The following is a 121,896-nucleotide window of genomic DNA, read 5'->3' as shown; positions in this document are numbered from 1 at the left end:
TTAAATGCCGTGTGCTGAACATATCTGTGTGTATTATACTTTGACTGGAAGTACTATGTTTGTTTTCATCACCACAAAGATATCCATAATGATGGTACAATTACTATATTAAAATGTCATTCGGCAGCAATTCTCCAGCTTTATTATATAGCATAGAATATATATGTCGTAGAATATAGATATAGCACAGTCATTATATGGAGTATTATTGTACACATTTGGGTCTGTGTTTGCGCACTTGAGGGTATGTGTAAGGGCAAAGGTCAACCTCTAATGCCCTCCTTTAGGCACATGAGACGGGGCCTCTCACTGGGACCTGAAATTCCTGATTAGGCCACATGGAGTGACCCGTAGATCTAGCTATCTCCACCTCCCCTACAGACATCATTTCTAGCCTTTTATTTTAGGTGTTGTGTTTTGAAACCAGGTCCCCATGCTTGTATAACAAGCCCTCTGCTGACTAAACTAGGGTTTCCAGTGTCAGGGAGTATATACCCATCGAAATATACAAATATGGGCTGGCAGGATGGCTCCATAGGCAAAGGCACATTCTACCAAGCCTGATGACCTGAACTGACTTCTGGGACCACATGGAGAACTCTCAAGACCTGTCTTCTGACCTCTACACACGCACGCACACACGCACGCACGCACGCGCGTTTCAAAAATATTCAATGGAAAGATATCTACTATCATTTGACAGGATAATGGCTGAGTGATTCCAGACCACACCCACACCAACCAGAGTCACATGGCAAGGTCAGTGTTCATACACTCAGTCCTGTCCCTTGTCCCTTCCTCAATGTCTTCAGTCCTGGTCAACTGAGCTTTCAGGAAAAGACAGTGGCTTCTAGTCAGGGATCAGGCAAGGAAGTGATCTAATGTGACAAAGATTCTGTACTGTTCCCTGCCTGTAAAATAAGGGTTCTGTTAATACCTACACTATGAGCTTAAACCACATTAAAGACTTAGGGTTCCACTTGACATGTTGTAAGTTTCTTTTTTCTTTGCACTTGATGTCCAGTGAGAATCTTAATGAGTCATGCCAGCAAAGCCAGAGGTACCCAAATGAATGACTTAAGGATTCTTCCAGCTTCCATGGTTTAGGATGTAAATTCCTTGTCTAAAATGACGATGATTAGGCTAGATGTAATAGCACCCAGTACTAAGGAGGCTGAGGCAGGAGGATTCTGGAGTGCAAGGCCAAATGTAACCACAGGGGCTGGAGAGGCGCCTCAGCGAGTGATTAAGCATCTGTTCTTACAGAGGACCTGAATTCAATTCCCAGCTCCACAAAGTAACTCACAACCGTCGGTCCCAGGGGAATCCATCGCCTTCTTTTGGCCTCCGTAGACACCAAAACCACACGTGGTGCACAGACATACAAACAGCCAAAACATCCATACACATTTATTTACAAAATGGCAACCACAAGTTCGGTGGACACAAACCTGCAGAGGCAGAGAAATCACTGCAAGTTCTGAGGCCAACCTGGCTGGTCTACATAAGTGAGTTTAAGGTCAGCCGCAATCAGACGACAACGAAAAACAATGACAATAAGTAAACAAACAAACAATATGGAGTTTTCATTATAATCCCGGGGCTGAGAAACGGCACAAAGCTCAAGCCGGAGGCGCTTTTGCGATCTACACCAAGTCTAGAAGAAAACTGTTTCTGCGGAAAGACCGCCATCACCCGGCTGGAACAACAAACCGACCGCTGCCGGAAGCCTCGACGCTGCGCTCCCTGGTGGTTCTTCAGCGCCGCGGTCGAAGGAGCCAACCACCAATCGGTGTTTCCGCGGTAGAGCATGCGCATGGCAGAGCCCGTCCAATCGGAGAGCCCCAGTCAATCCACCGCAGAGGGCGTGGCGTCGCGTCCTGTAACGCTACGCGTGCGCGCGCTGAGAGGGCGGGGCTTCCTTAGCAAGATGGCGGCCGCGGCCAGCGGCCTGCGCCAGGCTGCTTCTGCAGCCAGTACCTCGGTGAAGCCCATTTTCAGTCGGGACCTGAAAGAGGCCAAGCGGAGGGTGCGCGAGCTCTACCGCGCTTGGTACCGGGAGGTGCCAAACACTGGTGAGAGGCAGGGGTGCATTCAGGGCCCCGGAGTCACCAGTCCAAGGTGCCGGGCTGAGGTCACCTACTAGGACAGAAATGAGCCCTGGGCTTCGGGGGAAGGGGGTCACACGGACCAAAGTGCCCCACCCCGGGACAGGGCTTCCGAGAGCCCTAGTCGCTTTGGTGGCCTTTGTTCCTATGTTTCTTACAGAGCCCCAGGGAGGAGCGAGCAGGGACTATGAGAAAGGAATTGACGCGTCCGCGGTCCCACGCTAGCCCCAGGTGTTTCTGGAACCCGACTTTACAGTTCCAGAAAATGTTCCAGATGCCCATTAGACTTTGTAACTAAAGTGGCAAAGGGCTTTAGCAGTTATCCATTACCCAGTCTGGAGAACACACTGCATCCATCACGAGAGGGAAAAGACTAGACCAAGGTCATCCAGTAGCTTCCTGGTCCCTTTGAAGCCTCCTGACAATGACCCCTCGAGTCTCCGTAACCTCGCTCACTAAATCAGCTTGCTCCAGAATTTTGAAGTCTAACACCTACTGCTGCAAAACGCTCTCCTTTTCCTTTAGGTGGCGGAGAATCTCAGTTCACCTGAGTGGTGGGTGGGAGTGTGCTCTCTTGGTTGTCTCCCTCAATGCTGCCACTGTAGTGGATTTTAAAAAGGGGTGAGTGAGAGTTCAAATGTCCTACAAATGTCGGGGACATCTTTTCTTGTTGAGTAGACATGTATTTAACTTGAACCACCACAGCTGATCTGAGGGGAAAGGCATTTTCCAATGAGTGGCAGCTCCATGACAGGCCTCAGCACTGCAGAGAGGTAGCCACACTGTCCTGAGGTTCTGACCCTTATTAGCTGTGTGACCTTGGGTAAGATTTTTCACCGGTATTTGCTCATCTGTGAAATAGCTAGAATACTGTCTTCTTCAGGGAGTTACTGTATTTAATAGGTTACTATAGTAACTGACATAAAACTTGGGGGAGGCACTGATGGGGAGAAGATTCCTCCTAGTTCTTAGAACACAGACTGGAGTGAAAAACCCACGCCAACCACAGGCCCACGATTACCTGACAGCAGTTATAACACTGCACTCTTCAGTCTCTGGGCCTGATGCTTCACAAATACTAAGGTTCTGAATGGCATGACCGGTTCTGTATCAGTTTGCATTGTCAGTTTGTCATTTTACAGTTCTTTCCTGAAATCCCTGCGTGCAGGCTGACCTTGGTGACCAGCTCTCTGAGAACTAAAGTGTTTACCATTTCTAGTCACTGAATTTGAGTATAAAACTCAAACCTGATTTAGACAACACATGATTTTTGTCTGTGTGTTTTTGTGACTTTTTGTTTTGTCTGAGACAGTGTCTCACATTGTAGCATTGGCTGGCCTGGAACTTGCTACATAAACCAGGCAGTCCTTGAACTCAAAGAGCCATCTGTTTCTGTGCTACCACCCTGGGCTTGTTTTGTTTTTGTTAGGATTTGGCCTCAATCCTTTGATCTATCAGCCTGAGTTCTCAGTACTGGGACTAAAGGCATATGCCACCATGGTTGGCTGATGGCAGTTTTATAGATCGGAGTGGACATGTCACAAGAATGGCCAAAGCACAATAAATATACTGACCTCTGTAGCCAGAATGCCTGTAAACCCTTGATGATGTCTCTGTCACCTTCCTTCCATCTAACACCTTGTAGTGCTTTTGTATCCTTAAATGTCCTCAGCAAATCTGCCAAAGGCCAGTGTCAGGGTATAAAAGTGACTAAAACCTGCTTTTCTTTCTTTTGAAACAAGACCTTGCTGTGGATCCATAGTGCCACACGGCCCAAGGCTGTAGGCTGGGTTACAGGCCTGTTACCACTGAGTCCAGTTTACAACCTAATCTCCAAAAACCCGGTCCATGTGGCACATTAAGTTTCGTCACTTGAGTCTGTGCCACTGTTTAGCCACTGACTTAATGGATTGGTGGATATTGTGACTTTTAAAATATATTCTATTACTTTTAAAATCATGTGTGTGGGGCGGGGGGAGTGCAGGTGAAAGCAAGTGTTGGCAGAGGCCAGAGGCACGTGGGGCCCTGGAGCTGGGGGTACAATGTGTTTTCAGTTGTCTGACATGGTTGCTGGGAATTGGAAAGACAGTATGTGCTCTTAACTCCAGTCTCCCCCCTTTTTAAGGGAAGTTTATTGTGTTCAGTTTCGGTCCCTTATATGGGGTTGGGGGCTCAGGGTGGTGTGGCTCATGGATCCTGGGAGGCAGCCGTGTATCTTGTTGCAGTCGTGGGTTACTGTTCCACTCTCAGTTAAGGCCTAAAGTCTGTCCTTCCCCAGGTGGTCTGGTGGTTTGAGTACAGCCTGCCCTCCCTGCGCAAACCCTTAGCAGTGCCCCTCAGCTCCCAAACTCATAGTTACAACCTACACTGCGTCATTTTACACAGACTTCAACTCTGGTGCCTTTATTTTTTTCTGGTTATTCCATATAAAAATATTCCTCAGTGACCAAGCCCTTGCCTAACATGTGCAAGGCCTAGACTCTATCCCCACCTGTTCTGCCCATACAGAAAAAGCAAGTGGCCCATTCAAGAGTTCTGAGATCCAGGCTCTGGGCGATTTAGTAAGATGTGTGTCCAGGCTGGGGGTTGGACTGTGTGGCATGAAGCCACTTGTACATGGCCAGCAGTCACCACTGACATAAGCTTCTAGAAGCATGTTTAAGAGGTCTGATTTCCACAGTCATGTTTCCTCTTTAGTGCACTTAATGCAGCTGGATATCACGGTGAAACAAGGACGGGATAAAGTCCGAGAAATGTTCATGAAGAATGCCCATGTCACCGACCCCAGAGTGGTTGACCTCCTGGTCATTAAGGTAACTGACCCTCTCTGACAGACTTAAAAGTTCTGCTGGCTTGTCCTGTGCCTCTGAGTTTTCAAGTAAATTCTGCCTTGATTAAAAGACAGCTGCTGTGTTTCCAGGTTCAACTTGGAGGCCCCTTTTTTCTTTTTAAAGCCAAGATTTCACTATGTAGTTCTGGCTGTCCTAGAATTTGCACTGTAGACCAGGCTGGTCCTGAGATCCACTGCCTCTGCCTCCCAGGTGCCAGGATTAAAGGTGGCACCACTATACCCCATTGGAGGTCTCCACTTTTGAGGTGGTCTCAGTATATAGCCTGGGCTGGAACTAGACATCCTCTTGCCTCAGCCCCCACGTAAGCTTGAGATTACTGAAGGGGAGGTCTGGGGCAGGGGAGGGGGACACTGCAGCTTTAACAACGTAAAGTAGGAAGTGGGAGTTCCTATGGGATGCCACCCTGGGACACCTGGCTCACTGTCTGCAGCCACAAGAAGGCAGAGTGGTTCTGGACATGGTAATCTACGGTCATTGGCAAGTCCATGCCAAACACAACACAGAGCTGAACTTGAGTGATGTGTTGTTCTTTTGGTGGCTGGAACTGACCACCTCTTCCTTCATGTACACAGGGAAAGATGGAGCTCCAGGAAACCATTAAAGTGTGGAAGCAGCGGACACACATTATGCGGTTCTTCCATGAAACAGAAACACCAAGGCCAAAAGATTTCTTGTCCAAGTTCTATATTGGCCATGACCCATGAGGTCACCTGATGGGAAGGTGCATGTTAATATTTAATTATCTTAGAGTACAAATAAACCCATTATTTGATGGTCGTGATAAAGTTGCACTGGTGAACCCTTTTCCTGTGGTCTCTCTTACTTCTTGCCTTGGTGTGGGGCCTTAGTGCCCATGCTGTGATTACTCCCTCTCCTGGAGAAGGTTGTTTGCTGCCGACTGAGTCAGACCCTTTTATGGGAAAGCAGGAAAGGCTATGTGGTTCTGTCCAGATCTCCCACAGTGGACAGCTGGAGGGTTGTTACTGTGCTTGTACTTATGTATGAAGCTCCCAAGACTGGGCTTCTTGGCGCCAAGGCTCTGGGATCAGAGGGAACAGAGCAGCACCGTGGGGCAGCAGTAGAAATGACTGCACTTAGAATTGCCTCCTCACTGTGCAGAGTACACTGTTCAGTGCAGGCACAACTGTCCTACTACTTCTGCACATTTTTGTTTCAAACAGGATCTCATGTAGCCAAAGATAGCCTTGCGACTCCCTGTGTAACCAGGGGTGACCTTGAAGTACTCATGTTCGTGCTTCCACCTCCTTCCCTGGACAGTCCTGGATGCTGGAGGAAGGCACTCGGGGTCTCAGGGTTTAGTTACTGAGTGACCCCACGGCACCAGGGATCCCCCTTTGCCCTGAGGGCCCAATGTTACAAAATATTCTACTAAGCAGTAACAAAACTGCATGACCAGAACATGACAACTCCTCCAGGCTAAAGGCTTCAGTCAGCCTAAGTGGCTTTGAGGCAAGTCTCTGCTGGACTTATGTAGAAAGTAAAAAAATTTCAAGTTGGGGGAGGGGTGTGTAGAAAGACGGTTCAGTGATTAAGTGCACTTGCTGCTCTCGAAAAGGACCAGAGTTAGTTCCCAGCACCCACATCAAGCAATTCATAATAACCTTTAACTCCAGCTCTAGGATTTAGATTCCAAGAGCACCTGAAAACAGACACACAGTTAAAAATAATTTTAAGGGGTTGGGGATTTAGCTCAGTGGTAGAGCGCTTGCCTAGCAAACGCAAGGCCCTGGGTTCGGTCCCCAGCTCCGAAAAAAAAGAAAAAGAAAAAAAAATAATAATTTTAAAAGAAAAAAGGTCTCCGTCCCCCTTAATTGCATGTGTGGTTGTGTAATAGCCTGGATATCCTGGCTCTAAACCAGATGCCTCTTAGACACAGAAGAGACAAAGTCCAATTAATCCTGCAGGAGTGAGAAGTGGGAACGACCTTTCATCATCCATGACTCATTTATTATATACTCATAATTTGCTTGCTTGTTACTTCCAGTGCTCTGTAGACAGCGTGAGGGAACCTCCCAGAGCACAGGATTCTGGGCTGTTGTCACAAACCATGAGAGGTGAGGCTGAGGGCTTTCCTTGACCCTTCTGCCGACGGAAGGAGCTGAGCATGCCACCACTCCATTCATCCGTGCTTCCTCCTACACTCCCTGTGCCCTGTAAGAAAGATGTGCATCAGTCACTTTTAAGGCAACCTCATACAGCCCAGAGTCGTCTCAAACCCACTGCAGCCAAGGATGATCTTGAAGTTCAGGTGTTCTGTCTCCACCTCTCCAGTGCTAGGATTACTGGTGTGTGCCACCAGCTCTGGGGCATTCCTCTTCTGTTTTCCGCCATAAGCTCTCCTGCCGGCCCTAGCTGTCCTTGAGCTCTGCCTCTACTTCAGTGCTGGGATCACAGAAGCTCTCCATCTCATACCAGGCTCTAGCAGTAGCCACTTTCAAATAGGAGGGGAGAGGAAGATGACCAAGACAATGAAGAGTGGGCAGGGTTACCTGGTGGAGGGAGGATGGGCCAATACTTGGAGATGGGTAAGAATGATGCTAACTCAAGAAACAGTGGGGGAGGGGCACACTGCAGATTTAACTATAAAGTAGGAAGTGTGAGTTCCTGTGGGATGCCACCCTGGGACACTCCTTTCCCCATCCCCTTCTTACTGGTGCCTTCTGCATTCCCTTTTTTTACCCTCCTTCATAATTCTGTTTTATACCTTCATCTCTGAGGCAGAGATTACATGACTTCATAAGGTATAAAAGCACATAAGTCACCAAGAGAATGTCAGTTGACTGAGGTACATCAAGAACACTGAAAAGGCCATCAAAGACCTTATCCTAGTGGATCTCTAAGTCATCCAACATGGGAGAAAGTAAGTCTCAAGTGGGTGAACCCACAGCTGCCCTGAGGATCCAAATGCTGCTGTGTGAAGGACAGACTGTCACAGACTGTCACAGACTGTCACAGACTAGACAATCGGCCTACCTGTGCCTGTCCACTTACAAGAAGGGCGATATTACCTGTTAATCGTCATCGTCATCGTCCTCTGGGACAAAAATGTCATGCTCCTCAAGTAGAGCCGCGAAGTTCTTGCTAATGAGTGTCCCAACATAGAGAAAGGGGATCACAATGGAGAACACACGGAGAAGACCGAAGGACATCTGCAGGGAGAAGGAGGCTGTGAGCTCCAGACCAGTGGCTGTGCCCCAAGCCCCGGCCCTCAGGGGCATTTCCTCCAATGGATCCAGACACCACTTGATTTTTAAAGTCTTTGTAGAAACTCAGAGCAACAAAGAGACAAAGTGTGTTTTATGGCTATCAAAATGAATATCAGAAAGAAGAACACAAAGCCAAACTAAATTTAGGAAACTAAGCAACTAAAAATTAGGGACCAACCAGCTAATTCCTTGCAAGAACCACACACAGTTGGACATGAACACTAGGATGACTGGACTGTAATCAGCCTTCTACACGCACAAGTGAGTTCAGGGGCTGGAGGGATGGCCCAGTGGTTAGGAGCACTGACTACTCCTCCATGGGACCCAGGACTGGTTCTCAGCACCCACGTGGCCTCTTACAAGCAAGCAACTCCAGTTCCAATGATGCCACAGTCTCTTCTGGCCTCTGGCACTTAAGTGCTGCACAGATATACATGCAGGCAAAACACCCATACACAAAAAATAAAAATCTTGTTACTAAGAGGTGTGCACTGAAGGGTTCTTACACCCAGTTCTCTTTTAATTGGTTCCTGCTGCTGAGCAACCTTATTTGACATTAAACATGCAACGATGATATGCCCTGGAGGAATGCCCGTGAGATTTTGCCGGTACTCTCTTTCTGTTTTTCCTAGCTGTGCCTTTTTACACAGCAGCTTCCTGCTTCTCACTGAGAACCCTGACTGCAGTCAACTGTTAGTACAGCTCAGACTTGCTGTAAAGAATTCTTTTCCCTTCCACTCCACACAGCCCTGCAGTCAAAAAGCATACCTTTGGTATAGGAGACTCTCCATTTTCCTTAGGGGTACAGAGGGCAAGTGACAGAGTTCAGGAATGGAAAAACCAGGATGTGGTCCCTGGCTGTCAAGACCTAACTCTGCTGCCAGCTTCAGATGCTGGGTTCAGGATTCTGCCCTGATTTCATCTGTAAAACCTACATTCCTCAGGACAGAAGGTCCTGCTCCCACAGCCCGGAATCCTTTCTCCTTCAGTGGCTTTTTACTAACTATATTACTTCCGCACTCCCTTCCCACTCTTTCAGTAATTTATTTATTTATTTTTATTTTATGTGCATTGGTATTTTGCCTGCTCATGTATGTCTATGCGAAGGTGTCAGATCTTGAAGTTACAGATAGTTGTGAGCTGTCCTTTGGGTGCTGGGAGTTAAGCCCGGGGCCTCTGGAAGAGCAGTCAGAGTTCTTAACCGCTAAGCCATTTCTCCTGGGATGGGATTGTTTTATCCCATCGTCTCTGAAGCAGAGATTGCATGACTTATATAAATCGACACAAAGCCCTTCTGCTGACCCTAGAGAAATGGATCATTATGTCCCTCAAGACAAGACATTGCACATTTCGCGGCTGCCTTCCAACTCCTGTGTCCAAGAACCCAGCTTAACACTGGGTTTTATGGAAGCATTTTCCTCCACCTGTCAAAGTCTGCAAACCCCAGTTGCGCAAATTGAGTCCTAGGTCCAGTGTCCAGACCATGTCAACACTATGATTGGTCTCTGCGCCTGTCAATCACATGCACTCCCCCAATAATCGGCCTCAACCCCTTCGCCCCGCCTCAAGACAGACACTCACTTTCACCGGCTTGGGCAAAATGGCGCCGCTGCGAGTGACGATGACTGACCTCGACGGTACCTGGCTGAGACCTGAGCTGCCCGGTACGGTGTAGACATCGCCACTTCTCCTCCCCCTCGGCCCGGTCCAGAGAGCCCCAGGTCGGACTGATAGCCAGGCCAGCCGCCGAGCCGCCGCGGACGCCATCCCCAGCTCCGCCCCTCGCCGGGAACCACACCCCACACATCCAAAGCGGCCCTCTCGCCGAAACTGTCTCCAAAATTCGCGAGACTCGCGACGCCCACGGGAAGCACCGCCCTCCCGTCGGCGTAGAGCACGCATTCCTGTAGCAGTGGGAAAGTCCTTGGTGCGGGGCCGACGTAGTGACGTCATGAGAAGCGCCTCCTGGGCTCCAGAGGGCGGGGCCTTAGGGGGCTCCCTTTGTAGGTGTTCCCGCCCCTCACCTTTGGAAGACTTGAATTAAGGAACCGGAATGTGTAATGAAAAACTTTACTTGGTATCTGAATTTATATAAAAAAAAAAAAAACTGTAACAAAAGTTACAAAAAGTTAACAAAAAACTGGGCGAAGTTGTGCACACCTTTAACTTCACCACTTGGGATGCAGAGGCAGGAGGAACTTGATAAGTTCAAGTCCAGTCTGATCTACATAGTGAGTTCCAGGACAGCCGGAGCTATCTAGTGTGGTGAAAAAGACAAGTTAACAATAGCTCAGAGTGTCTGTGAACATTGGTACAACGGGCGCAGTGGACAGCGGACTTCCCGTATAGGTCTAGGGAACAAGCAAGAAGAGGGGTTGAGCCGATGGCGGTTGTACCAGCAAGCCAGGTTCTCCGACCCAGTTGCTAGCCACAGACACCGGCTTTGCAGCTCTGACTCCTGATTCTCCATTTGTAAACACACTGATTATAATAATCAAAATGAATACCTTTCGGACAGGATCTCACACATATCCCAGTCTAGCCAAAACCTCACCGTGTATTCAAGGATGCCCTTGAACTCCTAGTCCTCCTCTACCTCTTTGCTACCAACCCTGCAAACTTTACTGTTCTGGTTATAAGGGGAAGGGAGGAGGCTAGCAGGCCTTCCCACCAGGTCCTGCTGCAAAACAAAACCAATGAGGCATGGTGCTCATATCCATAATCTCAGCACTTGCAAACAAAGACCCGGCCTCCAAAATCCAAAACTAAAGAGCAGACACTAACGACTATGACAGGAACATTAGCAAAGGCCTGTAATACCTGTGTGTACAGTCGAGGGCCACTGGCCATGATGTTACAAGCAGGCTTGAGAAACACGACTAGCAGGAATTGGCCCTAGCCAGGGAGACCATGAAAATCAGTCTCCTGGAGGCAAAGTTTGGCCTTGAGGCCTTGATGGGTTTTGGCCAGGCTGCCCTAAGGCCCCAGATAGGGAGAGGAGGGTGGTCAGGAAGAGGCAGATTTTGTTTGGAAACGGGGCATATCTCTATTGAGCCACAGCCGCTGTCATTACATCTCTATAAAGGGGACAGATGGGCCTGGCTTCTGGCTCGGTAGACCCATTTGGCCTTAGAACAAAAGAAAAAGATACTTGGAATGATACAGGAGAGAGTATGAGGGCCCTCCACAGACAAGCCTTAGGAACCAGCCGGCTAGGTGACAAGAGTCCCTACAAGTAGCCATGACAACAGGCCAGAGAGAGTTTCTCCTGTCTAAAAGGCTGCCTGCCTCTCTGCGGGCCATGCCCACCACTATACATTGACAGGGCAGCGGGGGAGAGAAGAAATCCCTCTTTAGCACCTGAAGACTTCCTCCTACAGAGCCCTGACAAAGCTACATTGATGCCAGTCTTCAAGCCACTTTCACACACACAGCCCACACAGCAACTTGGTAAATGAGTGAAAATTTAACCCTTGAAGTTCTGACCCTGGCGTCCCGACCAGCAGGACAGGGTCATAGTTTAAAGGGCCCTGGCTCAGGGTCTATTGTGTGGCTTGCTCTCTGGCTGGCTCCCCTTGGCCCTTTGCTGCCACCTCCGCCTCAGCTCCATGATCTCCTTCCCATACCAGTCATGCAGGGTAGAGAAACAGGAGGTCTCAGGGGACACGGGGCTCTGCCCCATGCTGAGGAGGAGGCTAGCAGGGCCCTGTAACTCCCACTCAGTCAAATCCCGTCCTATTGGCCGGATTCCCCTTTCTTCCACAGTACCCATGGAATTGCCGTCCCTAGGGAGAAAGTGGCCATTCTCAGGACCTGGAGCCCGGTGGTCAGGAGCCTGAGATTTACTGCGACTGGCAACAGCCCTCTGGGGTGCACAGCGATGCAGGGCCAGGCTCTGACGGGCATCCTGCAACTGGCTCTCCAATTCTCGCACCACAAGTCGCATGTAGCCAAAGCTGGCTCGGGACAGTGCCTTCACCCAGGCCTCTTGGGCAGCCTGCCCGTCTGCTGCCAGCAGGTGTGGGCGCACTCCAGGGGCATCAAAGCGAATGGCGAAGGCAAATTCCTCAGGTACCGGAGCCTCGGCCAGCTCCACCGTGCAGCCTTCCAGTACCACGAGACTCAGCGGGACCCGGCTTTCTCTACTCTCGAAAGAAAACAGCAGATTGCCCTTGAGAACAAACCAGTATCTTCGGCCAGTGCCACTGGGAGTGGGTGGGGAACCTGGTCCTCCCCAACTACGCAGGAAGCCAGTGTGGTCTGCTGGGGAATCGCTCAGCGCGTAGTGGGCCACACTCCTCTTGTTCAGCTTCATACCGGAACGGTGAGGTAGAGAGACGGTAGCACCCGGAGGGAAGGTGCTCAGATCTGCAACCCGGTCCTGTGGTTCCGACGGACTGTAGTTCCTGCAGCTCTCAGACTTCAGCTGAAGGACTAGTCTTCCTTGTCTTTCATCTCAAAAGTCATAGAAGGGTCACAAAAAAAAAAAAAAAAAAAAAAAAAAAGGAACCTGGACATCAAAAAACTGTAACAGAAAAGAGAGTAATTATTGTATCAGGAATAGCAGATACCGACTGGTGTTTGTTTGTTTGTTTGTTTGTTTGTTTGTTTGTAGACAAAGCCTCATAGCCTGGGCTGCTCTTAAACTCACTATGTAGCCAAGGATGGATAATCTTCAGCGTCTGAGCTGACTGTTCCCATCTCCCCAGTGCTTCCTGCATGCCTACCCCATGCTCAGCTTCTGTCGTGCTAGATTTTGAAGGCAGGGGTCCTGGCACACTGAATCCCAGCTCTTCTGATCACACCATATCCCTGGCTAACCTGGGTATTCCGGTTGACACTTAAAAAAAAAAAAACAAAAACAAAAACAAAAACAAAAACCCAAAGAAATAACCCCAGGGGGAGGGAAGGGGATGAAAGGGACCTCAAGCCCAAAGACACTTTTGTGCTTCAACCATTCCAAACATGGCTCCCGCACCCCCCACTGCAAGCCTGAGCTCCACCACCAGCAATCCCATGACCTACCTGAGCACCTACTAGCCTCGGTGGTATCCAGCCCACCTTAATAAGAACCTATCATTTCAGAGCCAGATGGAGGAAGGGGAGGGACAGGCCAGTGATGGAGAAAGCCCAGGGGTGACCACATCGCACCGGACCAGCACTGGAGGGGAGAGCAGGCTGCATGGGCTCCAGGAGGAGGTGAAGGGGACCTGCTTTGTAAACTCCAGTGGTATGTCCTGGGGCACTGAAGACATACCCACTAAATTCTGGTGCTCCGAAGTTGCTGAACTAGCAAGGGTCTTATGACAGGAGTCATCTGGCAAGAGTCAGCACTCGGTCTTATACCTTCTAGGTGGGACCCTGTTGGTGACACCCTTATCAGCAGAGTCCACAGAACAGGACAGGGTGGCCTCTTATCTAACCACAGAGCTCAGCCACATGGTTTCCAGAGAGCCTGCAAAACAGTTCTCAGAGAATGTGAGAACCATTCTAACTTAGGGCCCCACTGAAAATGCAGCCTCTTGCAGGAAGCGCTGCCTCCCCATTTTTATGACCAGCTCATCCCCTCCAGGGCAACTGAACTGCCCTGTGTGTCTCCTGACTGTGATTCTGGGTCCCCTGGGGCTAGGGTAGGTCAGTTACGTGCCAGTCAAAGTTTCCTGGCTTTCCCTTTGGGATTTTGTCACCACGGTATTGCAGAAAAATATCCTGATCACCACTACCCAAAGTGGCTTGATCTAAGGTCAACTGACCAGCAGCAGTTTCTGGCTTTGTCCCCTTCGCGAGCCACACCTCTCCCACCTCCCCGCCCGTCCCTAATGTTTTTATATCACTGTCCCCATTTGCAGGACATCCAGAGTGGGCTTAGTTTGACTGACCCAGTAACTGCCGAGAATCAGTCCTGTGCAGAATTGCTGACTTCGCGGGACTAGATCCCCGTCCTCCTGAAATCTACTTTCCAGCAAGAGAGACATGCCATAAACTAATACAATTAAATAAATAATGAATTAATCAAGTAGTGAATGATGAAATCATAGCCAGGAGGCGGGAGGGGAAGAAGGGCTCCAAAAAGAGAAGCAAGCAGGCCTGGAATAGAGGAAGGCCGTTCTAGCCGCAACCCTTTGTGGGCCCCAAAGAGGGGCTGAGTCCACGCGCGCCTGCGGCCGCGGCCTCTCCCTCGGGCGGCCCTGCTGGTGCCTGGATCCCAGGATCCGGCCCGGGCTCTCCAGCCAGGTCCACGGCCACGCCCTCCTGGTCACCTCCTCCGGGAGCCCGCCCGGCCCGCTCTCACCTCCGGCGCCCGAGGGCCTGGCCGGTCGAGTGCGATGCTATCGTCCCCTGGTCTTTCTCGCTCCGAAGCCCGCGCCTCCGCCCAGGTCGCGAACGTGGCCGCAGGAGCCCGGAGACCCCGCCCGGGAGGCTCGGGGTACCGCCCCGGCCTCTCCCCGCCCAGTACCCACCAAGCCTCTGGATCTGCAAAGTCACCTCGGCTTGCACTGTGGAGGGAAACTGAGACCCTGGAGGGTGGGACCGGCGTGAGCCACAGGGTGAGGAATGGTCTCGAACCCCGAGTCCAACCTCAGGCTACCCACAGGTCTCCAGCTCAATACTGAAGGAGAATTCGGGCTGCTCTTTTTCCCCCAAAGTTTCTCCTTACAGCCCATCCAGTCTCTCCCCGATGCCCCCACCTCAACTCCCCTCTTGGCGCGAAGAGCCAAACCAGACAAGTCATAGGACAGGGCGCTTCCTAAGGCGAGCTCCTACACGGCCTGCAAAACCCTGCCAAGTTCTCAACCAAGTCCTTGGCTTAGCCCCATCTTTGCCTCTGGAGATTGACCATTTCGGCTTCTATGACCCTCCGGTGCGGGTCTGCAGTCCACTTGTGGCCCTGAGGCTCTACCTGGAGTAGTCTGTCCATAGGTTTGCAAGCAAGACTGCAGGAAAGCACTGAGGCAGGAGACCAGGATACCCCCTCACCGCCCTGAAGACAATGTGTTCAAATGTCTGCCCAAGGGCTTTGTGGGTTCCCACCTCAACCCTTTCTTTGCAGTTTCTGAAGCCCAGACAGCCCTTCCCTCTCACCCTACACCCACTTAGAGCTCCTTGACATTTAGGTCTCAGCTGTCAGCTCTGAGGTTCCCTCCCTGACCTCACAATGTAGAGAAGCATACCCTACATTCTCAGTTTTGCTGGATGGTTTTCTGGGGATTATGGTGGGCAGTGGTGGTGGTGGTTTACTAACTTTTCTACAACTAATAGTATCTGCTAGAGTACATGTGTTACAAGGTGAAGGCGCCTGGGGAAATAGAGCATGGGGTTTCCTGAGGGGGTAGGGGGGAGCTTGCTGCTTTAAATAGAATGGGCAAAGTAGACCTCACTTGGACATATAATTAAAGGAAATGAGGGTGTCGGCTACGCCCATATCTAGAAGTGCATTCTAGGCAGAGGGAGCAGCTGGTCCAAAGGCTGTTTGAGGGGCCACAAGGAGGGCAATGAGGAAGATGCTGGCAGGGAATAAGGTCAAAAGGTAGAGGGTGGGGTTTAGAAACACCATTTCTGGGGCTGGGGATTTAGCTCAGTGGTAGAGCGCTTACCTAGGAAGCGCAAGGCCCTGGGTTCGGTCCCCAGCTCCGAAAAAAAAGAACCAAAAAAAAAAAAAAAGAAAAAAAAAAAGAAACACCATTTCTCCAAACTAAGAGTGGCCATTGCATAGACTTGAGAGAGGCTGACATGACCAGGGCTGGTTTGGGTTCGTTTTTAGATTATTTAAATGTGTGGGCATTTACCTGCATGTATGTGCACCATGTGAATGCCTGTTGGCCCCAGAGTTCAGACGAGGACGTCAGATTCCCTGGAACTGGAGTAGGGGTGGTTGCAAGCCACCATGTGAGTCTAGAGACAAACCTCTGGGTTCCGCAAGAGTAGTAACTGCTGAGCCATCCAGACAATATGTGATGAGCCCAGCCTTGCTGTGTGGGATGAGGGGTGGAATTTAAAGGCAGAGGGCACAGGATTTTTGGAGAATTGCATGTGAAGGCTGAGGGAAACGGAAGATAGGATGCACAGAGAAGCAGGTTTGCTGTTACCTGAGAGGAGGAAGATGGCACAAATTCGGATAGGGGACGGCTATAATTATCATCCTCGTGAAGGCATCCAGAAACAGCGTCTGGCACCTAGCATATGTTCAACATATGAATAAATGATGAATAAAATATTTTGGAGTGAGTGGGCGAACAACCCCTTGGGTGTCAGGTGGAGGAGACAGCCTCCTGACCTTTTGAGAGCTGAAATCCCACCGAGCCTCTTTCACTACCTTTTTTTGAGTTAAGAGCAAGGTTTCTGGGCTGTCTCATTTCGCCCTCTGTAGGAATTCACTTCACAACCACTTACTGAGTGCGGGCAGTGCGGGCCACCATCCGCACCCTCTGGGGCGGAGCACGAAGGACACCAACCAGACAAGTAGCATAGCGGCGCGCGCACAGAACGCCCAAGCCGACTTTCCACGGGAGCGCGCCTCGGGAGCGCGCAGAACACGAGCTTAGAAGGGCGGAGCTTATGGAGGCTGGGAGTTGGGGCGCAGAGAGAGGGCACGGCGTTGCTAAGGGATTCTGATTGGTTGCTCAGAAAGGGTTGTCCGGTGACATTCCGCTTCCCCGGTCACTATAGGTACGTGCGGCCGCGGCGGGGGCTTCCAGGGCTTAAGCGCACAGCGGACTGAGCGAGTACGAGGGTAAGAATCAAGGGGGACGCTGAGCCTGCGATGTTTAAGAACCGAGAATCGGAACCCACACGGGGATCAGGAACAGGGCAGGGCCTATAGCCTTCCTTCTTCCTGGTATTCCTGGAACCAGTCGCATCCACTCTCGGGCAAAATGCCCTAGACTACTTGCAGTTCTAAAAGAAGACTTAGATTCCGGGAAGTAATGGCTGGCGAAGGAGTGATAGTAATGAAAACTTGGGACCAAATGTGGAGTCCGTAGCTGTTTTGTCTGTCTGTCTGTTTGTTTGTTTGTTTGTTTGTTTGTTTGTTTTCAGAGATATGATCTCTCTACCTAGTAGCACTGGCTAGCCTGAAACTCAGCTCTGTGGACCAGGCTGGCCCAGAACTCAAAGAGATCTTCCTGCTTCTACCTCCCGAGTGCTGGGATTAAAGGTGGGTGCCACAATGCCCAGTGGGATATATAACATCTGTTATCTTCCACAGTTCAACATATAAAACTGATAAGAGCAGATTCGATTGGGTCCTGAGATTTGACTCCGAGGCAATGTTGCAGAAGACAGGTACCCTGACCTACTGGGGTGGCTTTCAGGGGAGGACAGTGGAGAGGAAATCCCAGCCCTCCTATTTCTCGGTGTGGGTTTGTGGAGAGAAGTGTTCCTCTCCTTGGAGCTGAGCCAGGAAAATCAAGAAGATACTCCACACCCAGGAATCGTTCCCCCTTCAAAGAGGCCACTTCCTTTCTCAGTCCTGCTCCAGGGTAAAGGTCCTATCTTACCCGGTACTGGCCTGCCACAGCAGCCCTGTCATGTGGTATGGTGATTTATATAAAAGGAGACTGAAATCCTAGAGGAAGGGGCTTATGCAGTTGAGCAGCTGGGTATGAGTCTATCCTACCCGTTAGGCCCTTCTGAGGCTTTCTGAGGTGGAGAGCAAAAACATCAAGGCCTCAGAAATGTAGAGTCTATCCACAGTGTACTGCCACTTCTGTGTAGGGAGGGAAGAGGGGGCCTGGTCTCACCTATACCAAGGACGTGACTTCAGGGGTTGGTTCTGTTGATTGCTAGTCTGTAGTAACAGTTTTCTAAATATGGTACCTTGCCCCACCTACCCCCTCCGTACTGCACTCACAGGCTAAGGCAATGCTAACCCTACTGGGCTGTGCCTGATGAGGTGATGACTGGAGGGCTGGAGGGAGGAGCCATTTACATGTCACCATCCACCTCCTTCTAGTGCTCTTACTGGCCCTGGTGGCTCAGGTACTGATGCTGGAGAATGGGCTACTGCGGACACCACCCATGGGCTGGCTGGCCTGGGAACGTTTCCGCTGTAACATCAACTGTGAGGAGGACCCGAAGAACTGCATCAGGTGAGTAAGATCTGCATACTCAGGGTGACAAAATGGGGTCAGTGGGTCAGTGGGTGAAAGACACTCATCAGCCAAAAAAAAAAAAAAAAGCAGGGTCAGAATCACCAAGCCTTGAGATTCTACACGCTGGAGCGATTTGAGGTGTATCTGACACCTAGCCCCGTGACTTACTTGGGGCCTCAGTGGGTGGACCTAGCCTCTGAGGTAACTGAAAGAAGATAAAACGCCAGACAGGCCCCCACATGCTTCCCTTGGCCTAGTCCTGCCCTTTGGCCTGGAGGCCAGACCACTTCTTTCACCCTACCCTACTCCTGGAAGGTCATTTACTCTTATCTTGGCCCAGCGTCAGCTGACAGCAGAGGCTTGGTTTTTATAGCCAGAATTCAGGGCAGAGGGGAAGTGCAGGGACGAGGGATAGCCTGGGCTACTGAGCAGCGCCACCCTCCTGTCTGTCCCTTCCTAGTGAGCGACTCTTTATGGAGATGGCTGACAGATTGGCTCAGGATGGATGGCGGGACCTAGGCTATGTATACCTCAACATCGATGACTGCTGGATTGGTGGACGTGATGCCACAGGCCGCCTGATACCTGATCCCAAGCGATTCCCTCACGGGATTGCCTTCCTGGCTGACTATGTAAGTCTTACTCCAGTCCTGCCCCTTAGTGGGAGGGCCTGGGACTCATTAACACAGTCTCCATTGACAACTCAGCATGATGGCAGAAACAGAAAAATGAACACATACTATTGGCCTAATGAGGTGAGAAAGGCCCAGAAAGGGGCCTTAGCAAAAAGAAAGATCCCCTGGAGGAGGCGTCTGGTTGAATCCATCCCAGAGATGGGGCCTGTGAAGCAGTAGCAAAGGCTTCAAGGCAAGAGACAACTGGAGAAAAAGTGGCCACAGTTGGCAGAAACCAGCTACCTGGGACATATCTTTTGGCCAGTGGGAGCCACTAAGAGTTTCTTCTTTCTTACTGAAACAGGATCTTGTGTAGCCCAGGATGACTTCCAACACTGTAGCTGAGGATAGCCTTAAAGTTCTGGTGTTAGCTGGGTGTGGTGATGTGTTTAATTCTGTGCTTCAGAGGCAGGCAGATCTCTGTGAGTTCAAGGCCAGCCTGCTCTAGGCCGGGATTACATAAAGAGGCTGTGTCTCAAACAAACCTGTCTCACACCTGATGCTGGGAGTTTAGGTGCATGCCACCATGCACGGTTTGTGCAGTGCCTGGTGATAGAACCCATGGCTTTTCACATGTTAGGCAAGCACTCTGCTAGTTAATTATATCCCCAGCCCTGGGAACCACTGAAAGCTTTTTTTTTTTTCTTCCGGAGCTGGGGACCGAACCCAGGGCCTTGCACTTGCTAGGCAAGCGCTCTACCACTGAGCTAAATCCCCAGCCCCGCCACTGAAAGCTTTAATGGGGTCCATCACAGGTGCCTGGGACGAGGGTCTCACTTAACCCATGTCTCTTCAACCCCCACAGGCTCATTCTTTGGGTCTGAAGCTAGGCATCTATGAGGACATGGGCAAAATGACCTGCATGGGTTACCCTGGCACCACTCTAGACAAAGTGGAGCTAGACGCTGCAACCTTCGCAGAGTGGAAGGTGGACATGCTGAAACTGGATGGCTGTTACTCCACTCCCAAGGAGCGTGCAGAGGGTACGTTCACATCTGGCTGGAACGCAGAGAGGTCGGCCGCTGTGGAGTTCCGCCTGCACACAGTTGGTGACAGTTTCCCCAAATCCCTCACCCATGCTTACGGCTCCCGGGCTCTTCTAAAAGGGGCGATGACATCATAGGTGCCTCCTAAGGCTTGGCACCTGGGAAGTAGGCCTTAAGGTACAGGGAAGCACTTCCTAGGCTGTTCCCTGTGCCTGCTCAGTCACCAAATCGGGGTTTCTGCAGGGTACCCCAAGATGGCTGCTGCCCTGAATGCCACAGGCCGTCCCATCGCCTTTTCTTGCAGCTGGCCAGCCTATGAAGGGGGCCTACCCCCCAAGGTAAGCCACTCTGCCTGCTACAGCTTCACATTGCCCGGCCCCCTCACCTCTTATGTGCCAGGCCTAGGGGAGGCTGACGGCATAGGTAGAATCGATCTGATCATAGTTAGCCAGTACACCCATGTGTAGGTGTCTAGAGACCAGGTCACTGAGCCATAGCCCCCGCCAGCTTATCAGGTAGGCTGTTGGGGTTGCATCTGAGGCAGGTGAACCACAGACACCGTGTTCAGCAAGTGGCCAGAATCCCGGTTCCATGTGGGCCTGAAGCCCCAGAAGGCTACTGGATCCATGCATAGCCTCAGAAGGGCTCAGACCTCCACACCTAAAGGAGGCAGGCGTTGGCACTGTCAACAGGAGTGCACGTCATGTATGTGGCACATGGTGGGGAGAGTGATGAGGACACCTCCTCCCCTCTATGGAGGGAAGGACTGGACATTCCCAGAGCGGGGCTACCTTCCCAGACTACACACCCACGAGAACCTGTTCTCTGCCTCAGTCCAAGTCTCCATCTGCAGCCTTGAGCAGCAGGGTGACCGACCGGTACTAACTCCTGCCTTTTCCCACATTCAGGTGAACTACACTGAGGTCGCCGGCACCTGCAATCTCTGGCGCAACTATAAAGACATCCAGGACTCCTGGAAGAGTGTGCTGTCCATTCTGGACTGGTTTGTGAAACACCAGGACATACTGCAGCCCGTGTCGGGTCCTGGGCACTGGAATGACCCAGATATGGTACCAGTGTGGAAGGGGGAGGAGGTTTCTAGCCCCATCGTGCATTCCGTCCCTGCAGCCCTTACAACGGACACCCTGTGCTTCTCTTTCTTCTAGGGCAGCGAGTCTCAACCTTTCTAATGCTGCAGCCCTTTAGTGACCCCGACCACACAATTATTTTACTGCTTCTTCATAGCTATGAATTGTAATGTAAATATCTGATATCATATTTACAATGGGGTCTTGACCTACAGGTTGAGAACCACTGTTTTAGGCCCTACATCAACACTAAACTGTGTCCCTGGATTGGGTGTGTTGAAGTCTTCTAGGCTCCGCCCTGCCCCGCCTCCCCAACACATCAGAATGTTCAAGAGCAGAGTTTGGGATACCCATTGTTAGACCCTTCCCCGGGACATTCTGATGTCTCTTAAAGAGCTCTGCATCTGTGGCATTCATCCAGCTTGCCTGTATGCCTTCACCCCTGCTCTGGCTCCTCTGAGGCACTACTCTCTCACCCTGCAAAGCACCCCAGCCTTGTCCCACCCCCTCCACCGGCATGCTGGCCCTCCATCTTGCTTTTAGTCCTTGGATCTCAATCACAGCCCTGGGGGCTTACACAAGTACTCCTGTGGCGGGGCTAGAGGGAGGATCAGTCTGGAGACCTGAGTCACCTGCTTTAGAGCTCCTGATCCAAACCTGGCCTGTTCTCTCTCTCTCTCTCTCTCTCTCTCTCTCTCTCTCTCTCTCTCTCTCTCTCCACTTACCCCCAATTTCTCACTAGGTCTTTATGGACTCCGAACTGGCCTGGATATCTTCTTCTTCTCCTTCTTCTGCTTAAGAATTATTTATTTTGGGGTTGGGGATTTAGCTCAGTGGTAGAGCGCTTGCCTAGGAAGCGCAAGGCCCTGGGTTCGGTCCCCAGCTCCGGAAAAAAAGAACCCCCCCCCCAAAAAAAAATTATTTATTTTATATGTATGGGTACACTGTCACTGTCTTCAGACACAGCAGAAGAGGACGTCAGATCCCATTACAGATGGTTGTGAGCCACCAAGTGGTTGCTGGGACTTGAACTCAGGACCTCTGGAAGAGCAGTCAGTGCTCTTAACCCACTGAGCCATCTCTCCAGACCCTTTAATATCCTCTATGCTTCAGTCTCGTCATTGGGAAAAGTGAGGACAATGGCAAGAGCTACAGCATTACCCAGAATTCCTTGCATCTCAACTATGGACTACTTGATTCCTTGCAGTCAGGATTTGCTGTGGTCCATCCAGTGGTGGCAGTTACAGGAGCTTTCTAAAACTGGTTTCTACCACTTTTCTCTAGCATGTCTTCCTTTCACTCCTCCCTTTCACCTCTCCCTCCTTCCCTCTCTCTTCCTTTTATTTTATGTTCTGTTTGAGACATCTGTATAGCCCTAGTTGACTGTATAGACCAGGCTGCCCTTGAACTCATGGAGACCCACCTGCCTCTCCCCCCGCCCCCAAGTGCTGGGGTTAAAGGCGTGTGTTTTCATGTTTAGTGGAGACTTTATGTAGCCAAGGTTAGCCTTGAATGCCTGATCCTCTTGCTTCTTCCTCCCAAGTTCTGGAATTACAGGCAGGAGCCCCAGAGCCCAGCCAGCCTCTTGTTTTTTGGTTGATTGCTTGGTTGTTTTTTGATGTTTCGTTGTTTTTTTCTCCCAGTACTGAGGTCGAACCCAGGCTTTACACGCCCTAGGCAAGCACCCTTCACTACGCTACACACTCACTCTTTTTACATTTTTTACTTTGGGAGAAATCTCACTGGGTTGCTCAGGCTAACCCCGAACACCCTCTAGTCCAGAGCAGGCTCTTGTACTGATTAGCCTGCAGATCCCCACTGACAAACTTTCTGGCCCCAGGATCCCACTGTATCACCTGAGTCAGCCACAAAAGGCCGGTCACCCCGACTCTGCACTGAGGCTGGGGAAGCTGATGCTAAATGGGACATGGCTTGCTGTCCCAGTGCCCCTCCGCTGTGCTAAGTGAGCCAGGCCTGCCTTAGCCACGTTTGGCAGTGGCCCTGGTGCTCATCTCCCTGAGGAGACCAGCCTGACTGCTCCTTTCCTCTGTCCCCAGCTGCTCATCGGGAACTTCGGCCTCAGCTTCGATGAATCCCGGGCCCAGATGGCCCTGTGGACAGTGCTGGCAGCCCCCCTCTTCATGTCCACGGACCTGCGTACCATCTCCCCCCAGAATATAGACATTCTTCAGAATCCACTCCTGATCAAAATCAATCAGGACCCCTTAGGCATCCAGGGACGCTTGATCTTCAAGGTATCAGGATGGGGACAGGAAGGCAGAGAGACTGGGCTCCCCTGAGAGCAGTGGACTTGGGGCCAGGTCTCCCTTCTGGCTGCGTGGGAGCTGCTGCCTTCTTGCCAGGGTCAGAGTAGGACAGTTCCCAGGAGTCAGTGTGGGGACACATGACAGGCCCACAGAAGACAGGGAGTCACAGCAGCCAGGCACATGTGATGTCCTACAGAAAATGGGTACCTTTCTCCAGAATTTCAAGAATGTTTTAGCCAAAGACACAGTTGCTATTGCAGGTGTCAACTGTTCATTGAGCATCACTAAGGGCTGGGCACCCTGCATACATTTTCTCTGTTTTACTGAAATTGGGACTTGCAGAATCTAAGCAACTTCCCCAAGGCCACACGTTTATACTTGAACTCAACAGTGTCACCCCAAAGCCTTTAATATGTCATGCGATAGAAGGTACTTGTTGAGGACCAACAAGATGGCTCAGCTGGTAAAGCTGCAGAATCCGATGGCCTAGATTTAGTCCTGAGACCCGCAAGGTAGAAGGAGAGAAACAAATGCCGCAAGTTGTTGTTTTCTGATGCGCGTACACGTGCGCACACGTGGGCGTGCACACACATTAATTGTTAATAACATGTATGCAGGCAAAACGCCCATACACATGAGAATAATAATAAATCTTACCCCAAAATGAAAAGGCCAGAAGGCACTTTTGAACTATTGATGTCCCAAGGAGATAACTAGTTCCTGCCTCAGGACCCCTGGAGGAGCTGGGAATGAAACTCTGTGCTTGAGGCCAGATGCGTACCCTCCCCAGCACTGTCCTTTGTCCCTCTTAGCAGGGCCCACAATTGCAGCCCTGGAACAGTCTTGGCAGTGTTCATACGGCAGGCCCCTCAGGTCTTTGGGTTTGTCCCTCTTGACGTCCTGACGTGGGGGCCTGGCACAGAGCACCTGCTGAGTCAGGAAAGAAGGGAGAGAAAAATGTAGGTGCTAGATGGTTGTCATGTCACATCTCCTCTGGTCTCTGTGACAGAGCTGTGGGCTGGGCTTGGTATAGAAGAGAGCTGGTGGGGGGTTGGGGGGATAGAGAAAGCAGGGATGTCATGTCAGGGCCACTCTGAACATGAGACTCCAGCCAGGGGTTATCTTTTATGCCTAGAGCAAATCCCACATCGAAGTGTTCAAGCGGAATCTGTCTGACGATGCCAGTGCCCTGGTCTTCTTCAGCCGCAGGACAGACATGCCTTACCACTTCCATTGTTCCCTCTTGGAACTGAACTACCCCAAAGGCAGTGTGTATGAGGTGAGTGCCCTGCCACCTGCGGTCCCTGGCCCAGCCCTCTGGCATCCAGGTGGCTCTGCCTCAGTCCTGGTGAACCGATGCCTTGGGGCCCTAGGTGGTGCCTGGGGTGGGTGGGGCCATCTGGAGGCACCAGGGGCTGTGTCTGTTCTGTAGTTCTCTGGCACGTTGGTTCTAGCTGGGTATGAATGACCCTTGCATCACCGGTCAGCGTGGTCAGCTGACATCCTTATGTTTTCCATGGGGTGGGACCTTTTCTGTTTTCTGCTTGAACATCTGTCAGCCTTGCTAATAAGTAGGGGGTGTACTGGAGGCCTTGCTCAGGTAGGCTGAAATACAGGCTTCTCCAGTGGCGGGTGTGTGTGTGGTGATGGGGTGGGTGTGTAACCTTGATAGCAATGTATCCCTCTGCAATACAGGGCCAGAACGTCTTCACAGGAGACATCATCAGCGGGCTCCACCCTGAAACCAACTTCACTGTGATCATCAACCCTTCCGGGGTTGTGATGTGGTACCTATATCCCGTCAAGGGCTTGGGGATATACACAATGATGTCCCAGTTGTGAGGACCCAAGAATGACAGGCTACGGCAGCTCCACTGGGCCTAGACCACGGAGCCTTGGCACGCCAAGGGCATGGCAGGGCCCTGCCTCCCCAGGCTACTTGGGAATGTGCCGGCCATCATGCCCAAAGTGCGTTTGCAGGGTCAGGATCCACGCCATGCCCGGCTGAGGCAGGGGCCCCCTTGGAAACTTGGAACTCTTGGGGCAGTTTCCTGTGGCCTTTGGGCCTCTGTCCCCACACAGCTCTGCAGATTTCGCTGAACAACTGGGCCAGTCTCCTGAGCCCCCTCGGGCAGGGCCCTGATGCCCATTGGACTCCAGCCTCTGACTTTGCTGACTCAGAAATCAGGATTTGGAATTTTTAAAATTAAGAATAGAGACTTGAGGGGGGTTGGGGATTTAGCTCAGTGGTAGAGCACTTGCCTAGGAAGCGCAAGGCCCTGGGTTCGGTCCCCAGCTCCAGAAAAAAAAAAAAAAAAAAAAAGAATAGAGACTTGACTCCTTGCCAGGAATTCTCAGAATCATGTGATTGGCCTTCCTACTGGAGAGGGCCTTTGCAGTTGGTACCCTGGGGAGTGAGGGATGGATCAGAGACCTTAGCTCCCTTAGGTCATGAATAAAGCTGTTTTTTTTTTTTTTTTAAAAAATGTTCTCTGATCAACCAGTGATACTATGACCTGTGGCAGGGGTGGGGGCTCATTGAAGGGCGCTGGGTGGCACTGGCCAGATGCTGGCAGCGAGTCTCATCCCACACGCGACATATATAGCATCTTACTGACCCTCGTGTTTCCACAGTGACCTTTGGACCTAATTCCTTTTAAAAATTTCTTTTCCTGCAATTTTCCACTTTCTGAAAATGTCAGACTTACCTCCCAACAGGGGCCACCCTTGGCGAGCCTGGCACTGGTGAGCTGGTGGCCATGAGGTGACATGGAGCAACAGCACGCTAAGACCCTCCAGCGTCAGTTCTGCCCAGCTCCACAGCCTGGTGGCTGCCCCCTACCCCGTCTTCTTATCTACCCCGGCAGCAGAAGAGATTCAGATTCCCCCACTAAGTCCCCACAAGTCTGGGGGCCCTTTCTGTCCTGGGTCTATTGCAGAAGGGAAGAAACGGTGAGGGAATGGGAGGCTCTGGACCACCTGTTACCGGTGCTGACGCCCGAGCCCCGTGTCGTTATTCAGCTTCGGGTGGAGGACACCGGTTTTGCCCAGCAGCTCTGGTTCTTTACCATTCCCAGTGCAGTGGCAGAGTAGGCTTGCTAGGTCCTCCTTACACCTTAAATGCAGGGCAGCTGAGCTGCAGGCCTTGTGTTTATCCTGCCATGCATTCGAAGATCTCCACCTTCAGGTTTCCGAGGCCCCTAAGTCTACAGTAAGATGTAAAAATCTTAGAACACCCATGTGTGGGTTCTCTAGAGGAACACAAAATCTCTCTCTCTCTCTCTCTCTCTCTCTCTCTCTCTCTCTCTCTCTCTCTCTCTCTCTGTATGTGTGTGTGTATGTGGTGTGTGTGGTGTGTGTGTTTTAAAAGGATCTGTTAAATTGGTCTAGGAAATATGGTTGAAATGGTCTCAGTAGTACCTGTCTCATACCTGAGATGTCAAGAACCCATAATTGCTACGTTCTCAAAGCTGGATACCTCGACAATCACGCTCCAACAATAGCGGTCTCATATCCTAGAGGCTGAAACCCTGACTACGAGGCTGAGTGCCTAGACAGTCCAGTCTGGTTTGGAAGACCCTAGAGAGCCACTCGTGTCTCTATTGAAAGGCCAGAAGAGCTGGTACTGATATCAAAGGACTCATCTGCAGTAAATTAACTTAGTAGTGATAGGGAAAGCCAGTAACCTCCGTTCTCTGTCCTTTTATATCTGGACTGTCCCCAGAAAGTGCTGCCCAAGTTTGGGTGGGGTTATCCCATATGAATTGAGGCCATCAACATAACACCCTCACAGACAAGCCCAAGGTCAAACTGAATGTAAACAATTCCTCAATTGAGGCTAGGTGACCTGATGACTCTAGGCTGGGGCAAGCTGACATTTAAAGCAAACACATCCTGTTAGATGTCGAGCTTTGCCGACGAGGCTGCCACATCTTACCAACGTGGCAGTTATATCACAAAGAAAGCTGCCATTCCCCCAAAGGCTCTACCAAAGACAATTCGTGCTTCATTCTCCTTTAGTTCAAGGGGAATCTCACTGAGTTTGGGATTTTAGCTGTTTCATCCCTCTGTCTTTGGAGGTTCGAGCAGTTTGCCCTCGTGTCCTTGTCCTAAGGTAGGAGTTCCTCTATCCTAACCCTGAAAGATCCTGTCATTCTGTGAGGTGCTTCCTGGCACTCCTATGTACGTGCTCCACGCCGTGTGTGTGTGTGTGTGTGTGTGTGTGTACGGGTTTACATGCTAGTGCACAGACTCTGAGGCCAGACGACAGTATTGGCTGTCCTTATCGCTCTCCCTTGTACCTTTGAGGCAGGGTCTCTCACTGAACCTGGAGCTCACTGTTTTCAACTGGGCTGGCAGTCAGCAAGCCGCAGTCATCCTCCTGTCTCCACTGCCCTCTGTGCTGGCGTTGCAGGAACTGTGCCTGGCTTTCATGTGGGTCCTCAGCAAGCAGGGCCCCCCACTGAGCAGCCTCTCCTACCCCCGCTGGTTACTACTAACTTATAAGTAAATTGGACGACTTTCTCCTCGGCAGTGCTTAGGTCATTCATGAATTCTCACCAGAACACTCCATTCAGGTTCTAGCCATTTTTGATAGGTTAGCTCCGCCCACAAAATAAGCCAATTCAGGCCAAATGTATGTAAAGGCAGGTATATTGGGTACAGCTGTCCGGTGGGTTCACTTGATCTCACAGACAGAGGTTTTGGTTCTGCTGTTGCCTTGGGAGGTTTGTATTGTTACAATTTTGAGACATGGTCCCTGAGTGTAGCCCAGGCTGGGCTCAGATTTGCCATCTTCTCACCTTGGCCTGCCAAGGGCTGATATTACAGGTGTGGACCACCTACATTCTGAGGTGGACTTCATCTATAAAGGCTGTTCATTCAGCTGTAATTCCACGGTTAAAAAGGAGGCTTATGTCTGTGGGTGTCAGGGAAGGAGATAGGAAGGCGTTCATAGTCTCAGGTCAGGTTGCAGTGTCTGGTGAACTCTGACCTAGCCTTTGACCTTATAAGTCTTTATTGTCCACAAGCTGCAGAGGAGGAGAGTAGGGCTTTCTCTTTCACTGGATCATTTAGGCCCAGCTGGTTAGGTTACGGTGGAATAGTTAGACAGTCATTGTTAAAGAAAACTAAATGCTTTGCAAGTGGTCTTCAAATACTGCTTTTCCCTGCTGGCGAAAACATGGAGGGATCTTGATGGTTAATTGTGTCCTTTCTATGGGTCTTAACTACTAGGCAGCATCTCAGGGCATTTCCAGAAAGGATGAGCTCAGGGGAGGCTAGGAACACCTGTCTCACCTCAGAGTGAGCCAGCCGCACCTTCCAACATGTGGCCCAGACATAGAGCTGTGCCCAGTCTTGCTAGTAAGACTGTCTCTTGGGGTTCCTGCAGTGACGGCCTGCTCCAACTTCATCCTCCAGGGTGGACTTGGTGAAGAATGTCCTCAGTTTCGGCTTCACAGAAAGAATCGTGTGAACACAGCAAACACAGTAACTTGGCAAGACAATGTCTTCTTACAAACATGTACCCAAACCACACTAGACAGCCCACCCGGGGAGAAGTTGTTCTAGGGAGGCAACAAGGCCTTTGCATAAACTAGAGTTAACAGGTGGAGAAGATGAAAAGATTTGCATAAAAGCCTTACAAGGTTGGGGAGAGTTATGGAATATTGGCCCTTGGTGGCCTCAGCACCTGTGATAGGAAAAATTGTTTTTCTTCATGAACCGCGGAGCAGTGAACCACTGGGAATCTTCAGGCCTTCGGCGCCAGATTGACACTTCTGAGGTATACGGTTTCATCACGTCAGCAGTAGGGTTCTCAGCCTTTCCACTGTATAAATGACTGTTGCTAGGTTACCTGTCCCATCGCCATCCCTGTGCATGTACACACACACACACACACACACACACACACACACATATATATCCCTGTCTGCCACCACCCTAATTTACATAGTCGGGATCAAGTCTTGCTCTGGTTGGTCTGGACCCTTTATTTCAAATATTTTTCTCCCTGGAAAAACAGGGTTGTGCTCATACCCCGCAATGTTTGGGGGTTTTCGATGTGATACAGGAACCTAAGCCACCTTGTAATAGCTTTGCTCTGAGCCAGCTGTTGATCTATGAGAGCTCTCTCCAGATGTCTGCATGGCCAACTTCTTCACCTCATCTTTCCAGTATTGGCTGCAATGTCACCCTCTCAACAGACTATGTGATTGTTACTTAAATTACTTAGATCTATAAAATAAAAATGCCTCTAACCTATAAGCACCACTTGCCCAAGGACAAATAACTTCCCGGTATACTGGGGGCGGTGGTTCAGGTCAGATGCCAAGCCACCACCGTTTTTCACTTCTGTAAGCTTGGTTGCCCCAATTGTGCAGAATGTGTGTGATCACATGTGGGCAGCAAGTGTGTCAGGACGTATGTTTGCTCCTCACTGGACAAAGGCAGGATGTTTGCAGCCTTGTGGGTTTTTCCAGTTCCCTCTACCAAAGGAGTCATTTCCCTGACCAGTGGCAGAAGAGAAAAAAGACCAGAAGTGTGTGTGGTTTCTATCGGCATACCAAAGCACACGCTAGTTCACAAGTACCCGTTACACATCTCAAAGCTCATGCTGGCATCCTGGCCCTCCCCTCTCCTAAACTTCTCCAGCTCATGGGTCCCCCATCCTGGCAAGCTACTTATATCTCTTCATAATCCTATTTTGGCCTTTCTCTTTGCTTGAGCTCTCTCCCTCTCTCTCTCTCTCCTCTCTCTCTCCCCCCTCTCTCTCTCCTCTCTCTCTCCTCTCTCTCTCTCCTCTCTCTCTCTCTCCTCTCTCTCCACTCTCTCTCCTCTCTCTCTCTCTCCTCTCTCTCCCCCTCTCTCTCTCTCTCCTCTCTCTCCTCTCTCTCTCTCTTTCTCCTCTCTGTGTGCGTGTGTGTGAGTGTGTGTGTATGTATATGTGTGTGTGTGCGTGTGTGTGCGTGTGTGTGAGTGTGTGTGCGTGTGCGTGTGTGTATGTATGTGAGTGTGTGAGTCTGTGCATGTGTGTGTGAGTGTGTGTGTGTGTATGTGAGTGTGTGAGTGTGTGAGTGTGTGTGTGTGTGTGTGTGTGTGTGTGTGTGTGTGTGTGTGTCCTTCACTCCCAGGTTCTTTCTTCTTCTGTCCTAGACTCTTTCAGATGCCTCTGGCTCTTCTCTCCTTCACAGCTACAATAAAAATCTTCCCCCAAACCATATCACATGTGAGAAATCATGTCAGGACGGTCCATTTATACACAACGAATGCATTGAGAAGCAACGCACAAGGACCAGTACATGAGCCATTTTGAGCGTGTGAATTGTGAGAAATAAAATCTGAGGGTTAATTTTCAAAATAAAGGTATCTTATGTCAGCTTAGGCTCAATTGCAGATAAACAGAAAACCCTGCCTGGCGGTCCAATTCCCCTCCCCAGGCCGTCCGGTCTAGCTAGCTTTGCCCCCAAGCAAATTTAGAGTAGAAAAGAACTAATAGCCAAGTGTGCCTAAGGGCCCACAGATGGGACAAGGTTTAAAATAAAAGGATGTGAAATGTCCGGGTAAACCCACGGGCTGGCTTTTGTTAAAGGGTTGACAGAGGTAAAGTAGCTGAGAAGATTGTACCACCCTGGGCTGGAGAGGGGTCTCCTCAGCTAAAACAGCTTGCCCCAGAACTGCAGAACTGGAGACAAGACAGCGATAACAGGTGTGAGAGAACCCTATAGTTGATAAAGGAGACATGGAAAAACTGGAAAATTAGGGGGATTGGGGTAGATGATGTGAAATTCCCCAAAATTCAATTAAAGAACTATGTTTAAAAAATAAAAACATAATTCTATGTGGTAGCCACAGCTGAAGCCATGATCTTCCACACTGAAGTCTCTGTGCGGGCTTTCAAGATGGTTGGTTGATGGATGCCTGACAGGAAAACACAATGACCAGTCTCTTCCCAGAGGTCAGGGCCAGGCAACTATTGTTCTCACTATGCAGTCAAAGTTGGCATTGTATTCACTATGTAGACCAGGCTGGCCTTGAACTTGTGGAGATCCTCTTGCCTCTAGAATTAAAGTTGTGCTCTGCCTCACCTGGCCACCTCGATCTCTGAATGGTTGTGGATTCATTGGTTTTCTTAGGTCCTTTATGCACTTAGCTGTCAGAGGAAGCTATGGACAGCACACATCTCATTGGCTCGCTATAGGGTTAAGTTGGCAGATTGCCTGGCAACCACCTATGGTAGTAGCATCTTCAAAAGCCTGTGAACACAGAGTCCTGAGGGGCCAGAGAACTTGCCAGTTTGGGCCATCCGGAACCCCATGAATCATGGCTGTGACATGGGAGGAGATAGAACAAAGCCCAGCCTTCAACACTGAATGTCTCAGTCAGCCAGGGAGACCGTAGTGCTTCCACAAATCTGAAAACTTTCCTCTCTTCTAACAGTCTGCTGAACAAAACTGATTCTACAAATCATTTGGTGGCTAGAAGTCAGCAGTGCACGTGTGTGTGTGTGTGTGTGTGTGTGTGTGTGTGTGTGTGTGTGTGTGTTATAGTTAAACACAATGTGTCCTCCCCCATCCCAACCCCTTCAACAAATTCCTAGTGGCCACTCTATGGCCAGCCCCGGCAATGAGACATAGCTTGTGTTCTCCAGGAACCCACAGGTTGCAGGGGAGAGAAGACACACACGGTCCCTACAGGACTGACACAGCCCTTTGCTGGAACACACAAAGGGCACCCCACAAGCTCAGCAGAAGGTAATTATCCAGATGCAGGGCTCAGAGCACACACTCTTAGGAGAAAGAACTTCTGGGCTGTTTTGAAAGATGACTGGGATGATGTAGGGAGGAAGACACAGAGGCAAAGCCTGCTCAGGTCAGTGTCTGCCAGTGTTCAGCACAGCTGGACCACGCAGCTGGAGAGGTCAGTGGAGGGCAGATAGAGGCCGAACAGTAACAGTCCTTGTATTCACAGACGTCTAACCTTCACCCCGAGACAGGGTGTGGGAAGCCGCTGTGCCGTTTCAAAGCAAAGCGGAGCTAGGTAAGCTGCCCACTCATCTTTTAAACCGCATTTAGAAGTTCTCCGTGGACACAGGACAAAAATCAAAAGGCACAAGTGGAGTGTACAGTCACCCTGCAGCCTTTTCCCCAAGTCTCGAAGCTCTCCAGCCAGGAGCAACCTGTTTACACTGTCTAAGGCTCTCCCTGAGGTCTGCTCAACTACCACATATGTAAGAGTAGTGCTGAAGTCAGTGGGGTGAACTGGGACTCGCTCTTTCATTTATTGTGTTTTGGAGGGTAGACCGTTGTTGGTTGGTTGATGCTCTTTTTTTCTTGTAACAAGGTCTCACCGTACATCTCAGACTGTCCTCCAACTGAGGCCTTTTACCCTTGCCTCCCAAATGCTGGCAAAAGGACTCAGAGTGCCATGGCACCTGCCACCAAGCCTGAGGATCTGACTTTAATCTTGGTGACCCTCATCATAGTAGGAAAGAAAAATTCCCATAGTGCGCTGTGCCTGCCCACATTATTTGGGAAATTTTCTAATAGCTGCCATATATAGAGATATAGATATAGATATAGATATATAGATAGATTGATATATATAGATATATATAGATATATATTGATATATATAGATATATGTGTGTGTGTTTGTACACACACACAGAGAGAGAGAGAGAGAGAGAGAGAGAGAGAGAGAGAGAGATTGATTAGCATGTCAGAAAGTACCTGCCTGCCTTTCAGCTGGATCCTTTAGAACAGATTGGACCTAGGGCACCAGTGGCAACAAACACTGGATCAAGAAACAGGTTACAGGGCTACAGAGATAGCTCAGCGGTTAAGAGCACCGACTGCTCCTCCAGAGGTCCTGAGTTCAATTCCCAGCAACCACATGGTGGCTCACAACCATCTGTAATGAGATCTGATGCCCTCTTCTGGTGTGTCTGAAGACAGCTACAGTGTATTCACAGACATAAAATAAATCTTTCAAAAAGAGAGATAGATTACAAGTGAGGAGACAAGGATGGATGGCGAGGTAATGTGACTAGGAATGGTCCCCATAAACTCATACGTGTGGTGAGTGCTAAGGCCATAGGAAGCGGCACTATTAGGAGGTGTGGCCTTGGAGGGCTTTGAGATCTCTTATGCCCAAGCTACACTCACGTGACACCCTCTCCTTCTGCTTCCTACTGATCAAGATGTAGAACTCTCAGCATCCTCCAGCACCACGTGTGCCTGCGTGCCACCACGGTTCCTGGCATGCCCAGAATGGACTGAACCTCTGAACTGTAAGCCAGCCCCAATTAAATGCTGTTCTTTATAAGAGTTGTCATGGTCATGGAGTCTCTTTGCAGCAATAAAACCCTAAGACAGGGAACATTGGAAGTATAGAGGGTTCTGGGTGTTAGGAAGAAGCTGGGAGCCAGCACTAATCACTAGGGTTGACAAATAGAGGCTTGGGGGTCAGAAGAAACTCCTGCTCATGAGTGTAGCCTGGAATCAGTCCTTCACTCCATTCAGCGACCTTTGAAAGAGTCTGTACTCCAGCAGTATGGGATGATCATGTCCTACCCTTCCACGCCCCAGAATTTCCTCCAGAGAAAGGTCAGGACAGATGCTACACGGCCCATTTGACGCCCAGTGTCTAAGTAACCTCTGTAGCAGAGTGATTTTTTTTTTGCAATAATATTCTGGATTTTGTCTCTGTTTTGAAGATACTCAACACATACAGGATTTTCAAACAACCAGGCAGGTCCTGAACAAGGAAAGACAAGTCAGTGTGAAGACAAAGGCCAACCCTCGTGTTCTGTGGAACTCAGATCCTAAGCTTACAGCCAGGGTGTGCTCAGGAGGAGGAGGGAGGATGAGGGTCCATAGCAACTGAGAGAGGGGGATCTGGGTGTTTGGTGAGAAAACTGTAGGTCTCTTGAGGAGTAGGCATAAGGTCAAATCTCTGACACTGGTTTAAAGCCCCCCACACAACACATATCCCAGGGTCCCAAGTGCTCGGACTTGAGGAGCTGCAAGACCAGAGTAGCAATCTGACATTTAGATGCTTTTGCCAGACCTGGAGAAAACACATCAACTAGACAGATGATTGGGCAGAACCTCAGCAACATAATGAACTTTAAAGAAACAGAGACATTTACTATTGCTTCTGTATCTCAATCTGTGAGTTGAACACACACTACACAGCCTATACATCCCTTCACTTGACAAAGGAAGGCTCTGATAGGCTGTTGGGCACATACTAACCCACAGAGAGGAACACGTTGGGGTCCATTTTGTAAGTCCGTTGTCAGGCCTAAAGGAGTTCATTCTTTCCATCCCTTCATGCTAGGTGAATGAGTAGACCATAACCTCTGTATGGAAGGTAAGAAGGAGCTAGGAAGGGGAGCGGAGTCTGATAACACAGGAAGTGTCTCCTGTGTAGTGGGTGGCTGCAGGATCCAGCCCAAGTGCTTTGAGTATGCAGTAGGCCCAGCTAAATTCTTACTGGATTTGTCTAGAGTAAATGGTTACTTTGTATACATAGAGTACCAAAAATAAATCATAGCAAGTAATCTTTCTTTTTAGACCTAAAGAACTTTAATTATTTTGTGTATGTATTTGGATGCCTGTATGTATGTGTACATCTGTTTACCTGCTATGTACAGAGATCAGAAGACGGGGTTGGATTCCCTGGAACTGTTTCTGATGGCTGGTGAGCCATTATGTGTTGGGAAATAACCAGGTCCTCTGAAAGTGCAGCTAGTTCTCTTTAACCACTGAGCCATTTCTCCAACCCTGGGAAGTAGTTCGTTCATTTGTTTATTATATGCATTGTTTTGCATGAATCTTTCCCGGGCATGCATGTGTGTGTGTGTGTGTGTGTGTGTGTGTGTGTGTGTGTGCGCGCGCGTGTGTGTGTGTTCCTCTGGAACTGGAGTTACATTGATAGCTACACACTGCCATGTGGAACTGAACCTGGGTAATCTGAAAGAGCAGCCAATGCTCTTAACCCGAGCCATCTTTCCAACCCCAGGATATAGAAGTCTTAGGAACAATGACACCAGGCAAGGGCCAGTGAAATTGCTCATCCAAGTAAAGCACTTGGCACAACCAAGCCTCATGACTTAAGCTTGATCTCTGGAACTTGTATGGTGAAGGAAGGAACTGAGTTGCAGAAGTTGTCCACATGTAAGCCATGGCACAAACACACACAAATATTTTATTAATGTATCAATAGTAATCACAACAGGCAATGGAATAAAACAGTCGCTACATAGCACAATGTCAGTGTGTTGGGATGGCTTAGTGGATCAAGAAAACAGATACCTTTTGCGGGGGAAGAGTAATAGACACCCACCTTCAGGAGACCTGGCCTTCTATCCTTTCCAGATAACTGGACCTTGCTTCAAACCTACTTGGTACAACTAACTACACAGAAGAACAGAGGAGAAATTCGGGTTTTACTTTTCCTTTTAATCTGAGTTTCAGAATCTTTGCTAAGTATTCATTCTTTAGAGAACTCAACGGGTAAGATCCACAGTTCAACACCAGTGTTTTCTTTCTTCTTTCCCCCTTCCTTCCCTTCTTTTTCCTTCCTTCTTTCTTTCTTTCTTTCTTTTTTTTTTTTTTTTGACAAATCTCTTGTTACCCAAATTGGCTTGAACTCATTATGAAGGTAAGATGGCCTTATGGGAAGAGGTGTGTTACTAGGGATGGGTTTTGAGGTTTCAAGATGACTCACACCATTCCCCCTGTCTCTCATTCACTTTGCCTTCTATTTGCAGATCAGGATGTGAGGCCTGGTAATACCTTTAATCCCAACACTTGGGAGTCAGAGGAAGTTGGATCTCTTGTAGCTTGGTCTACAGAGCTAGTTATATAACAGCCAAGACTGTCAACATTACACAAAGAAACCCTGTCTCTGGGGATGAAGGGTGGGGATGTTTGTAGAATATTTTCTTACTGATTGATGGGAGAGGGCCATTTTCAATGGTGCCATCCTTGGTCTTGTGGTCTTAGGCTCTATAAGAAAATGGACTGAGCAAGCCGTGAAGAGCAAGCCAGTAAGCAGCATCCCTCCATGGCCTCTGTGATCAGCTTCTGCCTCCAGGTTCCTACCCTGCTTGAATTCCTGTCCTGACTTCCTTTGATGGTGGACAGTGATATGGAAGTGAAAGCCAAATAAACCTTTTCCTACCCAAGTTGTTTTGGTCATTGTATTTCATCTATGACAGTATGATACTAAGACACTATGTAGCCCTAGCTAGCTTGGAACTCCCTATGTGCACCAGACTGACCTTGAACTCACAGAGATCCAAATGCCCCTGCTCCCATGTGCTGTGACTAAAGACATATACTACCGCATTTTGCAAAACACATCACTTTTAAGCCATAACCTTTGTCCCTTTGTCCCCATACTCATGACTTTTATAATGTAAAATGTGTTTAATCTGATATAATTTTTTTGAGACAGGGTCTCACTATATAGACCAGACTGGACCCAAACTTGAGAAGGAACAGTCTTGGCTTGGAAAGGGTTTCTGATAGGCTTGGAGAGGGGTTCTTAGCAAGGGGTATCTGGGAGCAGCTAAACAAATAACTGGAATTCAAATTGTGGATTACAAGCTGACAACCTATGTTCTGCTCAAGACAGTTTCCAGATCCCTCCCCCCACCCTCTGTGTGTGTGTGTGTGTGTGTGTGTGTGTGTGTGTGTGTGTGTGTGTGTGTAATGAGCTTGAGATAGGTTTCTCTTGCTATTCTAAAAACTCTCTTGTGGGAGCCGTATTGGATTTGGGCCTGGTTGCTTTGTCACTGTCTGGCCTTAGTCTTAGATTGTAACATCAAAAGCCTCTCCCTGATATTTTCGGCACAAGAAGTTTACATTCACAAAATGTTGTCAGCCTGAACAAGACCCTTCTGGGTCTCTAGCAAGGTTTGACCCCTGCTGAGCCCTGCCCTTGCATGTGGAAGCCTTTTGTCCCCAACTGGGAGCAGTCTGGCCTGGTACTTCTCACCTGAGTCAGAATTAGGCTGGCCTTCCTGGTTATTTCCTTAATTTATTCAGGCCACATAGTCGGTCCTTTGTTTTGAAGTCTCAGCCAGGGTTCCCCACTGTGCTTGACAGATACCTGCTAAGTGGTGTTCTTTAGATATATAGTTTGGTCAATAAAGAAACCAGAAGCTCTCTTCCTCTTCTGGCTTGACACGAATAACCTGTGTGTGTGTGCTTCTTTCATCCTGCAGGCTTTCGCCCGATTCTCGGTACCGTGTCGGTGCTGGCGCCGACACTCTCTGGATAGATCATCTCTTGCAGATCAAAAGCCCAGTCTTTATTTACACATCAGTTCAGTCATTACCCCAAGGTTCCCTTTTGATTAGCCCAAGAATCAGTACCTCAAGACTCCAGCCCCTTGATTCTTTTTTTTTTTTTTTTTTTTTTTTTTTTTTTGGTTCTTTTTTTCGGAGCTGGGGACAGCCCCTTGATTCTTAGAAAGAGATAGCAAGTCCAAGCACAGACAATAAGATAGCTGGTGGGATCCCATTTCAACCACACCCGAGCCTGGTCTTAAACTCCCTCTGTCTCAGGCTGACCTTCAACTCAAGAATCTGCCTGCCTTTGTAAGCATAAACAAACAAACAAACAAAAAACTTAGCTGGGTTGGATCTTTCCCTGCAATCACCACTTCCTAAAGCTCTTTATTTCCTTCCTTCATAGTGGAGCTCCCTCTGTTCCTTTAAATCTGTGAAGCTCCTCATACAATTCATATTGCACCCTTACATTTTGCGTAGTTGAGAAATTATCTATTTTTGAACTCATGTTTTCAGCATTGTTTCCCACAGCCTTAAGGGCTGCCCTGAAAGTTAGAGTAATCTAGAATTTTGTTGAGACATTGCTTCACCTCCCAGACTTATGCTGTCTCTGATTATCCATGGGAGTTACATTTCCCAATAACCTTAGGAGGGAGAATATTTCCTGAGGGATGAACATGAAGTAATATATACATTGTGGAGGTACACAACGTGCTGGCTCTTTTCCAGGGGATGGGAACCATGTCACACCATCCATGCTATGGCAAGGCAAGACTCAGTACAAACTCATAGAGATCTCCCTGCCTCTTCCTCTCAAGGGCTGGCATGAATCAGTTCAACTTTAAAAGTTCCCAGAGTCAAGCAAGGCAGTGGTGGCACATATCTTTAATCCCAGCACTTGGAAGACAGAGGCCAGCCTGGTCTGCAGAGCAAGTTCCAAGACAACCAGGGTTACATACAGAAGAAAACTTGTCTCAAAAAAAAGTTCAATTCTAACATTTTAAAAGTCCACTTTCAGGCTGGAGAGATGACTCAGTGGTTAAAAGCACTGACTGCTCTTCCAGAGGTCCTGAGTTCAAATCCCAGCAACCACATGGTGGCTCACAACCATCTGTAATGGGATCTGATGCCCTCTTCTGGTGTGTCTGAAGACAGCTACAGTGTAATTATATACAATAAATAAATCTTTTTTTTAAAAGTCCACTTTCTTAATTATAAACTCCTATAAAATCAAAGTCACATGCTTCCAACATAATGGCACAGAGTAAATGTTCTTCTAAATAAATAAATAAATAAATAAATAAATAAATAAATAAATAAATACAGATGAACCTGTATGAGTTTCAGGTCATCTGAGCTCTTGCCTCCACAGGTACCAGGCACACACACACACACACACACACACACACACACACACACACACACTCATATACTCATACACTCATATACCCACACAGAAACCAAAACCTTAAATTTTGACTAATAGCTACTTCTATACCCTCCTTATATGGCATTCATGGTATCAATAATTTTAATTGAAATTGTGTGGAATCATGTGAAACTATTGTCTATGCATGGCATTTACAAAATATTTATTACATGTAAATATGCCTGTTTTCTTAAGATAAAGTTTCAGTGTAGCCCCTGTAGACCTTGAATCTGTGACCCCCTCCTCAGTCACCAAACCTTGGGATTACAAGTGAGTACCACTGTTCACAGTTTAAAAGATTATTTGCTACAAATACGCTATAGAAGGGTTTTGTTCCTATGGGGTGAAGACTGTGACACACTTCCTCCAACTTGCTTTTCTCATTTGATAAGTCTTAGAAATGACTGGCATCTCAGCAGGGGTGTACCAGCTTCTAGATTTCATATTAATGGGCATGCATTTTAATTACTTTTGTCACTTCTGTGACCAAATAATCTATCAAAGGCAACTTCTGGGAGAAAGGGTGTTTGGGGCTCACAGTTCAAAGACTCACAGCACATCCTCATATGGGAGACATGTGGTAGGACTGTCTGGGTCCACAGCACTATTCAGGAAGCAGAGAAAGGGGGAAGATCCGCCCACTTGCCCTTTCTCCTTGATTCCTTTTCTATTCCACCGAGGTCCCCAGCACATAAGGAAGTGTTGCCTACATGCATTCAGGGTGATTTTTCAGTTAAACCCCTAGAAACAGGCACGAAGACACACCCAGAGGAGTGTCCCACTATGCTCAAGTGTTCCTCAATCCCATCAAGTTGACAGGAGAAGCCATCATGTAAGTTATTTCTACTTTTGTGCTATTCAAAACAAAGAATGCAACAGACCCTTTCCATATGCATCTTTGAGGGCATGTGCCTGCATCCCGTAATGGGGGATGCTGAGATTTGAAACTGCTACAGCGGGTTGGGGATCTAGCTCAGTGGTAGAGCGCTTGCCTAGCAAGCGCAAGGCCTTGGGTTCGATCCCCAGCTCCAGAAAAAAAGGGAAAGAAAAGAAAAAAAAAAGCTATCATTTTTGGGGGCTGGGGATTTAGCTCAGTGGTAGAGCGCTTACCTAGGAAGCGCAAGGCCCTGGGTTCGGTCCCCAGCTCCGGAAAAAAAAAAAAAGAAGAAAAAAAAAAAAGAAACTGCTACAGCTGGTGAAGGCAGCCCAGTGGTAGAGCAGCTAGTGTGTGGCCCGCCCTGGGCTCAGTCCTCAGCAGTGCAGGAGCAAAGCCATTCAATATGTGGAAATGTCTTCTCATTTGGAGTCAAAGTTCCCCAGCACTATTTGAGTTGGCATTCCTTTAAGTACTGTCATAAATGTTACTGCCTCTGTTAATGTTGGTGCCTCCATTGTTAATGGGCAATGTACATATTTTCTCATGTGTCCATTTCTTTCCTTTTTAATGTTAGAAATGTTTATGTAGGTGTGCACGCATGCATGTACTTGGGCTTGAAGACATCAGAGGTCAAGTTTGGGTGTGATTGCTCTCCACCCTATCTGAAACAAGGTCTCCTAACTGAAACAAACTCTCAAAATCCGGGGCTACCTGGTTCAGGCTGACTCGCTGACTCACTGATTCAGCTGGCTAGCAAGCCCTAAGGATTCCCACCCACAGAACAGGAATTACAGGTTTGTGCAGCCAAGTCTGGCTTCATACAAGTACCCATGATCAAAGTCAGGCCCTTATGCTTCTGATAGGAGCAACTGACCATCTCTCCGACCCCACGTCTCTCTTCCCAGCTCTTCACGTATCCTGACTACAGTTTGTTAAAGCACATGCTGGAGAGTACTACCCTAGTCCGTTGTTTTGGACCTGGGATTTCCCCCCTTACTGCTTTGTTTTTGGTCTTTTTAGAGGCTGCTTTCTCTACATTTCCCACATCTACATACTGTTCTATTGTATGTATATGCTGTAATCTATAAGATCCTCTCTCACTGGAAGGTAAGGGTGTCCTAATTTCACTAATGTAAAGAGCACTGTGTGGAGCAGCTGTGTTCAGTGTGATGCGGGATGGATTTTCCTTTTGAGACAGTTCTAAGGTAGCCCATGCTGATGGTTAACTCCCTACATAACCAAAGATGACCTTGAACTTCTGAGCCTCCTGCCTCTGCCTCACAAGTGCTGTGGGATTACAGGTGTGTGCACCTGTGCCTGGCACCTGAATATTTAATAAATCAACGGAGATTAAACCTACATCCATCAACATACTAGGCAAGCACACAACCGAGTTCTGTCCCTGGCCCCTTTTTATAGTTTTTGAGACAGGATCTCACCAAGCTGCCTAGGCTGACTTTGACTTGATCTCGCCATCCTTGTGACTCTCTGGCAGCTGGGACTCCAGGCCTGGACCATCAGGCCCAGCTCTCGACATGGCATTTTAGCAGGTCTTAGTGTCTACCAAATAGAGTAGGATAGAGTGTTTGAGCACAGATGAGAGCAGGAGGCTTTTTTGCAAACTCACATCAAGGTACGTTTTAAATGCATCCTATGTCAAGCAAGTCATTAGGGGACTGACCCTCTGGTGCTGTTCCTTCTCTATCCAGCTAACCAGGAGTTAACACTGCTTCTAAAATCAAGGCCTGGAGGTAATGCTTGGTTCCACCCTATGACTGAACTCCCAAGGAGGGAGACAGATACCTAGTATGGGTCTGTGATCAGACACCTAAGTGCTCTGTGCTGTCTTAACTTCAATGCTAGAGTGCGGTTTTGCTTGGTGAAACTTCAAGGTTTACATCTTAGACGGGGGAGAATGGGACTGTGACGACGAGGTAGAGGGGAAAGATGCCTGAAATTCAGGATTCTGGGCTGCCACAGACGTGGGATGGCCTGCTTCAGACCCAGCAGGTAGTGCTTCCTGTGCGACAGGCAGGGATGTGGATCCAGAAGGTATGGACTCACTCCCTGAGCCAGGGGTTCCAAACCCAATAGGCGGGGCTTCATATCCGGGAGGTGGGGAACCGGATTCCATAGGTGTAGTTACGTATGTAGGAGGTGGGGCGCCATACTGCATAGTGGGGGCTTCGTATCCAGGAGGTGGGGATCCGTATCTCACAGGTGGGGGTCCATACCCAGGAGGTGGGACTCCATAGCCCATAGGGGTAGCTACGTATAGAGGAGGAGGGGATCCATATCTCGCAGCTCCGTATCCAGAAGGCAGGACATCGTATCTGGGAGGTGGGGCTCCGTACCCAGCAGGTAGGACTCCGTATCCCGCGGGTGGAACTCCGTATCCTGCGGGTGGGACTCCGTATCCGGCGGGTGGGACTCCATACCCCGCGTGTGGGGCTCCATAGGCAGCTGAGAATGGCAAAACGAAGGGAAAAATCTTTAGCCGTTACTCGGGGGAGATGGTGTTTCTTTTGGTGAGGTGATCTGAATGAACTGGAAATAGCCTTCTCGTTACATCGGTCATAACTGAGAGTCATGCACATACGTGTTTTATCTGGTAACGTTAGTCGTGGTTATGAAACGAGACGCACCCTCAGTGAGGAGTATAATTTGGAAACTAGGACGGGCAAGATCACTTTAGGGGAAGGGTGGCCCTGGCGAGATGGCTCAGTAGTTAAAAACACTGGCTGCTCTTTCAGAAGGCTTGGGTTCAATTACCCAGTTCCCACATGGCACAACCATTTATAACTCCCCAAATTCCTCCCCGTCTTCCCATCTCCCCTCCCTACCTCATGTTCTCTCTTTCTCTCTCTATCTCCCTAAACCTTAAAACAAAACAAAGATGGGAACAAAACCATTTTGTGGTGGTCAGCTCTCTTAGGCATAGGGTCTGCCCTGAAGTGTGATTAATATACCCAGTGACACTGCATCTGGGAAACTGATTTTCTCTTTCCCAGAGGGTATCAATTACAGATTAGCTACTTTGTGTCCACCCCTCTCCTCTTCTAGATCAGGGGATTTTTGCTGTTTTGAACTTGTGAGGGTCTTTATGTGCTGTCAGTGTCTGTGAGCTATATGCATCAGTCCTGTTGTGTCTAGAAGACACTGGATGCTTGGAGTTATCTGTCACCTCTCGCTCTTAGAATCTTTCTGCCTCATCTTCTGCATGGATCCCTGGGCCTTTAGGGGAGGGTTCTTTGTGGTGGTCTGAATGAGAATGGTTCCCACAGGCTCTCGTATCTGGATACTGGGTTCCAGGCGGTGAACTGTTGAGGAAGGGTTAGGAGCTGTGGTCTTGTTGAAAGAGGTGGTTGACTGGGGTGGCTTTGAGGTTTCAGAGGCCCATACCAAGCCCAGACTTAACTTTGTCTGCTTTCTTTATAAGATAAAAGTTCAGCCCTGCTCCAGCACCAGGCCCACCTGCCTGCCACCGTGCTCCTCACCGTGACAGTCATGGACTCGCCCTCGGGAGCTCTAAGTAAGCAATCCTTCAGTTACACGCTTGATTTTACAAATTGCCTGGATCGTGGTGTCCTTTCATGGAAAAGAAAGACAGGATTGGTGAAAATATCCCATTTAGGGCTGAGTGGTCTGGGGTCTCTCTCTCTCTCTCTCTCTGCAGTTGTCTCGTTGGGGGTCCCTGTGTTAATTACCACCCCCTGGACCAAACAGCTTCTCTGATGAGGACAGAGTGACAAGCTAATCAATGGGTATGTCATTAGGAAACGTTTTAATGCTGTGTTCCTTTAGCAGAATAACAGTATTAGTTTTCCCCCTAGGCTCGTGATCTATCTAGTCGCAGGTTCTAGGCCATTTTAGTAGTGTCAGGTAAGGGTTCCTTAATGGAGTGGGCCCTAAATCCAGTAGAGACTGGCTGGTTCCTCCCATAACATCTGTGCGGTATTAGTATATCGTGTAGATAGATTGCTGTTATAGATCACAGGGTGTGTAGCTGGGGGACGCTGATGATTACCTTTCTCCTCCAGTATTGTCCCCCAAAACAGTCAGAGGAGCTAACTCATGAGGTCTCACCAGCATGGCTGCCTAAACATGACTAAGGAGGAAGACACATCGGATAGACATGGCGCTCTGGAAGGGGAAAACCCATAAAGTTTCAACCCTAGGCCGAAAACCTACAGGCAACAAAGGAATGCTCTGAGTGGAAGAAATCGTCTTCCCCAGAAAAGACCACACGAATTGATTATCCAGTGCCAAATGGTGAGCCCTGAACACATTTATATATAAATGATATTATATAGACTCAGCAGGTTATATTTAGGAATACACACACACACACACACACACACACACATACACACACGCATGCACACACATGCATGCACACACACACAGACACACATATACACACATACACTCGAGCACACAAACACACACACACACACACACGCATACACATATAATTAAAGAAAAAGAGGCCATGAGTTTGAAATAGAGCTCTGTGTGTGTGTGTGTGTGTGTGTGAGAGAGAGAGAGAGAGAGAGAGAGAGAGAGAGAGAGAGAGAGAGAATGGGAGGTTTTAAAGAAGAAAAGGGAAGGGAGAACTGACATAATTACATTGTAAATAATGTGATGGTTTGAATAAGCTTGGCCCAGGGAGTGGTGCTATCGGGAGGTGTGGCCTTGTTGGAGGAAGTGTGTCACTGTGGGGGGGGGGGGGGGGCTTTGAAACTCTCCTCCTAGCAACATGGGAGCCTGTCTTCTGTTCAAAACAAGATGTAGAAGTCTCAAGTCCTCCAGCGCCATGCCTCCCTGCACTCTGCCATGCTTCCGCCATGATGATAATGGACTGACCCTCTGAACCTGTAAGCCAGCCCCAATTAAATGTCCTTTATAAGAGTTGCCTTGGTCACGGTTTCTCTTTACAGCAATGGAAGCCCTCAGTAAGACAAATAATAAAACTAAAATTTAAAAAACCTAGAATGAGGGGTTGGGGATTTAGCTCAGTGGTAGAATGCTTGCCTAGCAATCGCAAGGCCCTGGGTTCGGTCCCCAGCTCCGGAAAAAAAAAAAAAGAAAGAAAAAGAAAAAGAAAACCTAGAATGATGTCTGATGTCCTTGGTCATGGCACACTCTTGCCTTTTAAGTCAACAAGCCAGACGAGCAACAGAAGGGCATAAAATCAAGGTCGTCTCACATGTCCGATATCTAGGGCAGACCAGGTTAGAAGCCTGGAAACCAGCCAGCTGGTAGTCACCCACCTTTAATCCCAGCACTTGGGAGGTGGGGGCAGGCAGATCTCTAAGTTCAAGGCCAGTCTGTTCTACAGAGCAGGTACTGGATAACCAGGGCTACACAGAGAAACCCTAGGGGCTGGGGGCGAGCACAAGTTAGGTCAAGGCCATGCATGACTGAACAGTAAAAAGGTAAGGCAGGGACAAAACCTTTGTAAGGCGGGAGAGAAGGAGAAGGAAGGAGAATCAAGATGGAGACAGAGAAGGATGACCCAGATGAGGTGGTCTTGAATTGCCAACCTAGTTGGGATGGATTTCTGTAGGCAAATTTATCTTATCTAGGTGGGCGGTTTATATCCTTATCGATTGGTTGTAGGTTCATTGTGTGGATGTAGTGTGGACTGAGAATTTAACATATAACTCTGATTGTTGGGTTACAGTTGGTTGAGTCCTGATTTTATCGGGTTGTTGGGAGTTTATACCATAACTATTAGGGGGCGGATGCTGGGAAGGTAAACAGAGCAGCGGCAAGGGGCTAGGAGTGGGTAGCTGCCACTAGGTCCAGGGGGTGGATGCTAGAAATGTGAGCAGAGTCCACAGTACGAGAGCCTTGACTCGAGATAGCGGGTCTCTGTATGAAACTGTCGTGCCAGAGACCTGCCTTGGGAACTAGATGGGTAGAGAGTTGGCTACCTGGGTCAGAGAGTACTTGGAGCAGCATGGAGTTGCTGAGGTAAAGCAGCACTAGTTCCGATGACCTGCTGGAGCATAAGCTAGCAAGAGCACAACTGCCACGGTACTCCAGGAAGCCATTCCGCACTTTTTTTATTTTTTACATCAATAATAAGTTCCAGGTCAGCCCGGGCTATATGATGAGAGCCTGTCTCAGAAAAAAAAAAAAAAAAAAAAAAAAAAAACAGCAGCAACAGAAATCCAATTAACCACAAAAATAAAAAGAAAGGGCCAACAAGATGGCTCCATAGATAAAGGCTGGCACCACCAAGCCTTCAATGCATGATCAGTCCCTGGGAGCCACGACTTCCACAGGCTGTCCTCTGACCTCCACATGAATGCTAGAGCCTGCACAGAAAAAGCAAAACAAACAAACAACAACAACCTCACACCTATAACCCGAGCTCCAGGTAAGGTTGAGGCAAGGATTTCCACAGTTCAAGGCCAGCATGGCTTACAGAATAAATTCCAGGCTGGACTAAACCACAGTGGGAGACCTTGTCATTAAAACTAGGTTTGGTACTGGACACCTGTAATCCCAGCACTTGGGAGGTGGGGGCAGGGGGATCAGACGTTCAAGGGCATCCCCAAATACACAGTAAGGTGGAAATCGGCCTGAGCTACCTGAGACCCATCTCAAAACAACAACAAAACCTTCTCTTTTAATAATTATCTCAGTAGCAGAAATCTAACACAGAGAGCTGGGAACCCTGGGAAAGAATCAACAATTTGTTTTTCTGTACCCTAAAGGGCTGTTTGGGTCTGACATCAGGAGCTCTTCCTTTGAAAAACAAAAAGCATCATCACCATCATCACGACCACCACCATCATCATCATCATCACCACCACCACCACCATCACCATCACCACCACCACCACCATCATCATCACCACCACCATCACCACCACCACCACCACCATCATCACCACCATCATCATCATCACCACCACCACCACCACCACCACCACCATCATCATCATCATCATCATCATCATCATCATCATCAGAAACAGGGTCTCTCTCTCTGTCGTTCTGGCTGTCCTGAAACTCACTATGGAGACCAGACTGGCCTTGAACTTGAAGAGATCCACCTACCTCTGCCTCTGGAGTTTGAGTGCTGGGACTAAAGGTGTATGCCACCATACCCCACGTTTTATTTTTATGTGTCTGTGTGTCTGTGCCATGGGTATGCCTGTCTGGAGAGGGTAACAGATCAGATCCCTGGGGCTGGGTCCAGTAGTTGTGAACCACTCGGTGTGGGTGCTGACAACTAAACGTCAATCCCTGGATGAGCAGAAGGGACTGTTCACAACTGGGCCCCTCTCCAGCCTCCGTGAGGCCTCTCTTGACACTACCGCTAGCTCATGTTCTTGTCGCTGGGCACTGTTAATCCCTTGGATACTCTGCAGTCTCCTTTAGTTTCAAGTCAGCCTTCGAGTGCTGAAACCTGCTGACAGGCATCTCCAGCCTAATGAGACACGGATTTCAAAACGAGATCATCTAACATTGATCTCAAAAATACTATGAATAAATGCAATGGTGCCTCAGTCATATCCTATTGAGCAAGCCAGGAGTTCATGGAAGCCTGAAACTCTCTCCATCTTGGATGGTGGATGTGAAAAGGCCCCGGCCATGAAGCTTGGGGTGTGGCTGGAGGGCTTGCCAGCCTTGGTGACCATGGTAATGTAACACAAGAGGTGAGGTTGGCAGAGCATTGTTTTCTGTTCAGGCTGGCATAGGAAGCGAGCTCCTCACTGGTAGGAGTTGCTTGGGTGCCCCCTAGGCACCATGACTAGAGCAAGTCTGCAACCTGCACACAAAACGTCAGTGCTCAGCGGGCTGAAGCTGTACAGCAAATTCCAGGCCAGCCCTGTGTCAAACACGCAGACTTCCAGGCAAGCAAGCAGGATGTGATCTGAAATGCCAGTCTGGTTATTTGCTTACTCAGCATTAGGTTTCAACCAGGAAACAAAGCCAAGAGAGCCCCAAACCCTGAAGGAAGGTTGTGGTGAACTGTCAGGGGTCTGGCATACTTCTCCACTTCTTAGGGCCACCTCTCCCCACGCCTCACCTTGGTATGCCTGTGGGGCATAAATGTTCCTCTCTCCAGTGATGACATAAATTCCTAGAGGGCCCATCCAGAAGCTTGCAACTCTCAGTGGAACTCCTTGGGCAGCTGAGAAGACAATTTGGCAAAATTAGAACTCTTTCTATTTCGGCTAGGAACTGAACAACCTTTCAGGCGAGTCAACAATAAACAGGCTAGTGGTGCCAGGTAAAATCCACGTGGCCCTTTTCTTAATGGGCATACTTAATAGCAACTTTGTCTCATTGCCTGTGGTTATTTAGCGGCTAACAGCATTTACTATGTAACCATCCCTTAACTTGTTTCCGCATTTATCAAGTGAGGGAGCATAGTATAGTTTCTTTACCCTAAGGCTTTATGAGCATCAAGCTGACCTTGTAAAGGGCTTAGACTACTGCCCAGTATAGTCAACATTTAAAAAGCGCCAGCTAGAATACTTGTCTTAAAGTTGAACTCCTCCTCTCAGACTTACCCTGATTACCGGTTTTGACCATGACCCCAGCATCGAAGTCTACTCACTAGAGTAACTCAGGCACATTATACCCTTTCACCATTTTATCTGCGGCACCATATCCATGCCTCTGTTCAAGCAAATATGTATGTGTCCAAGAATGTCCATCTTCACTAGACCGTTAACATCTAGATGGGAGTTTGAGGTGGACAGAAAAAAAAAAAAACAAGAGAAAGAGTCTTTTCTGACAGAACAAAATGCCAACCGGAGAAGAGAGCGGATAAGGCACAAAGTGCCGCTTGATTGGGTTGTGGGTGGCGTGAAGCCAGGTTGGATAAAACCGTAGCAGAAGAGTCACAGAAAGCCATGAGGTGAGTAGTGCAGGACAGTAGGTGTCCCTAGTCCCCTCTTACGAATGGCAAGAGCAAACAAGGCCAAGGCCAAGGCGAGGAGATCAAAATGCACATAGCAAAGCCTTCCCCAGGCCAGGCTCAGGGAATTGGCAGTCTTCTGTAATCCATGCACAAATATTGACAGAGCTCACAGACACTGTTGGCTGTTCCCAGCCTGAGACTGCTCCCACACAGTCTTCTACTAAGGAGACCTGACCTTTCTGTCTGTGCTGTTCCTAGCAACACTTGTAGCTTTCTGGGCTGCCCAACCCCGGCGAGCAAACCCACCCTATCCAGCTATCCTGTACACAGAGGTGTTTGCTCATCCCCAAGCCGCTCCAGTCAGGTATCCAGGTGTGCAGGATCCAACCCCGGCGAGCAAACCCACCCTAACCAGCTATCCTGTACACAGAGGTGTTTGCTCATCCCCAAGCCACTCCAGTCAGGTATCCAGGTGTGCAGGATACAACCCCGGCGAGCAAACCCACCCTATCCAGCTATCCTGTACACAGAGGTGTTTGCTCATCCCCAAGCCGCTCCAGTCAGGTATCCAGGTGTGCAGGATGTGGCACACAAGACCACATCTTAGGTTACACATGTAGATGTCTGACCACAGGAGCCGAAGTGTGGGATTTGACATGCAATAGGTGTACTGGCTGGTTTTGCGTGTCAACTTAACACAAGCTGGAGTTACCACAGAGAAAGGAGTCTCCCTTGAGGAAATGCCTCCATGAGACCCAGCTGTAAGGCATTTTCTAAATTAGTGATCAAGGGTGGGGAGGCCCATTGTGAGTGGTGCCACCCCTGAGCTGGTAGTCTTGGGTTCTGTAAGAGAGCAAGCTGAACAATCAGGGGGAGCAAGCCAGTAAGTAACATCCCTCCGTGGCCTCTGCATCAGCTCCTGCTTCCTGCCCTGTGTGAGCTCCTGTCCTGACTTCCTTTGGTGCTGAACAGCAATGTGGAAGTGTAAGCTGAAGAAACCCTTTCCTCCCCACTTGCTTCTTGGTCCTAATGTTTGTGCAGGAATAGGAACCCTGACTAAGACGATAGGTAAACTTAGAAATGCTTGAATTAATTCATATAGAAATACCAAACGTCTGACACCGGGCCAGCCACTCTCCGTCGAGTAATAGTTTCAACTCCTTAACCTCTAAGGCCTTTATTGGTTTTATCACTCACCAGCAGAGGCAGCTTTGGCCATCAACTGGGCAAAGTCGATTGCACCTCCTTTCCTGAAGACTATTTTAAAAGTAGCAGAACCTTCCCAGCCACCTGGAGGGAGAAAGGGCAAATGTTTACCAACACTAAGGAGCATGGTCTCAAACAGGCAGGTCAGCTTTTGTTTGAGTTCTAACATGAACTAAGTCTTACATCTTCTAGCATCTTTTCTGGGGTGTAAGTGAAGCACTTCTTAGAGGGGAAAAAAAAAAACTTACCATCTGGAGCTGCCTGAATTGTCCCTTTAATGTAGTTTGCACCAAAGATGGGCTGTTCAATGGTGCAGTTATTCATTAGATGAAACGGCATCATAAAAGACAACATGGGATCGTTGTCTGAACGTGAAGTCACAAAAATCACCTGAGTGAGGAAGGAAACTTTGGGAAAGGAATACAGGATTTGTCCATGGAAAGACTTACAAAGGCAAGCTCAAGGTCACTTGGGCACTAATTTCGAAACATCCTCTTTTTCCTTCCATCCTCCTGCGAAATGGAAGTCTCAAAGTAAAAATGTTTTTAACCGCCTTCAAAACCAATAGTTAATGGGGTTTTTTTGTTGTTTTTTGGGGTTTTTTTGGTTTGTTTTTTTTTTTGTTTGTTTTTTTTTGTTTTGAGCGTTAGGAACAAATCAGCGTGAACTAATGAGCCAATCAAAAGGAAAGCATAGATTACCCGGTAGGAGGTGAGAAACACAGTCCCTCTCTTTGTACCACTGAAGAGGTTGGAGCCTGGCCGTGGCTGGGGGAAGGAGAGGTCGACATCTGAACATTTCTTCAGGACACTGCAGAGAGGCAAGGCGGGCAGCACACGTTAGGACGTAGGTGAAATGAGCCGGGGTGGGGGTGCACACCTTTGATCCCCACACTCAGGCAGTGAGAGACAGATCTCTCCCTTTTACATCGATGGTTTTTTTTTTTTTTTTTATCTTTTCAAACTTATATCTATTCCCAATGTATGTCACTAATTCTTAAATTTCTTGGGGAAGAACTGGGAAGAACTGAGAAGAACTAGGCCCTGGGATGGCCGGGCACAGGAGCTCGCACACCCCCAGCACATTAGCCCAGCTTCTCTCTGATGAGGGCAACTCATGCATGCTTTCTTCACTCACAGAATCTAGCTTTCTAATTTTTTCTCTTTTTTTTTTTTTTTAGTTTATTTGTTCAGTGCCTCCCTGATTATTAGAAATAACAACTTCCTCCGTCACTGCTGTGACTCTGACAAAGGGTAAGGCCCTAAACATTCATTTAGAAAGGAAGAAGGGAAGGAAGGAAGGAAGAAAGAAAAGGAAGCATGAACAGAGAACATCATGCAAATAATCGGAGACGTGTGTCACGTAAATGGCACAAAAAACATCCCAGTCATTTAGCAGGAGAGATTATTTATGGTGGAAACAATTGTGAAAGACCTCATGGAAAGGATGTGGCTGGAGGTGACTTTTTTTTTTTTTTTTTGGTTCTTTTTTTCGGAGCTGGGGACCGAACCCAGGGTCTTGCACTTCCTAGGCAAGGGCTCTACCACTGAGCTAAATCCCCAACCCCTGGAGGTGACTCTTAATAGGTAGCATTTAAATAGGCAGAGGAAAGGATACATGGGACAATCCAGACGGGGGGATGGGGAGGTGGGGGTGGTTATCAGCATTAAAGATGATGAAGATGCAGATATCAGAAAGCAGATTGCCTGCGTGGGAGAAGATTGGCGATCTGGAAGAAGCAAGGCTTAGCATGAGTAACGTTAGGAAGAGTAGCAAGATCAAGCTGGGAAACTGGGACTTGAGCCTGGGGAACTCACTGCTGGACCAGTAAAAAAAAACAGCAAGCTCTGGGTCTTTCGGCATGGAAGTTACACAACTGAGGAAGAGTGATAGATAGCAAGAGCGATAGAGCAGAAGGATCTGTTTAAGATCCTGGGATGAAAGAATAATTATACACTTGTAGAGGTAGTGATAATATATAAAATTGTACGTTCTGACAGTAAAGTTTTGGGCGTGAGCAGGGCTGTATAGGACAAACGCACGCCTCAAAAGCTTACGCCCATGTAAATCCACAACACTCACAGCACACACCCTTCACACACATGTACAGAACTCCAGGCTTACATCCTGGGCTTATATGATGATCTGCTGGACTCTGTAGTGACATCCTGTCTCAAAACAGACAGACAGCAGGGCTGCAGAGATGGCTCAGTTGTTAAGAGCACACTGACTGCTCTTAGAGAGAACTCGGGTTCAATTCCCAGCACCTGCCTGATGACTCGCAATTCCCTGTAACTATAGTCCCCACATTATCTTCTGGCCTCCACAGGTGTTACACACACAGTACACAACATACATGCTAGCAAAACACCCATACAATAAAATAATAAAGAAAAACATTCAACTGGGGCTGGCTTACAGTTTGGAGGTTTAGTCCATTATCATTAAGGGGGGAAGCAGGAAGAAAGAAACACTAGGCCTGGCTTGAGCACTTGAAACCCTAAAGCCCGCCCCACTGTGACACACTTTCTTCAACAAGGCCACATCTACTCCAACAAGGCCACATCTCCTAAGAGTGCCCACTCTCTGAGTCTATGGGGAACATTTTCATTCAAACCACCACAACACACAAAGTAAAATCTCACATAAACCAACCAGGCATGAATAAAGCTTTTTTTTTAAAGATTTATTCATTTATTATATATAAATACACTGTAGCTGTCTTCAGATACACCAGAAGAGGCATCAGATTTCTTTACAGATGGTTGTGAGCCACCATGTGGTTGCTGGGAATTGAACTCAGGACCTCTGGAAGAGCAGTCGGGTGCTCTTAACCACTGAGCCACCTCTCCAGCCCATGAATAAAGCTTTTATGATGGGATAACAATGACAGTATGAGACTAGTGATACTACTTTCCTACTTTTATTAAAATTAATTCAAGATTAATTACTTGAATCCTGATTTTTAGTATAACTTGAGTATCTCTTAATGAAATATTTAGTCTCTGAACAGTTTTAGACCTTGGAATGCTTGCATATACAAGAAATTTGGGGGATGAAACCCAAGTCGAAATGACATTCAATTGTTTCATATATATCTTACGCATAGAACCTGAAGCTATATATTTATATTTAAGTCTATAATATTTTAAGCAATGTTATGCTGAAAACAGAGTATCATGGGGTGGCATTTTTCCAGATAAGGTATTTGTTGGCACTCAAGGGTTCTTTCGTTTTTGAGATAGGGTCTTGCTATATAGCCCAGGCTGGCCTAGAACTTACAACCCTCTTGCACCAACCTGAGCTGGGTGCCATTCACCACAGGGTCTGGGACCTGAACGTGGGTCCTGTAGCAGAACAGGATACGCTCTTAATAGATGTGCCATCGCTCCAACCCTACCACACCTGAATTCAGTAGGGCATTTTAGATTTTTGGATTTTCAGATCAGAGTTGTTCAACCTTGTCTGGGTGAAGACAAGATAGAAACATAACACTACCAACTATCAAAAGTTTTCCTATGAACTATTTTTGTTATTTAAAAACCTATTTGGTAGTAGGTGTTCTTATGCTCAGGTACTAAAAGTAATCTTTAGTGTCCAGCCCAGCTGAACTTTGTAGTACAAAGTTTGCTCTTGAAACTTGTAATTTGGAGTGCAAACTTCACAAGATCTTTATTTTAACGACACTAACGTAATTACAACACCAGACCCTAAGGTCTTCCTTTACCCTTGGGCATCTTGAATCTGACAGGGAGGGACCTCTGCCCTGATTTTCCGGTCATCATCGTTTGTTGGGATGCCTTGGCCTGACTTAGCACATCAACTTCTCTGGTTTCATTTCTGTCTTTCTGGATGCTAAAATGCTCCAAGCGTATTTCTGGGACAGAAATACCTCGAAGCTCTCCTTCTTGCACAGTCCCTAACTCATTGTCAAGGTAGTTTCACCTTATGAGGATGAGCTCAGCCATTCTTCTGTGGACAGCAGTGCTCACCTTCAGCTTGCCACCGGATGATTTGTCCATGGCCCTGCTGCGACTTTTATCCAAAGTTAGATAAATGCAACTCCTTCACAACACTCAGGACCTTTGTGTTTCAACGAGGTGACCTTCACAGTTTACCACACATGAAAGATACCCAGGGCAAGATGGGTGCATACGTGTGTTATTACTGGAAACCAAGTCACTCCTGTCTTTTTCGTAGCAGAAGAGAGGCTCAACCTGGATTCTCCTTGCCTCCCACAGCATCCTTGTTGTCACAGGTAAGGAAGGCAGAGAACCAGGTGGTACCAGCCTCAAAGACACATTTTGATAGATGGGGAAAGAAAGATACGTGTTCAAAAGTTTTCAAGCAGGGCCTGGCAAGATAGCTCCATTAATAAAGGTACTTGCCACTGAGCCTGGCGATCTGAGTTCGATCCCTGGGATGCAAAGTGCTGTGGCATGAACACAAGCATGCGCGCACACACACACACACACACACACACACACACACACACACACATTTTTTTTAAATTCTAAACAGTAATGCTTATAAATGAGGGGACAGCCTCAGAATATCTCGTGTCGAGAATTAAGCTTAGATGTATGAGCACTGGAGTATCAACCATTGTCAGCAATAATACAGACACAGGTCCTGGAAACTGTCCTAATACATTAGCAAATGTAAACTAGATACAAAGCCATTGGTAAGCGGGGGAAACAAGCGTACGTTTCCATAAGAAAAAAGTGCAGAAAAGGCATACCAAGCTGCAAAAGCTACTGAATGTTGGAATTTGGGTAATCAATTTTTCCCAATTTTCCTACTGTGACATCAAAACTGTGTCTCTGCACAATTTTAAATAATGAATAAAATTAAAATAAAATAAAATAATGATTCACTCTTTTCCACTTTTACAACTCGGCCCGGCCCATACGTTTCTGACCTCTCAGCCGTGACGATGAGTTCTCTACAAGCCACACAGGGAGCCATGCATCTGTATTCCCAGCAGACTTTCACTGTCACATCTGGCTTCAGGGGAGCCTTTTGGGTTTTTAGATTAGGAATGTTCCACATGTCTGTGCTAAGGCAAGGTAGAAACAAGACACTTCACCTCCAACCTGAGTCACAAAATTATTCCTCACTGCTGAAATATATGTTTCCCAACCTCTTCCCAACTTATTTCCTCACTTATCTTTTTTTTTTCCCCCAGAGCTGAGGATCGAACCCAGGGCCTTGCACTTGCTAGGCAAGCGCTCTACCACTGAGCTAAATCCCCAACCCCTATTTCCTCATTTATCAATAACACTGGGGATGCTTCTCAGTGTCAATATTTATATTATTATTTCTGAAACCATTGGTGTTCCAGTGTGAACAAATCCTTGCTCAACCCCAAAGCTAAGATATTCTGGCATATTTTGTTGTAGTTGTTTCGTTACTACAAACATTCATGGGGAGACTAAGGCAGGATCACAAGTTCAGGGCCAGCCCTAGCCAAATAAACAAACAGCAAGACTTAGTCTCATCACATTCAAACACCACAATTGTAGCTGAACTCTCAAATGTGTATCATAACTACAAAGGGAACTAAAAATAGAATCAATTTTCCTCCCCTCAAACTACTTCCTTACAGTCATTTGCATCTGAGAAACGCAGAGAACCGATTGTTCTTGGATGAAGAAGAAGAAGCCGGAAATAACACGTTTCTAAAGACAGGCAAGAGAAGTGGATGCACAGCATGTAATTTCAAACCCAAGCCCAGGCTTTCCCACGTGCACGGAAAATGATTTTGAGCAAATTATTTCTTGTACTCCTACCTGTGCAGTGAGGGAAATTGCTCACTGCAGACGGAGCAGTTATAAAGACACAACAAGGCTGCCGTGCTTAGCTGAACAATGAAAACTATTGGTACAGATCCAAGAGCACGGATCCTAACATTTTAAAGGAACAAGAAGAGGGGGTAAAAATCAGGATTTTTCTGTTTTCTTTTTTTTGTTGTTTTTGTTTTTGTTTTTCCGGAGCTGGGGACCAAACCCAGGGCCTTGAGCTTGCTAGGCAAGCGCTCTACCACTGAGCTAAATCCCCAACCCCAGGATTTTTCTTTTTACAATATCGCTCTGGCTGCCCTGGAACTCGCTTTGTTGATCAGGCTGGCCTCAAACTGACCTCAGAGTTCTATTTGAGCTCATCGTTGAATGAGTCTCACAGCTAAGTGGGACATAAAAGAAAGTCAACAGAGAAAGGGCATAATCCGGAAGAGGCTGAGCAAAGTGGGTGAGGGGATTAAGGAAGGGACTGCGTCAAAGTCATTAAATTTACCTAGAGGTGGGCTTCTTGAGAGACTGGGAATGCCATTCTTCCTGGGCACCCGTACTACTGTCCCCAATCTTTGCAGTAAAAGTGGAGAAGTAATGTCCTAGACTGAAGCAACCAGGAAAGAGAATTTCTGGGGGATTTTGGAGGAAGGCTTGTGACAGCACCGCATTAGTTACCTACACTCCACATCCTTCTTCCAACTCACCTACCCCTTTGTTCCTGGTCACCAGAGGCACACCCAGGACCCTCAGGGCCACTGTCACCCTCTTAAAGTCGTAAAGTCGCACGTAGCCAATGGAGGCTGTTCTGCGATGCAAGGGCTGACCCACTCTTCACACAGTCAGTCCTCACTCAGGCCTTCCCTCAGAGGATGCTAGCGCCCCCTCGTGCCTCCTGCATGAGCCTAGCCACAGGCTCCTGGACCACCCTCATTGACGCATGCGCTCAAACGTCAGGGCAGAGCTCCTAAGAAGCTCGAAAAGGGCGGGAAAGTCCTCAATTCGCAGAGGGCTTTCTAGAGAGCATGTCTACCCTGAGCATCTCCTCCCTTCTCGACAGCAGCCCGGAAGTTCCCTCAGGCACCTTTCGCCATGCGGGATGGCGGCCCCACGGCGGTCCACCGTATGGTTCTGGTTCACTGCCATCTTGCTCTTGGTCCCCTCCCGCCGCCGCCGGCTCTTCAAATGGGAGGGGGCGGGGCCTGCAAGGTAGGGGCGGGGCCCTGAGGAGAGGGCGGAGATTATGGCGCAGAAACCCTGGAGTTGAATGGGCAGCTGTCACAAGAGCAGCTGTCACAGGTCAGGGGAGGAGAGCCTGGGTGAGGAAAAGGGGCGTGTTAGTGGAGCTGGCTTCACCTCGAGAACAGGGAGGAGCTGAAGGATGGGTGACTAGCCTCTGTCTCGTTAGGCCTACAGCCAGCCTTGGTCTTGCTAGGGGCTAGTGGTTTAAAAAGTAGCCATTAACCAAAAATCTCAGTCCAGATTATGCCAAAACAACCCAGATTGAGGGTCTACATATCCTCCACTCTTTTAAAACCAGAGCTTCCTTCCATCAAAGAGGGCCTAGGATAGAACCTATGGTCTTGTGAGAGAACACCCAGAAAAGGTAAGCTAGATCAGGAAGTGAACAGTGAATTTCAACCTTCAGTAGGTCTGATTCTTGGATCCATTGAGCCTTTCTATTGCTCAATCTATTGCTCAAGACACTCTAGAGTGTTAATGTCCCAGTGAACAAATGAAAATTTCCAAATAATCGTAGTATCATTGTAAGACCTGTCCAGATTTCAGATTTTTGTTGTTGTTTTTGTTTTTGTGAACAGGGTCTCTCTATGTAGCCCTGACTGTTCTGGAACTCACTACGTAGACCAGGTGGACCTCAAACTCTCAGAGACCCTCCTGCCTCTGCCTCCCAAGTGCTAGGTTTAAAGGCATGGGCCACTACTCCTAGCCCAGACAATTTTTACAAGACTTACTAGGATTAGGAATCAAACGTAATAGGAATAGTATACAGCAGCAAACATCGAGATCTAGCCTCTCCTGGTCAATGAAGCCTTGGACAAGAAGACTGTGTTCTCTAGACTTGACCTTCCACACTTGAACATTAGTGTACAGGCTTATTGTGGCTGTGATGGTTGGTGTCCGCCAAACAGCTGTGTCTTTCACATGTCACTTCCCTTCATCTGTGTTCGTTGTGTTGATATCTTCCTCACTTTACCTGCACGGTTTCAAGAGCCTCTTGATTCATCTTCCATTCGGGCCCCTCCAAACTCTCTCTTCATTCATTTGTACCTTAGGTTCACCTCACGGAAAGTCAAGTGTTGTGGGGTATTTGCAGGGTTCGATCACATCGTGAACCCCGAAAACCTTCTGTTTATTGTAAACAGGATTAAATAAAATCAACCATAGGTCAAGAGGCGGAGCAAACAGCCAGTGGTGGGGTGGGAACATAGGAAAAAAGACAGAGTAAGAGGGAGTCAAGAGGAGGTTGGGGATTTAGCTCAGTGGTAGAGCGCTTGCCTAGCAAGCACAAGGCCCTGGGTTCAGTCCCCAGCTCCGGAAAAAAAAAAAAAAAAAAAAGAGGGAGTCAGGAGGAGAGGACCCACAGGAGGTAGAAGAGAGGGATGTTCAGTTGGAGGTGGTTGGGAGACAGTGTGGAGAAGCAGAACTCTTCCTTTAGGACATCGACTGAGGAGGAAGATATGCTGGATGCTTTCTCTGCCTCTCCAAGCTAATCGGCTTTCACCCCAGCATCTGCCTCCTGCGTCTTTATCGGCAAAATCGAATGTCTGAGATTTTGTTCGAAACGACAGTCAAGGTCCCAAATAAGTGCTTAAAGTTCCCATTAAAACTCAGGGACTGGGGCTGGGGATTTAGCTCAGTGGTAGAGCGCTTACCTAGGAAGCGCAAGGCCCTGGGTTCGGTCCCCAGCTCTGAAAAAAAAGAACCAAAAAAAAAAAAAAAAAAAACCTCAGGGACTAACAAGCAGGTGGGAGTTGTGGTGCTCACTGAGCTGCAAATGAGGGTAAGGTGGTCCTCGATCTGAGAGAGTGCTGCTGTGTAAGCTGCTGTGCACCCTCCTCTGTGTAGAAGTGTGTGTGTGCACTCTGTATGTTGGCTGTGCATGCCTGTGTGCACATGAACAAGCCAGAAGAGGATGCCACATATCCTATCACCCTCCCCTCTTGCCTCAAGAAAGAATATTTTACTGAGCATGGAAACAGACTGGTTGACCAGCAAGCCCCAGGTAAGCATGGCCCTGTACCTGGTTTGTTTTTAACTTCGTATTGAGTCGTTGTGAATTTCACATCATGCACCCCAGTCTCACACATCTCCCCATCCCTCCATAGCCACCCTCTGCCCTTGTGACCTTCCTCCCATCAAAAGAAAACTATATTTTTTTAAAAAAATATATTGTCAAATCTAAATTGAATATAAAATATTCATCTTTTATATTTAAGATATATAATGAAATAATACAAATTGAATATAAACTATTAAATTCAATATGCTATATTGCTTGATAAGATTATATATAATGTATATTTTAAAAACCCATCTTGCCAGGGAAGCTGTGGTGTGCCATGGTTTGTCACACAGTGTAACAGCTTTATTTACAAATGAGTCATTGGTCTGGTTCAAAGCCTCTGGCTTCTGCTACTCTATCAATACTGGGTCCTCACCAGGACTCCTCTCAGATATCCTGTCGTTGCCCTGTGCCATGGAGATCCTGCAGCTTTGGCTCTTCAGGCTGACCCCTTCACACGCTCCAGCAGTTCAGAGATTAGGTAGATGTTAGAGTGGGCCAACTCAAAGCCCTGCATCTGGGCCTATGTGGCACCTGACTAGGTTAGCCCCATAGCTCTCCTGCATCCATGGCACCAGGGCCAGCTCTCCTGAATTCACATCCTTAGGTCTGACTCGCCTGAGCCCACAGCACCAGGGCCAGCTCCACTGTCTGCCCATTAGAGGTGCAAAGTACTCTCACTTTTATGCCCTTGGGGGCAGCTCTCCAGCACTGCCCTGGCAAAGGGTGAGGCCAGGCCTCCTGCTCTAACACCCTGAGGGTCAGCTCTTCCACAGCCATATCCCCAGGTCCAGCTCGCCCAAGCTGCCTGGGCGAGGAGCAGGGCCAGCTCCTCAGACATCAACATGGCCCCAGGCAGCAGCCCCAGACCAGGGACATCTGCATGGCCTTTGTTAGTAACATGGGCCACAGACATTGACATAGACCTCTACTGCTGCAGGACCTCTGACACAGACGTGATCCTCAGCGACAGCACGAGCCGTGGCCTTCGGTGGCATTGCAGGCCCCTCACATCAGGCTGTTCCTCACTACCCTGCAGTCTCCAATTCTGCCTCTTTTCATGGCACGCAAACCATTCCACCTCTGTTTCCCTCTCATCTCTCCACCACACCCTTGCTCATCACCGGCACCCAGGCCCCTGGTGGTTGTCCACCCACATGGCAGGCCCCTGGGTGCAGATATAGTTTTATGTGGGTGCTAGGGATCTGAACGCAGGTCTTCCTGCTGGTGTGGCCATCACACTTACCAGCAGAGCCATCTCCCCGTTGCTTCTTAAATTGTGTGTGTATGTGTTTGCATGCCCATGCGCGCATGTGATTGTGAGACCATGTGGAGGTCAAAGGACAATTCGTGGAAGTTGGTTCTTTCCTTCCACCCTGTAGGAGCCAGGGTTTACACTCAGACTGTCAGCCTTTGATAGTAAGTGTTCTTCCCAGCCAAGCTATCTCACGGGCCCCTTTGTATTCTTATTATATTCACAGTAAAATAGCTTTCTAAGCTAGACTAGGCTTTCATTTATAGACTTAGTCCTTATGCCTTGAGGGTGGGAGAGATGCTAAGAAGTTAAGTAATTGGGACTAAATATTTCCTGGAAAAACACAGTCAACTCTCCTGCTCACTGGGGTTACAAAATTCCAGGGAATGACTGGAGTATGGCCTCACATCACCAAAAAATGAATAGATGCCACGCGTTCGCTATCTAGTATCTGTGGCTACTCCACACCTTGCCAAGAAGGTCCCTGGCTCACACCCAGTGAGATGGTGTCTTTCACACCTGATTTTTATCAAGGAGCAAGAAACACGAATAAGATAAAGACCAGGCCATTATTGTTCAAACAGTAATGTTTAGTTGTACAACAGAGGCTAGCAACATTTACACGACCAGTCTGAGTGTCTGTTGGCTTGTTTTCAACTGGGAAACTGAACTGGAATATCACCAAAACATTGGCTGGGACTAATAACGTTTTAAAAATGGGTCGTTCTTGCATCCCCTAGGCTTGGGCCTTGTTCCATCAGGACTTGTAGATGAATGGCCCACAAGTCACCAGCCTTTGAGCAAGTTGTGTCCAGGTGGAGATGGCAGGTGGGGTGGCTGAGGGAGGGTCCTATAAAGACACAGTGTATGGGGCAGTGGCAGCCGTCCGCAAACATTCATGCATCTGAGGGGGGCTTTGCCCTCCGTTGGGTATTTTCCATTAGCCTATAGCGACCACCTGTGGTCAGGCTAATGCATCGCTCACATTAACAGGGTGGGGGATGGGAGCAGGAATAGTCAGGGTAGGTGGGAAGAGATTCCCTCTTATTGCTAAATGTACAAAAGGGTGCTATTTTTTTCTTCCTAGAGTGTATAGCTTGTGGGTTTGGAGTAGTCTGTGTGTGTTTAATTCCCTTTATTTTAAAGTTTGGGGATAGGGAGTCAACTCCAGCAACCTCTTTTCAGCAAAACCACTTCCCGGATGGCCATATTTTGGGGTAAACAGGTTGTCCACACACATACTCACTGGGCCAGCCACCAGCGGTGATTTTTTTTTTAAAGTGACGCTAGTCATCTGGCTCCCCAACATGTATAATCAATCACCCTTATAAATACTTTGAAGCAATGAAGGAGACACCCTTGTCCCACACAGGGGCTCACACGGCTGACCTCAGTGACTCTGACAAGCAGGAAAGCTGCTTTCTTGACCGGTTACGGTAGCCAAGAAAGCACTCATGCAGATGAATGGCTAGGGAGCAATGCCGGTTCCCTTGGAGACAGTTACCAGTCGCTGGTGTGCGCTTGCAAGGGCAGGAGAAGCTCTCCGTGAGTTCCTCCTGCCTACACAAGGGCTGGGGCTGCTGAACATAGATGGTAGAGCAGGGTGGTGCTGGCGGGAACTCCATTCCGTGGGGGAGGAGAGGAGTAGTTTGGCTAAACGGAGGAAGCAACTGTCCTAGAGACGCAGCTAGCCCCTCCCACTGGCCGAGGGCTGAGAGGGGCTGTGCTGGTGGGCTGGACAAGCACGGCACTAAAGGGGGCGTGGCCCTGCAGCAATAACAGCTGGGGAGGGAGAAGCAGCACTTGAAATGGCCTTCATTCAGCAGTGGGGCAGGGGGTGGCTGGCACAGGTGGAAGGACAGTGCCCAGGAGGCCTTCTCCCTGCAGGGGGAGTTGAGAATGGTTGAGGGTGTGGAGACTGGCAGCTGGCAGCAGACACATAAAACAGCCTCTCCAGGGACAGTGAGACCACAGCTTAGGGGAGACAGGCAGTATTCTCCTACTTAGCATCTCCAATGCCCACCGTCCTTAGCACCTGCTGGCCTTAGGTGTCCAATCCCATGTCACTATACAGAGCAGCTCACTGGAGCAGCCAGCCAGTTCTATAATGTTGCTACCGTTCTAGCCTGACAGCTGACTATTCTTTAGTAATGTTATGGGAAAAGGGGGGATGAGGGATGAGGTCTAGAGATAGAGCAGTTCTCAGGAAAGGCTAAGACCATAGGATTAGGGTCACATGATCTGATCATTTCCTTCTCTTCCACTTGGTCCACTGAATTCTGGGTCTTCCATATCTCTCTCTCTCTCTCTCTCTCTCTCTCTCTCTCTAGTGACTGGGTAATATAGGTAAAAAATGCTGGCATTCAGGGAGGACCAGTTCAACACCCAGGCTGGACTGGGAGGTGGGATAGTGAATAGATCAGTTGTAAACAGAATCACATGGTGTCTTCCCTTTCCTAAGGCTAAATGGCTTTGCTTAAAGCAGCCTTAGAAACTACAGGAACCAAAGAATAACTTGGATGTGTAAGGAGCAGTAAAAGTGTGCATTAATAAATACGGGACTCCCGAGAAGGCAATAAATGTACAGCTATGGGTGCTCCTGGGAACGTCTACAGGGTCGGACGGTGAGAGAATGTGGGGAGGGGAGAAGCCAAGGAAGACAGACAAATGAGAACAGAGAGTCTGTACAGAACAAAGCCACAGAGAAGCCAGCTTAACACAGACAGAAGGCTACTCGAGAAAGGGAAACATGTTAAAATTTCTCTCAGAAGTCCAGCCACCTCAGAAACTCTGGATATTTTTTCCGATACTTCAGAATTCTCAAATGTAATTCCCTCTGCCTAAAGGTTGCCTCATTTGACCAATAACACGTACTTCCTTAAACAGAACACCAGGTGCAGCCCAAGCTACCAAGTTCTCCCATTTCTCCAGGCTACTCCCAAGTCAGAGTGAATTTCAGGGGTCGGTTGCCGAACCTGGCTTTCCTAGTCTTCTCTAGACTCGGAATTCTCTTGCAGTCTCAGCATGTACTACCACGTGCTTTTACTTCTGATCTTATTTTTTTTAAGGTTTATTAATTTTTACCTTATGCATATGAGTGCTTGTCTGTGTGTGTGTGTGTGTGTGTGTATGTTCACCATGCTCATGGAGGCTAAAAGGGGGCATCATAGCCTCTGGAACTGGAGTCACAGATAACTAAGCCACCAGGAAGGTGCTGGGAACTGAGCCTGGGTCCACTGCAAGAGTGAAAGATGATCCTGAGCACAGAGCCATTATCTCTCCGGCTCCTAGCTGTGATTCAATCTTAGGGCAGTAGAAAGTCAATGTAGGAAGCAGGCCGGGCCTGATTCCTAAATGCAGAAAGGAAGCTAACATAGATTACTCTAACAGGAGATAAAAGGTCAGAGACAGGCAGGAAAGGGGGCAAGTGTGTGAATATATGAATGTACGAAGAAAGGAAGCAAAGGAAGCTGGGGAGGGGAAAGAGAAATCAGGAAGAGGAGCCAACCAACCAGCCTGGAAATATGGGGAGGGCGAGCACAGGAAGCAGTGGTTAGCAGTGGTGATGACCTGCTGTTTGACAGTGACCTCAACATAGACACAAGTGTGGAGCTCCATTTCCAGACACCAATTCTGCAGGAGCCCCCTCAGCTTTCTTCTTTGCACCCTGTGAAGTTTCTCTCCATCTTCCCAAGAAGTCCTAGCCTCAGTCCAGATTACCTCAACTTACAGTGAAAAGTGGTTCTGTGCTCCCACAGCCCACCAGAGGCTAACTCGGTCACCAGTCCATGAATACCTGCATCCCCAGTCTGTGGGCGGGTCAGAAGTAAGAAAGAGTTGCCTGTGGCTCACCTGCTCCCAGCATTTTAAAATAAAACCTTCCCCAAACCTCCTGAGTGAGGCGCACAGCTTTTTGTTCTGGAGCACAAGAAAAAAGGAGACAGAATGGAGAGTCATGGAGAAAGCAGACTTACAAAGAACTTTCCAGAGAGGGCAATGAAAATACCTCACCCCTGAGCACACGCGTACACAGAGGCACACACACGCACACACACAGGCATGCACACGCACAGGCACAGGCAAGACACACAAACACATGACACACAGGCATTCTCTATCATACACACACACACACACACACACACACACACACACACACACACACACTCACACACACCAGACAAAATACTGCACAAATACCAGACAGGCCTGTAGGACAGCTGAAAGGAGGAGGTGGCTGGAGGTGGTATCTGGGGTGTGTGTGTGTTTAGAGAAGGGGGATATGTATGATAACACAGAGAAGGGCTCATCACGGGTTACTGTCGTGGCTTTCCTCTGTGTCCACGCTCACCGGAGGGAGGCCTCCATTGTCATTGAGCCTCTTGGCCCTGTAAGTTTCATAGTGGATGTTGTGTGTTACTTCTTTGAGGTCCTGGAGGTGAGTCCTGAAAGGACACAGGGTAAGAAAAGAGAAGAAGATACAGTTAAGGGTCAGAAGAGGAGAAGGTGGTCCAGCTCTGAGGCTAACACATCTCCTTGGTAGACTGAACCCAATGACTGGGACCCACCCTTGAGGACCGATGTCAGTCTTACAACCCCTTTGAGACCGGGGCTAGAACAGGGACAGAGAGCTCTGTTAGAAAGGGTAGACACTCAGGAAGTGAATCTGAGCAGATGATCTTTGATCACATAATTAAACATGCCATCTGGGGTATTTATTAATGTGGGGGTACATCGTACCTGATGACGAAGTCTCGAAGCAGGGCAAACTCACAGTGGTTGAGGTTTTCGACTATGGACAAAACAAAAGAAAACAGGTAGCCAGTTCACTAGTGTCGGCCCAGCAGGGAGGCCATTTTAACAATGCTTTAACACAGCACGAGGGGGGTTCTTAAGTAGACTTGCCTGAGGTTTATTCACTAGTGTACTGGTTCCCTTCCTTCCTTTCTTTCTCTTCCTTTTCTTTTCTCAAAACTGAGCAAATACTTTTAAATCAGGTATAATGGACACAGCACCATTCTAGACACTATAGAATGAATCCCTTTTTTATTTTTTAAGATTTATTATATATATATATATATATATATATATATATATATATATATATATATTAGCTGTCTTTAGACACACCAGAAATGGGTATGGGATCCCATTGCAGATGGTTGTGAGCCACCATGTGGTTGCTGGGAATTGAACTCAGGACCTCTGGAAGAGCAGACAGTGCTCTTAATCACTGAGCCATCTCTCCAGCCCTGTAGAATGAATCATAATATGGGCTGGTTTTGTCCCACATTTTATGAAAAATTAATGTGGGAGTTTAAGAAACTTGTGAAGGCCTGCTATAGTTCCTTTTCTAAAGATAGGACAAAGATTAGAGGAAGACAAAACACATAGGACCCAATGACTGGCCCAGCTTCCAAGGGTCACGTTCTATACAGTAAATCAGTTGACAGAGACGGGGTGACTGCTGTCTGCAAACCGCTCACCAAAAACTGGGAACAGAGGAAGATAAGACATGACTCTCTGGTCTTAACGATGTGCACATAACACTCTCACAAATTATTCTATTTCAAGGCAAATAATAAAATAAAATCCCAAGGTACTGAATGTGGAGAAGGTGGTGGCCCACCACTGTCATCCCAGCATTTGGGAGTTAGAAAACAGAAAGGTCATGAATTCAAGATCAGGGCTGGAGAGATGGCTCAGTGGTTAAGAGCACTGACTGCTCTTCCAGAGGTCCTGAGTTCAAATCCCAACAACTATATAGTGGCTCACAACCATCCGTAATGGCATACAATGTCTTCTTCTGGTGTTTACAGTGTACTTATATACATTAAATAAATAATTCTTTTTATTAAAAAACTGTCTCAAAAAAAAAGAAAAACATCAGTTAAGGATTTAGCTCAATGGTTGTTCAGCGCATTAAGACCCTGAGTTCTATTACCGGGTCCTCAAAAATTATCAATAATTAAAAAGAATTAAAATTACTCAAAGCGGGGCTGGAGAGATGGCTCAGTGGTTAAGAGCACCGACTGCTCTTCCAGAGGTTCTGAGTTCAAATCCCAGCAACCACATGGTGGCTCACAACCATCTGTAATGATATCTGATGCCCTCTTCTGGTGTATCTGAAGACAGTGTACTCATAGATAATAAATAAAATATTAAAAAAAATTACTCAAAGCAGTAGAGTAAATCCCAGTTTGGGAATCAAATTATGCAAATGTGAAGTTCAAGTTTTACTAGCACATGAAAACCTCTGGGTTTAATCTCCAGCACCACTGGTGAGTGCTCCTTGTGGGTGGGACCTGTATGACCTTTGCAAAGCAAAGCATCTAACTTATCTGAGACTCATATTCTGAAGATGGGACCATCTGCCCTGTACCCCTTACAGGGTTACCATAATTGTTTTCTTGGTTTGGTTTTTTGCGTGTTGTGCAGGGGATCGAACCCCACCCCTGCACACACTAAGCAAGTGCTCCATCACTGAACTACCTCTCCAGTGCCCAGCGAGACCCCTGAAGTAAATTCTTGAAAGCTTTCAGAATCACCATGTCCCACCCAAGGTCACACCCACTCAATAAATCATTGACTAAGGCGACGTGATTCACCCTTTGGCACCTTGTCAGGTCATACGTGAAACTCTTTCTCTGGTTTTTCCACCCCTCAAGAGTTTGTCTGGGGGCTGGGGAGATGGCTCAGTGGTTAGAGCACTGATAGCTCTTCCAGAGGTCCTGAGTTCAATTCCCAGCAACCACATGGTGGCTCACAACCATCTGTAATGGGATCTGATGTCCTCTTCTCCTGTGTCTGAAGACAGCGACAGTGTAGTCGCATATAAAGAAATCTTTAAAAAAAAAATAAATAAGTTTTTCTGTGTCCTATATTTATTTGACAGGCAAGTCATTGCCATCTGGCCACATGTTAAATGGTGTCATGGTTCCCTGCCTGTGACTAGCATCTCAAACTCTAAGTTCCTTAAGGGCAGCAGCCAGCTGAATAATATCATAGCATCCTAGCTCCTGACACTTTGAAGTCTTGGTATTTAATAGCCGCTGTCTGGACGGCCACTCCTCCTGGGAGACGCACTGGATTACCTTCGATGATCCCCCAGGGTGTTTTTCTCCCGAGGACCCTCTTGCCATTCACTTGGTACTCCTTGTCACTCCCCACCACCGCGAAGGGCATGCTCTCCTGCTGCAGAGGGGGAAGGCAAAACCAGACACACATGCTCAGTCCTCAGCTCCAAACCCAGTGTCCAGGGCAGGACAGCCTTTCACGTCTTATTCCCTGGCTCCCTCAATGATGCTACTAGTGTTGAGAGCAACAGTGCTCTGACGCTTGTAAAGACTGAGCTGAGATTCAAGGCCTGGGCCCAACCCTGACTACACTGTTGTCTGACTGGCTACCCACAGTAAGTTGGCGTTCCTTCAATGAGAGAGCACTTTGAACAGTTCATTGTGCTTGAGTACATATTTTCATTTGATTTGGAACCACTCTGGGAGCTAGCTAGCACAGACTCTGACAAACAGCACCTACCCAGGCGTCAGCCGGACTCTGAGATGTGTACTGCGGCTCCCATGGAACCTACTGGCAGATGCCCAGGTACTGAACTTTCAGGGCTCTGCTCTGAGATGGGGCTGCTCTGCTCCATCAGGGCAAGCACCTAAATGGACCTGCCTGGATGCGTTTGTCATTGGACGAAAGAATCACATGCCGCTTAATGACAGAGTAAGTTCAAGAAAAGATCATGGGAGACTACGCCACAGGCTGAACTCAAATTAGCATAGAAGTATGCAAACTATGATACCAGATGATAGGGTTGCAGGGAAAGTGTCCTATGTGGCCCCACACTGACCACAATCTCCTCATGCAGCATGTGGATACGGTATGCAAACTGAGGACACATACATGTGTGTGTGCAACCTGAGGACACATACGTGTGTGCGTAAACTGAGAACATATACGTGTGTAAACTGAGGACACATATGTGTATGTGTAAACTGAGGTCACATACGTGTAGAGCTGGCCTCTGAATATTAAGCCAAGTGTGCAGACAGATGATGTAAGTGCAGTGCTTGCCTAACAGACCCAAGGCCCTGGATTCAATCCTCAGCACTGCACGAAATGTGTGTGTGTGTGTGTGTGTGTGTGTGTGTATGTGTGTCTGTGTATGTCTGTGTATGTCTATGTCTCTGGTCTGTGTGTGTATATATCGAAGTGTGTGTCTATATATCTGTGTGTGTGTCTATGAGTGTCTGTGTGTGTGTCTGTGAGTGTCTGTGTATGTGTCTGTGTCTGTGTGTGTGTGAGTATGTCTGGTGTCTGTGTGTGTGTATGTATCTGTATGTGTGTCTGTCTGTGTATGTCTGTATGTGTGTCTGTCTGTGTATTCTGTGTGTGTATCTGTGTGTGTGCATCTGTGTGTGTGTGTGTGTGTGTGTGTATGTCTCTGGTCTCTGTGTGTGTATAACTATGTGTATATCTGTGTGTGTGTGTGTGTGTGTGTATGTCTCTGGTCTCTGTGTGTGTATAACTATGTGTGTATCTGGGTGTGTGTGTGTCTGTGTATGTCTATGTCTATGTCTCTGGTATGTGTGTGTGAGTGTGTCTGTGTATGTGTCTGTGAGTATGTCTGGTGTCTCTGTGTGTGTGTGTCTATGAGTGTGTCTGTGTATGTGTCTGTGTCTATGTGTCTATGTATGTCTGTGTGTGTCTGTATGTGTGTATCTGTGTGTGTGTGTGTGTGTGTGTGTGTGTGTGTGTGTTTGATCAAAAAGTGAGGCATGCAGTCCCTAGCACCACAAAAACATAAAGGCCAGTGGATGTGACATATTTTAAAGGCATTTTAGCTACCTAAGATATTTCTCCTTCAACGTTTAAGACTTGTAAACATCACTTTAAAGGTGATTTTCTGAGGCTGGTGAGACAGACGGCTGATGCATAAAGATGCTGCCACCAGGTCTGATGATCTGACCTAGATCCTTGAGGCCCACTTGGAAAAGGAGAAAACTAACTCCTGAAAAGTGGCATGTGACCTCCACACATGCCATAGGCACGTACCAATTCCTCCTCACTCACCCCACATACAAATGAGTAAATTAACATCATTAAGGGGCTTTTTCATTTTTTATTTTTTTTCAAGTGATAATCTTAATTCAGTTGCCTTTTTCAACTGACTGACTGTCAAGAGTAAAAGGCTTCTCTAGAATATTCAACTTTCTAGAAGAGTCCAGAAGGGTCTCAAAACCTAAGTCGTAAGAGATTTGATTTGTCACTGAGAACATGGACTGGTCACGCGGTCCAGGTTTCTGATGCAGAATCATAGGGTTTTTTAATTAAGAGCAAGACCTTAGACATCATATAGCTGATGGTCTCCAAACCCAGTTCTTTGGTGTGGCCAGAGACACAGAAAGCATCTTAGCAGCTGCTCAGACAGCAGAACTCTGTGCCTATGACCCTCAGCCAGAGCAGTCCTGCTCTGGTGGCTTGTATAATAAAGTTCTAAAGTTTTTACTTGTTTCAGGTTTTTTTTTTGTTTGTTTCAGGTTTTTAATCACATACTGTATATGTGTGTGTATTTATACTATGTGTCTCTGTGTGTCTGTGTGTCTGTGTGTGTCTATGTCTCTGGCCTCTCTGTGTGTATATCTATGTCTCTCTCTCTCAAGTATATATGGAGATCAGGGAACAACTTTTGGGAGTTAATTCATTCCTTATGCCACATGGATCCTGGTGACCCAATTCATCAGGCTGACAGCAAGTGCCCTTATGCATTAAGCAATTTCATTAGCCCATGTTTATTTTTTAAATCGTTCTTCTAAAGTCAGAGAAAGCCTATAAGCCACTCACCTAGTCCAGCCTCTGTATTTTGTAGAGGGAGAAACTGAGGCAAACTCTAACTATAGATTCCTCTGGGCATTAGCTCAATGCCCCATCATCTGAAAATGGTTTTGCCAGATCCTTGGAAGGAAGGTGAGGCTCTCCTAATGTCTGGTGATTGAAGGGACTAATTTCCTGAGCACAGGAAGCCCCTCTGTGAGTTCACAGTCCTAGTGAGGGTCACTGACATCCATACCTCCTGTGGTCTAGGTTAGGTGAAGTGACAACGGGTCATGGTAAGGGAAGAGCAGGAGGAAAGACCTGAAGGCAACCCCCAGAGGCACCGAGGGAGCATCTGGTGACAAAGAGAGCCCCATGCACCTACCCGGATTTTGTCATTCTCTGTCTTGTCCTCCAAATCCTCATCAAACTCCTTCTGAGGGTAGAACTCAATGCCGTTTACTTCAAGCTCTTTGCGAACCTAGAGAGGCAAGGTAGTAAGGCGTTGATAATCTGGTCTCTTGGTCTCTCCTCTCCAAGACCTGGCGGCAGGAAAACCCCAAGAAAAGGCCCAGCCCTGGGAGAGAAGAGGGGAGGAGACTGTGAGCTCAGGCTCCGCCCCTGGGGTTTCAGCTGACTGGGAAAGGAGGTAAAAACCACCTCTTTCAAGACTTAAGTCTCTTCCTCCAGGATCTCTTCAGTGTTCTTTTTGGTTCCTTTCTTTTTCTTTTCACCCAGTGGGAACTCGTGAAGTTTGGTTACCAGTTAGCATACTCTTCTCGAGTATCCTAACATTGGATCAGTTCACAGCGATGAGTTTATCTGGGAGCTGGAGCCTTTACCAGACCAAGTGTGGAGCAGGAGGGAAAGGCAGTCTGGAACTAGTGGCCTCACCTCTGGTCCCAGGAACGTCTATCCCTTGCCTCGAATGGTGAAGTAGGAGGGGGTTAGGGTGGAGAAGTGGAGTAGAGGGGAAGTGGAAGGCATGGCAGGTAGGAAATGGTCCTGACCCAGAGGAGGGGAAGGCAGCACTGGAGATAGGGAAAGGACAAAGAGACCCCAGCTCACCCTCTGCTTGAATTCAGACTTCTCCTCCAGGGTCATGGTGTCAGCCTTGGCAATGACAGGAATGACGTTCACCACTTTGCTGAGGTGTTTCATGAACTCAAGATCAAGTGGTCGTAAGCTGGGGCCCAGAGAAGGCAGGAAGATCAGAGCCACATCCCCTTCTTGACTCAGCCACTGCCACCAGGGGAGCCAACTGGCCTGGGAGCCTGGCTAAGGCCATGCAGCTGCACATGTCCCTGCTTCAGCACCTGCTGCATGTCTCCAACGTTGTCCTCGAGTCAAGCTCCCTCTTATCTTCCTCGGTTCCCACACAAAGCATCCCTCTCCTTAAACCCTCTCAAACCACCCAGGACACCTTTTCTGACCCAAGAATTTCTTCTTTGTGGGGACAAGCATGGGTGGTCATCACCAACTGAATTTCCCAATGGCCTCCTGTCAGTCCCCACAGCTCATGCCGTAGAGCCAAGCTCTAATGCCCCAGTGCAACACTAGTTTGCAATCTTGGGACCCATTAGTCAGACTGTCTGATAGTTTCCACTAACTATGGACTGAGGTCTGGGAAGAGCTAAAACTAGAAGATCTCAACTTCAAGGCAAGTTCGGGCTACAGAGTAAGTTCAAGGTAATTTTGGACAATCAAGTAAAAGGAGGGCTAGGCATGGTGGTTTATGGCCTCACTTGGGAGGCAGAGGCAGGCAGATATCTGAGTTTGAGGCCAGCCTGGTCTATGGAGCCAGTTCCAACACAGTCAGGGCTACACAGAGAAACCTTATCTCAAAAATAAACAAACAAAAAAACAAAGAAACCATAAGTGATTATCATAAATGATTAAGTATGAGGAGGAGGAGGAGGAATAAGAGGAAGAAGGAGGAGGTAAAAGAGAGCTGACATGTAGCTCAATGGTACAGTGCTTACCTAGCATGTGTGAGGCCCTGAGTTCAATCCCTAGTACCCACTCTTAAAAAACAAAACAAAAAAATTTAAAAGCCCTCATCTTATTGAAGTCCTATATCTGATCCAGGGTTATTCGATCAAACAAACTCTGTAACTCCACACTGCCCAGGTACCCCTGGCACATTCAACTTCAAGGTCTACATTCTCTCAAAAGCTTAGAGGGGCTTAGAGGTACACACTGCCCTGCAGGAAACACCAGCAAGATGTATGACCTGTCTGTTCCCACTCCCTACCATGGGGCCCATCTGCTGCTTACAAATCACGTTGTGGCACAGCCTTCATCACTGCACGTCTGGCTCCCCTGCTCGGGTGGCCACTCTCTAGATTCCCACAGCCAAGTTCCATATCTTGCCTAAATACCAGCCCCAATCCAGGATCCCCGATTCTCTCTGCTTTGCCTTTCTTGCCACCCCCAAACCCCGAGCCTTGTCCAAAGCAAGTATCTACTGAACAAACGAGGTGCCCCTCTGCTTAAGTTCTCTCTTCTGGTGTAGTTGGGCTGGCTGTACGGAGACACCAGTGAACAGTATAGAAGGCAGTGATGGCCGGTTTTACTCTCTTTCCTATAGAAAGTCTGAGGAACCCTAAGGTTCCAGGGCCATGACCTTCTAGCCATCTGGCTCTCCCCAGCAAAACCAGGTATGGAGTCTCCAGTCCATGGCCCAGATGACACAACTGGAGCCAGGCCCGGGCAGTAGGAGTGGGTCTGTTTACGTACGAGTGTCCCGTTGGGGAGATGAAGTAGAGGCAGCAGTGGACCCGGGTGTCAGGGATGCGCTTCTTCCTGGCAATATTAACCTCCTCTTTCAGGAACTTTTCATACTGTTCATTGATGTACTTCTCAATGGGCTCCCAGCTGAGGGGCAGGAAAAAGAGTAGTGTGATGGTTTGTATATGCTCAGTCCAGGGAGTGGCACTATTAGGAGGTGTGGCCTTGGTGGAGTAGGTGTGTCACTGTGGGTGTGGGCTTTGATAGGACCCTCATGCTAGCTGCCTAGAAGCCAGTCTTCTGCTTGCTGCCTTTGGAACCAGAAGTGGAACTCACAGCTCCTCCAGCCCTATGTCCGCCTGGATACTGCCATGCTCCTGCCTGGATGATAATGGACCTATAAGCCAGTCCCTGTGAAATGTTGTCCTTACAAGAGCTGCCTTGGTCATGGTGTCTGTTCACAGCAGTAAAACCCTAAGACAGATGGGATCCATCCAAAGGACAAAACTCCAGCATGCCTCTGAGACACAGTCGAGGTGCAATCCCCTCACCTCCCTCCTTTCTCAACCCAATGGCCAGCTCAGCCTCAACAGATGGCTTCCCATGGATGGTCAGCAAGAGTAGCTCCCGGGGGACCAAGCTTCTTCTTCTTCTTTTTTTTTTTTTTTTTTTTTGGTTCTTTTTTTCGGAGCTGGGGACTGAACCCAGGGCCTTGCGCTTCCTAGGCAAGCGCTCTACCACTGAGCTAAATCCCCAACCCCCTGGGACCAAGCTTCTTGCCCGTGGAGGATGCTGGTAGTTCTCAATGGGACTGAGTCTGTATTGTGCCTTCCTAGCAGAGCATAAATAAATCTCAGAGTCAGGCAAGTACCAGTTTTCATTGTTGATCTGGTCTCCAAAGCCTGGCGTGTCGATGACCGTCAGCTTCATTTTGACACCACCTTCCTCTATCACTAGAGAGAACAGAAAGCACCAGAGAGGTCACTCCTACGGCTGACCCCAGGGGCTCTGCAGCCCGCTGACCAGCTATACCCATGCTTCTTAGACACAGCTATTTGCAAAGCCAAGGTTACAGACTTCTCCCACTCAGCACTTTTACGAATGCTATTCAACATGCCTAGGAGACCGTGCCCGGCTTCTTCCTGTTCCTACTTGTCTAAATCCTCCCTGGACTTTCTCACAGAGTTTAAGAACCACCTCTTACATGTCTATACCCTTCAATACACAGACACTCTCCATTCCTACCTCACTGTCTAGGCTTAGCACCCTAAGGAGTTTGCTCCAACAAATCTGGAGCTCAATTCCACGTTGCAGTTACCTTCCATTAATTATCTTAGTCCCCAATAAGCCACCTTCCCTCCTCTTGCTTGGCACAGCCCCACCCCCTCCAAATGATGCTCACAGAGGATCCTGGCCTAGTCCTCACCATGCCCAATCGCTTTGATCTCCACTGTCTTCGGGATCTTCTCCTCCCGGTTCCAGCTGGAGGCCTTCCGGCTCACTTGAGACTTGAATAGTGTGTTGACCAGCGTCGACTTGCCCAGTCCACTCTGGCCTGCAGCGCAGGAAGGGGAGACAGAGAAAGGGAGACAGGCCCACATCTGCCTCCTGAGCTGCAGAGCCCTCCTGTGAGCTTATAGAACTCCAGAGCTGTGGTCCAGGCCAAGCCTTATTTGAACTTGAGGAATGAACATCAGGTAGGAATTGGTGTCTCTTGGGAAGGTAGGAGAGGGGCCTCGGGAAATGACAGTTGGATTCCATGTCCCTTCATGAACTCCAGGACACTAGGAAAAAGCACAGCTCGTGCATCTGGGTGGTTTGTGTGTGGTGTAGCTTTCTGGTTTGGTTTGCCTTGTGGTTTGGCCCAGCCTGCTTTTCTGTATTTAATAACAGTAAACATGAGAATAGAAGAATCACTTTACTTTCAGATCCTGCACACAGTACCTGAGCTTTTCCACATCTGTTAATGAAATTGGCCTTTTTACACCCCAATACACACCGGTGCTGGGGACTGAAAACCAGGGCACTGTGCTGACAGTCAGGCTCTCGAACACAGAACTAAAGTCATTCTCTATGCCATCCCTGTGTATCTCATAGCAGAGTTATCTCCCTAGCTGAGGTGGCCCTAGAAACCTCGTGTAATGTATCATGGATGAGGCAGCAGAGCTAGTGAAGGCAAGGCCAGGGCTCAGACCCCAAGAACCACACAACACACACACACACGTATATGCATATGTATATATACACATATATGTATTCTGTGTACATGTATGTGTTATATGCTCATGTTGCATGTGTATGCATGTATGTGTGGTATGGGTTCTATGTCTGTGTATATGTGATTGTATATTAAGAGCTATGTATGTATTGTGTTATATGCTACGTATGTATGTGTACCTAAGTATGTGTATGTGTATCTATCTGGTATGTGTGATTGTGTGATATGTGTACATAGTATATATGCAGTATGTGTGACATATGCTCACATATATGTGTGTGTGTGCATGCATATGTATGTGTGTTTAACATGTGTATGTGTATGTATGTTATATGTATATGTATGTATATGTGGGTGGTGGTGGTGGTATATGTGTGTTGTATGTTCATGTATGTGTACCAGTGCGTGTGCTTGCAGAAGCCAGGAGAGGACACTGAGTGTGCTGCCCTATCATTCCCCACCTTATTCCTTTGAGATGAGATTTCTGATTGAGCCTGGAGTTAGGCTGGTGACCAGCAAGGTCCAGTGAGCTTCCTGTCTCTGTTTCCCCCACTGCACCAGGGCTACAGGTCAAGTGTGGCTGGCTGTACTTAGCTTTTTATGCAGATGCCAGAGATTTAAACTCAGTTCCTCATGCATCCGGTGTTCTTACTTTTTTTTTTTTTTTTCGGAGCTGGGGACCGAACCCAGGGCCTTGCGTTTGCTAGCCAAGCACTCTACCACTGAGCTAAATCCCCAACCCCGTGTTCTTACTTATTGAGCCAATGTTCCGACACCCACTACTTTTTAAATTGTGTTTGGAGAAGGCCTAATGGCCTATTGGAGGAAGTACTAGGAGAAGAGGACAGGTTGGACAGGCAGGACCACAGTACCCTCCTCCACAATGGCTCCCTTTCCGCCTGTGTTAGTTGTATAGCTCTTTCAAGAGGGCCTCCAAGTGAAAGTGCGCTCAAGAACCACAGATCTGAGCAGCAGTTTTCATGCACAAGAATTACCCAGAACACCCGCCTCCTAGCTGGTGACCAATGCTACCATTTGCCCAGATGTTTGCAGAAGTTCCACCTCAGAGCCACAACTCAGAACCCGTGGCTTAGCTGGGCTTTAAGAGGAATTAACTGGACAATAAAGTCCAAGGACGGCTGGCCTAAAGCATTGGGGAGCGGGGAGGTGAGCAGGCAGAGGGGGTTCTGGACACCAACTGAGGTGTTCTCACTGTTTGGGCTTGTCATGTGATCCCCGCTGTCTCTCTACGGATAAGGCAGGAGGAGACGGCAGAGACTAGGAGTGGCAAGCAGATGCATTTTCTCATTCCACCTGGGGAGTTGGCCACTTAAACCATCTTGTACTAAAGGCTCTACAGGAAAGAGCATGGCAAGCCGAGCGCCTCTGTGTGCGGAGCAGAACGTAGAGGGGATTGGTAAGAGCTGACTTGGAGCAGCTCCCAGTCGGGATAGAAGTCTAAATTTATCCCGAGGTTAAAAGAGAGTTATGGAATTAGAATGGATGGTTCAATGAGTTCTGCAGGTTGGAAAAGCCATCATCGAGAAGCTAGTGGAGAGGAAGGGAGACCAGGAAGGTCGAGGTCATCCCAGCCGTCCCACAGCCCAGCAGTAAGTGTCTATGAACCAACTGCCTCTGGTTCTTAAGCTAAGGCTTTGGCACTAAGTTAAACATCTGCCTCAGAGAGCACACTGTCAGCTCAGCTGGTGGATTTGTAGCAAACCATTGGGATGATTTCTACCCTAGCCACGGTTCTTATCCTGCTCCAGCTCAGCGCTCTGTGAGCAACACTGGGTCAGGTAGCTGCAGTAATCCAGGTGAGACCCTAGCTCGGCCTAAGGTAGTGATGGAGGGATGGGCAGAAGTCGACGCACCTAGGAGACCTTTACAAGGTTAAAGGGCTCGTTGATTGGACTGGGAGAAGAGGGAGGGAAGGGGATGCCTCACTTTCTGTTCACACACTCAGGGAACAGCTCACATTAGACAAATGCCCCTTTCTGCTACTTTCTGTGACTCACTAATGCTTAGTGACCAAGACCCTGGAAAATTTTGAAGCTTTACTGTTCTACAAAACATGACAGTAAGACCATCTCTCTCCCAGTCCTCTCACGGCCCCTGGGGATGGGAAAAGGCTATCCCATTCCACAAACCTAAAAGCCCATGACCAAGAGGCTGCCTGTCTATACTCAGCTAGTGGGGAAGTTAGGCTGGCCATCCACACAGCAGGTTAGGAGGAGGGGATCAGAACCTTGTGGCCCGAGTGTTGAAATCTTCTTTCCTAGAAAGAGCTCGCCCTAGAGAAACCAGGCCATTTCTGGGGAAAGAAATGGGATCCTGGACTCTGCCCACCACTAGGCCTTCAGTGACCCCATGGCTTTCCATACCAACGACCATGATGTTGAAGTCAAAACCAGTCTTCATGGTCTTCTTGCGCATCTGTTCGATAATGGTGTCAATGCCAATGTAGCCTAGTAGGTTGGAGTTGATGCTGACCGGCTTCATGGGCACCGCCGGCTTAGGCCTGGGCTCGGGCACCAGCTCTGACATGGCTGTGTCCGTCCTAGCCTCTGGGAGCCCTGAAAAGCCAAAGTGGGAGGGACAGGGGGTGAGCAGCAAGAGAACAAGGGTTTCATGGGAGACCAAGAGCATCTTGATATGGAATTACGGAACTGGGACTAGAAGAAACCATAACATCATCCAGTCTGGGTCCCACACTGCATCTGGGGAAAACACTGTTGCCCTGAGGACTTGCTCAACATCACAGCTTTGGTCAGTATCAAAATCTGCTCCCGTATGAGGTTCTCCATTTGGTTCATTATAAAAAGATTTATTGGAGTTGGGGATTTAGCTCAGTGGTAGAGCACTTGCCTAGCGAGCGCAAGGCCCTGGGTTCGGTCCCCAGCTTCGAAAAAAAAAAAAGAAAAGGAAAAAAAAAGATGTATTTATTTCCACCTTATGCATAGAAGTGTTTGCCTGAATGTAAGTGCGGGTACTGTGTGTATTCAGGGGCCAGAAGAGGGCACTAGATTATCCTGAATCTGCTCCAAAGTACTGCGTCTGTGTGTGCAATCCAAGGGCCCCTTCCCCTTAGCCCTACTGATGCTTGGGTAGCTATTGTAGTGGGGCCGACTGTCTTGCGTCTGCAGGATGGTTACTAGCACCCACAGTCTCTACTAGTTTCCAGAAGGAGCCTTTCAGATGTGGCCACCAAGAGTATCTCTACAGGGTACCAAATATTCCAGGGAGGATAACTCCATCCCAAAAGAGCACTGGTCCATGAAACATCTCGGTTATTCAGACCTGCATCTTACTTAACCAACTGTGGAACGAAGAACCTTTAGAGTCCTAGGTCTATGTCACTAGGTCTGGTAACTGTCAACAGCCTCAGTTACTAGGTCTTCTAGAAACCATTGGAGCTACCCTTCTTTGCAGAGTAAGCGCTACTCCACCTTCAGCCTCAGTTTCCCCTCTGTGTCATGAGAGATGTGGTAGGTCACACTGGCCAACAGAGTAAGTCTCAGAAGAGACCAACTCCACTTCCCTCTTTGTAAAGTGAGTCTGTATACGGGGGTTGGGGTGGGGAGTGAGTTGGAAAAGATCTTAGCTCTGTTATCTGTCAGCTTGTAGACTTGTGTGGGCCACTTCCCTTTTCTCAGCCCGCTTCTTCCTCTGGAGAACGGTAGTAGGGCCATGATGAAAGCTATGGTGAGCATCACACGAGGTACGATGCTTACAAGCAGCCTCACAGAGTACAGCCTCACAGACCCGAGCCCTTTCCCCCTTGCTCTTTCCAAGTTCAGCTTTCTGGAGAGGGGACGGTTTGAAGCTGTGCACAGAGATGTGTTTAGGAGGGGCAGGTTCCCCAGTTACTAATTTCACAAACATATTCTTTGCTTCCATGTTCTCTTGCCATCTTAGGGTGGTTCATGGCTAACACCCTGCACCTCAGCCTTCTGAGGAGAGTTAAGGGAGCAGCAGATGGTCAGGAGGAAGTGGGAACGTGTCTCCCTCCCCACCGCCAAGGCCAGGCAGGAGTCTGCCCTGATAACCCCCACCACCTGGTCCTTCTCCTGGTACTGGCAAGATGTGGTTCCCAATGGGAAACTTTTCTTTCCCCCATCCTCCTCAGGCACAGCTAAATCTGACAGAGCCTTAACACCTCCCCAGAGCCTGGCTCAGTTCCCTCCTGCTTCCCAGGAAGCTGTTGCCAGCCAGGCGGCTCCAGAGGGCAACAGGGTTGACTCAGTCCTGTGACAGCTGACTCTGAACAGCCTGAGCCCGCTCCTCCACTCCAAACGTGGCTCATGTGCCCCTTTAACACATCTGCCTTGGGAACTGGTGCCCCGTTTTCTTCTTCCTGCTGTTCTCACAGCCTGGTCCTTTTGGTTTCCTACGTGCCTGCTAGACACATTTGGTACCCACAGCCTGTGTTGTGACACAAGCAACCAGGGATGCAGGCAAGGGTACTTTTCTGTGTGGTGGCTTACAAAGCATGTGTCCTTACATCGTGGCCTACAAGGCTCTGTCTGTCTGACCCTGTCTGAAAGAGGGAGCTGACCAAATGCCCAAATAACTCCCAGACTCTGGCTGGCTTGATGTAAGTCCAGGGCAGGAGTGGCTCTCACATTCATTCGGAGCAGTGCTAGCATCCATTATGAACAAGGTATGGAACACCTGCAAGCCAGCCTCTTCCGACCACACGCCAATCACATGCCAGTCACAGGCTAACAAAAGCCACTGGTCAGCTACAAGTGTCACAGACATGCTGCTGTGTCCAAGCTCTGCTGGAACACCCTGTCCCCCCTCAAAACCCCAGCTAAGTAAAAACTCCTCACTGAAAGCTTTCCCATTTGATGTGGCGGCCCCTCACTCTGCTGCCTCAATCCTCTGTAGGTTCTTAGTACTTAGCCTATCCACTCATTCCAGGCCATTCCATATGCTGACAAATGAAAGCCCAACCAAACCAAACACCACAATAAATGCCAAGGATATATCTGTATACAAGACCAGGTCATTGTCCCAGAGGACCCACTGTCTGTGAGGATGCCTAACCAGTAGACCAAGACCTAACAGATCAAATGCTGCTCTGGGGTTAGCCTCTGTGGCTCTGTCATCTGTTCCTCTCATTTCCCAGGTCCCACCAGGCCATCTTTGGATGGGCAACCAACACAGGCATGAGTCCCAGCTAAGTGATGCCTATAAGCCTGGGGTTTTGTTCTTGTTCTTGTTTTTTATAGTTTTTCTCAGAAGATAGGGGAATAAACCTGCCTTGCTTGGCTTACTTACTGTGAAAGCCATGCAAAACCATGTGTGTAAATGTCCTGCCAGTGAATATGTGCAAGTTCCCAGCCCTCCTTGAGGAAAGAACCATGCGTTGTTGTTCTCTGTGCCCAGCAGGCCTAGCGTATCATAGACCCTCAGCAGTGGGTGAATGGATGGATGGATGGATGGATGGATGGATGGATGGATGGGCGGGTGGGTTGGTGGATGGGCGAATGGGTGGGTGGGTGGATGGATGGGTGAGTTAGTGGATGGATGGGTGAGTTGGTGGATGGATGGGTGAGTTGGTGGATGAATGGATGGATGAGTGGGTAGATGGATGGATGGATGGATGAGTGGGTAGATGGATGGATGGGTGGATGGATGATGGATGGATGGGTGGATGGATGATGGATGGATGGATGATGGATGGGTGGGTGGATGGGTGGGTGGATGGATGGATGGGTGGGTGAATGGATGGATGATAGATGGGTGGGTGGGTGGGTGGGTGGACAGATGGACGGACAATGGTTGGATGAATGGATAGATGGATGATGGATGGATGGATGGATGGATAATTGGTGGGTGAGTGAAAGTCCCACCAGGTAGGTATCCCTGCAGACACCTCAGAAGATGCCTCCTGTCTGGAGCACCTGCTCCCCCACCCCAAACCAACAAATAGCTGTTGTGTGAGCCACAGTCAAGGTAGGCACACCTACAGAAACCTCCTCTGTCCCCTGCATCTGAGATTGGAGGGGGCTCCCCAAGAATAGGGAAAGAGTTCATAACAGTGCTCCTAACCGCTAGATGGTCCTTGGGGGTCCCTCCTAAGCTCCCAGCTCACCCAGAAAGGGGTGCATCTGTCTGCAGCACCCCCTGCTAGGTACCTGCCTCACCAGAGCTCCAGCAAGAGAGACAGTCCACCTGACTCAGCTCTGGCCCCTCAGGACAGCAGACTCCATCCCTAAGGCAAGCAAGGATATAGTGCTTTCTCCTACAGGAAAATGAATGGCTTTGTCTTTGTCTGGACCAGAGACCCCACCCCTCTGTTGGAAAGGTGGCAATAGGGGAAGGAGACCTTTCAAGAATAGTGCCTGCCCCGTTAGTTTAATGCTAGGCTCTCTCTTCCCTCCCAAGCTGAGGGGTCTTATCCAGCCCCTGATAACCAAGCAGCTTTTAAGATCCCACACCTATCGTAGAGCCAATTCCAGTTCATGCCAGCTCCAGCCCTGGGCAGTTCCAAAACAAAAGAAAAAAGAAAAAGAAAAGAAAGAAAGAAAGAAATCTCCATTAAAAGAAGCAAAGGGCCCTAGGACAACCCCCTTCCCCCATTCTAGTCAGAAGGCCAATGAGTTCCCTTGGAGACCACCAGCTGGTGCCTGTCTCTGTGCTTGGTCTCTGTGTGGGGGAAGGGGACTGACTGATGTGACAGCGCACAGGTTTCTTACTGGTTATAGGTGGTCTGGTACCCGAGCTTGGAGTACACGCTGTGCGTGTGTGTGTGCGTGCCCCGGTGTGCTGCAGCGGAGGCTTTCTCTAAGCATCTGGGTCTCCATACCTCCCCAGGCTTCTCTGAGTGCTTTTGCCCGAGACTATGCTTCCAAGTGTATGCCACCGGGTGTGCGTGAGTCCATGCATATGTCACTGCACCTAGGGTCCTCAGCACAGCAAACCCTCCCTTTGGTACAGCTTGGGGCCTCAGCCTCCTCCAGGCCGGTGCCAGGCGTCCAAGCGACAGCCCTACCTTTGGACATGAATCCTCCTTTGTCTCGGGTCCTCCGGGAGATGCTCAGGGCGCGGGGCTGCGAGGCTGAGCCGGGCGCGGGCTCTCCCTGGGCCAAGCGGCCCCTGCAGCCGGGCCTCGCCCCTCGGCGCCGTACCGCCTACCCGCCCGACCCGCCACCCGGCCGCGCCGCCCCTGCGCCCCGCGCCCGCCCGAGACCTCGCCTCCGCTCGCTCGCTCGGCGCCGCGCCGCCCCTGCCCGCGCGCACCGATTCCGCCGCTGCCACCGGCACCACGTGACCCGCGCGCAAGCTGGCCTCGCCGAGGGCCCCTCCCCTTCCCGCAGCTCCCGCGCCAGCACGCGGGAGTGGGTGCCGGAGCTGGGGATGCCCGGCCGAGTAAGGTGCCCGTATCGCAGTCTCTGTCTGCCTCCCTAGATCCTGTCCCCAGCCCCTTACCGGGTCCAGGGAGCAGGACACCGGTGGCAGCTGCCGGCGACGGTGCGCGTGCGTGAGTCACGCGGTGATTGGGATATTGCGCTGGCTCACCGCGGTTCTGCCCAGGCGCGGTTGCTGACTGAGCTCCGAATCAAGAGAACTGGGTTCCAGACCCAGCTCCCAGCCTGGATGCTGTACTCTGTAACCTTGAACTTCCCTGAGCATCCCTTACCCACCCATGCATTGGCAATAGCTAGTTGATCAACCCCGGGCGCACAGGACTGAGGATGACCAAACCTCCTTGACCTGAAAGCTTTTGGGTCTTAATAGAGAATACAGAAAGTTGGTTCGCACGGTTGCTGTGAAGTGCAAAGCAGGCACCATGGAGATAAAATGGAAGATTTGGAACAGGTGAGGGCCAACGTGGAAAGGCAAATGGGGATGAGAGAAAAAGAATAAAGGGGCGTTTTCCAGTGAAGGGCAACGCGGGCAGGGAAGCCCGGAGGCGGCAGAGCACAGTGCAGGTGAGAACTCAGAACGTGCATCTGGTCTGAGGCAAGAAAGATAGCAGACAAGGGCTGTCCAATCCAAGAGGGTGGAGAGGCAGCCTGAACACTGGGGTTTAGGGGTGGGAATAGGGAGTGGAGTCTTTTACTTTCTGCCACCAAGTAACTAAGTGTCTGGGGTGACTTTGTGGAGGAGGGAAGAAGCAGAAGGATACATAGTGGCGACAGCTGCGCGGTGTGACTGTGCACGACTTTAATCCCTAGCAGAGGATAGGGCGCTCTGTTGGTTGAAACCAGCTTACATAGAAACATGAGAGAGAGAGAGAGAGAGAGAGAGAGAGAGAGAGAGAGAGAGAGAGAGAGAGAGAGAGAGAGAGAGAGAGAGACACAGAGACACAGAGACAGACAGAGACAGACAGAGACAGACAGACAGACATGTCAAATCACCTAATCTACATAGTTATAGTTAGTTCCACGTGGTCAAGGACAGAGAAAATACATAAATCAGTTTGGAATAGACTGAATGAGATGTAGAAGAAAATGAGAAAGACTGGTTAGCTGGGAATCCCATCACTGTGGTGCCTGCAGCTGAGAGAGGGAGATGTGGTAGGGCAGCAGCTGGCTCTAGAAGAAAAGGGCTCCCTGCCTCTGGACACGTTCTGGAGATAGCCAGGGGGAGGAGTCCAGCAGAGTTCAGGAGAAGGAGCTGAGCCGATGCTGGAGCACTGGGGTCACACAGCAAAAGTGAAGATAAGTCCATGTGCACGGTGGGACAGTAGAGGTTCTGACAAGCTGAGGACTCAGCTCAAGCATTGGACTGGATACTCCCCAAGTCTTTTTCCTGACCCAGAATCTGAGCAGAGACACCACACACACACACACACACACACACACACACACACACACACACACACACACACACACTGCTCTCCAAATTTAAAAAGCTGGAGCCAAGACTTCCAGGTAAGGCTGGCTGTGAACCCTTTATCCTCCTGCCTTTACCTCCCAGTCACTGGCATCCCTTTTAAATAGCAGATCTGTTTCTGTTCATTAGACTTTGGGGGTGGGGGCGTTCAGTGAGGGTTTGTCTGTATAGCCCTAGCCATCCTGGAACCTGGTCTGTAGACCAGGGTGGGCCTCGAACTCCGGTGGACTTTCCTTAAAGCTGGACTCATTGTTCATCACCCAATTATCTGACATTTTAGAGAACTGAGAAAGAAGCATAGGTAATGGTCAGGAGGGGACTCAGCACATCCCAAGAGATGAACCTTCCTCCTCATGGCTTCCCTCAGCCCAGTTCATTCTCCTTCAGCCCCTCAACCCCTGTCCCCTTTTCTGCCACCTATTCAGTTCTGACTAGAGTGTCCCACTCTCTTTCATAACCTGTTCAGACAGATGCATCCCTACTCACCCAGCAGCAGGGCCTCCCCAGCCAAGCTCTTGGATTGACCTTCGAGTTCTCTGTCCAGGTCCAGCGAGGCGAGTCCCATGGTGCTGTCTGTGGAAGCATCCGCAGTGACATGGTCCTGGGCTGGGTCTGTACTTTTGCTCACCATTAGAGGAGAGGTAGCATAGGTAGCCGTGTCTGGGTTAGTCAGGTTGTTGACAGTATGTGGCCTGGTCTCACCAGTGGTTGGATCTGGGCAGACCAGCACAACTGAATCCACGGCTGTACCTAGTCTGTTTGTGTCCAATGCAGGAAAATCTGCAGCTGTATACAGTTTGCCTACGGTGGCTCCAGTCGAAGCTTTGACTGTGTCCAACCTGGTTATGCCCCCCTTGGCCTCATTCGATGTTGTCAAAGCCATGTTTGAGCCCCCCACGGTCAGAAGCATATTATTTTCCTGCTTGTCTAACTCTGCAGTTACCAAATTTATAACCTGGAGTGGCTTGGTTGTCCCTGCTCTAGCTAAATTCTTGGCTGTGCCTGCTGTAATCAAGTCTGTGGCTTTTCCCGACTTGGATACCATAGGTAAGTTGGTAGCCAGGCCCATCTTGGCGTCCAGAATAGGAAGCTCCGTGCTTCTGATCAGTCCGGATGGGTTTGGTGTGGGTGTGTTGATAGCTAACTCGGGTCTGTTGATAGCCACTGTGCCTAGGTTTCTGGCTTTCTCTAGTTTCGTGCTCACAATAGACAAATCTGTGGCAGAGGCAGTCCTTTGAAGGTATGCTCGGGACCTGGGAATACCCCTGGGCCTGCTCTTGCCTCTTCCTGCAGAGCTTCTGGTATGGACTTGACGCATGGGACCTGTCCCTGGAAGACTTGATGAACTCTGAGTGAACTGAGCTTGGAAAGGTAAAGTCAGACACGAAGACACCAGAGGCTTATCCACTGCGGGTGTCCTGTTGGATTTGGGAAGGTCTGGGTTCCCATGGCCTTCAGAGGAGGTCCTGACTTGTGACCCTTGAGCCATGAGTGGCAGATTTGAGGCAGGCAGCTTCCCTTCTCTGTGCGCCATAGCCTCCTTGTGCAAATTGGGCAATTCTTCCCAGTGAGAAAGTGAGGCATCTATGGCCCGTGTTTGGACATTGTGGTGAATTGTTAAGGAAATAGAACTGAGTTTCCTGGGCATAAAGCTATTAGGAGGCATGGAACTCAGGGGCCCCGTGGCAGTGCCCTGTTGGGACATACTCCAGGCCCTAGATCGAATGCTTGGTTGGTTGGAATTCTGTAGGACATTGCTTTGGGGGAAGGCATCCAAATGCACAGTCTTCTTGATGACAGGAATGAGTGGGGGCACATCTGCAGCGAGCTTTTGGTGGGTGTGGCGTCCCAGCATGTGGCCCCGAGAGAAAGAGGTTCTGGGGCCCGGAGCCCTGTGCTGCTGCATCTCTGAAGGCGCAGGTGCAAAGTCGTGGCTCATCCAGGCTGTCCAGCTTTCCCTAAGGCAATCACAAGGGAGGAGGGCGGACAAGGACAAGGTCTCAGCTCTCCTCCCTATCAGCAGGTGGCGCTGTCAGCCTGAGGGAACCTTATCTGGGGGCCTGCTAAGTCCTCAGTGGAGTTTGTGTTTCCCTATAGCCCAACAGCTTCACCTGCTCCAGACTGACACACACCTCATACGGCTGTGCACTCAGCAGCCACCACAGAGGCACTGCCATCAAACAACTTGCCCCTGACATGAGAGAACCCAGGGTGGAGTTTAGCTCTCTTTTCTTGGGTCGGGAGGGTGGCCACTCTCCCTGGACAGCTCTGTGGAGGTTACATGCATATTCAAGGACCCTGGAGGAAGGCGATGTGCCTGTCTCTTGCAGAAGCCACCACGGCAACCAAAAGAAGAATCCAGGTATCTGGGTCAGAGGCTGTGGGATGTCAGGAGACAGATGGCCTGAGAAGAGAGTCTGAACCAGGGGTTCAGCACCAAACCAGGAAAGAGCCCCTGAGCTGCTGGACCAGTGCTGGGGAGAGACATTTGGGGGAAGCCTGAATAGGGCAGTTGTCACTCAGGGATGAGAAGGTAAAACCTCTTTCTGAAAGCCCCAGCACAGGGTTCCAAGGCTATGCGTGGCAGGGTAGGGATAAGGCTGAAGGTGAACAGGATCCAGGCTGCAAAGCCGTTCAGGTCCTGCAGGATAACCTGGTCCCCTCTGCTCTTAGGAACAACCATTCAAAGACAGGTTGGAAGGGGGAGTATTAGGAATAGATCTGAGAATAATTGATCCATGGGGCGTGACTGAAGGACTCTGTGGTCTGGGCAGTGGGTGAGGGAAGGGATTGAGGAAAGGCTGCGTGGAGGCCGAGAGTTGAGAGAAAGCAGGGTCCCCAGCTCGATGCTCCAGTGCTGCCAGGTAATCTGGATAGATGAACCATACTCCCCAAGGTGGTCTCCGGGGTCCCCCAGTGGATGTCTGGTGCTGCTGCCTCTGGGACGAGGTTAATTCTGTTACCCTTGTCAGCACGGGCTAGTGCTTGGGGAGTCGGGCTAACACTGGGGGGAGGTGATGATCTGAATGTAAGGGGCCGGCAGAGGAGAATGGTATCATAAATGTCTCTCTGAAGTTTGGAACGGGAGGAGCAGGAAGCATGGGCACCCTCACCCTGCCTTAAGGGATGTCCTCAGCACATCATCTCTAACAGTGTATTCCTCTCAAGATGCTCCTCTCTTTGCTTCTTCTTCACATCCCTGCCACTCCGACCTCTCGCTCACTGTTCCCACCACATGCGCCTGGGCCCGCCATGTTCACCCTGCACTTAGGCACAAGCCCAAGGACAAGAACTTCTGAGGTCACTCTGTTCTTGTGTCACTAGATCCCTGCCTCCTCAGTGAGCCCTGTGTCCCATAAGCACCTTGGCCCTCCCCTCCCCACACCCCATCCCGAACACACCCACACAGCCACAAAAACAGTCACACACACCTACCAGGATCAGAAGACAGAAAAGAGGCCCATGGTTTTCAGTCAAGGAAGCTGGACCACTTGCAGACCCCACCCCTTCCTCTGCACCCAGAGGCTAGCCATATGGCCGGGCTCAGAGCCCTGTCTTCTCTGGGTCCTCTCTTGAGCTTTCGCTGAGCCTCCCAATCACAGTCCACAAGTCGAGGGCTCAGTTCTCTCCTGGCCTGTCCCTCTAGCTATATCCCCAACAGACGGGCTGGGCTCTGGGCAGGGAGGATCAGGCCTCTCGAGAGTGGGTGGCAGTGAATGGCTGCTCTGAGTCTCTGGAATCCTACAAAGCTATGGGTGTCAGCCAGCTGAGCTGCCCTAAACACAGAGCCACCTAGGGAGGGGATGGCACTTAACCCATGCTGTTCTTGTCTCTAAGACCGGGCCAACTGAGCCCTTGAGAAGTAGCACCAGTAAGAGAGAACTGAGTTACTCCAACGGTGATGTCCCTGTTTGCCCCTATACCCTCTTGCTTCCCCCTGTATCCCCCTAAGATTTTGCTGACCCCAGGGGAGATCTGTCTCTATGCTCCTAAGATTGTGCTTCATGTTGGGATTTCAGGGTATGCTTCTTTACCCTTCAAATCCAGTCTCTGAGACCCGGCTTGCTTCAAACAGATCCTGTACTAAGACTCAGGGCATGAAGACAGCCAGCTACAGGCCAGACCTCAGAGAAATCCGTAGTCCTACCCAAGCTGTCTCTGGTGAGGCAGACTTTCAGCAGCTTCTGGCCACTGGGCTGAGGTAAGTACTCTCTCCAGCATTCCCCAGCCCTGGGCTGCTCTGTCACACGATGGCATAAGAAGGACGGTGGTGGGAAAAGCCACCATTGGCTGGGTACTTATGGTGCCAGGGACTGAGCCAGGCTGGGGGAACTCAGAGTGTTCTGCAAAAGACAGGCATGTAAGCAGGTCCTCCTCACAGCATCGGCCACACAGCGCGTGCCACCAACATCCCACTCATTCTGAGCCAGGAGCTAAGCAAAATGTTCTCTTGGCACGTCCACTAACCCACCATCGTCTTGCCGCTTCCTTTTTGCCAATGAGGATGCCATACCCCACAGCGCTGTGGGATCTGGCCTGCTTTCCTATGAGCTGCTCTCCTTGGCGAGTGAGCTTCTGGCCTGGCCAATAGAACGTTCTGTGATAATGGAAATGTTCTATATGTCCACTGTCCAATAAAATAGTCACCAGCCACAGGCAGCTCCCGAACACTCACCATTATTCCATGATGACCAAGGATCTGGGACTTTTTTTTTCCAATTTAATTTCATTTGAATGTGTGTCCACCATATTGGGCAGCACAGTTCTGAAAGACACTGATCCTTTTCTTCTCTGGGTCCCAGGGCCTGACAAGAATCACTCAGTATGTTTCTGCACAGTGACTGAATGGTGAACATGTGGGCCCAGGATCCTCTCCTCTTCTGATCCATTCTCTCCCCCTTGAAGCCTTAGGTTTCTAAAGTGGGCTATGCCCTGGTTACCAGGCAACCTGTAAGAAATCACAGTGGAGGGGGAGGGGCACTGTCTGAGTTCTTTCCCCTCCCTACATGTTTTGAGGCCCTGAAAGAAAGAAAGAGTTGGGGGTTGGGGATTTAGCTCAGTGGTAGAGCGCTTGCCTAGCAAGCACAAGGCCCTGGGTTCGGTCCTCAGCTCCGGAAAAAAAAAAAAAAAAGAAGGAAAGAGTTGGCAAAATCAGCCTGGACATCCTGGGGAACTGGTTCTGTAGGGCCCACCACTGCTCTATTACCTGCAGGAGATCAGGCAGCCCGGGCTGAAGTCAGGGGCCCTGGGTTCTCCTTGTCTGACCACTCACTATAAGACTCCTGTTCCATAGGCCAGGAGGTGGTGGTGTATGCCTTTAATCCCAGCACTGGGAGATAGAGACAGTTGTCAGAGCAAGTTCCAGAACAGTCAGGGCCATATAGAGAAATCTTGTCCTGGAAAAAAAGAAAAACAAACAAAAAACCCAAACCAAACAAAACAACAAAACCCTCCTAGGTCTCAACTGCCTTTTCAGTTAGGGATTAGATGCCCTGAAGTGCTTTCTTCCAGCCTGAAGATCCAGAATGCACCCACCCTTCTTCCCTCCTTTCAGAGCAGGACCTGAGTCGTCTCCATCTCTGTCCTTTGCCTGCTGGTCGCCTGCTGTTGGCCTCCTTTCTCTCCGGTGTTGACTAGCTCTGAGCAAGCTTCTTGTCCATTTTTCACCTGCAGTGGCTGTAGCCAAGACATTTGTACTCAACGCCATAGGTGTATAATGCAGTTCTATAAATCGAGTACTTACTGGTAATAATTCAAAGTAATTGATTCAGTTTTGCCTGGGGATTGGTGTTATGACAGAGCTCCCAGCTAGCGTGCATAAACCTTGGAGTTCAATCCCCAGAGCCACAAAAACAACAAAACCAAAACCACCAAATAAAGAACATTAATTTGAAGAGGAAATTTATTTCAAAAATAACTCTTAGGGGTTGGGGATTTAGCTCAGTGGTAGAGCGCTTGCCTAGGAAGCGCAAGGTCCTGGGTTCGGTCCCCAGCTCCGAAAAAAAAGAACCAAAAAAATAAAAATAAATAACTCTTTGGTACACATAAAATTTTACCACTTGTTAAAGACAAAGGCGAATTTGCATACTAATGAGATCGAGACGTTCACTTGTTTCTATGTAACTAAATCTTAGCTGTTTACCTGCTGCTTTGGAATGTAAATGTATCTTCAGAGGTTTTTAGAACTGATGGATATTTTGATTTTATAATTGGCAATGCTCAGAGTGCCATTTTGCATAAATTAAAATGATAACAGCAGGCAAGTGTTCCGGAAATTGTTAGACGTTTGTTTCCCTACTCCCAAGTCAGATTTCCCTTAATCTTCTTCTGAAACTCCAGACAGCAACTGAAGCAGATGTTTTCACTTTAGATGGGGTCTCACATATACCATGTTGGCCCTAAACTTCCAAGAATGACCTTGAACTGGTGTCCTCAGGCCTCCAATAATGGTGGCTGGGATTACGGGCGAGGACACCTGGCTGGTGCACAGCTGAACTGAGTTTATACTTAGCCAATGAGAAGCAACAGTAGGAAAATGCTGACCCCGTTTTTCCATCACTGAACCGTTGTGTTTCTGTATTAGCAGCAAAGACACCGCAATTTACAGTGTGCCATAGTCTCTGCGAGCTTTTGGGTGGCTTTCATCCATCGGTAGTGTATGGCATGTATAGGTCAAAGTGTGCACATCGAATGTTCAATGCCAACACACAAGAGCTGGTAGAAACAGCCCAGATTCATTTCAAGTGTGATCATTTTGGGTCGTTGTGCATTCAGAAACCTTTCGCTGTTGCCCAGTTTTCTCCACTCCCACATTTAGCTTCTGGTGGCCACCCACAGTTTTAGAATGTGGGCCTTAGCAGGAGTTCACTGCTGCCTGGCCAACAATTACAAACTTGGGTCCAGCTACCCTCTAGTGGCCAACAGTGATAATGCGCATCTGTGCACTTCCCACCAAAGACTGAGAAGCTTACAAGTGTCCTCCAAGGAGAGCCTGTACTCCAACCTTTATGGCCTCCCTGACAAAGGACATGCTACGTGCACCTCTCAAACTTGTGTGTTCCGCAGCCACATGAGTCTCAATATCCCTTTGTCTTTCTGAGCCCCATGTTGTTCTGTAATAGGGGTTGGTTTAGATAGCATGGATAACAAACTATTCTCAAACCCTAAGGGCTGTGACACCAAAGACTAGATTCTCATTCATGCCTCCTGTCCACAACCCTGTGAACCAACTATGTCCCACTTCACCCTCACTCCAGGACCCTCCAGGTCACTGCCAGAGATTGTCACAAACTGAAGATTAGTGAATCCCCTTGCCAGCCACTAATGTCTTTGACCTAATTAGAACCCATTGGCCAGAACTAGCTGCATGAGGCACCCACCCATTGCAAGAAGGTAAATGTCTGTGGCACCCTGAGAGCTGAGGAGTCAGGGTTATTTGGTAAGCAGTGGTGTAGACACATTTTCAGGTTGCTGTAAGAATGACCTCATGGAGCCTCTAAGTCTTACCCAGCACTGTTACTGTACACCATGATCACTCTGTGGGAGCCATGAAAACTGGAGCTAGGGTTAGTTTGGTGGTTGATGGCATATCTAACATGTGGAAGACGCTGAAAAAAATCAGCCATAAACACACACACACACACACACACACACACACTCACACACACACAAGCATACACATACATGTTTACACATACAGAGTTGCAGCCTTGGAATTTCTATTTTCTTGTCTATTTACCCCCACGATTTCTTTTAACTCCCATGAACCTGTGGGGAAAACTACTCAAAGCCACAAAACCAGAAAGGGAGATGGACTTGCCTCAGTCACACAGCAAAACATGGGCTAGGCTCTCAGATCTCCGTACTTCAATTTCTGATGGGCGAGAGGGAGAAGGTCTGCCTACTTAAGTCCTCGGGAAAGATTGTTAACCGAGACTGTGACCCACCATGTGTACCTGTTCACGTATGTTGTACATGCATGGATCTCTGCCTGCATAGAGAAGTCAGAAGCCAATGCTGGGTGTCTTCCTCAGTCGCTCGCCATCTTGTTTTCTGAGACAGAGTCTCTCAATGAACGTGAAGCTTACTGATTTAGCTAGGGCACCTGCCCAGTGAATTCCAGGGAACCTCCCATTTCTGCCTCCCTGGTACCAAGAATCAGGTACACTTGACTTTTGTGTGGGTGCTGGGAAGCAACATTTCCACCTTTGGAGTATTTCCCCAGCCCCGTGGCCATTGTATGCTTGTTTCTTTGTTGTGGTTTTCAAGACAGGGTTTCTCTAGGTAGCCCTGGCTGACTGGAACTCACTTCCTCTAATTCAGAAATCTACCTGCCTCTGCCTCCTGAGTGCTGGGATCAAAGGTGTGCACTACCATGCCCATGTCGTGGACGGACTCCTGACGGCCACTTTTCAAGGGCACTGAGAGCCTCCACTCTTCCCTCTAAGATGCTCTTTTGGCCTCTTCCAGCCTTTGAGCTCGGGCAGAACAGTGGGGGAGGAACAAAGAGAAGCTTGTCCTGGCCTCTCAGCTGGATTCTGAACATTGCAACCATGCCCACTCGGGACCCTGCACACTCTTATTCCCTGTCCCCTGGCTCTGGGCTGAGCCCAGACACACCTACCCTGGCAAGCCCCGCCAGCCCGTGGGACTCCACGAAAACTCCTAAACAGCTGAGAAAAATCCCCAGCAGTCTCAGTCTCCAGGGATCCCTGCTGAACACCAAGCCCACTGGCCACTATGACACGTCAATAAATTACACATGAACTAGGGCAGGAATAAGTTGCCGATGGGGTCAGAAGGAAGTGGCAACTACACGTTTATGGGGTTTTCTCCTAGATCTAAGCTGTCTGGAAAAGCCACCCCCCCTCCCCCCGTCGAGTGGTGGTGGCACACACTAATCCCAACCCTTGGGAAGCAGAGGCAGGTAGATCTCGAGTTGGAGGCCAACCTAGTCTACAGATCCAGTTCCAGAACAACCAGAGCTAACCCTTGTCTTGGAAAAAAGAACAGCAACAATTCAAAGAAAGGAGGGGGAGAGGAGGGGGAGAGAGAGAAGAGGAGAGGAGAGGAGAGGAGGGGAGGGGAGGGGAGGGGAGGGGAGGGAAGGGGAGGGGAGAGGAGGGGAAAGTAAAACCACCCTCCACCCCCCAATACCTCTCACACTTGGTGTTCCACACTCTGGCCTTGCAACCCCACCCAATTCTCAGTAGGTTCCCTGGAGACAGCACAGCTTTTGAGGCACATTCCTCCTCCCTTACAAGGAAAACTCTTATGCAACCTTCAAAACCCACCCTCCTGGTCACTTCCTTGGGGAAACCTTCCTTGACAGCCCCCTGTGGGGACTCGGGGCTTCTTCAGTGGTGTTTTCAGTACCCCACTCAGCTTTGACCACTGTTATCTTCCATTTATCCTGTGGGTTTTTTTTTTTTGTTGTTGTTGTTGTTGTTGTTTTGTTTGTTTGTTTTAGCTCTTTGCAGTTAAGGGCCACATGGGTTCTTTACACCCTCTGTGCTGTGACTAGTGTGGGGTCAGAGTAGGTTCTGACTTGCCACTGTAACTAAATGACAGGCCATGGTTATATAGTATTTTCTTCCCCCACCGACTCCCAATTTGTGACTGCCAGTGAAGCAGAACAGACATAATGTACAAATAAACAGATGTCCAGCCAGGTGGTGGTGGTGCACACCTTTAATCCCAGAGTTCTGAGTTCAAGGCCAACCCGGTCTACAGAGAGAGTTCTGGGATAGCCAGAACTACACAGAGAAACCCTGTCTCTGCCTCCCCCCAGTACTGGCCAGTGGGTGGTTGCCACACCTCCTAACCCCACAAGAGGTGCTAAGGATTCAGCTGCTCCCACTATCCCCTCAGAAAGCAGTCCTTCCACCATTGAGAGGCAGAAAACATACCTTTCGTGAAGTCACTTCCTATTGAGTATAAAAGGATAGGATGATGATGGTGGTGGTGGTGGTGGTGGTGGTGACGATGATGATGCTTCCTCGTTGCTTCTCTTTTTCCTCTGGCCGTCAGGAAACTCGGAGACTATAATAATGGTATTACAGCAGGAATAAGCATTTCAAGATGTTCCTGCCTCTACCTCTCAAGTGCTGGGATTAGAGGAGTAAGCCATTTTATCCAGTTTACAGCACAGTGGTTGAATACCAAGTGTTGTGCGCACAAGCATGCTAAGCAACCGAGCTACCAGCCCAGGCCATGTACTGTTCCTTGTGCAATCGTAATGCTGGAATGTTGTCAAACCACAGAGAGCTGAGGACCACTCGCATCTCCCGACACTGACATCTGGATGCTTGAAACCATCATAGGCTCTTTCTGGAAAGGTCAAATATGAAAATTCATTTATGAAACAAGGCTCACTGTGAGATCAGCAAGAGGTCCAGATCTGAGATCAGACCCGCCTAGCTGTGGAACACTTGGTGGTGGACATTGGACAGAGGCAGCAGCTGCCCTGGGAGTCTGACTCCCTCAGAGTCTCTGGTGGGGTCCCAGTCAAACAGTGTCATGTGCCCATAACCAGGAACTTCACACTTCAGACCCAGAGTGCCTTGAATCTATTTTTAAAGGCGTCAGAAATGAGGTTCTAAAGTGAAACCTCCTGACTTGCAAATGCTAGCGACCAATCGCTTCTTTCCAAAACCTGTTTTGAATAAACCGGACTCGCCTGCAGGCCACGTTGGGGCTCATCTGGTCAAGCCCAGTCTACTCCCAAAGGACCTGTTTGGTTTGGCAGGGAGTTCTTTCTGGAACCTACCTTCCCCTCAAGGCATTCGCAGAGAGCTACCCCGTTCTGAGACGACAAAGCCCCAGGGCCCATCCAAGCGAGCCTAAAGAGCCAGCCCACCTCCGTCATAGATTTAAAGGCCACTCTGTAGTAAAGAGAAACCGGGCTTTATTCCTGTTTACGGTTAAATCTGTTTCTCAAGAATTGGGTTATGCCCCAACTGTAAATTTAACTACAAATGACTCTGTACTGCCTGTTCCAGGAAATGGCAACCGTGTCTTTGTTTCAAAGAGATATTTATAACTATCTTGCAACCCTAAAGGTTAAATGACCCCCTATCACGACCTTATTATGACTATCTGTTGTGATAGCCTTGTTGTGACTATTGTGTTCTGCTCCTGTAACCCTGCAAAAAAAAAACAAAAAAAAAAAACAAACAAAAAAAAAAACAACAACAACAACCTACCCCTGAGGATAATGGCTAATTAAAAAGGTGCACAGAAGGGACTGGGAGATGGCTCAGCGGTTAAGAGCACTGACTGCTCTTCCAGAAGTCCTGAGTTCAAATCCCAGCAACCACATGGTAGCTCACAACCATCTGTAATGGGATCCGATGCCCTCTTCTGGTGTGTCTGAAGACAGTGACAGTGTACTTATATATAATAAATAAATCTTAAAAAAAAAAAAAAAGTTCACAGAAGCAAGAATAGAAGGTTGTCAGAGAGGACTGGGGTGTGGTTCAGGCCCTAGCATGAATAAGGGGTCCCATCTCTAAGGTGAAGGAAACAATCCTACAGGGCGTGGGTGGTTTGTAGCACACACCTTTAATCCCAGCACTTGGGAGGCAGAGGCAGGTGGATCTCTGAGTTTGAAACCAGCCTGGTCTACAGAGTGAGTTCCATGGCAGCCAGGGCTACACAGAGAAACCCTGCCTCAAAAAAAGAAAAAAAAATTCTACAGGATCCACCTGGTTCTAGAGGTCCTAAACCCCTTGTTAATTTTCGTGTAAAGGACCAGAGTTCTGAACATTGAATAAAGACAACTGTAGGAGGTTGGTCTGACGCTGTTTGTATTCAAATGCTAACTAAATTCTGTACCCCAAGACCTGGTGCTCCAAGACAAGCAGATCTTTTGTTGGGTACACTTTGCCTCCCTGCCACCCCACCCCCACCACCATTATCCATGGTTGGTTAATAAAAATGCCTACAGCCTGGGCTGGGCAGAAGAGAGGGGGCAGAGAAAGGTTTCTGGGCTTGGGGGTCTCAGGAGAGAAGAGAGGAAATGGAGGAAAAAGAGAAAGGAGATAGGTAGGTCGAGAGCACACAGCCATGAGACCCAGCCTGTGGGAGCAGGAGTGGCCGGGTAGGACAGCAAGAGATCTCTCGGGATTACTGACGGGAAAAAAGACAAAACAGCACAGAGGGTCCATATCTGCCCAGCTCTGGTGCGTTAAGGCTTACTATAAATATAAAGGTTTGTGTCTTTTATTTGGGAACTAAGTGATCAAATGTGGGGTAGGAACCCCTGAATAATATTCATGACAGACAACACTGAGCTTCAGGTCTTGGCTTCACACTTCTTGCCAATGAAATTGTCACACACACACACACACACACACACACACACACAAAATATCACAAGGGACTTGTGACACCAGAAACCTCAAATGTCAGAAGTTTAACCTGTAGGGAAGAGATTTTAAAATACACAAAGGCCTGGCATTGCAGAAGAAACTGAGGCAGTACAGGATGTGGTACCCAGTGTGTATGCTGGCCCCCATGGTTTTGTGGGGTGATCTAAAAAACGCGGGAAGGTCTCTTCCCTCTAGAGGGTCCGTATAGAGCCCACTCACCTGCTGGTCACTCTGGCACATTCTGACTGCCAACAGTTCACATTCAGATCCCTCACGCTCAAGTTCACCAAAATCCACATAGCCTTCCCTTCAACTTCCAGTCCCTTTCCCAAGAGAGAGTAAAGATAGTGAACCTAAATGACCTGACCCTTCTATTCCATAAGCTTGTTTCCTCTCCTTCACCCTTCCTTCCTTCCTTCCTTCCTTCCTCCCTTCCTTCCTTAGTCAGGGTCACCTTCAACTATAGGATCAGCTCAGCTCTGGCTCAAGGGACTAGAGGAGTCTAACCAATCAGGGTACCCCAACCAGAATTCACATGCTTTGGAGGCCAATAAAAGTCTACCTTCAGAACTTTCTCACCTTTAGGAGACCACCTTGTGCCTCATCTATTTTGTTCTAGAAGATTCTTTATCGAGGATTGCTTGTTTTATTTTTGTTTTGTGGTTTGTTTGGGTTTTTTTTTTTTAAAGACAGGATCTCAATAGGCAGTGATGGCTCAACCCTTTCATCCCAGCACTTGGGAAGCAGGTGGATCTCTATGAGTTTGAGATCTAGAGAGTGAGTTCTAAGACAGCCAAGGCTACACAGAGGAACGCTGTCTCAAACAAACAAACAAACAAACAAACAAACATGACAGTACCTCCCTCTGTAGCCCTGGGACCCACCTACCTCTGCCTCCTGAGTGATGGGATTAAAAGCATGCACCCCCACTCCCTGTCCTAAGTGGACTTTTCCATTAGATGCACAGCTACCCAGCTCAAGGCTGCATTCCCCAGCCTCCCTTGCAGCTAGGATAGTTATGTGTTTAACTATCAAGCAAAGGAGATACATAGAGATACTTATACCACCACCAGATGCCCTCTAGGGAAGCTCACCTCCCTGCCTCCCACCCCAACCCAACCCCATCTCCCAGATACCTGGCTGCTCAGGAAGCAGCTCATGCTGAGCAGGCAATATCCCAGGTGTGGCAAAGCAACAAGTGGAGCCTCGGAGTCCTTGAGTGGACATGGACACCAAACCAGCTCTGGTTCACCCGCTCTGTGTTTATACCTGCTGTTCTTCATCTTAGTGACTATTTTTCTCTCCTAGCCTGTCTTCTACTCCAGGGACTCCAGTGAACACGTGTCCTCAGGAGCTGCAGAGACAGCTCAGGGTCCTCCGATGGACTCAAGTTTCCCTTCCAAAATCCATGTCAGATGACCCACCACCACCTATAACTCCAGTTCTCTCCATCCTCCAAGGGGACTTGCAGGCATTTAGCACAGCTTCTAGTGGGTAGCATGCCAGATGCTAAACATCCTTCTACAGTCACAGGACACTCATATCCAACAATGGCCCGTGCTGTTAGCTGAGACTCTCTGCTCACCTTTGCTGAGATTGGGTGTTACCATCCCCAGTGCAGGGACCACTAAGCTGTTATGTTTTTCACAAGGAGCCACTTTGAGAAAGAATAATGCTGCAAAGGTGGCCATGAAACCTTTATTAGTATTGCATAAATGAAGATGGAAGCCTCAGCAGGAGAGAGGGAGGGAGGCTGCCAATTTGTATGCAAAGTCAAGTAATGAAACCTCCACACAGGAGGGGCTTCCGGGTTGGGCAGGCAGGGCTAAGCTCAACCCTGGAAGTGCAGCATGGGACAGAAAGAGAGCCTGGGCAGCCTAGAGAAAGGGTGGAACCTACTGTGTACTGTCCCACTGTCCCCCAGAGCCTGCTTTGCCTGGGATTTCTCTCTCTCTCTCCCTCTCTCTCTCTCTCTCTCTCTCTCTCTCTCTCTCTCTCTCTCTCTCTCACACACACACACACACACACACACACACACACACACACACACACACACGCACACACACACCCTTCACAAAGTCTTGCCCTTCTGCACCGCCCCCCACCATACACTTGTTCTAAACCTGACCCCTCAAAGGTGGGCGGGGCAGATCGATACCAAGCTGGCATCCTTCTGAATTAGATTCTTTTCCTTGGGTCAGCTTTGAGTGCTGTCCAGCTCAGCTGCGAGGCAGAGACCGGAGCAGAAAGCAACCGGGAGTGCAGTGGGACAGTCATACCTGAATCCAGGTAGAGTGGCAGAGGGAAGGACAGCACAAAGGCACTGAGGGCTAGTGGAGGATGTCCCCAGAGCTAGGAAGGGAAGGCATGGGGTGAACGGGCTCGACTCTGGGATTTTGATCCCACAGCAATAAGTAAGATCCAAGTGCCTGGTTTCTACAGAAAGGGGCTTCCCTGAACAACAAGGACCTCTACTGGGCTGCAGATTGGTGGATGGAAAGAACGATCAGAGGAGTCGTCCTCTGTCAGCTCGGAGGGTCTCAAGGCAGCCTCAGACTTCTGGGCCTCCGAAAGCCAGGTTGTCCCGCACCATCAGCGTCTTGCGGAGATCACGGTCCACCAGGGGGCGCTGCATGCGCCACTTGTGCGCCTCCTGCAGGCCAGGTTCGAAGTAGTAGATGCAGGCTCCAAAGCCCACCAGGATTAGGACGGAGATGACCAGGTAGACGGGCACAAACCAGTCCAGAAAGTGCGGCATCGCGCCGGCTTTGGCTGCCAAGACAGAGACATGAGGACACAAGAACGCTCCGTGGTAGTAGCCACCGAGAGAGAGAGAGAGAGAGAGAGAGAGAGAGAGAGAGAGAGAGAGAGAGAGAGAGAGAGAGAGAGAGAGAGAGAGAAGAGAGAGAGATGCACCTTCCCCATCAGATGGGAAGTGCCTAGGGGAGTGGGGTCCCTGAGCAGACCTCAAGGTGATTCAGCAGCTCAGGCCTTCTGCCTTCAGCATGCACCATGCTGTCCTCTTCACATGAGAACACTCAGCTCATCCTTCAAGGAAGAGATTTATAGCCAAGAGCTGCTCTGGCTCCAGGCCCCATCTAACGTCTGTGCTTTCAGACAAGTGGCCTAAGTCTGGGCCTCGGCTACATCAGATGGTAGGGGAAACCAGTACAACTCCAGCACAGGTCGTGATGAGCGTTCATGGATGATTAATCCTTGCTGGTGGGGCGGGGGCGGGGACATGCATGCGCAAAGCACTCACTGAAAGAGGACAAGGCGTGGAGGAGCCTCCTCCGCTCTCTGCACCCTGAGGCCCCGCTGAACCTGGTGTTCTCACTAGCCAGAGCTGCTCCTTGCCAACACACCTACCCACTCTCACACACAAGGATGTCTTGGGGCAACAGGCAAGTCGCCGCCTGGTGAACTTACGGAGTTCACTCACCCACCCCCAGGGCACCTGATCTGTTATCAATAGAGTCTACATAGCCCATTTTTGTGATTATGAGGCCACCGTCACTGGTGCCGTATAACTTGGGTACGATCAGGGGTTCTCTGGCTATAAATGGAAACGGCAGCTCCTGGGTGATAGCGGCTCTGCGGCCGCTATGTGGGGTAAGGTATGGAGGAGGATTTTCCCACACCAGTGACTGCCATGTGCGTGCTCTAAGGTGTCGTTACACTCTGCCCTTCCGTTTCCTTAGCTATAGAAAGAGAACAAAATGGGACTCACTTCCTAAGTACATTGTAAATCAAACTTAAGCATTTTTATTACGTGTTTCTTATCACGCATGTGTGCGCGATCGCATGCATGCGCGCATGCGTGGAAGTATGCGCACATGCATGAGAGGGAGGGTCATAGCTTGAGGGGGGCGATGAGAGGGTAACTCTCAGATGTTGAATTGTCGGTAAGGGTCCTGGAGATTAAATTCAGGCTTCCAGGCAAGGCAGGAAGTGAGTCCACTAGTGAGCTGCCTCACCAGCCCCATTTTTCCTGTATGTTTGTTTTTTAATGTTTTAGTTGAGCATGGTGGCTCACACCTAGAATCCCAGCACCCAGGAGGCAGAGGCAGGTGGATCTCAGAATTTGATGGCAGCTTAGTCTACAGAGTGAGTTCTGGGACAGCCAGGCTATACCCTGTCTGGGGGGAAAAAAACAACCAAAAGAAGTTTTTAAAAATGGTTTTAAGACAGGGTCTCATATAGTCTAGGTTGGCCTCAGTTTGCCAGTAACCTTGAACTTCTGTTCCTTCTGCCTTCCCTTCCTAGTGCTGGGATTACAAGACTGCCACAGCACAGCTGGTTTTTGCAGTACTGGGCATCAAACCCAGGGCTTCGCGGATCCAGGCAGGCTCTCTACTAAGTGGGTCCCCAGCTCCTCACTGTGGGTTTCAGACAGTACCACCTTGGGCAAAGCCTCGCACACACATAATCAGCAATGCACCTGCGTTGGCGACTGTTACTTTGAAGGAGCCTCAAAGGGAGAAAGGGGAGCATGTAACTCGATTCACAATAGCCATGTGAACCCAGCCTCCTTAGACTCTGTCCCTGTGGTGGCTTGGATGGGGATGGTCGCCATAGGTTCTTATGTTTGAACCCTTAGTCCCCAGTTGGTAGAGCTGTCTGGGAAGGATTAGGAGGTGTGGCCTTGTTGGAGAAGGTATGTCACTGGGGGGCAGCTTTGAGTTTTCAAGAACCCACACCATTCCCTCCCACACACCCCGCTCCTACTCACGAATCAAAATATGAGCCCTCAGCTCTTCCTGCCACCACTGCCTTTCCTCCACCTTCATGGTCTCTACCCCTCTGAAACCATGATCCCAACTTACTTTTAAGTTTCCTGGGTCATGGTGTTTTTTGTGACAACAATAGAAAAGTAAAAATGCAAAACAAAAGAAAAGAAAAAACAAACAAAAAATACCCACCATCTACCCTCTGTCAGCATCCCTACCTCGTGTCCCATGCTGGATGCTATCACAGAACTGGGTACCAGTCACCCGCTGCCAGGCAACCCTCATCTTTATGTCTGCTTTTACTTTCCCTACACTGTTCTTTGCACCTTTGTTTACTAGGCAAACTTTTTAGCCAATCATGTTCGAGTATAGAAAGATGAGGGGATCCATTTACCTCAGTCCTGTACCTGGGAAAGCATGGCCCAAGGAGCCCCCTTGTGCATACTTGGCGGGGACAGTATTTTCACAGAGCTTAGCCAGGGCATGTTGGCTGGGTGTTACTGTCCAGGGACCAAGGACAAAACAGAAGCCCAGACAAAGGATTACCCAACGGAGAAGTGGTGGCGCTGGAAGCCCATTCCCAGTGATGACTGAGGTTTGGGTCACATGCCACAGGGAAAATCTTCCCAAGCATGAGGAGATGGGCCACTGGGGCTTCTGGTGGTGGTGGTGAGGGAGTGGACAGAATCACCTCCAGAACAGGTTCGAGAGAAATGCCAATATTCTAACCTCCAAACTCCAGCTCCTCCTGTCCCCTCACCCCTCCATCTCCAGGTCATCTGTAACCTTGTGGGAGGGAAAGATGCTGCTTCTTCCTGAATCCCCCTCGCCCCCGGGTTTCCATTGGCTGTCTTGAAATAAGGGCAACTGCTAAAGGTGCCCTATTTCTAGAGGGATAAATTAAAGGGCAGTTACCATCTCGAGTCAGGACTAGAGCGTCGGAGGTGGGGACGCGGTGCAGCACCCAGCACCTCGTCGCATCGTCCTTTCTGGAGAGGCAGTAAAGAGTGCAGAATTGCTGGGTGCTGTTGCTGGGAGAGAAAGGGGCCGCAGGGCTGCACAAAACCTAACTGTGCAAATGAGAGTCTGGAACAAAGCAGTGTTTATTTCACAGGCAACACCATAGATCTGCGGTGCAGAGTTTGGGGGTCCCTCTGCCTTCCCAATACTCTCAACAAAAGTCCATGCATTCTAGGGCAACAGAGGACTCCTAGACCTTCTCCTGATTTCTTGGGGGACTGGCATAATTAAAAAGGAAAAACATCCCCGAGCCATCTCTGTGACCTTGGACCACTCCTCACCCTCTGGGCTGCAGGCTTCAGTATGCACAATGGCTGGGTGACTGTGGCCACTGCCAGATGGTCTCTAAGAACATCGCCAAGCCTGTTCCAGCCCAGGTCCTGCCTGGGACAGTATGAAGGTTGCAGAGCCCCACTCCCTGTCTCCCAAGCCTCTAAGCAACACGGCATGCCTGCAGACTCACCTCATACCCGTAGACGCCCGTTCTGCAGTCTCTGCACAGAGCCAGATGCCTCAGTCTGAGTGGCTCAGTGTTGGCCAGTGGACTCAATCACAGCTGCTGTCCCCAGAGACACTGCCATCTGCGGCCACTGTGAGAGCTAGAGGCAGAGAGCGACAGGCCACTACTCCCACGGGAGACGGAGTTTGTCTGGTCTGGAGGCCTCTGAGTGGGCCTAGAGGCAGCAGTCTTGGGCTGGCTTGGCACCCTGGTACCTCTCCTTACTATCAAAGACCCTTCTCTCTGCACCCCCACATTCAGGATAGCAGGAGGTGGGACCTGTCTCAGCCAATCAGCAGCCAGACAGAACAAGGGCTTTATCCTCTGTTGCCCTGGCAACCAGCTTTCTTTTCTGGATCTCTCTACTGTACACGTGGTATGAAGGATGACAGGGAGGACAGAATTCCGGGAGGATGAGAGTCACCCAGCAGGGAATAGGTCCCACAGAGGGGAGGAAACCCAGTGCAGACTAGGGTGTCTGGCAGGTGGATAGGGACGCACCAACAGTAACAGGCAGTGCTAACGAGGGTTCCATGTTATAAAGTGAGGCCCAGGACTGGGACTGAGAGCCAGTATGTGTCAGCTCTGTGCACCTCTTGCTTTTGGTCAGACACTGTTTTTCAGTCCTTCATTTCAGTGAACCCACCACCAAGGTCGGCACTCTAGCCTGCTTTCGGGGTTGCCTCTGACAGCTGCTCCCCCTTCTGCCTTATTTCTACAGATCCCCAGGCATACGCGTCCCCACCTCGCCTTACTGCTAGTGGCTGTGGACCCTACTTGACCATGAGTCAGCCCAGACCCAGACAAGCGAAGCTGCTGGATTCAAAGCCAAGGGCAAGATTGGGCATATGAGACTCAAGCTGTCAACCTGGGTCCCCCCGCAACCCCCATCGGCTCTAGACAGTCTGTAGCTTATAAGGTGTCTCCTTCAGTTCAAATTCCGTGAACACCAACGGCTGTGTCTCCAAAGGATAGAACAAGCCCTCAGGGCCCAGAGGTGCAGAAGAGGCTTTGAGGATGCAGTTCCCCAGAGTCTATTCCCAGAAACCCAAGGACGGGCAGAGGGAAAAGGTGGCTCTGGGTGAGGTAGCTCTGGGGCCCTCGGTCCCCTAATGTCACCATGCCACCTGTTGTGCAGCTGTAGTGGGTCCCTCCCAACACGTGTGGTTAAGGAGTAAGTTGAGGGTCCAGGGGTTTTTTTTAACTTCAAGTGCATCAGGGAAAGCAAACCCATTATACCCATAGATCACTTTGTAATTATTTCAATGTGTATCTATTTGTGTACCATGCTGTGCTCTGTGTGGCGGTCAGAGGTCAACTTGCATGAATCTGTTCTCTTCCACTGCATGGGTTCCAGGAAGTGAAGTCGGGTTATTAGGTTTGAGACAACAAGTACCTTACCTGCTGAGCCACCTCACTGGACCGATTCTTTTCTTCCTTTGGTGCTAGGGATGGAACCCACAACGTCACACGCACTAAGTATGAGAGCTCTGCTCCACCACATCTGGTTTATGTAACAGCTTCCTCTTGTCGATATGCTTTTGAGAACTGTGCTATGTGGCTCTGCCCATCCCGGAACTCACTATGCAGACGACACTGGCCTCGATCTATCTTCCTCTGTCTCTCAAGGGCCAGGGGATAGGCTATTTCTTCACCAGTGAATGAGCCAATTCAAGCCAGATTAGCATATACTAAAAGCAGGTTGTGGGGAAGCTGCTCTAGGACAGTTCACTGGCTCCAAAGACTGAGGCCAGGGAAGTCACCATGGGAAAAGGTGGGTAAGGGGGAGGGGAGGAGAGAGAGAGAGAGAGAGAGAGAGAGAGAGAGAGAGAGAGAAGAAGAAGAAGAAGAAGAAGAAGAAGAAGAAGAAGAAGAGGAGGAGGAAGAGGAGGAGGAGGAAGAGGAAGAGGAAGGAGGAAGAGGAGGAAGAGGAGGAAGAGGAAGAGGAGGAGGAAGAGGAGGTAGAGGAGGAAGAAGAGGAGGAGGAGGAAGAGGAAGAAGAAAAGGAAGAGGAAGAAGGAAGGAGGAAGAGGAGGAGGAGGAAGAGGAGGAGGAGGAAGAAGAGGAAGAAGAAAAGGAAGAGGAGGAGGAGGAAGAGGAGGAGGAGGAATAAGAAGAGGAAGAAGAAAAGGAAGAGGAGGAGGAGGAAGAGGAGGAGGAGGAAGAAGAAGAGGAAGAAGAAAAGGAAGAGGAGGAAGAGGAAGAGGAGGAGGAGGAAGAGGAGGAGGAGGAAGAAGAAAAGGAAGAGGAGGAGGAGGAAGAAGAAAAGGAAGAGGAGGAGGAGGAAGAAGAAGAAAAGGAAGAGGAGGAGGAAGAAGAGGAGGAGGAGGAAGAGGAGGAGGAAGAGGAAAAGGAAGAGGAAGAGGAGGAGGAGGAGAAGGAGGAGGAGGAGGAGGAGGAGAAGGAGGAGGAGGAGGAGGAGGAGGAGGAGGAGGAGGAGGAGGAGGAGGAGGAGGAGAGCCAGAAAGAGGCCAACATAACCGGATTATATAGGAAAAAACTTCTGAGGGAAGGGCAGCCCAGACACTGGGCTGGTAAGTTCAGGGTTGGGGACAGGGTATTCGAGATAGGGCCTGAGGGATGCTGGGAGAAACTGAAGGCCAGGTCTGCTTTGATATGTAAAATACGCACCCAGTCCCTTGTCCTGAGAAGCCAAACACTGGGACTAAAGGCTTGACCAATGTGTATAGTAGCTTCATATGTGTCAATTATGTCACACAAAAAAAATCTGTAAAGTGTGATAAATGGTCTGTAGGTATCGTTTTAGCCACTAACTCTTTTAGTCATAGGAAAACTTACAGGGCCCTCAATGTGTAACAGAGGTAAAAGCCAGGGTGGCTTCTGTAAAGAGATGAGGTCTCTGGACCGCAACACTCAAATTCCCCATCTTTCACAGACAGCCCACCAGAACCTCACAGAAGCCAATCTTAAGAAAAACGTTAGCTGAGCGGCGGCAGTGAAGCACACCTTCAATCCCAGAGTTCGAGAGGCAGAGCCAAGTGGATCTCTGTGAGTTTGAGACCAGCCTGGTCTACAGAGCTAGTTATAAGACAGCCAAGGCTACGTAAAGAAATTCTGTCTCAAAAACAAAACAAAACAAAACAAAAAAAAGGAAGAAAAAAAGTTGACTCAGAAGTCTCATTGAAAGATTTCATAGGCTGAACCCCTGAGGCCTGTGCCTGGCCTTCTTGCCAGTCCTGATCTGCATCACCGTATAGCATCTATACAGACATCTTCTGTACCGCTGGCAGCATTGGTAAGCACCAACTGTCCTATGTGTGGATTCCCAAGGGGCATTTAATGCACGTTTATCTGTCACCCTTGCCTGTGGCTTCCTGGCTGCTTCCCTCAGGACTCTCTACCTCAGCTGCTGTTTTGAGGATGGCTCCATGAAGCTGATGATTACCCCTGAGATCTGAGTTCTCTGTGCCCCTGAGTGCTCCTGCCTTGCCAAGGCAGGACTCTGTTGACTCACTGGGTCTCAGCCTGGAACCTTCTAGAAAACCCAGATGAAATCAAAGTCTTTTCATGGCCTATGACTCATCTGGTCCCTCATGTCTTCCCCTCCTCCAACCTCCTCGTGCTCCAGCTTCAGCAGTGCCCACTCTCAGCAGTGCCCACTCTCAGCAGTGCCCACTCCCAGCACTGGGGTTCTCTGCATCTGTCATCCACCACTGGGGGTGTCTCTGCATCTCAAGTCTTTCTGTGAAGCTTTTTACCCTTTATTGGTCCCTCCCTCTAAATGAGTCCCAATATCTTCTCAGAGAGCCTCCCTTGGCCCAAATAGCTTCCTCCCATCCATCACTCCCTCTCCTGCTCTAGTTCTGTCTTCATGGTACCTGTTAATGTCTGATTTTCAGGGAGCCCCTTGAAGCACCATGCCATTAGAATCAAAGTGCTACCTGTGTGGGGGACAGCAGCTCCATGAAGACATTTAGTTCCTCCTCTCTCTACATGAAACAAGTTTAGTGTTCAGTGATGATTTGGACTGGTTAGGGGGTGAGACCTTGTTTCTCTTTGATATCATAATAAGGACAAGGTCATCACACTTGTCTCCTCCCATTGCAGGTTTGACATAATGTCTGGTCTATCTGTACTCCCAAGCTCAGGCATTCAGTCTGATATTTGTGAATGACTGACTAATGAGAATGAATGGATGGATGGATGTAAAGTAGTTCATTCATTCAACAAGCATTTATTAGCAACTACAATGTATCACTTTTAAAGTGTTGGACATACAAAGTGACAGAGTCCCTGAGCTCCTGTGTCTTTATTGGACAGACAATAGACAATTAAATTGTTAAGGAAACAGTTAGAGCTAGGGATGGTGGTGCATGCCCTTAATCCCTGCACTTGGGAGACAGAGGCAGGCAGATCTCTGAGAGTTAGTTCAAGTCCAGCTTGGTTTACATAGAAAGTTCTAGGACAGCTGGGGCTACAGTGAGACCCTGTGTCAAAAAACCAAAACCCAAACAAAACAAAAAGCAATATAGGGGCTGGAGAGCTGGCTCAGTGGTTAAGAACACTTGCTAATCTTGCAAAGGACTTAGCTTCCATTCCTAGCACCCACAAGACAGCTCACAACCAGCTATAATTCCAGTTCCATGGGATCTGGTTCCCTCTTCTGGCCAGCATAGGTATTGCATACATATGGTACACTTAAAGGTAAAACATTCATATACATAAAAAATAAATAAAAAGAGAGAGAGAGCAATCTGTCATATGCCCTTGAACATTTCAGGATGATTCTTGCTAGATAGACCAAGAAAACAGGATCCTAACAGCTCTGTACCCAGGCCTTTGCTCAGAATTGCATTTGGAGAGGTCACATGACTCCTGAGCCAAGAACAGACATGTTTATCAGCCACTATAAAGCTACCTACTAGGAAGCCAGATGGTGGTGGTGCACGCTTTTAATGCCAAGATTCCAGAGGCAGAGGCAGGCAGATATCTGAGCTCAAGGCCAGCCTGGTCTACAGAGTTCTAGGATAGCTAAAGCTACACAGAGAAACCTTGTCTGAGGAGAGAAAAACAAAACAAAACAAAACAAAACAAAAAAAACTACCCACTAGCTGCATGTAATGGTTTGTATATGCTCGCCCAGGGAGTGGCACTATTTAGAGGTGTGGCCTTGGAATAGACGTGGCCCTGTTGGAGTAGGTGTGTCACTGTGGGCGTGGGCTTTAATACCCTAGCTGCCTGGAGGTCAGTCTTCTGCTAGCAGACGTCAGATGAAGATGTAGAACTCTCAGCTCTGCCTGCACCATGTCTGCCTGGATGCTCCCAGGCTCCCGCCTTGATGGTAATGGACTGAACCTCTGAACCTGTAAGTCAGCCCCAATTAAATATTTTCCTGATATGTTGCCTTGGTCACGGTGTCTGTTCACAGCAGTAAAACGCCAGCTAAGACACTGTACAACATTCCCAATGGGCCACTGTGGAGTTCAACAGACATGGGAAAGCAACGCTCACCACTGCTTTTCATTCGATTTGATTTTAGAGATAAGGCCTCCTGTGTCCCAGGCTGGCTCCAAAGTCACTCTGTAACTGCGGATTGCACTGACCCTCTGACCCTCCTGCCTTTACCTTCCCAGTACTGAGATGGCAGGTGTGTGCCCCACACCCTGTTTTTGTCATGATGGGAGCCAGACCCAGAGCTTTGCATGTCTGAGGCAAGCAATCTGCTAACTGAGCCACATGGCCAGCTCATCGTGTTTCCAAACAGTAAGTAAAGCTGTGTGTCCTGCATCCCTTCCTGGAAGCTCTTGTCTCCTGGTAGCATCTAGCAGACGGGAATGAGCTAGATTATCTGTCTGTAGGCAGAACAGACAGACTCTTGGATGCTGAGAAGTTCGTGAAAAATGGTGTCAACATTAGTGCCACGGAGAAAGCAGACCGGAAACAATAAAGAAGCCTGGAGGTGTGGGGAGGTGTTATTTTAGGTAGGGCCATTAACAAAGACCCCTCTGGGCTCTCAGAGACTGAATCACCAACCAAAGGGCATACATGGGCTGGACCTAGGCCACACAAACACACACACACACACACACACACACACACACACACACACACAATTGTAACAGATGTGCACCTTGGTCTTCGTGCAAGTCCCCCAATGACTGGAGTGGGGGCTGTCCTTGACTTTGCTGCCTGCCTGTGGATCCTGTCCCCCTAACTAGGCTGCCTCGTCTGGCCTGCTTGGGAGAGGATGGGCCTAGTCTTGCGGTGGGCGATGATGTGCTAGGTTGAGTTAGTACCCAGGAGTGACCTCCCACTGCTCAGAGGAGAAGGGGAGGAGGGAGGGGAGCAGTTTTTTGAGGAGTGGACTGGGAGGACAGGGGTTGAGGGGGACTGTGATCGGGATGTAAAGTGAATAGACAAATTAATGAAAAAAGAAGAAGAAAAAGGGCCCCTCTGGGAACTACTTAAAAAGAGGAAGGAAGTTGCTAGGAGTGGGAGGGGCCGAAAAACTTCTATATGTTTATAAAAATGTCATGATGAAACCTGTTATTACATAGAACTAATATATGCAAATAGAAACATGTTTTTAAAATGGGTCAGTGAGATAGCCTCATGGGTAATGGTGCTTGCAGCCAGCCTCTGACCATCTGAGTTCAATATATGGGGCCTACAGGGCGGAGGGCAAGAACCAGCCTACCAACCACAGTCTTCTGATCTCCACTAACGCACTATGGCACTCATGCCCATAGATACACCGAAAGTGAGTAAAACATGCAAAATAAATAATGAAAAAAGAAAGCCCTCAGGCTGGAGAGATGGCTCAGTGGTTAAGAGCACTGACTGCTCTTCCAGAGAACCTGAGTTCAATTCCCAGCAACCATATGGTGGCTCCCAACCATCTGTAATAGGATCTGATGTCCTTTTCTCAAGACAACTACAGTGTACTTATATATAATAAATAATCTTTGAAAAAAAAAAGAAGGAAAGAAAGAAAGCCCTCCACCTGCACATGGCAGCCCCTGCCTATAATCCCAGCACTTGCAAAAGCTGATTGCCCAGAGTTGGAGGCCAAAGGGGTGCTGAGAGTAAAACCCTGTCTCAAAAACAAAACAAAAACCGCACGAGGGAGAGTGCCCTCGTGATATGTTAGAAGTGGAGCAGACGTATGAGTGAGGGGATGAACGGAGGAAGCTAGTTCTGATTAATTGGAGAATTTCATTCCAAGGGAACAGGATGGACCAAGATCCTGAACAGGGACAGCCTAGTGGCTGTTGAGCTGAAGGTGTGTTTGGAGGGTGAGGGCAAAGGCAAGGTCGGGGAGCTCGTCAGGAGCCAGGACTCGTGGGGGCCACGACAAGTATTTACAGCACAGGTTGGTTGGTTTGACCAAGGAAGTTGTGTGCTCTGATGTCGTCTCAAAAGGATCCTGATGCTCTAAGGAGAACGGCTGGCTTCCCTGGGAAGCTAGGTGAGAGCCAGGAGCTGGGGAGACAGCTCAGGTGACAGCAGCAGTCCTAGGTAAGGCTGAAGTGGTGAAGTGCATCTCTAAAGTAGAACACAGGGGCTTGCTAACCCACTAGATCCTAAAGGAATGACCAAACGCCTGGGCTTGGTGCAGCACACCCATAACTCCAGCACTCGTGGGGCAGAGGCCAGCCTGGGCTACATAACGAATTAAGGCCATCTGGAATATACAGAGTGAGAATTTGTTTTCTTAAAAAAAAAAAAAAAAACAAGTTTTTATCCTGAACAACCTTAAGGATGGAGCTAGCTTTCGGGCAGGAATATCATAAATGAGGGCGTTAACCTGAAGGCCTATCTAGTTCTTTATGTGTCTGGTGCCAGAGCAGAAATATCTCCATAGAAAGGGGGTGGGGGCTGGAAAAATGACTTAGTAGGTAAGAACACTTGCTGTGCAAGCATGAAGACCTGTGTTCAAATCCCCAGCACCCATAAAAAATGCTGTGCTTGCACCTGTAATCCCAGGGTTGGGGAAACGAAGAAACAGTTGGCCTTCCAGCTCGGTGAGAGACTTTCTCTTAAAGGAATAAGGCGGAGGGCAATAAAGAAACGAGACACCCAGTATCTTCCTGGGCTTGGGTCTGAGCACACAAACATTTTCATTCTAAAGAAGGAGAAGGAGCTGAGTACTGCAAGGATTTTCTGATGCAAAGGTATCAGGAATTCCAGTCATGCCAGGTAATAAACCTCACGTGAGCCATCTCTCCAGTCCGACAATTTTCTCGAAGGGTTTTCAAGTGGTTTGCATAGAAACAAGAATTTTTCTTAAAGCCACACAGTAACCCTCTTGTCCTGCATAAAGCAGGCCTAGTGCCCTGTAGAACTCTTTCAGCTCATGAATTTACCTGTTCATAGATTTAGGTCTATCTGCTTTTATCAGGTACCTTTTCTGGGACACCTATAGGCATTCTAAGTAGCCATTTTGTCCCCTATGCCAGGGAATTTCCTTTTGACCTAATAATCCAGCCTTTAAAAAAAGATTTATGTATTTATTTATTTATTTATGTGACTGTACACTGTAGCTGTCCTCAGACACACCAGAAAAGGGCATCAGATCCCATTACAGATGGTCGTGAGCCACCTCTCCAGTTCCCCAATCTGGCCTTTTGTACAGGATAAGGGGCTAGCTATGTGCTTTCTTCTGTAACTACTTCTGGCTGGAATTAGGATGTTGTTGTCATGGCCCAGGAAGGTTGGAGTTCTTGTCAAAGACTTGGAGGGAATTCAGGCAGTTGGGCATTTATCAGAAGCATCTGGTTTGCCGACCCAGCTGAAGAGACAGGGCGCGATCACATTGGCTGGCCTGGTTCACATCAGCTTTCATTACATTAAGTCCAGGGCTCACAGCCCTTTGGAGCAGTTTGTAGTGTGTTAGCGGAGTCGAAATCTTCTGAGGCAGATACAGATTAGGGACAGAAGTTAAAGTTTAAGAACTTAAAGAAAAGTCATATGAGAAGGCTAGGCTGACTCCATGACAAGCTTCAAATTGGCAGTTTGGGAGACTAGGCCTAAGAACTGGGCAAGTCCAGGCAAGCCCAGGTAGGTCAGTTACTAGAAAAAAACAAAAAAAAATCTCAGGCTTCAGGCAGCTACTCAGAAACAGCCCTGCCACCTGACCTGAGGCAAAGACTATTGTAACAACGGTTTCTAGGCTTCCTCAGCTGCTTCCTCAGCGACAGTTTCCAGACCTCAGTTTCCAGCCTCCATGCCCAGGTAATGGAATGTCCCTAGAGATGGAGCAAGTTATAGGTCACCTACCCTGGAATCCCCTAGTGTGCTCACTTGGTTGTCTCTCTCTTCTGATAATGGGAGACCCCAGCATGCTGGATTTCTACAGAACAAAACACTCTGCGTTTACATACAGATTTGAATCTGGAATATCATTCTTCAGCGAATCTTAGACCCTTACACATGCATTTGTAACTTTCAGGCCCATAGTCCTGGTACCTGGGGGAGGGAAGGAGTCCCAAGACCAAGGGAGAGAGAGATCACACCCTCAGGAATAGACAGGTGGAGAAACTTAGGCTGTATTTATCTGGAGAGATAGCCAACCGTTAAGAGCACTGGCTGCTCTTACAGAGGACCCAAGTTGGATTCAGAGTATCCACATGGCAGCTTACAACAGTTGTTACTTGTTTCAAAGTTAACTGATGACCTTCTGCGGCACTGCGCACAAGGTGCACATGTAGGCAAAACACCCATACCCATAAAAGAAAAAAATTAAAAATTAAATTGAAAAGCTTTAAAAATTTAATAAATCTTTAAAAAATAAAATAAAATAAACGAGATAGTAGGGGCTGGCTGGAGAGATGGCTCAGCAGTTAAGAACACATGCTCTTGGGGTTGGGGATTTAGCTCAGTGGTAGAGCGCTTGCCTAGCAAGCCCAAGGCCCTGGGTTCGGTCCCCAGCTCCGAAAAAAAAGAAAAAAAAGAAAAAAAAAAAGAACACATGCTCTTGCTTGGGGCTTGATTTTGGTTCCCATCATTCAAGTCAAGTGGTTCAGAACTGCGTGTAAATCCAGTTCCAGGGACTCCGACTCCCTCTTCTGGATTCTGCAGCCACCCCCACTCTCAAGAGCACACGCGATTAAAAATAAATCTTGGGAATAGGGTGTGGGGGCAGAGAGGTAACGGTTCCTTTAAGAGTGGCAGCTCAGAAAGCCACGCCCGGACATGCGTATCACGCCCGGCCCACTGGAGGCGGGACTTGCGGCGGTTTGAAAGATCCGTGCGCTGAGCTGGGTGGCTCGGCTGCCGCTAAGATGTCAGTGCTGAGGCCGATGGACAAGCTGCCCGACCTAAACAGGGCTACCATCTTGGTAGGTGCGAGAGGCGCCCCTGGGCTGGCTTCCCTCAGCCTAGACCGGTGCGCTTCCTCAGCCTCGGCGTGCTCAGACAGCACGGGGCGGGCGGGCGCATTGTTCTGGACCAATGGGAGCAGCGGCTCGCGAGGCTGAGGGACGCCTCCACCAATAGGCGCGCGGCTGATTTTACCACCGGGCTGAGTGGGCGTTCCAGTTCGAACTTGGCTTTCCCGCGTTTCGAGACGGAGGCCTGCCGATCCTTCCGAGGTTGGCTCCTTAGGGGTCCTCTTCTCGTGAAATGGCGCACTCTGAGCTACCTCTAGCTGAGTTTGTACCTCCAGGAGGGATTCAAAGTGCGGGGCCCTCCAGAGGAGCCGCCCTGCTCGGGTCTCCACCTGCCTGGTTCTCTCCCTTCGCAGCTGGTGAGCACGGAGGATGCGCTTCTGCAGCAGCTGGCGGAGTCGGTGCTCAAAATCGACTGTGCGACCGAGCTGAGGGTGTAAGTTGCCGAGGTTGTAACCTGAACTCTGGGCTGGCCTAGGAGGAAGGGAGCCGTCGGGAAAGGGTCCAACTCCTAGATGTCATCAGTCTGCCCACGGTTGCCGAGCTGGCTCCTTTACAGGCCTCTGCAAACGTTCATATCTCATACGTGGTTGGGTGTTTTCTCACTGAGGCCCTAAGTTTGGACGTCAGCATCTAAAAACAACGCGGGGGGGGGCAGGGGAAGGTGTTTTGGGGAGGTGCTTTTGGTTTCTTTTCCTCTTGCTGTGATAAATACCCTGACAAAAGCAACCTATGGGAGAAAGGACCTGTTTGGCTTTCTAGTTGCTGGAGAAGTCGATGCTGCGGGAATTTGAAGCATTTGGTCACTGTATCCACAGTCAAGAGGAAGCAATGAAAATACATAGGCATGCTACTGCTTAGCTGATTTTCTCCACACTTAAAGACAATTCAGAATCCTCTCCTAGGGAATGGTGCCACTTGTAGTGGGCCTGCCTTCCTACCTCAACCCAATTAAGAAATTACAAACAAGGGCCGGAGAGATGGTTCAGCTGTTAAGAGCACTTTCTACTCTTCCAGAGGCCCTGAGTTCAATTCCCATAAACTACATGGTAGTTCACAACTACCGTCTGTAATGGGATCCGATGCCCTCTGCATGTGCATGCAGATAGAGTACTCATACATAAAGTAAATATTTAAAGACATTATAGTCCCTCACAAGGCATCTAGAAAGTTGAGACTCCCCAGTGACTCAAGGTGACTCTAGATTGTTTCAAATTGGCAATCAAAAGTAACTATAACGAGGTGACCAAAACCCGGGGGAGGAGAAAGTAAACACCATTTCAGAACAACATGAGAGGAGATACTTGTAATCATAGCATTTATGAGGCGGAGGCAGGAGGCTCCAGGTCAGTCTCTGTTACATATCCAGTTCCAGGCCAGCCTGGTCTACATAGACAGACCAAAACAATGAGAGAAGCCCACCTGTTTACTTGTTTCTGGTCCCCACCAGCCATACAAGCACAATAAGAGTTTGACTTTTTTTTTTCTTTTTTTTGGAGTTGGGGACCGAACCCAGGGCCTTGCACTTCCTAAGCAAGCGCTCTACCACTGAGCTAAATCCCCAACGCCTTTTTTTTTTTTAAAGATTTATTTATTCTATATAAGTACGTTGTAGCTGTCTTCAGACACACCAGAAGAGGGCACCAGATCTCATTACAGAGGGTCGTGAGCTACCTTGTGGTTGTTGGGATTTGAACTCAGGACCTCTGGAAGAGCAGTCAGTGCTCTTCACCGCTGAGCCATCCATCCATCCTGGTGTGGTTGTGCACGCCTTTATTCCTAATGCTTGAGAGCCAGAGACAGGAGGATCTCTGTGAGCTCAGGGCCAACCCAGTCTACATAGCAAGGTCCAGGACAGCCAGAACCACATAGAGAGACCCTGTCTCAAAAAGGGCAGGTGGGTGGGGTAGGGGGAGGAGGTAAGATGGTAATAGGTTAAGAGTACCATTGCTCTTCCGGAGGTCCTGAGTTCTATTTCCAGCAATCACATGGTAGATCATAAAGGTATCTGACGTCCTCTTCTGGCATATAGGTACGCATGCACACAGAGCACTCCTATATTTAAAAAAAAAATTTTTTTTTAAAAATAAAAACAAAAGAGAGGGGTTGGGGATTTAGCTCAGTGGTAGCGCGCTTGCCTAGGAAGCGCAAGGCCCTGGGTTCGGTTCCCAGCTCCGAAAAAAAGAACCAAAAAAACACAAGAAAACAAAAAAACAAAAGAGAATGCCATATATACAAAGAATGGGCAGCAGAATTCAAGAAAAGCCTTCAGGTGTATGTTCGACAACTAGAGATCAAGCCCAAATAAAGACTTAGCTGAGCTGGAGAGATGGCTCAGTGGTTAAGAGCACCGACTGCTCTTCCAGAGGTCCTGAGTTCAATTCCCAGCAACCACATGGGGGCTCACAACCGTCTGTAATGGGATCCGATGCCCTCTTCTGGTGTGTCTGAAGACAGCTACAGTGTGCTTATATATAATAAATAAATAAATCTTTAAAAAAAGACTTAGCTGAGCTCATGAAGACAACTGGGTGAAGCCCATATCTGCCTCATCTACCAAAGGGATTCAGTCTCACCCCTAACCACCTCCATGCAGCACCCCTCCCCTGGGCCTGCTCCCTCCAAGCCAGCAGGGTTTGAGTCCTGTCACTGTGGTCACTAGTAGCCCCTCCTAGCAGAAGAGTCGGTCTAGAGGGGCTTGGGCAGAACTGGCTCCATCCTGCTGGGCTCCTTCAGAGGCAGCTTCTTCCCCATAAAGGACAGTGTGTGACCAGTCACTGTGAGCTGGGTATGTGTGTCTAGTCCTGCAATGTCTTGTTTTTCAGCCACTTGGCCAACTCCCTGCCTTTGCCCTCCAATGCGAATCGGCCCCGAATTGACCTGATTGTGTTTGTGATTAACCTTCACAGCAAATACAGGTGAGAGCCAGCACAGGTCTGTAGTCTGGGCGAGTGCCACAACAGTAGCCTTGGGATGGGAAGGCAGCGGGCAGCGGGAGGCTGCCAGGGCGAGGAGGGAGGACTTCAGAGTGTGAAAGACAAATCCTGACAGTGTCACCCATTCATCTAGTTAATGTTCGCTGAGACGCACCGTATACACCTAGCAACAGAGAAGGAAACACCCCTGCCCTTGGGGTCCTCACAGCCCACCTATACCTGTGTACCATGTGCATGCCCAGTACCTGAGCATCCTACCCGCTACAAACTGCAGTGACAGACAGCTGTGAGCTGCCATGTGAGCGCAAACTCAGGTCCTCAGGGAGAGCAGTCAGTTCTCTTAACCTTTGAGCCAGCCCAAATCCTACCCTTGTTTTATTTATTTTGGTTGTAGCACGGTGATGTAGAACACAGGCCTTTGCACCCTGTCCTGTGGGTGAGTGCTCTCCTGAGGTTTTCACACTGGGGATTAAATCTCAGCACATGACCTCGTGGATACACCAAACCGTATCAAAACTACAATAGCCAGGAGCTGGACAGTACTAGGACAATATTTGAGAAATATACTACTGTTTTTAAACACACCACTGTATTTGCACATAAAAGAAAAGTCCTCTAAGAATTACACCCAAATTGGCAACAGTTTCATCTGGAGAATTGGCAGCGAAGGGTGGTGCTAAGAGAGGGATTTTTTTTTTTTTTAAGATTTATTAATTATATCTAAGTACACTGTAGCTGTCTTCAGACACACCAGAAGAGAGCCTTAGATCTCATTACAGATGGTTGTGAACCACGATGTGGTTGTTGGGATTTGAACTCAGGACCTCTGGGAGAGCAGTCAGTGCTTTTTTTTTTAAGATTTATTTATTTATTATATCTAAGTACACTGTAGCTGTCTTCAGACACACCAGAAGAGGGCATCGGATCTCTTTACAGATGGTTGTGAGCCACCATGTGGTTGCTGGGAATTGAACTCAGGACCTCGGGAAGAGCAGTCGGTGCTCTTAACCGCTGAGCCATCTCTCCAGCCCTCAGTCAGTGCTCTTAGCCACTGAGCCATCTCTCCAGCCCAGATTTTTTTTTTTTCTTATGTGTATGGGTATTTTGCCTGCATGTAAGTCTGTATACAGTATTGTGCGGGGCCCATTGAGGCCAGAAGTGGGCATTGGCTCTCCTGGAGCCAATACGGAACTGAGTTAGAGACAGTTGTGATTTGCCATTATGGGTGGTGGGGATTGAACCTGGGTCTTCTGGAAGAGCAGAAGTGCTCATAACCAGTAAGCCATGTCTCCAGTCCCAAGAGAAGGATTCTTATTCTGTGTGTGTGTGTGTGTGTGTGTGTGTGTGTGTGTGTGTGTGTTCATATTTTGCTTGATTATTTTATAAGCATTCATGAACTTCTCTCAGCTAAACTAGATTTTAAAAAGGATATATGAGGCTGGACGGGTGGCTCAGTGGTTATGAAAGTTTGGTTCCCAGCACCCACAAGAGGTTCACAACCTTCAGAAAATCTGGCTCCAGGAGATCCAGTGCCTCTGGCCTCCACAGACACCTATATTTGTGTACCTAAATTCATGCAAGCTTCTGCCTATACATACTTTAAAATAACAACAACAACAATAATAATAATAATAACTTTTAAAACTAAAACTGCGGGCTGGAGAGATGGCTCAGTGGTTAAGAGCACTGACTGCTCTTCCAGAGGTCCTGAGTTCAATTCCCAGCAACCACATGGTGGCTCACAACCATCTATAATAGGATCAATGCCTTCTTCTGGTGTGTCTGAAGACAGCTACAGTGTACTCATATATAATAAATAAATAAATCTTAAAAAAAATATATAAATGGGGGTTGGGGATTTAGCTCAGTGGTAGAGCACTTGCCTAGCAAGCGCAAGGCCCTGGGTTCGGTCCCCAGCTCCGAAAAAAAAAAAGAAATGAAAAAAAATATAAATGAAAAAATAAAAGTGCAGGGAATCTAGCATTTGGGGTATAAAGACTGGAAAGCCCAGATGTTCAAGGTCATCTTAAGGCTAGCCTGAGGTACTTGATATCTGGACACAAAATGTACATACACCATAAATTAATGTCAAAAACAAACAAACAGATTTTTGCTCAGCATTCTGGTGTGTGTCATAATTCCACGTGTGCCTTTGTCTCATGGTTGTTTCCTCACCTGCCTTGGCCCATCCCAGCCTCCAGAAAGTGGAGGAGTCTCTGAACCATGTGGACAGCAGCTTCTTCCTGGGAAAAGTGTGCTTCCTTGTCACAGGAGGTAAGCTTGGCCTCTCCCTGCTACACCCCTAGCTAGAGCGGTAGCTATAGACCCTTACTGAAGTAGCCCTCAGAGAGGTTCTCCTTACCTGACTACTGGCTTTTTTTTTTTTTTTTTTTTTTTTAATGTATATGGCTCTTTTGCCTGAGGAGGTCAGAAGAGGGTATGGATTCCTCTAGAACTGTAATTACAGTTGCAGATGGTTGTGAGCCACCATGGGTGCTGGGAATCAAACTCGGGTCCTCTGGAAGAACAGTAAGTGCTATTAACTGCTGAGCCATGTCTCCAGCCCCATGTAAGAACGTACTTTTGAAGGTGGACAGTGATGGCACACACCTTTAATTGCAGCCCTTGGGAAGTAGCGGGCTGCGGGCAGATGTAGCCTCAAGTATGCCTGCCTCCTTTGCAGCTGGACGGGAAAGCCACTGCAGCGTCCACCAGAACACAGTTATGAAACTGGCCCACACCTACCGAAGCCCCCTGCTCTTCTGTGATTTACAGGTGAGAACCCTGCTCATTGCAGCCAGTATTATGATACAGTACAAAGAAAGGGCGGTGAACAGACAGGAAGCTATCAGGGCCGCTTCCTGAACAGTCCCCAAGTCTCCAGTTGAGGTGACACCTGACATGTAATTGTGGTTTGAAGCTTAGCTCAAGTCTTATGTGTGTTTGAAAGTCCCTGTTAATATCTCACTCTCCTGCTGGAGGATAAGTTCTTAGAAGATAGGGTGTCATGTTTGCCTCATTAGCCAGCATATCCTGGTGTCTTCCCTCCAGTCAGAGTGCCTGATGCCATCCTAACCTCCGTGGACTTCAGGCCTTGTCTGTAGCGTCATGTAGTGTCCCAGGACAGGACACATAGCAAGTAATAGGGACGTTTGTTAGATGGGCAGTAATATAGCTGGGTGTGTTGCTTCCGTTCTGATAAGTTTCTGTACGTGTACTCACTAAGTGAGCCCTGGCTGGCCATACACGGCACGTGTGCGTTTTCTCTCTGTTGTCCTTTTTTACTCATTGTACATCCCACTCACTACCCTTCCTCCCAGTCACTGTCTCCCATTCTGTCTGTTTTGTTGTGTGTTGTATGCACACTGTGTGGTAGAATATGTCGCTGTGCATGCCCAGAAGCCAGAGCAGGATATCAGGTGTCCTTTATTTCCATCTGCCTAATTCCCGAGAGCAGGGTCTTCACTGAACATGGAGCTAGACTGACGCAGCAGTCCTCCTGCCTGCCTCTGCTGCTCCCTTCCCTCAGCGGTAGCAGTTACTAGCATCCACAGCCACACCCAGCATTTGACGTGGGTGCTAGGATCTGGGTGCGTGCTTTACACTTACTCACTGAGAGCTCTGGAGCCCAGAGGTGCGTGCTTCGTGGATACGTGGTGTTCTCCAGGAGCAGTTGATGTATGCTCCCTGGGAGAATTACTGAAGGTTGGCTCTCTGGACCTGAGCTGTCCTAACCATGGACCTGATTTTCTCAGTTGCTCCAAGAGATCTTTTGTTAGTTTTGAGGTTTGTTTTGAACAGTTACATTCTGGATCTAGCACCTTTTCCCAAAGATAGTGGCTCAGGGAGAACCAAGTCAGGACAGAACCCCACACATCCTGTGGTCTGGGGTTTCCTGTTACGGGGCTGTGGACTGCACCAGTGACTGCAGAATCCAGGTGATCTAAAAACTTAGATGCAAAGTAGAACTTAGCCTCTCCCTGAAGCCAGTCTTATCTGCTTTGTGCATTCTTTTGCCTACCCTGACTCCCCATTTCAGTAATAAGAAAGGACAGAGGGGAGAAAGGGAGATAGAGGTCTCTGAATAGCACTACTACTAACACCATAACCAATCTCCCTTAACAGACACCACCCACCCTGCCCCCTCAGCCCCTAGTATATAAACGCTCTGAAGAGTTCCCAGAATTCCAAGCGTCACGCAATCGCAGAAACTATCTGCAGATGACAAAACCACGCCTCAGCTAGAGCACAAGACAAATCATAGTCAGCTGCTGTGGACAGTCAGTCTAAAGTGGTCCTGTTTCCCGCACCTGGGATTAAGGCGAAAACATTCTTTTTTTTTTTTAATATTTATTTATTTATTTATTTATTTATTTATTTATTTATTTATTTATTTATTTATTATAAGTACACTGTAGCTGTCCTCAGACACACCAGAAGAGCTCATCAGATCCCATTACAGATGGTTGTGAGCCACCATGTGGTTGCTGGGAATTGAACCCAGGACCTCTGGAAGAGCAATCAGTGCTCTTAACCACTGAGACATCTCTCCAGCCCCAAGGCGAAAACATTCTTATATTTCTGTGATTTTTTTTTAAAGCAATCAAAAGTCCAGAATCCTCACACACCTCCACAGCACCATACTAAGCTGTGGCTGAGATTGAGCTAAATTAGCCAAGAGTGTCAGCAGGAATGGCTAAGTTGGCAGTCACCAGCAGACAGTGGTGCAGCGGCCGGGTGCTGGCTTATTGGTCGAGAGCACTTGCTGCTCTTACAGAGGACCTGAGTTTGGTTTTCAGCATCTGCATAACAGCTCACAGCTGCCTATAACTCTAGACCTGGTGTCCTTTCCCGTCCTTCTCAGGAACCAGGCGCACACATGGTGCAAACATGCACACAGGCAGAACCCCGAACCACGAGGTACTGAGGCTTAGGTAAGGGCCTAAGGTCAGGGCCAGCCTCCTCATCTGCACCTGCCCTATCAACAGTTGTTTTTAGAATCCCTGACCAGATGCAAGGTGGCACCCGGTGCTCTCCACACACCTGAAGTGTCCCACGCCAGACTTTCCTCAGAAGGTCATCTTGCTCAGTCACACAGCTGTCAGTTAGGCAGCCGGTTACCAGCTCTTTCCCATTCTGGCCTGCTTCCCCAGAGTCACCTGGCACCCTCTTCTCAGTAGTTTTATTTTGTTCTGGAGTCATCTCTGCTCCATAACGGAGGTACAGGTGGTGGTTGTGGGGCCTGCTGACCGGATGACAGGAGCTCGTGCAGCTTCGCATATGGCCACAAGGTGGCAGGCCACACCAGTTTTTGAGTTTTTCTTCGGGCTGAAAGCGGGGAATAGAGCAGAGCAGAGCATATGTCCCTGGGACACATATGGAAGGAGGACAGAGTGGAGTTCTTGCAAGTCATCCTCTGATCTTCGTGTGTGAGTTTCTCTGTGTAGCTTTGGCTGTCCTGGAACTTGCTCTGTAGACCAGGCTGGCTTCCAATTCAGAGGTTCTCCTGTCTCTGCTAGGGTTAAAGGTCACCACTGGCCAACCTTTTCCTTTTTTTTTTTTTTTTTTTTTTTTTTTTTTCGGAGCTTGGGACTGAACCCAGGGCCTTGCGCTTGCTAGGCAAGCGCTCTACCACTGAGTTAAACCCCCAACCCTCACTAAATGTAATTTTAAAAAGACAGAGGGGGGTTGGGGATTTAGCTCAGCGGTAGAGCGCTTGCCTAGCAAGCAAGGCCCTGGGTTCGGTCCCCAGCTCTGAAAAAAAGAAAAAAATAAAAAGACAGAGAGGAAAGCCCTGGGCCAAGTGCGTAGAGGAGAGCAGAGGCTCCTGTGCGTTTCTGGCTGGCTACAGCTCCCGCCCAGAGCACAGGCCTCCATCCTTCAGTTGAAGAGCCCATCTTCAGACTGTTGGTCCCTGCACATGTGAGTTGTCCTTTTCAGGGCGTACTCTTGTCTTATCAAGTTGGAACCTCACCGTATTTGGAGGCCTTTGTGTAACAAGAATTGCCAGATCTTTTCTAGGACAC

The 121,896-nt window shown here is 48.8% G+C and overlaps 8 protein-coding genes and 2 long non-coding RNA genes across 27 annotated transcripts in view; 5 read left to right on the top strand and 5 right to left on the bottom strand.

Annotated features, from left to right (window-relative positions):
• Positions 1-1,912: 1,912 nt before the first annotated feature.
• Positions 1,913-5,770, top strand: Ndufa6 (NADH:ubiquinone oxidoreductase subunit A6). Its single transcript, NM_001130505.1, has 3 exons — positions 1,913-2,075; positions 4,806-4,921; positions 5,533-5,770. Exons 1-3 carry the CDS (start codon positions 1,931-1,933, stop codon positions 5,662-5,664), a joined length of 393 nt encoding a protein of 130 aa, NP_001123977.1. The 5' UTR covers positions 1,913-1,930; the 3' UTR covers positions 5,665-5,770.
• A 1,136-nt stretch (positions 5,771-6,906) lies between these two features.
• On the bottom strand, positions 6,907-9,990 carry Smdt1 (single-pass membrane protein with aspartate-rich tail 1). The gene is made up of 3 exons (NM_001399736.1): positions 9,769-9,990; positions 7,990-8,130; positions 6,907-7,132 (listed from the first exon to the last, which is right to left on the bottom strand). The coding sequence occupies exons 1-2, from the start codon at positions 9,952-9,954 to the stop codon at positions 7,993-7,995; spliced, it is 324 nt and encodes a 107-aa protein (NP_001386665.1). The 5' UTR covers positions 9,955-9,990; the 3' UTR covers positions 6,907-7,132; positions 7,990-7,992.
• A 251-nt stretch (positions 9,991-10,241) lies between these two features.
• Positions 10,242-16,717, bottom strand: Pheta2 (PH domain containing endocytic trafficking adaptor 2). 4 transcript variants are annotated; one of them, XM_087559114.1, is made up of 3 exons: positions 16,579-16,692; positions 16,275-16,361; positions 10,244-12,712 (listed from the first exon to the last, which is right to left on the bottom strand). In XM_087559114.1, the coding sequence occupies exon 3, from the start codon at positions 12,500-12,502 to the stop codon at positions 11,723-11,725; it is 780 nt and encodes a 259-aa protein (XP_087415240.1). In that variant the 5' UTR covers positions 12,503-12,712; positions 16,275-16,361; positions 16,579-16,692; the 3' UTR covers positions 10,244-11,722.
• A 110-nt stretch (positions 16,718-16,827) lies between these two features.
• On the top strand, positions 16,828-25,779 carry Naga (alpha-N-acetylgalactosaminidase). Of its 4 annotated transcripts, none has more exons than XM_087557471.1 (10): positions 16,828-16,854; positions 17,393-17,469; positions 18,140-18,275; positions 18,739-18,910; positions 19,758-19,935; positions 20,182-20,276; positions 20,847-21,008; positions 23,084-23,281; positions 24,429-24,572; positions 24,989-25,779. In XM_087557471.1, the coding sequence occupies exons 2-10, from the start codon at positions 17,454-17,456 to the stop codon at positions 25,133-25,135; spliced, it is 1,248 nt and encodes a 415-aa protein (XP_087413597.1). In that variant the 5' UTR covers positions 16,828-16,854; positions 17,393-17,453; the 3' UTR covers positions 25,136-25,779. The 4 variants fall into 4 exon arrangements, with proteins under 4 accessions (XP_087413597.1, XP_087413596.1, XP_087413598.1 ...); XM_087557470.1 differs by having other exon boundaries at positions 16,828-16,918; XM_087557472.1 differs by lacking the exon at positions 17,393-17,469 and having other exon boundaries at positions 16,828-17,341.
• A 15,519-nt stretch (positions 25,780-41,298) lies between these two features.
• Wbp2nl (WBP2 N-terminal like) lies at positions 41,299-56,988 on the bottom strand. Of its 3 annotated transcripts, XM_087559110.1 has the most exons (7): positions 56,874-56,988; positions 50,702-50,810; positions 50,249-50,390; positions 49,992-50,084; positions 47,955-48,059; positions 42,259-42,367; positions 41,299-41,464 (listed from the first exon to the last, which is right to left on the bottom strand). In XM_087559110.1, exons 1-7 carry the CDS (start codon positions 56,933-56,935, stop codon positions 41,458-41,460), a joined length of 627 nt encoding a protein of 208 aa, XP_087415236.1. In that variant the 5' UTR covers positions 56,936-56,988; the 3' UTR covers positions 41,299-41,457.
• A 159-nt stretch (positions 56,989-57,147) lies between these two features.
• LOC148004895 (uncharacterized) lies at positions 57,148-58,647 on the top strand. Its single transcript, XR_015625808.1, has 2 exons — positions 57,148-57,395; positions 58,467-58,647. It is a non-coding gene; the product is annotated as an uncharacterized LOC148004895 (long non-coding RNA).
• A 2,270-nt stretch (positions 58,648-60,917) lies between these two features.
• On the bottom strand, positions 60,918-94,773 carry Septin3 (septin 3). Of its 6 annotated transcripts, XM_087558804.1 has the most exons (16): positions 94,734-94,773; positions 93,874-94,006; positions 89,528-89,641; positions 89,172-89,294; positions 88,641-88,913; positions 84,452-85,923; positions 77,500-77,691; positions 74,324-74,452; positions 73,769-73,850; positions 72,907-73,044; positions 71,236-71,353; positions 70,553-70,648; positions 67,443-67,542; positions 65,089-65,140; positions 64,700-64,793; positions 60,918-62,229 (listed from the first exon to the last, which is right to left on the bottom strand). In XM_087558804.1, exons 6-16 carry the CDS (start codon positions 85,902-85,904, stop codon positions 62,164-62,166), a joined length of 2,520 nt encoding a protein of 839 aa, XP_087414930.1. In that variant the 5' UTR covers positions 85,905-85,923; positions 88,641-88,913; positions 89,172-89,294; positions 89,528-89,641; positions 93,874-94,006; positions 94,734-94,773; the 3' UTR covers positions 60,918-62,163.
• Positions 82,647-95,393, top strand: LOC108351520 (uncharacterized). Its single transcript, XR_015625807.1, has 3 exons — positions 82,647-82,945; positions 88,041-88,166; positions 93,995-95,393. It is a non-coding gene; the product is annotated as an uncharacterized LOC108351520 (long non-coding RNA).
• A 2,619-nt stretch (positions 95,394-98,012) lies between these two features.
• Smim45 (small integral membrane protein 45) lies at positions 98,013-102,814 on the bottom strand. The gene is given in 2 exon segments (NM_001395967.2): positions 98,013-99,108; positions 102,550-102,814. A coding segment is annotated over 1 exon segment (207 nt). The 5' UTR covers positions 99,095-99,108; positions 102,550-102,814; the 3' UTR covers positions 98,013-98,887.
• A 9,948-nt stretch (positions 102,815-112,762) lies between these two features.
• Positions 112,763-121,896, top strand: part of Cenpm (centromere protein M) — an 11,177-nt gene continuing 2,043 nt past the window's right edge. Inside the window, 5 exon segments of one of the 5 annotated variants that reach the window (NM_001130504.1) lie at positions 112,763-112,886; positions 113,291-113,370; positions 115,760-115,852; positions 118,065-118,144; positions 118,554-118,645. In NM_001130504.1, coding sequence (NP_001123976.1) covers positions 112,830-112,886; positions 113,291-113,370; positions 115,760-115,852; positions 118,065-118,144; positions 118,554-118,645 — 402 coding nt within the window. In that variant the 5' untranslated portion in view covers positions 112,763-112,829. 5 annotated transcript variants of the gene reach the window in all.

This window comes from Rattus norvegicus, chromosome 7, assembly GCF_021556685.1.
Source record: "Rattus norvegicus strain SHRSP/BbbUtx chromosome 7, alternate assembly SHRSP_T2T, whole genome shotgun sequence".
Taxonomy (NCBI): Eukaryota; Metazoa; Chordata; class Mammalia; order Rodentia; family Muridae; genus Rattus; species Rattus norvegicus.
Note: the sequence above shows the minus strand (reverse complement) of the source record. Positions and strands in the feature narration are given on the sequence as shown.

Coding starts and splice junctions, on each gene's coding strand:
- Ndufa6 (NM_001130505.1), top strand. CDS start 1,931: ATGGCGGCCGCGGCCAGCGGCCTGCGCCAGGCTGCTTCTGCAGCCAGT. Junction 2,076..4,805: donor CCGGGAGGTGCCAAACACTG/GTGAGAGGCAGG, acceptor TTTCCTCTTTAG/TGCACTTAATGCAGCTGGAT. Junction 4,922..5,532: donor TTGACCTCCTGGTCATTAAG/GTAACTGACCCT, acceptor TCATGTACACAG/GGAAAGATGGAGCTCCAGGA.
- Smdt1 (NM_001399736.1), bottom strand. CDS start 9,954: ATGGCGTCCGCGGCGGCTCGGCGGCTGGCCTGGCTATCAGTCCGACCT. Junction 8,131..9,768: donor TTTTGCCCAAGCCGGTGAAA/GTGAGTGTCTGT, acceptor TTCTCCCTGCAG/ATGTCCTTCGGTCTTCTCCG.
- Pheta2 (XM_087559114.1), bottom strand. CDS start 12,502: ATGAAGCTGAACAAGAGGAGTGTGGCCCACTACGCGCTGAGCGATTCC.
- Naga (XM_087557471.1), top strand. Junction 20,277..20,846: donor AAGGGGGCCTACCCCCCAAG/GTAAGCCACTCT, acceptor TCCCACATTCAG/GTGAACTACACTGAGGTCGC. Junction 23,282..24,428: donor AGGGACGCTTGATCTTCAAG/GTATCAGGATGG, acceptor TTTTATGCCTAG/AGCAAATCCCACATCGAAGT.
- Wbp2nl (XM_087559110.1), bottom strand. CDS start 56,935: ATGGCAGTGAACCAGAACCATACGGTGGACCGCCGTGGGGCCGCCATC. Junction 48,060..49,991: donor GGCCAAAGCTGCCTCTGCTG/GTGAGTGATAAA, acceptor TTGTCTTCTCAG/CTGCCCAAGGAGTTCCACTG. Junction 42,368..47,954: donor TGCCCCACAGGCATACCAAG/GTGAGGCGTGGG, acceptor TGCCATTCTCAG/CTGCCTATGGAGCCCCACAC.
- Septin3 (XM_087558804.1), bottom strand. CDS start 85,904: ATGAGCCACGACTTTGCACCTGCGCCTTCAGAGATGCAGCAGCACAGG. Junction 73,851..74,323: donor GATCAAAGCGATTGGGCATG/GTGAGGACTAGG, acceptor TGTTCTCTCTAG/TGATAGAGGAAGGTGGTGTC. Junction 64,794..65,088: donor CTTCGAGACTTCGTCATCAG/GTACGATGTACC, acceptor GTGTCCTTTCAG/GACTCACCTCCAGGACCTCA.